At 46.7% G+C, this 122,156-nt stretch overlaps 2 protein-coding genes, 1 long non-coding RNA gene and 1 pseudogene across 8 annotated transcripts; 3 read left to right on the top strand and 1 right to left on the bottom strand.

Annotated features, from left to right (window-relative positions):
* Positions 1-6,281: 6,281 nt before the first annotated feature.
* LOC108392695 (UBX domain-containing protein 2B-like) lies at positions 6,282-16,662 on the bottom strand (annotated as a pseudogene).
* On the top strand, positions 16,368-30,747 carry STK11IP (serine/threonine kinase 11 interacting protein). Of its 3 annotated transcripts, none has more exons than XM_017660030.3 (25): positions 16,368-16,465; positions 16,636-16,721; positions 18,752-18,957; positions 19,160-19,234; positions 19,516-19,611; positions 19,983-20,090; positions 20,207-20,278; positions 21,237-21,363; positions 21,562-21,665; positions 21,794-21,889; positions 22,190-22,231; positions 22,422-22,568; positions 22,765-22,849; positions 23,401-23,718; positions 23,895-24,100; positions 24,289-24,405; positions 24,499-24,676; positions 26,484-26,708; positions 26,819-26,922; positions 27,964-28,061; positions 28,149-28,327; positions 28,555-28,636; positions 28,841-28,911; positions 29,389-29,636; positions 30,369-30,747. In XM_017660030.3, the coding sequence occupies exons 2-25, from the start codon at positions 16,661-16,663 to the stop codon at positions 30,516-30,518; spliced, it is 3,195 nt and encodes a 1,064-aa protein (XP_017515519.3). In that variant the 5' UTR covers positions 16,368-16,465; positions 16,636-16,660; the 3' UTR covers positions 30,519-30,747. The 3 variants fall into 3 exon arrangements, with proteins under 3 accessions (XP_017515519.3, XP_017515678.3, XP_017515599.3); XM_017660189.3 differs by having other exon boundaries at positions 16,382-16,465; positions 26,484-26,690; XM_017660110.3 differs by having other exon boundaries at positions 16,406-16,465; positions 16,556-16,721.
* A 10,849-nt stretch (positions 30,748-41,596) lies between these two features.
* On the top strand, positions 41,597-54,889 carry SLC4A3 (solute carrier family 4 member 3). 4 transcript variants are annotated; one of them, XM_037016518.2, is made up of 23 exons: positions 41,606-41,813; positions 41,977-42,120; positions 42,445-42,610; positions 43,201-43,493; positions 43,643-43,758; positions 44,080-44,279; positions 45,842-45,987; positions 46,137-46,317; positions 46,706-46,841; positions 47,106-47,215; positions 47,708-47,821; positions 48,270-48,454; positions 49,101-49,326; positions 49,505-49,723; positions 50,101-50,249; positions 50,435-50,629; positions 51,071-51,292; positions 51,635-51,724; positions 52,224-52,390; positions 52,843-53,096; positions 53,430-53,599; positions 53,770-53,943; positions 54,568-54,889. In XM_037016518.2, the coding sequence occupies exons 2-23, from the start codon at positions 42,070-42,072 to the stop codon at positions 54,643-54,645; spliced, it is 3,642 nt and encodes a 1,213-aa protein (XP_036872413.2). In that variant the 5' UTR covers positions 41,606-41,813; positions 41,977-42,069; the 3' UTR covers positions 54,646-54,889. The 4 variants fall into 4 exon arrangements, with proteins under 4 accessions (XP_036872414.2, XP_036872413.2, XP_036872412.2 ...); XM_037016517.2 differs by having other exon boundaries at positions 47,106-47,289; positions 47,722-47,821; XM_037016519.2 differs by lacking the exons at positions 53,770-53,943; positions 54,568-54,889 and having other exon boundaries at positions 41,597-41,813; positions 47,106-47,289; positions 47,722-47,821; positions 53,337-53,473.
* A 5,913-nt stretch (positions 54,890-60,802) lies between these two features.
* Positions 60,803-68,054, top strand: LOC118971969 (uncharacterized). The gene is made up of 3 exons (XR_005060720.2): positions 60,803-61,536; positions 66,280-66,425; positions 67,885-68,054. It is a non-coding gene; the product is annotated as an uncharacterized lncRNA (long non-coding RNA).
* Positions 68,055-122,156: the final 54,102 nt, after the last annotated feature.

The following is a 122,156-nucleotide window of genomic DNA, read 5'->3' as shown; positions in this document are numbered from 1 at the left end:
TTTTGTCAATTTTATTTCTTATATAACAAACATGTATACATCACTTACTTTGTGCCAAGCACGTTGTGACTCGAAGCCCATGCAATCCTCATGACAACCTATGACATAGATTTGATATTATACATTGTTCAGATGAGAAGACTACAGTACAGAGAGATTAAATAATTTATCTAGTTGCATTCCTAGTAAGTAGTGTAGCCAGGATTGGGACTCCAGAAGTCTGGTTCCAGAGTCTGTGCCCCCACTGCTATACTATATCACCATGTTACCTCTCCTCTGTTCTTCAAATATGTCTGCTGACACTATTTGTGTCTGTTGAGTAGGGCATCCCAGTCCCAGGACACTTTTGGAAACGACAATCACTTTTTTGTTTGTTTCCAACCACTTTAAATCTCTGAGATTTCTTGTCCTTTTTTTTCAGTGAAAACATTCTTCATTGGTAAGCAGATACTTAAAAGTTTACAGTGATGCAATTGTAGATTAATGATACCAAAAAACATATATATATATAGCTTACCAAGGGATATTATTAGGGTGATGGAAATGTTCTAAAACTGGATTGTTGTAGTGGTTGTACAACTGTAACGTGTACTAAAAATCACTGAATTGTGCATGCATTTAAATGGGTGAATTTATGGCATGTGAATCATACATCAATAAAGTTGAGTATGAAAATTATGAAGAGAAAAAAAAGTTTACAGTGACTACATCAATAGAAAAATTCAGGAAAATGACTCTAAGTGAAAAAGAACACTACATAGCTCCTGTGAAGGTTTTGTTCATCTCTTCTGGATATTGAATTTCTCTCCCCATGTAAACTTCTATATTTTGGAAGACTTACATAGAAAAATGGCAGTAACTTTTGTGTGTGTATCTATAGGCACTCCACCCAACTGATAAAAATAAAACTACAAGAATAAAATTTCAAATAATTTTACAGAGTTTTGTTCATTTTTTCCTGTTCTGTTTATCTAAACCAGAGCCTTTTATTTAATGTTAATTTATTTCAATAAATGATTTCCTTAGGAAGCAGCTTTTGCTCCTGTGAAATGTAATTTATTCCCGATACTCTTTTTGAATTAGGACTGACTGTTATTTTTGTATTATCCAAGTTATTTTCAGTAAGTCAAAAGAAGCAAGTCTTCCTATCCTGAAGAAGGATATCCTCAGGAATAATCTTACTTGATATTATGACACCGAGAAAAACTCTTCTCTGTAGTGGTGGGATCAAAAGCTCTGGGAGCACTCCCAGGATTAATCCCCTAGCACAGGTAAATTCCCTTCCTTGAAATAATCAGAGCCCCTGAAGAAGGTGGATTTTGAATCTCCTATTAGCATATTCGAGTCAATAAGCAGGGAGTAGGCATAATAGACTTTTCTCAGTACCTGGAAGTGGGGGGCTGCTGTGACAAATACCTAAAAATGTAGAAGTGGCTTGGGAATTGGACAATGGGTACAGGCTGGGAAGAATTTTGAGGAGTATAACAGGAAGAGCCAGGATTACTTTGAAAAGATTGTTAGTAGATGTACGGATGTTAATGCCAGTGAGAGCTCAAAGGAAGTTAAGGAGCATAGCGGACAATACCTAAATTTAAAGACTATCTAAGTCATTGTGAAATGACTGTTAGTAGAAATAAGGACATTAAAGTCACTTCCAGTGATAGCTCAGAAGGAAATGAGGGTCATGTACTGGAAACTAGAGGAAAAGGGATTCTTTTTATACAGTGGTAAGAAGCTTGGCTGAATTGTGTCCTGCAATTATGTGGAAAGCAAGAAGTTGTAAGAGACTAACTTAGATATTTAGCTGAGGAGATTTCCAAGCCCAGTGTGGAAGGTGTGGCATGCTTTCTTCTTGCTGATTATAGCAAGATGTGAGAGGAGGTAGATCAATTGAGGAAAAAACTGTTAAATAGAAAGAAATTAGAACTTGACATTTTGGGAAATTCTCAGCGTATCCATCACAAGATGCTAAAATAAGAGACTGACCATCAGGAAATCCTGCTCTAGAGAAAGAGATGAGGGTGCAGCGATACAACCTTCTGCTAATATCTCAGAAATACCAGAAGATTTGAGTATTCAGTCACACAAAAAGCTCTTTGAAGAATTTAAGGTTGTGGTTCACAGATCGCCTCATAAAAAGCCAGACATAGGGATGGGATTATCTAGGAAAGATTGGTGGAGAAGCTTCCTGTCTACCATGACATACACAGGAGACCCACAAGTTTCTTGAGAATGTTAAACCAGCAGAAACACTACCATCTTAGATTGAAAGGGATAGAGTATAAAATTAAAGAAGGTGATTTGGACCCCCCAAAATCCTACAGTCAAGAATCAAGCTGATAAAACTGCTCAGCTACAAACATGTGCCACCTTTCATGGAAAAGGAAATATGACCCTGAGAGGGTGTCACAAGCCCAAAGGATGGGGCTGTGAACTACTTAATCCCAGGCCTAAAAACCTAATGAATGTGGTGTGGCTGCCTGGATTTCTAAATTTCTTGGGAATGGTAGATCCTTTTTTCACTCTATTTTCTGCTTTTTGATGGGACTATCTGTAACTGTCTGTGCTTGTCTTACAATTATATTTGGAGTAGATAATTTGTTTTGTAGGTTCACAGGTGCATAGATGGAGAGGAATTGTACTACAGAAATCATACCAAAACCCTCACCCATACTTGACTTAGATAATTTAAATGATGAGATTTAGGACTTTTAAACTGGTGAAATACAGATAGAATTTCTGACTTTGAGTTGATGCTCTAATGGGTTGAAACTTTTAAACACCTTTGGATAGGGTGAATTTATTTGGAATGGATGTAGATCTGGGGCAAAGATGGACTGTGGCAAGCAGAATAATGGCCTTCCAAAAAATTTTATGTCCCAACTCTAGAATTTGTGAATATGTTATCCTATGTAGTAAAAGGAACTTTGTAGATATGATTAAATCAAGCAAATTGAGATGAGATTATCCTGGGTTATCTAGGCAGGCTACATGTAATCACAAGGGTCCTTATAAAAGGGGAGAAAGAAAATCAAAGTTTGGTAGTACACGATGTAGAGAGAGAAGTAGAGTTTGGAGAGATATGGCCATGATCCAAGGGGTGCCGGTATCCCATGCAAGTTGAACAGGCAAAGGACAGATTCTCCCCTGGAGCCTCCATAAGGAACCTGGGTTATGTTACTTTACATGGCAAAGGCAATTTTGCAGAGGTGGTTAAGGGTACTACCTATTTTAAGATGGGGGAGGTAATCTTGAATTATCTGCTGGGCCAATCTAATCACATGAGTCCTTTAACAGAGAATGAGAACGTTTTCTGGATGTTGTAAGTGACACAGGATGACAGACGAAGGGTCAGAGAAGTGCAACGTTGTTGGCTTTGAAGACTGAGAAAGGGACCACAAACCAAGGAAAGCAGGCAGCCTCGAGAAGCTGGAAAGGATTTTCTGTTAGAGCCTCCTGAAAGGAGTACAGTCCTGCTATCTCCTTGACTGCAGCCCAGCAAGACCCCTGTTGAACTTCCATGGATTTACAAAGTCATGAATCTGTGTTACTTTAAGCCACTAAACAGTGTAGTAATTTGTTATGGCAGTGTGAAAATTAATAAAGGAAACCACATTCAAGTGGAGTTTGGAGACTAGAAGGGGGAGCCAAACAACTGCAACTCAATTACAGGAAGAATTGTTAATTATAGACACAACAGAAGAATCATCAACAGGAAAGGATCATCAATTACAGGCCCCAACAGAGAAAGATGTACATTACGTCTCCTACAAGAAACTGACTACCCCCCAGCTCAGCCAATGAGAAACCTTCAACATCCTGAACTCTTTCTTTCAGTGGACTTTAGTTCAAAACAACCCTTCCCAACTTCCTCCTTGTTCAATGTTCCTCTTCTTTGTTTATGGCACTTACCTGTGGTTTTGCCTTATGTTGCTTAGTGTTTAGTATATATAGTGGGCCCCCTAGAAAAACGTATTGAATGAATAAATAAATGTGATCAAATCAGGCTCCGGAAGGGATTATAATTACTTGATTTTAAAGTCCTGCTTACCATATCTTCCCAAGGATTGCTGACCTTTATGTCTTTTTGTTTCTAGTTTACGATGGTCACGACTCATAAACTACAATGCCAAACTGTACTTTTGTATACTAGCAATTCTGTTATTCCTGATAAACCCATTTTTCTGGTAAAATAACTGGCAGTTTTACTTTTAAGGATAACAGCAGCAATAGGAAACTAATAACTACGAGTAGTGACCAAAGATGAAGTGGTATCTGGGAGGAAAAAGTGTTTTTGTCATTCCTGATGCAGCCGGAATCATTCAGGAAATAATTGGCTTTAGCCAAAATGCAAATGTTTAGGCTGGTCATTCTTCAGATCCAGTATGTATGACAAAATACATTGCTGAATCTCTCCACTAATTTTGTCCTGGTGTAGCATATACTCAGGGTTGAGCAGTTAGAACAGTGTTTAGTATATATAGTGGACCCCCTAGAAAAATGTATTGAATGAATAAATAAATGTGGTCAAGATAGGCTCTGGGAGGGATTGTAATTACTCGATTTTAAAGTCCTGCTTACCATATCTTCCCAAGGATTGCTGACCTTTATATCTTTTTGTTTCTAGTTTAAGATGGTCACGACTCGATAAACTACAATGCCAAACTGTACTTTTGTATACTAGCAATGTAGCTAAGTAAAAAGGATGCAAAAAATCTTAATTGTAGAAATAATTATTTCTACATGTATGATTAAACCATTCCAAAGTCAGAAGATAGATACTTTTTAATATACATTATGTAAAAATGTTCAATTTATAGCCAGAGACGGGTAAGATTCCTCAAGGGAGGAACAACCTAAGACAGGCACAGTCGCAGGGGGGCCATCAGGTGAGAAACTGGGGATCAACAGAGGTGAGGCTTAGAACCCCACCCCCCCTGTTTTGAGAGAAATCTTCTGCATCCATGGATGTTTTGTTGCCTTTGTCTAGCTTGGATTAATACTTAGTCTACAGGCACACACCTGATCATCTACATTTGCCCTCTTACAGCACTAAACTATGTTTTCTACCTTTATCTTGCATCTACCTACCACTTCAGCATTTTATTAAAAATAATAATAATAATAATAACAACAATAATAAGGGAGAAATGTGGGATTCACATATAAATCAAGTATAAAAATCAAACGAATATTCATATTTGACCTGATTGTTTATAGTTCACGATGCATAATCAAAACTGAAAGTTTCTGTGATGACTGCCCTTGCACTGTTCACCATGTAAGAACTTATTCACTATGTAAGAATTTGTTCGCCATGTAAAAACTTGTTCGTTATGCTTCAGAAGATTGGAGACTGTTGAGAACTAGGCTTGGGGTTGATTAATGATTGTGCATTGACTCCCCTATACAGAATTTTATTGTTGTTAACAACCATTTGATCAATAAATATGAGAGATGCCCTCTCAAAAAAAAAAAGTTCAACTTATTTGCTAAAAAGATTTCTTAATGGCTATTCATTAATGCAGCCTCAAGAAACCTTAGTGCAAATTCTACCAAGTGCATTTATCAGAAAGGGGTTTTGTTCATTTTCATGCAAACAAATGTTGTTACATTAAACTGAACAGGTAACAAATTGGTTTGCCTGGATATTTAAAAGCTGTCAACATAAGCCAGCCCTGCAACTAAAACCTCAAACATATTTATCTCAAAATCTATCCCTAGTCCAGATATATCTACACTAAGACTGAAAGACAGAATAAGAATAAAACCAAAATGCAACTGTGAAAGTAATAAAAATAATTTGATGGTTTTTACACTGGAAATATTTTCCTTATAAATAAGGCACATTATCTTTCCCACCTGCTATTACATGGATAGGAGCAATATCATTTTCTGGAATACCATAGTATTAAGAGTACCTGCTTCTTGTACCAGGCTTTCATCAGTTAGCTCTCTGTTTGGAAATTAAGTCACAAGATGAAGTCAAGAGTTGCAAATTCAGGACTGTATGATAGATAAAGTCCCCAGCATCCAGGATCCTGGGTATACTACTGAACCTTTGTATCAAATAACTCTCATTCGCTAACTTTATTTGAATTTTTGTCCTTGGCACTGAATTATCAATAAGAATAATTGCTTTAAGTATTGACGACTTATTCTCCTCTTCTGGGGAGGAAGTTTTACTGGGCTTTCAAGTTTTTGCCTTTCTTCACTAAAAGCCTTGAACCTTATTCTAGGTTTTATGTATTCTTGATCTTGATGATCTCTCATATCCAAATTCACTTGGCCACCATGAACCAGTTGCTGAAGCTCCAGGGGAGTCTCCTTTGAAATCTTCTGCCAGCAATAATGCCACTCCAAAGGATTTCTAACGTAAGTTGCTGTATTTCAGCCACACATGCATACTACTCTTAACAGACTCCAGAAACTGAGCATTTGTTGGGTCACTGTTAAAGTTTCAATTCTCCATCATCAAAACTGAAACTGTTGCTCCACAGTTGAAGCAAAATCTGAACATCTTGCAGCTGATTTTCGCCATAGATGAATCCAGACGGTTCACAAAAGGAACAACCCATTCTGTACCCTCCACATATAAATGACTTAATTTGTCATCACTACAACTCGTGGTTTCATTCAGAGGGACAGCTTCAGGTTCCCTTGCCTCTTTGAAATGTTCATTCATGATTTTTCCAGTTGAAGGTCAAATTATACATAATCCACTGTACACACGTTCACTTAAACAGAACCTGAAAATGGAGTATCGTGGCAGTCAGCTCTTAACCAAAGCAGAAAAACCTTTGAGGGCATGTTCATGCATTTTTAAAGATGGTCATTTTAGGCCTGTCAGATTTAGAAGATTCACATTTCACTTCATATCATTCTGCCAAGGCCAGTTTATTTCTTGATATGTCATCACTTTGGCTGTTTTCAGGTTTCTTTGCAAGGTCTTCACATTCTTACTAAATTCAGCAAATTCTGCATGCTCGGGGGCCTCTGCCCTGAAGACCTGTGCTCCTACCCTGCATGCTAGGTGCTGCTCTCACCATCTTCTTCCAGCTCCCAGGCCTCTTATCCTTTAATATTTCTTTCTTCCTCCTTCTCTCTGTTTCTTTCTGTGTGTGTGTGTATGGGTGCGTGTGTGCACCTCGTACTCTAGTTCAGATTTATTAAATCCCTTTGCTCACCATTGCTTTTTACCTCTCATTCCTTCATCTGGGATTCATTTTTCTTAGTGCTGACCTATCCTCTTTTATTACTTATTTCAGAGTAAGTCTGTAGGTGATACTCTTTTCGGAGTATCCCTCAACTGAAACTCTTTCTTATTTTCACAATTCAATGATGGTTGTGCTATACTGTACACAGTCTAGAGTTCAAAGATATTTTTCTCTGAACTTTAAAAGGTGTTTGCCCTTTTCTTCTTGTACCTTGTTTTTCAATGAGACTTTCTGTCAGAATGAGTCTCATACCTTTCCCCTCCCCACTCTGTTGGAGGTTCTCAGGATTTCCTCCTCACCTGGGATCTGCAGTTGCATCATAATAGGTCTGCATGTTAGTTTTAAAAAAGGATTCCAGTTAGCATTTGGCGGGCCCTTTCCATTGGAAGATTCGTGGTTTTCTTCAACTCTGGCATATTTTCTTCTTTTATTTATTTGAAGCTGCCTCTGTATGGATAAAATGGAAGTTCTTGTGGCCAGGATTCTCACCTGCCCCTGGCTGACTAACTAGCTCACTGCACACCTGTGAGCAATACATGGCTGTTGACTCTATATAAAGAGCTCCGCCCAGTGCTCTGGGCGCAACATGGTGGCAGGGCTGCAGGAGAGCAGAGGCTGGAGTGGTGGCAGCGCCAAGGACAGAGACCTAGAGGATGGCTGTGTGGGACGACTGTGCAGACAGAGGGGCCCAGAGGCAGAGACTGGCTTGCTGCATACAGACTCTCTGAGTGAACAGGATTCTAGTGACTGACCTGCCACCTGGAAATAAAGTTGGGTATAACCCTTTCACCCCAAGAACATTTTGCTGTCAATTTCTTTGGTCACATTGAATCCATAGTGAACTTGCCCCGGGCTGAGACCCATTGGCAAGACACTCTCATATTTTATTTTTTACTTCAGAACTTTTATTAGCTGATATTGAAAGTTTTTTACTGGTCCTCTGCCTATCTTAGCTTTTTCTTTTAATGACTACTTCCCATATTTTGTCTTGTAATATGTGATAGGAAAACATATTTGCCCAATCCTCCAGGCCACACATGTACCCTTTAGCTGTGTGTTCTATTGAGGGGTTTTTGTTGTTTCATAATCTGTTCAATTTTTCCACGGATTTTGTTTTTTAATGAATGTGATATCCTTTTGCATCCAAGAATGTTATAATTATTCTGAAGTCCTGTTCTTGTTCTTTGAGCTATTTCACTCTTCTAGAGTTTGGATTTGACAGCTCTTACAAGATGTTGTCTTTCTCCTAATGTTTGGTAATTATTGGCTGGAAGCTGATCTTTTATCTGAGATTCCTTGTTAGACTGCTTGTTCTCTCCATTTGTGTACTCCTTAGCAAAAAGGGGAAGAAATAATGCCGTGGTGTATATCATAACCTACTGCAGTAACTGTATAGTTGGGTGGGGGATATCAAGAAGAAAAGCTAAGAATATGGCTTCTGAGAAATGCCTGGCCTTAACACTTGGGTTATCTAAAATAAAGACCTGATTTATGGTCTGTAGAGCAAACATGGTACGTATGTCTGCTTTATGATGGAATAGTTTTACAAAGTTACCTTGTGCCTAGGTAATGACAAAGAAATACCCTGTACCATCAGTTTCCACATGTACTAATCTGTAGAATGTAACTATTGACATCCTGATTTATAGCCTTTGTTAGAAAGTGTATGTACCCTTATAAGAAATTTCCCTTCTCCAGAGCACTTGTTTCCTATGGAAGGGCTATGTTTCCTGGGCAGCTGACCAAAACCTGGGCTCAAATAAAACTCTAGTAACTTTTTTGGGAGTTTTAGTCTAGGATTTTCTTTTCATCAACAGTGGTGTTATCGGGCAGCTGCATCTGGGGTGGTCTGTCCCTGTGCACTGTTTTGAGATGTTAGCCCAGATGGGGAAGGGTTCTTAACACTGAGAAAGAATTCTCGACCAGGTGTAAGGAGTGTAGGTAAGGAGGGAAACCAATAAAGTGAGAGTAGCAGCAAAGGGCAGCAGCTGTGCAGGCGGTAGAGCACAAGGAAGAACAGAGGGAGGAAAGGAAGCTCACTGAACTCCTCAGCATAGAGCAGATCCCTTGCATCCACGGTCATCTGACATCCAGTGCCACTTGAATCTGTATGGCATAGGAACTAAGCCCCTACCACCCCAGGATTTGGGGGAGCTGCAGAGCACTGGATGGAGTGAGATTATGTTCTGAGAACTTCCCAAAAGCAAAGAAAGGAGATTTTTGAGAAGGCCAATAAAGAGCGTGATGGTACAGCTGCAGCCTTGCCCAGGTCACCCAGGTGACGGGAACTCGCAAGCTCAAATCAGAGATCTCAATAGCCCTTCCCTACTTGTCTGAAGTAGAATAGAGTGGAGACTAGTGCTTAAGTCTAGAAAATTGAATGAAATAGTGAAGTAACAAAGATGCTTACCAATGGAAGAGTGCAGAGATAAAACGCAGTAAGTTGAGCAGTGAGAAGTCTTTATTTAAGACATAATACACCCTCAAAGAAAGGGGGAGTGCAGACAGCCTCAGAAAGGAGGCATATTATATTGCCAATGGATTTCAGCCCCAGACAAGTTTACTATGGATTCAATGAGATCAAAGAAATGACAGTGGAATGTTCTTGGGGTGAATGGGTTTATACCCAACTTTATTTCCACGGTGGCAGATCAGCCACTAGAATCCCGTCCACTCAGAGTGAGTCTGTGTGCAGCAAGCAGGTCTCTTCCTCTGGGCCTCTCTGTCCCCGCAGCTGTCTGTCTCTATCCTTGGCGCTCCTGCCTCTGGTCTCCCGCAGACTTGCAGCTGTGCCACCATGTCACCCAGAGCACTGGGTAGGGCTTTTTATATACAGTCAATAACAATGTTTTACCCACACATGTGTAGTGAGCTAGCTGACCAGGGCCAGGTGAGAATCCTGGCCATAGGAACCTTTACTTTATCCACACATGCTTGAGAGCTTAGGATTCTTCTAAGGCTTTCAAGAATGGGGCAAAGGTGTGTGTGTGTGTGTGTATGTATGAGTGACATGTAGGCTTGACATGTGGTATCAGGATATATGTATCTCCAGTGAGAGACATGATGTCACCAACCATAGTCAATCCTCTAGATATTCTGTAAGATAAATTTAACACAAGGAATTTCTTGATCCTGTTCTTCTCCAAGACAGTGGTTGCTTTCAAGCAGTGGGACATACCATTTAGGACAACCTGCTCTGCCTTAAGATAGGGTAGGTCATTGGCTGATTACCATAAAATATGTCAGGGGAATCTTACCTCCTAACTTCCTGGTTTTTAAAACGGAATCTTAGCCTTAAGGTGGAGACCTATTCCTACTATACTATTTATATCTCAGCATTTTTCATCACAGGCAGGAAATATTAATCATGATGCTTGTCCCATGTCCCTGCCCTACCTCCGTGTAGTATTTTGGCAGCTTATCTTCTGCAAGTGGGTGCTTCCCTTCCTCCTAGGTGTCACCAGCCACTGGGAACACTGTCCTTTCTTTCCATCTAATGATCTCATATCCACCATTCCCTCCTGGAGGCAGATACTCCTGCAGGTATTCCTTGGCCTCAGGAGACAAGAAGAGGTTGTGTTTGGAGTGGTCGACATGCTTGGTGCGCCTGCTGTGGCACCCTGAACAATCAGTGCCCTGCTGGCAACTCCTGAGCCCAGGAGCTGTGCACATTTTGGGCTGTGGTTTTCTTCTCTGACCAGTTCCCACCTGTCATCTTCCTTTCAGGGATTCCTCATGGTTTCTGCTCTGCCAATGTTTCTCCTTTTTGTCCACAGTGATTACAAAGTTGTTTACTTATTTATATATATTTTCTCTGTTATTTCTAACAGAGGCTGCAGCATGCCTTCAGTGAGCAGCCTTGGATTGCAACTATCTCCCATAACACTGTCTCTCCCATAACATCCAACATGTTTGTGATACGTGAAATAATGATTCCCTTCACCAAAGATGTCTTCATCCTAATTCCCAGAACCTGTGTAAATGTTGTATTACATAGCAAGGGAGAATTAAGACTGAAGATGGAATTAAAGTTGTTAATCAACTGAGTTTAAAATATGGAGATTATTTTAGAATAGCTGGGTGGGTACAATATAAACACAAGGGTCTTTAAATGTGAAGGAGGGAGGCAGAAAAGTGAATGTCAGAGTGATTGATGTAAGGAAAACTCAACTGTCCTTTGCTATTGTGAGGATAGAAGGTGGGCAGCCTCTCAAAGCTAGAAAAGACAGGGGAACAGATTGTCCCATGGAGCCTCTGGAGAGGAATGCAATCCTGCTGACACCTTAAATTTAGCCTAGTGAGATCCATTTTGGACTTATGACCTTCCGATAATATAATAAATGTGTGTTGTTTAAAGCAACTAAGTTCAGTGTAACTTTTTACGGCATCAATAGGAAGCGAACACAATGCTGAAATGTGATTGTTGGGATCTGTCCTATCACACTGCCAGCTTCTTGAGAACAAGAGCCACACTGTTGTCTCCCTTATTTACTGGAATCCAGCACAGAATCTGGTATACAGTCAGGGTTCAGTAAATATTTGCTGAACGAATGAAAGAGTGAAAGGCTGCTCTAACTTTGAGGTTTTACAGAGGCTCTGACATTCCAAAGCAGCCTTTCCTCTTCCCCAGCCCTGGGGACCCTAAGCACTTCGGTCGCACTTCTCTTGCTTCCTTCCTCCCCACCCCCCAACCCCACCATGTTTCACATTGCAGGTCTATTTGCTATGCCATTTGCAACTTCCTCCCTTGCTGTGGACCATTCCCCCTCTTCCCAGTCCTGCGTGCAGGGAGAACTGAAATGGAAGCCCCGTGTCATGTACACAGCTGACTTTGCCAACTGCCCTTGTGGGTTATGCCTGAAACGGTGATTCGTTATTCCTCTCCTCTCTTCGCTATAGCCCCATATTCTACTCATTTCCTATCGGGGCTTCTGCTCTTTTCCAACCAGCCTGAAACGGGGTTTGTAGTCTTCATCTCATCTTTTCCTCTTTGTGTTCTGCACCAAGCACATCTTTCTTATAGCCCGTCTTAACCCCTTCTCAGATGATTCCCTGGGTTGCCGAGATAGGCAATGAAAAGAAAGGCGCCTTCCCATGACCTCAGGTTTACTATAAAGCCGCTCAGGGAATTCCTCAGTTAATATCGTGCAGAAAACTGCCAAGTGCTTTCAGGCTGGGAGACCACAGCTGCTGCTGGGTCACTGGAATATTGTTATTTTGTTGCTTCCTTTTCGGTCAGCCATTCTCCGGTCTTGGCTTCTCTTATTTCGCATTGAGCTTGGCTACTGCTTCTCTGGCTTTCCCTCCATGTGCCTCAAGTTCAGTCTGTCCTGGAACCAGGCTCTGGTGGGCTTGCTCGGTCATGGTCTAACACAGAGGCCTCATGTCAGGCCTTCTCCAGTGCTGCTGATTTGTCCCATATGTTTGATCCTGGTGACTGGGCCAGTTCCTGGGCTAGTCATTTGTGGCTAGGTCTGTAGCAGATACAATGTGTGGTAACTTATGTAGAAAGAACTGCCTCTGACCACTCAATCCCAGGTTGTGGGCACCAGGTACAGGGAGTCCTATCTAGTAGAAACTCTTTTACCAAAACTCTATTTTTACAGGTAGTAGTCACACCTCCTCATTCTCTTCCATTTGTCCTTTCCCACTCCATGAAAATAGTAATTGAAACAAGCAGATCATCCAGTTTCACCCTCTGCACCCACAACCCAATTTCAAGTGTGAAATTTTCATTTTGGAGGCATCCCTGGGTCTCGGCCACCCAATCTGCTGTAGGAGGCTGTAGCACCACAGCAGAGGGGTCCAGATCCAGGACAATGGCTCCTGTCCTAAGATGAACTATTATTTTTGTTCCTCTATGGGCAATAATCCAGGGGCTCGCATGCTCCAAGGTATCAGAAACAAGCAGGATACTGAGTCTGTATTCTCTGGTAGCTGATTTTCTCATTTTTAAATGAAGATACACTTTCTTCCCTTTTTTCCATTCCTGCTGCCAAAGCTAGTAACTAGTTCACCTTTCCTTACTCCTTTCATCACAAGCATTTTGGAGAGGCTACCCAGGGAGCATAGGGGTGTCAGGGAAGCTCCCAGTGGCAGCTGCTTTTAACTTACACTTCCGCTCACACAGTGATGTGGGGGTGGAGCCTGAGGGAGACGAAGCGTGCCTCTCCAGTACCAGATCCAGCACTGTGCCGGGAGGTCCTGGTCAAGTGCTTGGAAAGGCCAGCTGAGCATTTCTGATTTCAGGCAGAATGTTACTCTTGGAGAATAAAACTCAGAAAAGTGTTTATAAGTTAAGAGCATGATATCATAGCATTTCTTTAAGAAACACAATTTCATTCATGGTAATATGAGATGATGCAATAGCAGGCATATATGTTATATACTTTCTAAAGACAGATCTTTTTTGAAATGGCATTGCATGCCTTTTTAATAAAGATAATAATTCTTTAAGCAGTGAATTTGACCTTCAATCTTTATGGTGTCCTTAGACTTAAATTAAAAAATAAGTTTAGCTCTTTAATCTTTCTAGAACTTAATGAGTATGGTGTGAGGGAAGGAACTTAGCTTTTTCCAGATAGACAGCTCAAGGTCCCAAAAACTACTGAACAACTCATTATTTATATCATTAAATTTTATGTATAGCAAAAAGAAATTCCCATGTAGTCATGGTAATTTCTGTACTGTTTCATTAATCTATCAATACAGGCATACCTCAGAGACATTGTGGATTTGGCTCCTGACTACTGCAATAAAGCAAATACTGCAAAAAAAATTAAGTCAAATGAATTTTTTGGTCTCCAGTGAGTATAAAAGTCATGTTCACACTATGTTGTAGTCTATTAAGTATGCAATAGCATTGTCTAAAAAAATAATGCACGTAGATTAATTAAAAACTTTTATGGTTAAAAAGTGCTAACCATCATCTGTGCTTTCAGCAAGTCTCAATCCCTGATCACAGATCACCCTAACAAATGTAATAACAATGAAAAAGTCTGAAATATTGTGAGAATTACCAAAATGTGACACAAAGACACAAAATGTGCAAATTGCTGTTGGAAAAATGGTGCTGGAAGACTTGCTCAATGCATGGTTGCCCCAAACCTTCAAATTGTAAAAAAATTCCACAGTTATCTGTGAAATGCATAAAACAAAGCATGCCTGTGTTCGTCTATCTCTGTGTCAGTATCATGCTGGTTTGGTTACTGTGACTTGATAGAACATTTTGCTATCTTGTAGGGCAAGGCCCCTTTTAGTGCCTCGTGTTCTTTTCCTCCGACTGTCTTGTCTGTGTTCATGTGTTTAGTCTTCCAGAGGCATTTGAGAATCAACTTAAGTTCCAAAACCTTCCCATTGGGATTCTGATGGGAATTGCATTAAATTGACATAATATTGAATCTTCAGGAGCATGATGTCTTTTCATTTACTCAGGTAATTTTTAATGTCCTTAACAGTTCTCTGGTTTTCTTCATATAGATCTGGCATATTTCTCAAGATGTATTAGATATATTATCTTTTTTTTTTCTGTTATAGTGAATGGGATAATTTTTTTCCTTTTCACACTTTTATTTTTAAGAAGGTTTTTATCTTAGTCAAGGTTCTAATGGCAGCAATTTATGGAAACACTCTTAGGCGAAAAAAGGGGCGGAGGGATTCTTTGGAAGTTTGCCAAATCCTGCAGGCTAAGGGCAGAAAGGGGAGTGGGCCTCACAAGGGGGCTGGAAACAAGAACTGCTTAGTCTTCTGTTGCTTCTCTCAGTGCATGTTTTTTCTCTCTCTCTGTAGTCCAGCTTTCTTTGCTGCTCTCTTTGTCCCGCTTTCCATCTCTGGGAAGCTGGGGCATGTAGAACAAATCTGGCTACAGGTGCTTCCCATATGAATGGAGCAATTCTCAGAAACGCTCTGTGGGCTGGGGAGACACCCCTGAAACAGATTTCAAGGACTGCAAAATCTGGACCTTTAAATGAATCTCTTTTTGGGTTACACTTAACAGTAACAGTATGGAGAATCTCTCTCTTCAGTCCCGGATGACTGATAAACAGGGATGGATAATCATCACTGTTTTGCATTTAATAAAAATATATTGAGCCCCTACTCTTTATTTACATTGTATATTGCTTCACTGTTCACGTGCTTGCACTACTTCACTGCTTTTGACTTTTATAACATAGTATGCCATGAGCGCAAAATTGTATGGTTTAGGGGTACAGATTGCCATTACAAATATTTCGTCTTTAGAAAATAAAAGAGCCTTCAAATTTTGAAACTTGGGATAAAGATGACTGTGGCCCTACTCCTACTGTCAACTGGCTTAGGATTCACTTTTTCACGTGTAGAAAAGGTATTGCACTAAAGAAAAAAAAAAAAACCAGCCCTCCCTGAAAATCAAATTCTGTTAAAAAGACATTTTTTTCTTTACTTAGTTTAGTTCAGTAGTTGACATTTTTTGACCAGAAGCCAGGTGAAAGCCAGGTGAAATGAGAACCAAGAAACTTTGGCATTCTTGGTGCAATCGGTTATTAATTGAATGACCTTCACAAGTAACCTAGCCTCTGTAAACTCGTTTTCTCATTTTCAAATGCGGAATAATAACAACTTTTAGATTCAGGTGTTATGAGACGAAACAGTAAAAACAAAGGGCTGGGTATTAGTGGAGCGTTACCAATCGCAGTAAGAGTCTGAAATTAATTGCTCAGGGAAAAAGCAAAAATGAGTTTGGAGTAAGATTTTTAAAAATCGTCACAGGGACTCCAGGGATGACACCTCCGCCAGCCTCAGCTCTTTCAATAGATACCGAGAAACTCCTTTCTTAGGCTGGAAAACGGGTGTTTGCTATGGACGACGTCTTTCCCTCAGTTAAGAGAAAATCCCCTTTCTCCAATCTTTGCTTCCCTGCCAATTATGCAAACGAGTCAGGTTTTCCTCAAATGCCTTGGAGGGGCCGCGGCGAGCCGAGCGGGCGTTCTAAGAAGTGCCCGGCCCACAGAGGGGAGGGGTGCTGCGAGCCCAGCTCCGCAGCTGAGGTCTAGGCCCTGGCAGCCCGTACCGCGGAGGGACCGCCCCAACGCGAAACATGCCGGCACCGCCCCGATCCGACACGTAAGCACGACTTAGGGCGTGGTTACTGGCAGCGGAGGCGTGCTTTCCGGTGGTCACCCCTGTTCACCTTACTTCCGGGGTAGGACTTCCTGTCCTCCTTTGAAAGGCGCCGTGCTTCAGAGGTGGTGGGAAGACAGCACAATAGGGTTAGTTCGGCTGATCAGCCTTATGCTCCTCGAAAGGGCACCCGGAAGAACGCTTTTCCTCACTCTTTTTTTTTTTGTCTTTTCTTCCAGCGAGGGCTCGGTTTACGCGGACGTCCTGGGCTTTTTATACTACCACCCACCTGAGGGTCTTCCGCTTCCTCTTTCCCCAGGCTCCGTCCCCAGCGTCCTGTAGCCATGACGACCGCGCGGCGCGATTCTGTGGTTTGGAAGCTCGCAGGACTGCTGCGGGAGTCTGGTGAGTGGACTGGGGCTCGGGTGGAGATGCTCCCCACTTTACAGAGACACGCCCCCTTAGCAGTGACAGAGTTACAGCTGTTTCAGGTCGTAAGGGTGCTGTTCAAGGTCGGAAGGTTTCGGTGTCAAGGAATTCATTTCTTTTCGCCTCCTGGGTTTGATTTAGTGCCATTGCCTTCAGTGTCCTTCGTCTTTGACAGTCTCAACAACCCTTAGCTATTCTTCGAGGCCAGATTCCAGTGTCACTTCCTCTTTTGCGTTCTCTGGTACTCTAAGGGGGAAGTGATTTTTACTTGGTTCTGAGTCGCTGAGACCAGGTCCCGGTCATAATCACTATTGGGTGGCAAAGAACTTAGTGTAGTTAAAAGCATGAAAAGACTCACCTGGGTTGGAATTCCAACTCTGTCTCAAATTTGGCCAAGTTATTTAAACTTTCTGAGCCTCAGTTTTCCTCACTAGCAAAATGGAATAATGTTTGTATTTAAATTAAAATACAATTGTTGTGGGGATTAACTTTAATTCATGTAAAGCATTTAGTACAGTGTTTGCATATACAGTAAGTGCTCAAAATTGATAGCTGTCATTACTATAATTTCTTCCCTCAATGCCTGGTCTCAGTGGAGCCAACGGTAGTTGTTCACTATGTGGTTGGCATTGGTTGTGGTAGAACAAGCCTTGACCTTGAGATCAGGCAGAAGTAGCAACTTTCTACCACCTATATGCTCTCAGTTAAATATCCTCAACCTCTCTGAGCCCCAATTCCCTTATCTGTACAAAACAGCTAACAGTGCTTCTCTTTAGATTCTGATAAAGTTTAAAAGAGGTAACAAAGTTGTCTGCCACATATTACCCAATTAATATTAGCTGCCTTCCATCACTCTGCACTTCCACTGATGGTATCTGTAGAATCTCTCTTTATAGCAGTTTTTACTTTCTGGCTTGTTTTATTAACTGTGCACATATCTCCTCTTCTAGACTTGGAGGCTCTTACAGGGTGCTAAGAGTCCTTGAGCCATGTCTGTGTCTATTATCATTGTTTAGTACATAGAAAATCTTTCATGTAAGGTTGCAGAATTTGTTTTATTATTTATTCAGCAAAAATCTGACTTGGCTTCAGGGGTTGGCGTGATGGGACGTATGTGTTTATGACTATAAAGACAGAGAGGTCTTTATGGATGGCACTGTTTGGTGTCTTGATTGTAGTGCTGGTTACAGGAATCTGCATGTATGACAGAATAGCATAGAACTGGACATGCATATAACAATCACAATTTTCTGGTTTTGCTATTGTACCATATAGAATGTAACCATTGTGGGAAACTGGGTGTAGAATATAGGATACCTCTCTGTGCTATTTCTGAAACATCCTTTGACTTTGTCCTTGTTTAAAAAAACTTAATGAAATTTCTTTATGCCTATCTTGTAGCTGTACCTTTTTAGGTACAGTGATTAATACCAAGGTGACCACAAGATGCCCTCAAGGATGACAGTTTCATTGCAGAGAGCAGTTTTAATATAGAGAACAATAACAGTGCTGTAATAAGTGGTCATTCTTTCTACTACATGCATTTGAGTGTTGTTTGAAGGCTTCTGTAAGTGTGCATATTACATTTACAGTCAGAAAAAGATAGATATAACACCTAATCAATGTTAATGTAAAATGAATAATGAGATTGTAAAAGTTAAGCAGTTGCATATTGGGAAATATTCTTGGAGGAGGTAGGTGTTGCACTGGACAGAATGGAAGGGGATGTATTAGAAGAAGCAGATGGTGAAAAAAAAATTGGAAAAGTCAGCTGGAGTCATGTAGTGATGAACTCTCATCTATCAGCTTAAAGAGTTAGGACTCTTTTTCAAGATAGAGGGATGCCGTTGAAGATTTCTGAGCAGGGAGAAGATGGAAAGTTCCATCCTTCAGTGGAGAATGTACAGTGTGGATTGGAGTGCATGTGCCTGAGGTCACAAAGTCTTAGAATAAAGGGGAAGACCCTTTCATTACGTACTCCTTCCTGTCTGCCCCTCTCCCTGCAGGTGACGTTGTCCTGTCTGGCTGTAGCACACTGAGCCTGCTGACTGCCACGCTGCAGCAGCTGAACCATGTATTTGAGCTGCACCTGGGACCATGGGGCCCTGGCCAGACAGGCTTTGTGGCTTTGCCCTCTCACCCTGCTGACTCCCCTGTCATCCTCCAGCTTCAGTTCCTCTTCGATGTTCTGCAGAAAACACTTTCCCTCAAGGTTCTGGATTGGGAATGGAGCAGGATGTACAAAGAGCCCAAGAGAATAGTGGAAGCAAAGGCTGGGGTTGTGGGCATGGGTGCCAGAAGTCTGCAGGGCCTAGATCCAGAAGCTGTGAGAGCCTCGGGTAGCTGTGCTAAGGAAGAGATGCCAAGGAAGGGGAGATGTGCCGGCTCTCAATGACCTATGTTTTTTCTTTTAGCTGGTCCATGTCCCTTGTCCCGGCCTCCCAGGGCCCATCAAGATTTTTCCTTTCAAGTCCCTTCGGCAGCTGGAGGTATGGGGTGCGCACTGAAGGATGTTGGTTCACAAAACCTAGCTTGAGGCAGATATTTAAGGATGGGGACAGAGGGATGGCTTCTTTTCATTGGAGGGGCAGGCCGTTGGTCTACAGTGAATGTGGCATCTACTCTTGTCCATTGAGCTTGGTTCAGGGAAGTTAAATGAACCAAGGTTGGCTTTGTTACTGTTTTCCTTCTCCTCATGAGGGGAGGTGGGCTTAGGCCTCTGTCTTCTGTGAAGTTCTGTCTTCCTCCCTCCCTCTTCCACTGGCTATAGCTCCAGGGTGTTCCTGTCCACTGCCTCCATGGCCTGTGTGGCATCTACTCCCAGCTGGAGACCCTGATTTGCAGCAGGAGCATCCAGGCCTTAGAGGTAAGGAGGATGCAGCATAAGCCCAGATGCCTTGTCCTGAGGAACACAGAGAACCGAGCTCTGACATTCCCTCCTCTCTGTAACCTTCCCTGCCTCCCTCCAGACAGTGTCCTTATACTCCCTAATGTGCTCCCGCTCCCTCGTGGCTGGCCGTATAGTCATGGTCACACCTGCCATACTGTTTTAAATATTCCCATATCTGCTTCCACCCTCTGCCCAGAGTGAACTCCTTGAGGATAGGGCCCTGGGCTTTCTTTAAGTCTGCATCTCCAGACCCAGCTTTGTATATGAAAAAATGAACGAGGAGCTGGGTAATAGAGTGCGGCCTTGGTGTGGGGATTGGCTGAGAGACATGGAGCGCCTTCTCTCAGGAGCTGCTCTCAGCCTGTGGTGGCGATCAGTGCTCCGCCCTGCCTTGGCTGGCTCTGCTTTCTGCTGACTTCAGCTACAACTCACTGACCGCCTTAGACAGCTCCCTGGTGAGTTCCGCAGATGAGACGGGGTTTGGGAAGGACAGGGACTGGCCCTTCAGGAGGAGAGCCAGCTGGGTACCTGGGGGTGTCCAGTTCTCTGCTGCTTCTTCCCATCCCCCCAGCATCTTTTGTCAGCTCTGCGCTTCTTGAACCTGAGCCACAATCAAGTCCAGGATTGCAAGGGCTTCCTGATGGTGAGTACGAGCTGCCTGGCTGGGTCTGGGATCAGTAGGTCCTCTCTCTCATCAGTCTGCTCTGACCCTGTCTTCTGAATCTGGCTTTTGCTCCCCTTGTTCTTGCCCCCTGCCAGGTGGGGCCACATCCTGGGCGGTAGTACTGTTTGGGGGCTCAGGCTCTAGCATAAGACAAACCGGTGTTACTTTTATAGTATTAAAATGATTGTGAAGAGAATCTGATGTCACTTTAGCCCAGTGCCTAGCTCAGAAAAGGGAAGCTTTTGATGATGGTGATGAACCCTTCTCCCATGTCTGCCTGTCACAGATACACAGCCAGACATTCATTAGAGTGGTGAGCACAGATTTTGATTAGTAATAAACTATTGTAATATCTGATCAGTACTAAAACTATTTTTATCAGTAATGAACTTTTCAGCATGAAATGAACTCAACTTCAATTTGTGCAGAGGTAACTAGGCCTTTTAAAGGGGGAGTGAGGGAGTGGGAAGGCAGAATGGCTGGGGCTTGAGCAGATTCTCTCCTTGACCAAACTCTGGTTAGTTTCTCTGAAGTCAAGGAAGTGGAACTTTACAAAAAACAGGAAGAGGGCATTGATCTTCCTGAAACCCTCTGGGTTTGCTAATTGGCAAGGATAGGCTCCTGCCTCCTGTGGAGCCTGGGAAATGGGCCCTCTCTTCAGGTGTTGGATGAAATAAACCAAATTTTTCTGGCATCCTTGAGTATTTTTAGGCAGGAATGTAAGGTGGCTGGAATTGTCATCCTAGGGCTCTGGCCTTGATTAGAAACTGCTAGTGCTTGTCGTACAATCAGGTGGGTAGAGCTGTGGTAGGAATCATTTTTGCTGACGGTATGCAGTCTTTATATGCCAAGGTTGAGGCCTGGTCGAGAAGAGGGTTCAGAGGAGCCTGGCTAGAGTTTGGTCCAGGAGAGAATCTTTGTCACCACCCCCTCTCAGGATTTGTCTGAGCTCTGCCATCTGGACATGTCCTATAACCACCTGCATGTGGTGCCAAGAATGGGACCCTCGGGGGCTGTTCTGGGGACCCTGATACTTCGAAGCAATGAGCTCCGGAACCTGCATGGTGAGTGGGGGCGGTGGTGGGGCAAACGTGGAGGGGAATGGGGGCAGTGTGAGATTCAGGGTGGCCCTGACCCATGTGTCTCCAGAGCCTCCTGTGGGCTCTGAGATGCCCAGGCTGGTCCTTCCGCTGGTCCCTCCCCACCGCCCCTCCACCCGCCTGCTCACGCACTGCCCTTCCCTTTCTCTGGCCTTGCCCTAGGCCTGGGGCAGCTGCGGAACCTGCGGCACCTGGATGTGGCATACAACCTGCTGGAAGGACACAGGGAGCTGTCACCACTGCGGTTGCTGACTGAGCTCCGCAAGGTGCGACCTGGGCACTTCAAGGACCTGAGCCAGCTTCGTGCCCCCTCCTCCCAGGCTGATGTGGCCAGTGCCCTTCCTCACACAGGGGGGCCTGAGGCCGACCTCAGTCTCCTCTTCCTGCTCCTCAGCTCTACCTGGAGGGGAACCCCCTGTGGTTCCACCCTGCACACCGAGTGACCGTCGCCCAGTACTTGTCACCCCGGGCCAGGGATTCTTCTGCCGGTGTGAGTGCTTTTCCTGGGCCCACGCTGCTCCGCCTTTCCTGCCCTGCCCTGCCACCACCCTATAACCTATTGCCTGTCCCCACTCTGTCCTTAGGTGAGGGGTCAAGGCGCTGGTCTCCCTTGCGCCTTGCAGTACCACCCGTGAGCCTAGGGGTCCCAACAGGGCTGCTTATCATGCAGTACCACCCGTGAGCCTAGGGGTCCCAACAGGGCTGGAAGGGTCCCTACCCCCAGTTTGGACTCCCCCTCCCCTGGGCACGTGCTCCCCACCAACACTGCCCCCTCTTTATCTTTGCTCAGTTCCTTCTTGATGGGAAGATCCTGTCACTGACTGACTTTCAGGTTAGTGTGGAGGAAGTGAAGGATTGATAAGGGAGGACAGGAGGGGAGGGCCCTAGCTGAGGGACATGAGGGGTTTCCAGGGTAGGGGTCTTCCTGTCAGTTGGAGAGTAGGGCCCCCTTGGCTAGCTTGGGCAGGGAGGAGGTGCGCCTCTACCTCTGACCTCTTTCCCTTTGTGTTGTCACATGCCAGACCTCTACATCCTCAGGGCTTAGCTCCACGGCCTCACCTCTGCCCTGGCTGGTTGGAAGTACCGTAGAAACCTCAGGTGGCCCCGACTTGAGTGACAGCCCCTCTTCGGGGGGCATTGTGGCCCAGCCCCCACTTTGTAAGGTTAAGGTAAACAGTGTCCTAGGCTGCGTTGTGCCTGGGGTTGGGTCCTTTTATGGGGGCTGTGGGTTGTCAATGGGCTGGGAATAGTCAGGCCTATCCTTGCCTATGGGCGAGGTGTTTTGGGGAGGTGGGATGGGCAGCCACGGATGCTGGGTGGGAAGCCTTGACTTTCTTAGAATGCTGTCTGTCTCCCTGACCTCAGAGCCGAGTCCGTGTGAGGCGGGCAAGTATCTCGGAACCCAGTGATACGGACGCAGAGCCCCGGACTCCGGACCCCTCGCCGGCTGGTAAGTCAGCACAACCCTCCAGTCCCTTTGCCCCAGTCCAGTGCTCTCCAGCCTTCCAGTTAGGAGGAATTTTATTTTTGGTGGTGTGGAGCATTGTAGAGGACCTCTTAGTCTTTACCCTTTCCTTTTAGTCTGAGGAAAGGAGAAGAGACCTCTCATTGACAGCATTTTCCAAAGTGGTTTTCAAGGAAATTAATTCTGTGGGATGTCAAAAGGTCACAGAATGGAAGGATGCCACGGCCAAATTCATATGGGAAACACTAGGTTAAACAAAGTTAATCAGGTGTCCTTCCTTCAGGACCCACGAGGACCTCACATACACTGCTGTGTATTGGGACTCTCGCAAAGCAGCACGCGCCGTGCAGGGCTGAATCACACGGGACTGGTGTTCCACGGAACACACTTCAGACGTACTGCTGAGAGAGCCTTTGGCCTCTCTGACTGAACGCCCTTTCACTTCATCCTGAGGGGCACTCGCAGAGGGGGCTGGGGTCATCGGGCTGGGGGTGGGGCATGGGCTTGCTAAGCTGTGTGCCCCTCCACCTGCCCAGGACAGTTTGTACAGCAGCACCGGGAACTTGAACTCATGAACAGCTTCCGGGAACGGTTTGGTTGTGACTGGCTGCAGTACAGGAGTCACCTGGAGACCTCTGGGATCCCTGCTCTGGCTCCCTCCAAGGCCCCTGCTCTCAACACACTGCCCCCAGATGCCCTGAGTCCAGAGGCCACACCTGACCCTCTGCCTGCAGAGAAGGAGGCCCTGCCGGAAATGGCAGAGGAGGTCAGGGTGCCGCTGGAGCCACAGGAGGAAGAGGAGATGGAGGAGCAGGGAAAAGAGGAGGAAGAGCAGGAGCAGAATGAAGTGGAAGGTGTGTGCGCAGTGGCTGAGGGGCAGCTGGGCCGGTGGCGGTGGCATGTCTGGGAGCATTAGGAAAACCCAGCTTGGGGTGGCTGACCCCTTTTGGATGGAGGGCTGCCCCACGGTCAGGCAGTGTCTCGGGTACCTTTCCCTGCTGACAGGGTCCCTCCATTGGTCTCTCCTCAGTGGAGCTCTGCCGCCCCATATTGGTGTGTCCACTGGACGGGCCAGAGGGCATGCAGGGCAGGGAGCGCTTTCTTCGGGTCACTTCCAGCCGCCTCTTTGAGGTGGAACTCCAAGCAGCTCGAACCCTGGCACGGTTCGAGCTCCAGAGTCTGCAGGCAGCTGAGGTAGAGCCTGAGACCCAGACCCAAAGACAACCAGTGGCCGAGGTGAGTGGGGGGACTGGGGCTCTGGGCAAAGGCATGGGCTCAGGAGTAGGGCTTCTGGGCTAGAGCGTGGATGTCAGCAAAAGCATTTCAGTGGAGTCCAAAACTTTTGGTTTCCTCCACTCCGCGAAACCCTAATCTCTGTGACCCACCCCGACTCTCTTTTACCTGGTCCCCCTCTTCCTTGGCAGGGCTCAGATCAGCTCCCCAGAGCCCCGGTCCTTGTTCTGCGCTTTTCGTACATTTGCCCTGACCGGCAGCTGCGTCGCTATGCAGTGCTGGAGCCTGACGCCCATGCAGCTGTCCAGGTGATGGGGCCCAGAGCAGGGGCCCAGGGGGCAGGAGAGATGGGGAGGCTGGGGCCCTGTGGCTCATGGCTGCGGCCGCCATCCCTGTTTCAGGAGCTGCTTGCTGTTTTGACCCCAGCAGCCGCCACAGCCCAGCGTCAGCTTGGGGAAGCGAGGGACCTGCCGGGGGGCAGGCTCCAGTGTCTACGTTGTGGCTATGAGTTGAAGCCAGAGGAGCCCAGGTTGGGACTGGACAGTGAGGAAGGCTGGAAGCCTCTGTTCCGAAAGACAGGTGCAAGCCCTGCCCTTGACTTCCCTGCCCACACTGAGTGGAAGATGGCTTTGAGGGAGGGAGTATGGAGGCAGAGCCCCACGGAAGAAAGGAGTGGGGACCCACTTCTCTGCCTGGCAGAAAAATAAAATCATCTGCCTGTTAAATTTACAAAAAAAATAAAAGAAGAAACAGTTATATCCTTTTTATTTTTAAAGGTCAGGAAATAAAATCTCTGGAACTGTATTTAAACATACTCTTTTTAAAAACCTAGAAGGTTTTTACCCTTTTTTTGGCTAATGTGTCAGCCCAACGAGCCCTCACCGCAGTGTGGGGCTGTAGGCTGCCCTCTGAGTGTGTTTCACTGTTGAGTGAGATGCTCAGGGAACTGGCACGGGGCGTCCTTCCTTGACTGACCTTGTAAGCTACTTGATATCGGGTAGTGCCTCGTGGCATTTCTTCACACTCTTTTCTTTAACACTAGAGATTTTTCCATTGTGGACTAGTTAAAAAGCACTATTTTTGAAGACATGGCAAGAAGAAGAAATTTTTTCTTTGTTTGGCATTATGCTTTTATTATTTTTTAAATTGATATATAGTTTATATACAATATTATATTGGTTTCAGATGAACAACTTAGTGTTTCATCAGAGAAAGAAGTATTCTTGATAACATCTGTGTTGAAATGCATGACTTCTGTTAGCCATTTTTCCCTTCTTGGCTGTAGCTGGAGTAGGGGTTTATTTAGAAAATGGCCCTCTGTCTGTTCTCCACCCTGAACTTCATGGTGGCTGCAGGCCCCAGAGGCCCAGTGGCACAATGTGTGCAGTGGAAATAGCCCTGCTCTCTCCTAGACCCATCTGTGCTCCATGGGGTCCATGGCCCCTATGGTCCCTATGGTGGGGACATTGTTACTGAACATTCCCCTGTGCTATATTCTCCTTTATTTGAGCTTCAATCACCTCATCTCAAGAGGAGAATAGACTTGCTCTGTGGTTCTGTTAGATTTCAATGTAACCAGAAGGCACCAGGCACAGTGCCTGATACAAAAGTCCTCCGTAAATGGTAGTTGCCGCCGCTAGCCCCCCTTCCTCCCGCCCTGTTGTACAGTTTTGGGCTGAGAGTCTCAGTTATTAGATCTTTGCTTTCCTCATTTGCCAAAAGGGATAGGGAGAGTTTTGATACTACTGTCAGAGGATCGATCTAGCACATGCCCAGGACATTGCAGCTGCTCAAAGGATGTTTCTTCTCTCATTGCTGATTTACATTCTGAATTTCTTACTTGATTCTTCTCACTCACCCTGACAGCCCTGTGGGGTAGATGCTAGCATCATCCCTGTTTTAGAGACAAGAAAACAGGCATGGAGAGTTGAGGTGATCTGTCATAGTTGCTTAGATTACAGCCTTTAAGTGTCGGAGGCTGGGATTGGACCCAAACCTGGCACCCTGCCTTCCCAGTCTGTTGATGTGGGGCCTTCAGACATTGCTGGTAGAGATTGGTTTACATGAAGAGCCCAGAGCTATAGGAGGGGATCAGAGGGCCCAGTTGGGTTTAGCTTTCTGAGCAGGCGTGAAATCGGGGGAGGGGATGTATTTCAAGGAGGTGGTGGCCGTGGGTTTGGGTCTGCTCTTCCCTCAGTGGGCTGGGACAGATTGGTCAGCAGCCGGGCCTGCCAAGGGAGTTGGTGGGTTGAGAGCACTGGGTAGTGTGTGAAGTTGAGATGGGGGCGCAGGTGAGCCTGAGAGCAGCTGGTGAGCATTATGATCATGGTGGTGGGTTGTGGCACTGTGTGTGGAGTTCACTAGGAGTGGCCATCTGTCCCTCCAGAATATCCTGCTGTTTGTCCGAACTGTGGTAGTGATCACATGGTTCTTCTGGATGTGAGAGCCCCGACCAGCGAGCAGAGACAGGGAGAGCAGTTTCCAGCCCCCTTGCAGTCCCCCAGCACTGACCCTGACCCTCCCGGTGACAGCGACCACAGCAACGGGGCCAGTAATGCCCTGTCTCAGGCGCCCGTGTCCCGTGACTGCCAAGGTGGGAGCCTTAGTCCCCGTGAGTATCGGTGAAACAAGGCAGGGGTGGTGTTGGGTGCAGGAAGGGGCTCTGGTGGGTGGCGAGGTGGGGCTGTGGCAGCAGGGTGAACTGACACCCTCCACCCCCAGCCCCTGAGTGCCGTGGCCTCCGCTCTGTGGACCACCGACTCCGGCTCTTTCTGGACGTTGAGGTGTTCACTGATTCCCAGGAGGAGTTCCAGTTCTGCATCAAGGTCTGTGCCAGCCTGGCCCAGCCCCGTGTCCCTCCCTGACCAGGGTGCCGGTTGTTTCCTCCTCAGCCATCTGTGTCAGAGCAGTCGTTCCGGAACCTCCAAGTCTGGCTTCCAGGTTGAACTCCATCAGCTGCTTGCACTGTGGCTGTGGACACGTTCCTTGGTATTTGAGTCTCAGTCATTGCCCCAATACAATGGGGACAGCAATACCTACCTCACAGTACGGCAGCATCAGTGAGAGCTGAGGTTTAGAAGCACCTCAGTAATGGGACCTTCTGTAACTATTATAAAAACATGATGTTAGTGGGCCCTCTTTGTTAGGCACCTAGCGTTTGCAGACTGTAAGGATCTAGAGTAAATCAGTCTTGCCCTCCACCTTGTATTGTGGTGTGAGGAACAATGATCATGTGGTGTGAAGGTGCAAGAGTCAGGCCGAGGCCCTGGGGGGGCATCTGGTGCAGCCTCAGTGGGCCAGGGAAGCTTCCCTTTCCTGAGAAGGTAATGGCCAGGCAAAGTTACTGGGGAGTGAGGACAAGGATGTCCCAGGAAAGGAAGCGGCAAATGCACGGGGGCCTGGGGGAGGAGCTGGTGGGGAGGGCTGCCTGTGATTGGGGCGGCCAGAGTGTGGGGCTTGGTGGGGGCAGGTGCTCCCAGAGGAGTCTGAAGAGCTGGGAAAGGACCAGGTCAGGAGCAACAAGGGTGTGCCAAAGTGTTTGAACTTGACCCCAAGGGCTGCAGGAGCCACTGAGGGATTGGAAGCAGGGGAGTGGTGGCTGGTTTTATGTCTTGGCGCACCCAGTGTAGCAGAGTGTGGAGGGGCTTGGAGGGACAGGATGAGAGGCAGGGGAACCTGCTAAGAGCCTGCCATGTGTCTGAGAGCAGGTGGGGGGTGGTGGGAAGGAGAGCATGGTGGGTGGAGAGGCTGGGATGGGTGAGCAGTGGGGAGGGTCACCAAAGGTGCTGTCATAGGCCATCAGCTCTGAGGGAGCAACCTTCCTAGCTTTCTCTTCCTGTTTCTCACCAACTTCCTCTTCCCCTTAGGTGCCGCTGGTGGTGTCAGGCCTCCCTGGGGAATTTCTGTGTCTTGTGGTTGTGTCTGACCACAGGCTTTACATGTTCAAGGTGACAGGGGAGACCAGGTGAGTCAGCAGGGTGGTGGCCAGGGATGAGTCAGGGCCCCGTGTGGGTCTCACTTTTTCCCCCATTCGGCCCCTCACTCTCCACAGTGGGCCTCCAGCTAGCTGGCTGCAGCCAATGCTGGCCGTTCCCCTGCATGATCTGAGTGGCATCGAGCTGGGCCTAGCAGGGCAGAGCCTGCGGCTGGAGTGGGCAGCCAGGGCAGGCAGCTGTGTCCTGCTGCCCCGAAATGCCAGGCTTTGCCGGGCCTTCCTAGAGGAGCTCACTGGTGAGAGAGGGAAGGGCGAGGGAAGGGAGGGTGGGGTGGAGGCCAAGGGGTCATACTTCCCCATGTCTGGTGTCCACAGTGGAGACAGATAAGTAATGGGACTCATCCTTTGTAGAAGTTTCTGAAATCTAGAAACATGGAGCATGGAGAGTATTGAGGGGTGGAGAGGTTGGGGTAGAAGAGGTGGAGGCTCTGAGGGTTCCCTGTCCCTGGCTGGCTCTTTCCAGATGTCTTGCAGTCTCTGCCCCCAACCCGAAGGAGCAGTGTCAGCACCACGGAGGAGGAGGTGACCCCAAAGCACTGGCTCTGGTGAGTCAATAGGAGGCCAGGGCTGGGATCGGTGCCTGGATGGCCCCTCTCGGAGCACAGGCCCTCTCTCCACAAGCCCCAGGCATGGTTGGGCCCTGAGTGCCTGGGCCTGCCACCTGTCCCCATGCCCGTACTTCCCAACGCAAGTCTGCTCCTTCCTCCCTGCTCTCCCCACCTCCATGTACTGCCCGTTCCTCCCCCCAGGCCGTTGCTGGAAAGAGACTTTTCCTCAGAGCCTCCCTGGTTCTTCTACCTCCGAGTGTTCCTGGTGGAAGGTGAGGCCTCCTCCCCATCTTGTCTCGGCCCTCCAGGGCCTCTACGTGCCCTTGTAGCAGTTCTCGGTGCCTGGAATCTGGCTTCCTCCCAGTGTCTGGCACACCTGAACGGCAGCCTCGGTGTCCTGGCGTCTCTGCGTGGGGCCGGGAGGTGCCCTGGGTCCTCAGTCGCTCCGAGGACTTTGCTCTCAGATGCAGGCTGCCTGTGAAGTGGAGCGGACTGGGCTTGCTCCGCCTCATCCTGTCAGAGGCAGCCAGTGAATCCACTTTCTGTGTGGAGTGGTGGGGGTGGCAGGTTCCCTTTGTCTTGGGCCTCAGGGATTTTGGAGAATAGAGATGGCTGGAGTCTGGAAAAGGGAGGGCCTTGGCCTGGGCCCTTCAGCGTGGCCCCTCAGAGTGTGGTTGGCTCCTCTTGAGCCATGGGATGGGCTCCTCCGTGGCCTTCCACTCTGGGCCTCGCCGTCTCTTTCCTTCCAGGCCCCGCAGTGTGTCCTGTGTCCCTGCTGCTGACTCTGTCCACCCTGTACCTGTTAGAGGAAGACTCCGCAGGGCCCCAGGCAGAGCCCCTTCTTGCAGCAGCATCTGGTGCAGCCTCTGAGAAGGCTCTGCCCTCGGGGCCGGGTGCCTCCGTGAGCGTCAGGGGGCAGCAGCCCCTCAGCAGCCTGAGCTCAGTGCTGCTCTACCGCCAGGCCCCGGAGGACCTGAAGCTGATCTTCTACGACGAGGTGCGTGTGAGAGTGTGAGTGTGAGTGTGAGTGTGAGTGTGTGTGAGAGAGAGAGAGATGGGAGCCGAGGTGGGCAGTGTGGGAAGTGGAGCTAGGAGGGCTGCAGTTGGGGGGGTGTGAACTTGCAACGGGCAGTCATGGTGGAGGGAATACAGAGTAGGGTACAGGGAACTGGGGGGCTCACCGGGTTTGGACGAGCAGCAGGTGGGGAGGGAGATGGCTGCCAGCAGTGGGAGCCCCCGCAGGTTAGGAGCCCTGCCTTGTGTTAGTGGGAAGGCCTTTGGTGAGGCGCCCGGCAGCAAGGAGTGTTGTTTGATGGGCCCTGTGTGCCAACCATTTGCACTTCACAACCTGCATGTGAGGAGGTGCCGTTATCCTAGATGAGGACACTGAGGCTTGGGGAACATGAACTGGATTTGCCCAGGTCACACATGGTAGAGCCGGGAATTGGACTCCAGCTGATTCCTTGGGATTGACTCCAGAACTTATATTCTGCAAACCAGGAAGGATAAAGAACCAAAGTAGGAAACATGGAAGCCCTTAGGATCTTCAGTTAGTGCTGACTGGGTTCTGTTTAAAAAGCTCAAAGTCAGTATCTCTGGGGAGTGACAGAGACTTGGGAAAGGAGCGGCCATGCGCCAGGGAGGGGTGGCGGGTCCTCTCCAGCACCTTCCCTCCCTCCCTCTGTGTGGCCCTCTGTGAGTGTCCCCTCACTACTGCTTGCATTGCCAGGTGTCCCGGCTGGAGAGTTTTTGGGCACTCCGTGTCGTGTGTCAGGAGCAGCTGACGGCCCTGCTGGCCTCCATCCGGGAGCCCTGGGAGGAGTTGTTTTCCATTGGACTCCGGACTGTGACCCACGAGGCTCTAGACCTTGACCGGTGAGGCCTCCCATGAGCCACGGCTGCAGATGGTCTCTCAAACTCTGACCGAGGACTTCTCCAGCCTTCGGGCGCTGGCCTGGGAGGCCCCACAGGACTCATGGCTCAAGGGAAGGCTGAGAGAAGTGGTCTGGCCTCTGGATGATCTGGCCCGAGGGGCAGGCCAAGGGGTCAGTAGGAAGGTTTCTTCTGTACTTTTTCTCAGGTATCAATAAAGTGGTTGCCATTCCAGATGTAATGGGTATACTTAGAAGTGTCACTCACGAGGCCTGCCATTCCTCTGCCTCTTCTAACAGAAAGTGCCCTGCCCATAGCTCTTCCTCCACCGGCAGCCCAGGCAGCCTTACAGGTACTGAGATCCTGTCTCCATCCCTGCTCTGCCCAGCGATGGGACCAAGTAAGACTCCTGAACTGTGGATACCAGGCCTCAGCCAGCCGCGCTTGTCATGTGGCCTGGCATGGAAACTACTGCCTAACAAATAACTGGGCCAGTTCAGTTTTACTTGCTGGAATTACAGTCGGGAACTAATGGGTTCTCTGGCCTTTGGCAGTTGGGAGCTGAATGTGAGAGGGTGTCCGGGCAGTGGATGTGTGCAGGCAGCCTTTGGAGGGAGAGATTGGCAGCTGCTGGCCTCTGCTCTCGCCTTTTTCTCTCAGCACTGCCTCCCTTAGCCTGGTGGCCTGGTTGGGTTGATTGGGCTCCTGTACCTCCATGGCCATGGTGTTTGGTTCAGGAATGCCCGTGTGACTGGGTTTGACGTACCAAGGCCCAGTTCTGGCCTTTGGCTGGAGAACCAAGAAAGAGGTGGGTTTCCACCAGGAGTGTTGCTGAGAGGATAGGCCTGGGGCTGCTTGCCATGAAAGGAGAGCTTTCCTGAAAGTGGAGCCAAGAGAGAGGAAGACAAGGATGAGAAGGAGCGGGCAGGGCTGGTATGGGGGTGTCTCTGCAGTCCCTGGGTCCAGCTGTGCCGGGAGGCAGATACTCCTGCAGTGTTAGGTTATGTGAGCTGCAGGAGACCCCTCCTTTTTTCTTCTCTCTCCCTCTTTGTCTTGAATGTGTGGTGAGATGTTAGGCGAGGTATTAACTAATACCTGGGTGGTTTTTTTTCACCCCTCTCAGTTGAACTGGAGAGAGCAAAGATTCCACATCTTTAGGTTTGAAGTGAAAGGGCTAAGCGGTAAGAGATTTAAAAGGGACTATAAATAGATAAAGAACTCTATAGTGGGGAGAGGGGAGAATTTTTAGAGAAAAGCTAGAAGCAGTATAGGGACAATTCCTCTTGACATCGGGGAACTCTCAAGGTGGGGGTCCCTGTGCCGTGCTCCCTGGCTGGAACGAGAACAGTGACCTGTCTGATGCTCCTCATGCGACCAGGGCAGATGGAGATGACAGTTTGGAAGGACCTGACACCGGAGGGCTGGTGACGGTTGCCCATTCTCTTGACTGAAGAAAGGCAGGGGTCCAGAGGATCATGTGGCCCCCAGTGGGGTACGGAAATCTGCTGAGAGTGTGCTGGGATCATGGCAGGAGGGCCAGCGGGAGGATGGGCTAGGCCCGACTCCCAAATGGGGGTGTGACCAAATTAGATTTGAATTGATTGACTTTAAACCACTGATGGGGATGACTTCACTTGAATGTTACCAGATTAACTTTTCTGTTGCTTAGAAGTGGGGGCTTGTTACAAGGATAAAGCTGTGTTACAGAGAAAAAGTTAATACATTTTTGCATCCCCAAATTTGGAGGACTGCTGTGTTTCTGGAATTCCTGTCTGTTACTATTGGAAAGGGCAACATAGAAGGATTTGGAAGGTGTGGACCCAGTGAGGGGGGTGGTTTCTTTATGGTGGACTGGGGCTACTCCAGGTGAGGTCTTCAGGGAGGTTGGGAGGGGTAGTAGGCTGGAGAAGACCTAAACCACACTGGGGCCCAGTTCTTCCCTTGACCCAGCCAACCCTCTGCAAACCCTGGGGCCTAGGAAGATGGAATCAGGTGGGAAAGAATCAGTGCCACCGGAGGACAGTCACTCAGCCTCAGGGCCTGCTCATGACGGACCGAAAGTACTATAGGCCCCTGGATTCTGACAAGAAGAAACTGTGAGGCCCCAGGTGGGAGAAGGCTCCAAGGTCACTGGGGTCCACCCGTAAGCTCTTGCCTCTTCTAACCCCTGGATGGATCAGCATTGTTCCGGGCCTAAAACATGTTCACGTATTAATTCATAAGTACACTGAATGGATGTATTTATTTATTCCTTCACTTAACAGATGAATAGGACACAGGTCCTACCACAAAGCCCATCAGAGCATGTCAGGGTAGGAGGGGTTCCTAGTGACTCATAATATATGTTCTCTGGGCCAGGACTGCTAGGAAGGGGTGGTGAGGGGGCCAGTATTTAAAGCTCCCTTGAAGATTTACAGAGGAATACCTCTCAGTAAGGATGAAGGTAATAATCTTAGCAGCCATGGCTTAGTGAGCCCTTTCTATGGTACATGCGCTGTTTAAAAAACTGATCTTCCCGAGTCTTCCTGCACTCCTTTGATCACAAGATACAGAGCCAGTTAGTTTAAGAAAAGAGCCCTCAGTGTATAGATGTGATCTAGACCTGGAAGACTGGTGCTGAGGCCCTAGAGGTGGGTTTCTCCTGCTTCTTGGATCCAGATGGTTTTTCTCTCTCCACTCCCCAGCAGGGCCCCCATCTGATCTGGTGGGAGACAGGGGAGGAAATGGTATGCATCTCAGAACCAGTCAGCTGGGAAATGCTGGCCAGGGTGGAGGTCACCAAGGGACCTGCAGGAGGGGTGGAGGAGCCCAGAAAGGACTCTGCAGAGGTTCACAAAATAAGTTCACCCAGTTCTGTTTTGCTTGGAGCTGGCCTGAATTTTTAATTGAAGCAAATTAAAATTTTAGTCCAAAAATATTAGTCTGCTTTCTTGGCAGTGTGCACACCCCCTTCCCCATCGGCAATTCACCATCTGCAAACAAGAGCTGATGCTGGAAGGCCTTCCCCAGCCTCTGGCCCAGAGCTGCCTTTGATGGGGGCCAGGCCCATTTACAAGCGCCTCCTCAGAAGCCCCATCAGCTCAAGGTCCACCTAGGGAGAATAATGCCCAGTCACCTTAGGGTAATTTGGAAACAGTGTGAGGCTGGGCCAGTTGAAGAGGAGCTTCTTGCATTTCTTTGGGCCTTAGATCTCTATGAGCATCTTTGTTTTCTTTAACAATTCAACAAAGTCCTCTGCACTCCGTCCTGTGGGTGCTTTTTCTTCCATGACCCAGGAGAGAGGTGCTGATGTTGCCTGTGAAGGAAGTGTTCTAGGGTGAGGCCATCACCGCTCTTGGAAATGTCTGGCACTAGGAGAAAGGGCCAGGATGCACCTTCTCAAACCCTGCTGCATGCAGAGTGCATGGGACTGCTTGGCTGCTGACACTTGTGCAGGATGTCGGTCACCAAGAACCTGCCTTTCACAGCCTGGACTGTCTCCAGAGATAACTTGTCCAGTCAGTCTGGCCTTTCCCCTCCTACAAGTGCTTATTGATGGTCTCCTGGCTTTGAGCTTGCTGGCAGTGGAGGCCCCAGGCAGTGGACAGAGAGAAAGGATTCATTTCCCTGAAACTGTACATAACACTATGCTCCATTTTCTGTAGAAAGAGGGTAGGAGGGGATACAATATATGTATTCATGTTTGCTTCTAGCTGTATAAATTCTAGAAGGATAAAAAGTGGTGGGGGGAACCAAGATGAGAACAAGGCAAAAAGGCAGAGATAGTATTGTTTTTTTTAACTTTTTATTTAAAATATTAAAAAACCCTCTGAATGTGTAAGGATTCAAAAATAATACTTGAAAAATTTAGATGAAGCTCTGGGATGGGGGTGAGAGGGTTAGTGGCCAAACTGAGTGGTATAAACATTGATTCCTGAACAAGACTTCCTAAGTGGAAGGTGGGGGAGTGGGTTAGCTTGACAGACCATCTCTCTCAATGGGGGGGAGGGTCTGTCTTTGCCGATGAGCCATTTCATGGGGAGTGAGGGTGCCAACTTGCTCCTCCTCCTGCCCGGATTCTGCAGTGGCTTCTGAGAAGGCTCTGCCCAGAGGGGCTGGCTGTGTCTGGACTGGCAGCTGCAGTTTGGTGTGTTAGGCTTTGCCAGTCTCTAGATGAGAGCAGTATTTGCATCTCCCTGCTCAAGAGCTGGGGTGGTGGTCATATGCAAAAGGCACAGTGGATTTAGATCAAAACATCCAGGGTAACGCCTGAGTTTTGCAGCTCACTAGTTAATCATGGGCAAGTAGCTTGCCCTTGCTGATCCGTGGCACCTCCATGTACAGCGAGGGGCTGAGACCAGTCAGTAACTCAACAAAATTGTTGAGTGCGATAACGTACATGGAAGTGCTGTGTGAGCCATAAAGCATGAAATAAACGCTCGTTAAAAAACCCTGCATGTTGGTATTACAGCTTTGGTTGCCTAGAAATGCCCTTTGTAATCAGAAGAGGGAAAGCCTGTATCTGACTGCCCGTGTTTAGGAGCAGATATTTCTCCAGCGTGCTCCCCTGCTGGGGATGTGAGCAAGCCATGACATGCATGTCTTTTCTTGGCCCATCCTTTGTCATTTGATCATCTTGGACTCATGACTTCTCTGTCCTCTACAAAAACATTCTTCAGTTTATTAGTTACTATAATTACTTTTGCACTTGCCTTCAATTTGCAGACATTTATTGAGTTCTTAAAGTGTGCCAGGCTCTTGTATGACAAGGTGGGGGTAGGGTAGAAGGATGAATCAGATATGCTCCTGCTTTCCAGGAGCTTACAGTTCATTGAGGAGTTGAAAAAGGTATCCAGGAGCTGGGTCCTGAAGGATGGGGAAGATTACAGTAGGGAAGTATCACCATAACGGCCATTTGCTGGTCTTTGTACAAATCATTTAATTGACATTATCATACTCAAAACAACCCTGCAGGAAGGGTTGTACACCTTACAGGTGTACATCTTACAGGTAAGGAAGCTGAGGCTCAGGTTAAGGAAGGTGGTTTTCACCAAGGGGATGCTGGGTTTCAAACTCAGGATCTCTGTGTTTTCCCTAAGCCATATTGCCTCTTAGACCTTCTAGAATGCCCACCCTGGTTCATGTCTAATCACTGTAAATCTGTCCCCTCATGGCAGCAGGTTCCAGTGATGCCACATCCTACAGAAAAACTCCATCCAGATCCTTAGCACCCAAAGATCCATGCAGATCTCTGCCTCGAGGCCTTTCCTGCCCCCTTCCGCCTGGAATGCTCTTCCCTCCCCTGCTTTCCCAACACACCCCAGGTTGCATGGCTGAGTCTTTGTTTCCTTTAGGTCTTTGTTTCATTGTTCCCTCCTCATGGAGCACAACCTTAAGTTTGCCACCTGAATGTTCTCTGTGACTCTGCTTTCCCTCCATGGCACTTGCTATGTCTTGTAATTACAAATGTGTTTGCTTGTTTATTGTCTATAAGCTGCCCAAAGGCAGGGATAATGTCAGGTTTTTTCACAGATGTATACCTCACACCTGGTGGAGTACAGAGAGAATGTATGGGTCTCGGTTTTACACACTTGGGTATGCATGAAATACTACTTTACAAAACCTTTTATTCAGGCCTCCGTCCCCTGGGGTTGGCAGGACTCACTGAGCTCAAACTCCCCACCCCCTACCCCCACCCCATCTTGGAGGAACTACCTTCTGCTTAGCTGGTTGGGGAGGCAAAGGTGCTGTTCCTCCACCCTCTCCCCAACTTCTGGCCAAGAAACTATGTCTCTTGCCAACCCTTTTTTTCTTTCTTTGCAAACCCCCCTGTTTCTTGAGACTTTGGCTCTGGGTAAACAAAAGGCAGAAAGACTTGCAGGCTTCTTGTCTTACCCATTCCTACAAAAGAACAACATTCAAAGGAGGCTACCTGCTTGGGTGGGGTTGGAGGAGGAGAGTGAAAGGACATAGACTCGTGTCAAAATGTCATCCTAGCCACAAATGAATCAGAATATCTGGACCTGAAAGGTGGGGTCTACAGCAGTGAGCAAACCCTTCAGGGACAGGTGGTGCTCCCCTGAGATTGGATTTGTGTCTAAGTCAAGTCCAGGTTTACATATAGATTATTATGTGATAAACCACTGCAGAACAACAATAGTAAATAATAAGAATGACATTTATTGAGCACCTATTGCGGCCAAGCATTGAACTGTTATTTTATATATAGCATCACTAACTGCTCTTCCCTCCCCTGCTTTCCCCACAGTCTGGGCTCTTTCTCAATGTCATTTTATCTCTCTTGTAAAAATAAGGTCTCAGTCACCACGAGGTGAGTCAATAGCAAATGGCACTGAGCGCTCAGCTCTGGGGAGCAGGGAGGAGGTACTCTTGGCAAGAGGGAATTCCAGGCCAGTTTAAGAGCAAACGGGGGCTACCTGAACATCCTAGCACCTTCCAGAAACTCTTCAGCCTGCTAAATTAGGATTACAAATACAAAGATTAGGCCATTGGTCAAGGAATGTCAGAAACTACCCCGGTCAAAATAAAGGCTCTTTGGGATCTGTTGATGAATTTGCATGGCTGGTATCCTCAATTTGGCTGGAAGACTTATTGCCCTTGTAAGTGTAAACCAACATGAACTCATTTTATGTACATGTAATTCATTATTGTTCATACTGCAAGTTACCTGAAGGCTTTTGGCACTTGTGTCTCTTAGATTTGTGGAAGTATTGAAACTGGCTAACATTTATTGAGCATTTACAAGCCAGGCACTGTTCAAGTGCTTTGCACAGATTGACTCACTTTGTCCTCTCAGCAAACCTGTTATCATGATCATGTTAAAGATTGGAAATCTGGGACCCAGAGAGGGCAAATAACTTGTTCAGGGTCATGTGGCAGAGCTGGGCTATGAATACGCAGGCCGCTTGGCTCCAGATGTGTCATACTTGATCATCTCCCTATATGGCAGCAAAGATGCATCCTCCTTGAAACACTCATCTGGGAAGTTAGTGGTATATTTCGGCTTGTGCTCATGGCTTGGCAGGTTCAACAGTTGTGGGAGGGCCTCAAGACATGGTGGTGGGAGACAGGGGACACTGTGATGTATGTGGACAAACTTTACACATGAAGCCAGAAGTGTCTGGGTTCAGTTCTTGGCCATGCTGCCTATGGGCCTTGGACCATAGGCAAGTCACTTAAACTCCGTGAGTCTTATTTTTCTCACCTATCAAATACGATTAAGGCCCTTTACCTCAGAGGGTGGTTGTGAGCTTATGAGAATATGAATACCACATTGATTTGTAAGCTGGAAGACACTACCCAAATTTAAGGAAGTGAAGTTATCATTGTGTTATTAAGGTTAAGGGATGGGGATGGTGAGGAATGACAGTGATGAGAGAGGCAGGGGCTGCCCAGGCCTGCTAGTGAGATGGTCATTCTCTCGCATGCCCTCCGCCAGCTACCTGATGTTGCTACTGCTAGTGGCTGGGACTTGCTTAGCCTGTGCCCTGAACTCAGAGCCTACTTCCCTGACTCTATCAGGCAGGACACTGAGCTGCAAACAGCTACTCTAAGCTGGAAAGGAATTTATTAAAGAAAATGGACATGAGGCAGTATTTTGGGGAGGAACAGAGGGCCAGGAATAATGACCAGCCTTATCACCAGAGCTTCTCTAGCAGAAACACCACCATCATTGGACACCAAGCCTCCACCACAGCTGCCCTCAGAGGACCCAAACACCCCGACTCCACATGCAGGAGAGCAAGTCCCTCATGCACGTTGCTCATTTTTGATTTCAGAGCATGCATAAACAAGTCTGTTTGGTGGAACCCAAGTCCCGTGTCTGTACTCTAGCTGCGAGGGAGTCTGGGCACGTGGCTTCTACCTTGGAGAGACAGTACTCATGGGAAATGACCTAAAGGCAGAGAGGGTTTTCAAAGATCTGGGTAGCCACAGATGACAAATATCCTCTACATCAGTCTAGTTCCTAACATATTTGATCTCAAGTCAGAGATCCCAGGGAATGGCTGTGAGAGGAGCCCACCCCAGAGGGCTCCTGGCCCATTCATGTGGAACCCAAAGAATGGTGTGCTCATGTCTCCACCTCTGGGTGGTGTGGTGGGATGGCTCCTGCTGCCTGGGACATGGGGGACAGGCCTTGGGGGTGCTGCATGTGCCAGACAAGTGTTCTGGGGTCTCAGCACATAGGCAGGGACATTCAAATAAGACCTGGCTGAGAAGGAGGGTGCAAGGTGGGAACTCAGAGCTTCTACCTTTGCTGTCACCTTTCCTGTCCTCTGTCACACACAGAGTGGCCCTCCCTTGTGCATGCAAGAAGCAACTCTTTTGCCACAGGAATGAAGACCCCATCAGGAAAATTCTAGAGGGGACTGATATTACAGGTGCACTGGAGGCAGCAGGACACAATGGAAAAACCTCCAGGGAAATGCCAGGAGATCTGAATGGGAAGAGTGAAAGCACACACTGATGTCAAACAGGATGAGCTGCTATGAAAAAACTGGTGTCTGTCACATCTTCTCCACCTCCATCCTGAAAAGAGAGATGAACATGGGTGTTGTCCATGAGCAGGTGTAATGTCATCTTGTTAAATCCACCACACTGATGATGAATCACTCTTACATTCCCTTTCTTTGACATACAAGTACTCCTTAGATTTTATCCAGCTTGAAACAATTAAAAGTGTTACCTGGTACAGGACTCCTTGCTCTAGTCCAGGAATAATACTCAGAGATCAACCCTGTTCCCCTGAGCACACAAGTGACTGCCCAACATAAGAACCTTCTGCTTTGCCTCAATAAATTAGTTTCCCCAAACACAAAGGGGTGTGGAGGAGATCTACACATCCTGCCACTGCCCAGGACAAGCTTGGCAGATAAGATGCCCTCAGTAAACCTCTACTGAATTCAAGCTGGAACTGTCAGCCTCTTCCTTCCGTCTCACAGCAGCCCCTCTGGCTTTCAGGAGTTGGATTGCTTAGCCCCTCAAGTGGAACGGGTGTTTAAAGGTCGAGACAAGATTTCAGTCCATCATCCCAGTGACTAGGGGCTAGAAGGGCCTTGCAAAGTTAGAGACCACAGCTGTTGACTCTGGTTGGGGTAGGGGATCCCCACTGGGGAAGAGGATGGGGGTCTGAGGAAGACCCCCGGCGCCTGGGGAGGGGAGAGGCCTCAGAGGGATGAATTCTGGGGTGCCCTTAAGGCATCAGTGTTGGGGGTTCCAGGTTGGCAAGACCCTCCTGAGGCTGTCTTGGTATTAAAGTAGCTGCCTTTGATGTTGCAGGACAGAAGACAGGGCCTGTGGCCATGAGCAGGACACAGGTGTAGAATGTAGGCCTCCCTGGACAGTTCCCCACCAGGAGAGGCTGCAAGGCTTTTGTGTGTCTCTGAGAAAGGGAGGGCCGCATGGAAACAACACTCAAGGGAGAGACTTGGAATCGAGTCACCTGGTCACCGTGTATTACGTGCTAGGGCTGCCGTAACAAAGTACCACAGACTGAATGGCTCACACAGCTCCAGAGACTGGAAGTCTGAGATCTGATGTCACCAGGGCCATGTGCCCTCTGGAGGCACTAGGGGAAACCCCGTTGCCAGCCCTGCTCCCATATCTGGTGGCTCCTTGGCTTATGGCAGCTTGACTCCAGCCCTCACGTGGTGTCTTCCTGGTGTGTGTCTGTGTCTAAATCTCCCCTTTTTTAAGGACACCAGTCATGACCTCATCTTAACATCTGTAACTATCCTATTTCCAAATAAGGGCACCTTTGCAGGTCCTAGGGCTTAGGACTTGAACATATGAATTTTGGGGACACATTCAACCCATAACAGATGGGTTTCACAGCCTGAGTTTTGGGGCACAGTTCACATGCTGTACGTTCACGCAGCTGACTCTCACACTGGGGGCTTATTTCACCCCCTCCATGCCCTGCAAGACAGGGAGGCCAAGCACCTCTCTGAGTGAAGGAGGCCTGGAGTGGTAAAACAGCGGTGGCTGGGATGGTCACCTTGCCTGCACCCATGATGCCCTGTCAGCAGCCTGCTTCCAGCTGTGACCATGGCAGGTCAGCAAGCCTCCCTGAATCTCAGAGGTGGCAGGGCTGAGTCTGGAAAGGACCTAGCACCGGGCAAAGCAAAGTGGGTGTTTCACAGATGCTGGTTGCCCTCCCCCTCCCTGTCCTCTGGCTGTGAATGTAGGAAGTTTCCTTTGGGTTGAGCTGAGACCCGGATGAGGGCAGGGGTGGGAAAGCGTACATTATGTGCCCAAGGTCACAAGGTTAAACCTCTTTTCTAAACACAGCCCCATCCTGGCCAGCCCCCTGTCATCCTGTCCCTCCCCTCCCTGGTTCCCAGGGGCTTGTTTCCCTCTCCTGGCCAGTTCTCCTTTCCCCTGCCCCTCTGTGCTGCCTCCACCTCTGTCCCATCCTCTTACATTTTCCTAAGGATTCAGGAACATGGCCTCATCAAATATGATCGTGGGGCTGTATGGACCAAATGTTGTGCTAGGTGCCCAGTTTCAACCAGACCCCAGAGGATGAAACTGGGACCCTGTAGTTCCTCCTAAAGACCTTTGCCCTTGGAAAAGATGTGACCTCAGGAGGTGGGAGGTGGGGAGTGGAAGGGATGTGCAAAGAGCCACAGAATCTTAGAGCTGCCAGGCACTTTGGAGCACTCCTATTCCAGGCCCCTGTGACTAGAGATGGAGAAACCGAGGCCCAGGGAGGAAGGTAATGTGCCCAGGTCAAATGTTGGGTGGTGCCTGGTGGCAGAAGCCAGGCATCTGGGGCTGTACTGGGACCAAAGGGGAGGAGGTGGCTGCCTCCCGGGGTCTGTGGGCTCACTTCCCAAGGTTGGAGGGGCTTGTGAATGTGGAGGGGTCGCCTCCAGGGCTCTTAAGGGAAGGGGAGGTTAAAAGTAAGGTGGGGAGTGAATTTGTGGGAATGTAGGGCCCGGCACTAGCCCCTAGCAATGCGGGGAGCACCGGGAGAAGGGGCTGGGGAGCAGGTGGGCTCCTGTGGGGGCCCGCGCGTGGGGGCCGGGCCGGCCGGGGCGGGCTGAGTCACGGCCCGCCCGCTCCCATTGTGCGGCCCGGCGGCAGCGGCGGCGGCGGAGCTGCGGAGCCGAGCGCGAGGAGGTGGAGTCGCGGGCTGCGGGCTCCGGCGCCTGCGTCCGCCCGGCCGGCCCGGCTCGCCGAGGCCGCGGGCGCCCCCCCTCGCCGTCCGGCCTTGCGCGCCGACAGGCCCCAGAGCAAACGCGGGAGGGAGATGGGGCGCGGCAGCCCGCCCAGGCCCTGCACGCCCCGGAGCCCCGAGGTACACCGCAGGGCGGGGCGGGGCGCGGCGCGCCGGGGCCGGGGGCCTCGGGTGTCCCGGCGTGGCGGGGCGCGGACCTGCGCTCGGGCGGGCGGGGGATCGGGCTCCGGGCGCGGGGACGGGCCGGCCGCGCGAGAATCCTGACCCCGCCCTCCTCCGCCAGGGCGCCCCCCTAGGCCCGCGCAGCGCCCCCTTCTTCTCACTCTGGTCACCAGTCCCTCTGTGAGCTAGAGGCTCCCAAGCCGCCCCCCTGGCCATGGCCAACGGAGTGATCCCGCCGCCCGGGGGCGCCTCCCCGCTTCCCCAGGTGACTGGCGCGCGCGGGGGTGGGGAAGGGACCCCAAGGCGGAGAAGGGAACCTTCTGGCAGACCCTGGGAGCGGCAGTTCCAGGGCTGGGCTGGGCCGAGGGTATGGAGAAACGTGGGGTCTTCCGGTGGCTTCCGATCTGCTGCCCCTCTCCTCCCAAGTCCTGGGAGTGCAGGATGCTGAACCAAGCCTGGGCACAGGGAGAGGAGGCTGTTGGAGACGGAGGCTGCTGGCCTCCCCGCCGCCACCTAGGGCTTGGAGTTGGGGCGGGTGTGGGGCTTTCGTGGGTCCAGGGGCCTTAGGAGAGGCTGTCTGAGCCCACAGGTCCGGGTGCCCTTGGAGGAGCCCCCTCTGAGTCCGGACATGGAGGAGGAGGACGATGACTTGGGCAAGACCCTGGCTGTGAGCAGGTTTGGGGACCTCATCAGCAAGCCCCCAGCCCGGGACCCCGAGAAGCCCAGCCGCAGCTACAGCGAGCGGGACTTTGAGTGTGGGTAGCCTGGGGACCCCTAGTGTGGCCACCCTCACCACCATCACCTTCACTGCCACCATCACCGTGCTCACCACTGGCAGTGCCATCTTGTGCTGGACGCTGTGCTGGACGCTGTGCTGGGCCACCATGCCATGTTAAGTCATCCTGCCGCACTCACCCATTGCCTGCCCACCTGCCAGGGGAGCTGGGCCCCAGATGTAGGGGAGCTGCAGGGAGATGGGCCTGGGGCCTCCCTCAGTGACCTTCATCTTCGCCAAGGCTCTGCCTTACTTCTGGCCCTGCCCTCCTCTCTCTGCCCCCTCATTTCCCCTCCTTAGCTCTCGTCACTCTACCTCTGTCCCTGTCTCATGTCCTCCACCTCCCCACCCCCCTCTCGGGACCTCTCCTTCCATTACTGCCTTTCCCCCACTCTACCAGGCGTCACCAAGGACAGGACATGGACACAGGTGTTGGGGGGAGCCTGGCTCTGCAGCAAGGGCTAGGGTGCCCTTGTTTGAGGCCTTGTGCTAGAATAAGGTGTGTGCCCCCAGGGCGGTGGGGGCCCCCCTCTGCTGTGGGGACTCCAACCGGCTCTCCTGCACCCCCAGTTCACCGGCACACATCGCACCACACCCACCACCCGCTCTCGGCGCGTCTCCCTCCACCCCACAAGCTGCGGCGACTGCCCCCCACCTCTGCCCGGCAAACCAGGAGGAGTAGGAAGAAGGAGAAAACCTCTGCTCCCCCCTCAGAGGGGACCCCTCCCATCCAGGAAGAGGGGGCAGCTGGTGTGGAGGAGGAGGAAGATGAGGAAGAGGAGGAGGAGGGGGAGGAGGAAGAGGGGGAATCTGAGGCAGAACCTGTGGAGCCCCCTCCTTCAGCGTCCCCGCAGAAAGCCAAGGTGGGGGGCTGCCCCTGGAGGAGGGCTGGCTGCTGGGGGAGGGGTGTGGAGAGGTGGGGAGGACACAGCCAAAGGGCCTGGGCCAGGCTGGGTGGGGAATGGGGTCTGAGTCCAGGCAGGGACCCGGGACACGTCCTGCTTGCCCACAGTTCTCCGTTGGAAGCGATGAGGATGACAGTCCCGGCCTGTCCGGGAGGGCTGCCGTCACCAGGGCCCTGCCCTCGGTGGGCCCTCATGCCGAGAGGAGCCCCCAGCAGCCGGCCAGGTACAGGCGCCCAGCCCAGCCCAGAGCAGGTCCTTTGCTCCTTCCTGATCCTGCGGAGTGACCTCACCTGTGACCCCAGAGAAGAGAGGACGAGCGGAGAGGGGCAGAGAAAGGGGATGGGTGCTCCCCTTCTCTGTTCACGTGATTGACAGGGAAAGAACAGGGCCCACCCGGGGAGAGTCCAGGAGGGAGGGGCCCGCAGAGCAAAGAGGAGGGTGGGGATACTGAGGAAGGGGAGACCAGTGTGTGGGGGCAGGAGGGTGGGAGGTGCTCAGGGGGCTGCTCCAGGCCCCTCCCTAAGCTGCCGTGTTGCCTTCCCAGCTCCCCCAGTCCGCGGGCCCGGGCCTCCCGACTTGCTGGGGAGAAGAGCCGGCCCTGGAGCCCATCGGCCAGCTATGACCTGCGGGAGCGGCTATGCCCAGGCAGTGCCCTGGGCAGCCTGGGTGGCCCAGAGCAGCAGGCGCCCACCGACGAGGCGGAGGCCCAGATGCTGGGCTCCGCAGACCTGGATGACATGAAGAGTGAGTGCCAACCAGTGGCAGCCCCCGTGGCCACCCCCACGGCACCCAGCCTGTGAGGACCTTGGCGAAGGCTCTGCGCTTCCCCCAGGGCTGAGTCCCCTCCACTGTGTCCCTGCCTCCTGGAATGTGGCCAGTGACGGGGAGCTCACTATCTCACCAAGCCACCTCTCTGGCTGCTGGAGCTGAGCTTTTTCCCCTTCATGACACCACTGCCCTTCAGTCCTGACTCTGTCCTCTGAGTCACCCCTGAAAAGGCAGCCCCCTTCCCAGTGACACTTGGAGGCAGCATTATACCCCCTGCTCTTCTCAGGGCTCACTCCTTTTATCCCCTTCAGACCCACCCACCAAGTCTGAGCCACCCCTCCAGGCCCTGCCTCTCCCCCTGTCAGGGGTCCCCTGGCTCCTGCTGTATCACTCTTAGCCATGCCAGCTGTGATCTCGGCACATTCCTTCCATCTTATCAGTGCCCTGGTTTCTGTGCCACCTGTCATCACCCTTGGGGCTGTGTGCCCAGGCCAGGGGCATCACAGACCCCACCCTCCTTCCCCTTGAAACCGGGTGGGGGTGTGGGGGGAGGGCTTTGAGCTCAATACGTCATGGAAAGTTGCCAGGGCCTGAGGACAGGGACAGGAACAATCCGATGGCAGTAGCAGGGGAAGGCGGACTTGGGGGGCGTGTTTACAGACCCAGGGTTGGGGCTGGAAGCAGCAGGGAGCCGGCCTGGGGACTTGGGGAGCTGGGGTCAGGAGGCTCAGCCACCTCCAGCCGTGGTCGGAGGATCCCACTTCTTAGAAGAGCCAGGGCTCAGGGAGGGAACAGGGCCAAGGCCTCAGCTGTGGGGAATGATGAGCCCGCTGGACGAGGTCACAGAGCCCAACGGGGCACTGAGCCCTGGGCTACCGGATACTGAGGCCCAGGGCTCTCGGAGGGCTCCAGCCCCCAGCCCTCGAGACTTGCTGGCCTCAGAGGACTTAGAGATGTTTGTGCTGGACCTTGAGGACTGTGACCTGTTGAAGTCCAGCAGGGGCCAACTGACCCCCATGGCAGGGGGACTAGTTTGTGAGTAGCTGGGCTGCTGGCCTTTCCCCAGCTGCTGGGCTGGAGGGGCAGGCGGGGAGTGAGGGAGAGAAGCTCCACTTGGGTCTGCCTGGATGTGCAACTGTCGGGGGAGGCATGGGTGCCGAGAGGGCTCTGGGAAAGTATGGGGGCTCGGCGCCTGGAGACAGTGTGGGTCACAGCCCTCCAGAGTGAGAGGCAGTGGCCATGGTGGGGAGAGGGCCGAGCTGGGGCTATGGACCAAGTTGGGGGGTCTGCCTTCTTTTAACTGTGGCTTGGCCAGTGGTCCACTGTTGACTTTGGGCTAGTACAGCCCCTCTCTGGGACCCAGTTTTCTTATCTATGAAATGCCCACGCTGGACAACATGGTTCCATCGGCAATGGCTCCTGGGTGACAGTGGTGTCCATCACACAGACTGAGCAGAGTGGGGGTCCTGGAGGGTGTGGCTATGACCCCAAGGCTTCGAGCTGGACCCCTGGGACTTCCAAGGCCTCCTTCTCTGCAGGTCACCGGTTGGAGGACAACCCTGGCATGCGGCGACACCTGGTGAAGAAGCCATCTCGGGCTGGTGGCAGGGGCAGCCCTGGAGGCCTGGCCCCCATCCTGCGCAGGAAGAAAAAGAAGCAGCAGCTGGACCGGAGGCCTCACGAGGTACAGGACCCCGAGGGGTGGGCCTGCAGCTTCCTCTCCTGCCAAGAGCCTCTCGTTGTCTGCTCCCTGCCTCACCTGGTCACCATATCCCCAAGACAGCCAGTCCCGCCTGGTGGCCCCCAGGCACTCACCCTTGGCGCCTGCCCCAGGTGTTTGTGGAGCTGAACGAGCTGACACTGGACCGCAGCCAGGAGCCCCACTGGCGGGAGACAGCCCGCTGGATCAAGTTTGAGGAGGACGTGGAGGAAGAGACAGAACGCTGGGGGAAGCCCCACGTGGCCTCACTGTCCTTCCGCAGCCTTCTGGAGCTCAGGAGGACCATTGCCCACGGTAGGGGCCCTGCAGGCCTGGTCCTGGGGCAGCTGGCCCTCTTCATGGATCACAGAGTTGGCCTGCCCAGGCTGCCCAGCTCCCAGGGACTGCTCTGTGGAGTCCTGGGTCCAGGCAAGGTCTGGCTGCCTCTTTGGGAACGTGGAGTCCCGCTGCCTGGGTAGCCGAAAGCTCTGAGAGCCAGGGCTGACCCGACTTAGCACTATATGTGCTTGCCCTTCCCGCCCTCTCTGGGTGGGCTCGGGCCCTCTGGAGCTGTGGGTCTGCCTGGGTGCATTGTGTGCTTCTCTCACCCGGCACATTCGCCTGCTCTTGGGGAGCAAGGCAGCTTGGGGGTGGTCATTTGAATCTGATGAGACTGTGCCCCCTCTCCCGACTGTGCCCCTAGGAGCTGCCCTCCTGGACCTGGAGCAGACCACTTTGCCAGGCATTGCACATCTCGTGGTGGAGACCATGATTGTGTCTGACCAGATCCGACCAGAGGACAGGGCCAGCGTCCTACGCACCCTGCTGCTGAAACACAGGTGCCCGGGTGGGGGCACCAGAGGGGGCCGTCTGGTTCAGCTGCCCCTTCAGGAGTGGCTCTCCAGCCTTTGCTTGAATACCCCAAGTGCTGGCGGGGAGGTCATTCCTCATTCAGCTTTGGACAGTATCCACCATTAGAAAGTTCTTTCTTACACTGAGGAAGGAGGCACAGAGGGTCTGGCTCTTCATTTCTCACTTCCCCATGACCTCAGTGCACCAAGGGCCTCTCCTAACCTGCTCTGCCCCCTCTGTCCTCTCCCCAGCCATCCCAATGATGACAAGGACAGTGGATTCTTTCCTCGAAACCCATCAAGCTCCAGTGTGAACTCAGTCCTGGGGAATCATCACCCAACGCCCAGCCACGGCCCTGATGGTGCGGTTCCTACCATGGCCGATGACCTGGGGGAGCCAGCCCCACTCTGGCCTCACGACCCTGATGCCAAGGAGGTCAGTCGCCTTGCTCTGACCTTGGCTCAGGGAGTGAGAGGGACTCCAGTTTTAGTGGAGCCCAGAGCTGGCCTCACTGAGTGAGTCAGGAAGGGAGGGTGCCCGGCACCATACTCAGTACAAGGTAACTAGGTAAACACCCCTAAAGATGCAGGGTGTTTAAATGATGTGGCAGACCCACGGGAGCTGTTTGTTTGAGCAAGATAAGACTGAGGTGGTAGTGGGGGACTCAGGGGAAGAGTCCAGATCTTAGGCTGGTTCCCTCCTAAGGTGGGGCACGTCACCAACAGTGCCTCCCTTGGCTGGGGAGCCAGAGAGCAGGGCCTAGCTCGAGGGGTTGGAGGGCAGAGTCCAGGGCTACAGCAAGGGGTGGGAGGGCCTGCCATGGCCTCCGGTCTGGGTCCCAGCCCTATTCCAGTTCTGCGCCCTCAGAAGCCTCTCCACGTGCCTGGGGGAGACAGTCACCGGGGGAAAAGCCTGAAGCTGCTGGAGAAGATCCCAGAAGATGCTGAGGCTACTGTTGTGCTCGTGGGTAAGGAGGCCGGGGTGCTGGCGGCGGGGGCTGGAGGCTGTGTGTGCCTCCACTGCGGTCTGCCTGTCTTGAGCTCTGGCCTGCAGGCTGCCTCTCCCATCTCCAGCCAGGCCCCCACCTTGCCCCTCCTCTTCCTCACAATTTGTCTTACCCCCAGCCCTTTCTCCCCCAATCTGTCTACATCCCTTCCAGTTTTTTGCTATCTTGCACTGCTGCTAATCCATAGAGTTTTGTAAGAATCGGGAAAAAGTGTACTAGTTCCTTAGGGCCCTTTCCGTTTGTTGGTAGATTGTAATAAATATACAAGCATATAAATGGACAGGGGTCCTTCAGTTCAGTGTTCCATTATGCAGTGCACAACCTGCATGTGATGGTCCCAGATACCCGCCCAGGGCCTGTGTGGACCCCTCCCCTTTGCCAGGTGCTCTGTGCCTTGCTCTTCCCGCAGGCTGTGTGCCTTTCCTGGAGCAGCCAGCAGCAGCCTTTGTCCGGCTGAATGAGGCTGTGCTTTTGGAGTCTGTGCTTGAGGTTCCTGTGCCGGTTCGCTTCCTCTTTGTGATGCTGGGGCCCAGCCGCACCAGCACTGACTACCATGAGCTTGGACGCTCCATTGCCACCCTCATGTCTGACAAGGTGGGTCCTGCAGCCCCTGCACTGGGCGCTCTAGGCCTGTCACCCTGGACCCTGTTTGTTCCCTGGCCTTCCTCCTGCCCATAGTGCCCCTGTGCATGGGTGGTAGAGGCCCTGCTGGGTGGAGGCAGTGCCCTGGAGTGGTGGTGGACAGAGCAAGGGGAGCCCTGGGCTGGGGCTGTGGGAGAGGCAGGTGGTTTCAGGGGCGGGAAGGAGCCCGACTCCCAAGTTTCAGACATGACATGAGATTTGAATGGGAGGCTGGATATGTTGGGCTTTGCTGTGCCTTCTCTGGGGTTTGGCCAGGAAGGTCCTTTAGGCAGGTGCCAGGGCAGATGGAAATACCAACCTGTAGGGCATGGGCATGCTCCAGTCAGAACGGTTCTGGAGGCCCCTGCTATGCCAGGTGTTACCCCTTCAGTTGTGGAGTCATGGAAATGTCTGGAGGCTCCTAGAAGAACGGAGGGCATTCGGGGGCTTCAGGGCTGTGGCTGATTGCAGCCAGCAGGAACGCGAGTCAGGATTGTGACAGCTGGACTGGACCCATGTATGTGGCTGCCTTTGCTCTGTGACGGCCCCACACCTCCTCCTGAATCCCCATCCCTGGGCCTCCTGGGGCTGTCTCAGCCCCTGCCTCTCCTGTTCCCAGCTGTTTCACGAGGCTGCCTACCAGGCAGATGACCGGCAGGACCTCCTGAGTGCCATCAGCGAGTTCCTGGATGGCAGCATCGTGATCCCTCCTTCGGAGGTGGAGGGCCGCGACTTGCTGCGCTCCGTGGCTGCCTTCCAGCGTGAGCTGCTGAGGAAGCGGCGGGAGCGCGAGCAGACCAAAGTGGAGATGACCACCCAGGGAAGCTTCGTGGCCCCTGGGAAAGGTCAGCCCTCTGGGGCCCAGAGAACGCTCCCCTCCCACTCAGCTTCTAAGGCCACAACCCCAGCCCTGTCCTGACTCCCTGAGCCTCTGTGCTGTGTCCCAGGCTGGGAAGGATTGAGCCCAGGACCCTCAAGCAAGAGGGGGGTGGTCTGTGTTCCAGAGGCCCCTTGTTCCCCCAGAACTGTCTGTGGAGTTGGGGGGCTCCGAGGTGACCCCTGAAGATGACCCCCTGCTGCGGACTGGCTCAGTGTTTGGGGGGCTTGTGCGGGATGTGAAGCGCCGGTACCCACACTACCCCAGTGACCTGCGGGACGCTCTGCACTCCCAGTGCGTGGCAGCTGTGCTCTTCATCTATTTCGCTGCACTCAGCCCTGCCATCACCTTTGGGGGGCTGCTAGGTAGGAAGGGAGGAGAGGTGGGGGGCCCAGTGTCACCTGCAGGGTTTCTGGGTCAGGGTGTCCCTCCCATTGGTCCCCTTAGGGGGCTAATGGGTTCGGGGATAGTCTCCAGTGTGACCGTCTTAAGGAGCTGCTGGGGCAGAGGATCCCAGGGACCACTTTTGGGGGTCTGTAAAATAAGAGAGGGAAGGGGGTACAGGAGAGGGGTGGGGGATCCTGAATCACCTCAGGGGGCTGTTGGTGAGGGGCCTTATCTATATTTCTGGGGCACTGCTCCAATCTCGCTGGGTCCCCAGGTTAGGGTCAGGTAGATGAGGAAGAGGGACCAGCAGGAGGAGCCAGGCCAGGGCCATCCCATTGACCCTTGCCCGCCCCAGGGGAGAAGACCGAGGGTCTGATGGGCGTGTCCGAGCTGATCGTGTCCACGGCTGTGCTTGGTGTCCTCTTCTCTCTGCTGGGGGCCCAGCCACTGCTTGTGGTTGGCTTCTCGGGGCCACTGCTGGTCTTTGAAGAAGCCTTCTTCAAGGTGACAGCCCTGCCCCGCCCCTCCCCAGGGATCACCTGCCCCATCCTCTGTCCCTTGGCCCAGGTGATGGTCCTGCAGTCTCTCCCTTCTCCTGCTTGGAGTTCACCCCCTGCCCATGCCATGGGGCCCCAACATTCAGGACAGAGCACTGTGCGTAACCACACGCCCCCTCCTCTGGCCTCTAGTTCTGCCGAGCCCAGGACTTGGAGTACCTTACTGGCCGGGTGTGGGTCGGCCTCTGGCTGGTGGTCTTCGTCCTTGCCCTGGTGGCGGCTGAAGGCAGCTTCCTCGTCCGCTACATCTCACCTTTCACGCAGGAGATCTTTGCCTTCCTCATCTCGCTCATTTTCATCTACGAGACCTTCCACAAGCTCTACAAGGTGGAAGTCCAGAGAGGTCCTGGGAGTGTGTGTAGATGGGGGAGCTGAGCAGTACCCTGGGGAGGAGAGAGTGGAGGGGGCAGCGTGTGCCCTTGGGAACAGAGGGCACAAGGAGGGGAGCTCTGCTGGGTTCAGGCAAAGGCAGCCAGGGGCACGCCGGGCTAGGACACAGCTGAAGGGCAGGGAGTCAGACCCTGAGGGTGGGGGTCAGAGCTCCAGGATTCATCTATGCAGGTATGTGATAGATCAAGGCACTGTCACTGCTACAGGACCGGGTGTCCTCGGGTTACCTTTGTGTGTGTGTGAGATGTAGCTGGGTATTTTGTGTTACTGTTGTCCCATCAGGTATGATAGGGGCCAGCCCTTCCCCTCACAGGTGTGCTGTTGGTGATCAGGATCACCTGCCCAGGTGAGCATTAGGCCACCTTGTAACCCACACAGGTGTTCACGGAGCACCCACTGTTGCCGTTCTACCCCCCTAAGGAAGGGGCACTGGAGGCAGGGCTGGACCTGAATGGGAGTGCCCTGCCCCCTACCGACGGGCCACTCGGCCCCAGGAACCAACCCAACACGGCTCTGTTGTCCCTCATCCTCATGCTTGGGACCTTCCTCATTGCCTTCTTCTTGCGCAAGTTCAGGAACAGTCGCTTCCTGGGTGGCAAGGTGCGTGGCTGCAGGGGTGGGGCCTGTGGAGCCCCCACGGATGTCCCCCAGCTCCTGCTGTCTCTGCTTGGCTCTGCTCCAGAGAGGGGCTGCCCCCTTCTTCCAGTCCACCCATGGACCTGAACCAAGTCCCTACCCTGTTAGGAGCTTCAGAGAAGTTTAATCAGGAGAGGAATGGCCTCCTTGGCTGGGCTGGCACCCCTGGGGCTTAAGGGGACAGGTCAGGGGACTTCTGGCTCCAGCTTGGCTCCCAGAGAGGTTGGAGTAATACATCCCCATGTTAGTCTCTGGACCCTCACTCCCACCTGTTGCTTCCTTCTGCCCACTGGCTCCTCTTTCAAGGCTCGACGCATCATCGGGGATTTTGGCATTCCAATCTCCATTCTGGTGATGGTCCTGGTGGATTACTCCATTACAGACACCTACACACAGGTGAGGGAGCCCCTACCCCCTCCAGCTGCTGGTTTTCACCTCAGGGTCTCGAGAGGGAGGCCACCATGCATTCCCATTGTCCCAGTGGCAAGGTCAGAGCTGGAACCCTGCTCTCCAGTGTGAGAGTGACCTGCAGGGGCTGCACTGGGGTGGGTGGGATGGGGGTTCAGAAGTAGCTGTGTTGGTGCAGCTGAGGAAGCCAGCCGGGAGTCTGAGGCCACTTGTGACCCTTAGTCTGGATGCTTGGAGGGGCAGGCATAGGGCTGGGAGCAGAAAGACAGCTGTCCTTGGGGCTCAGAGGTATGTCATTTCCCTGCCCTTTACCAGACCCTTGGGCACTTAGGAGGGTGCAAAACGAATCTCCCCCAAACCTGTTCACTCCCCTATATCCCAGGGCCCTGCTAGGGGGATGCAGAGCTTGCTGGGAGCAGCTGCTGTGTGGGGCTCTTGGCTTGGGGAGGCTGTGTCCCTAAACCCTGGCTTCCTTCTTGCCGTGCAGAAGCTGACGGTGCCCACAGGGCTCTCAGTGACGTCCCCCCATAAGCGCACGTGGTTCATACCGCCCCTGGGCAGTGCCCGTCCTTTCCCACCCTGGATGATGGTGGCCGCTGCTGTCCCCGCCCTCCTGGTCCTCATCCTGATCTTCATGGAGACACAAATCACTGCGTGAGAGGGATGGGGGCCTCTGAGCCGAGGAGGTGGGGGAGGAGCGGGGAACAAGGTCAGCGCAGGGAGCACGTGGCCTGGGGCATGATTTCCCTTCGGTGCTTTGACATGCTACCCACCTGTTACCACCATCAGCAGGGTGGTGCTTCACAGTCCCCAGAACACTCGGACACTGTGTTCTGTCACCAGTGATGCTCCAATGTGTCTCATTTTGGTTAAACCACAATGTGGTGAGATCTGGCATCTGGCTTCTGTGGTGTTTTAAATATCCACAGAATGAGGGTTTGGCTCAAAATTGCTTAAATGTGAGAATTTCAGTTTGGGAACTTGAAAGAAGGAGCTGGCAGGGCCTGTGGAGAGCTCTGCACGTCCTTCCCCTGCTACACGGTCCCTGCCGCCGGCCTGCCTAGCCAGCCAACTGCTCGGTCCCACTTCTCTTTCTCGCCTCGCAGGCTCATCGTCAGCCAGAAGGCGCGGAGGCTGCTCAAAGGCTCCGGCTTCCACCTGGACCTGCTTCTGATCGGCTCCCTGGGAGGGCTCTGTGGGCTCTTCGGGTTGCCCTGGCTCACGGCCGCCACGGTGCGCTCGGTCACCCACGTGAATGCACTCACTGTCATGCGCACCGCCATCGCCCCTGGTGACAAGCCCCAGATCCAGGAGGTGCGGGAGCAGCGGGTCACAGGAGTGCTCATCGCCAGCCTCGTGGGTGAGAGAGTCTGCCTTGCAAGGCTCAGCCCTTGCTCCCCAAACTTGCTTTCTTGGACCCCATGGCCAGAAGTCCACACTTAGCCCAGGCTGGACTGGGTCCCTTTTGAACTTCCAAATGTCTAAGCCCTGCCTTGCCACCCCCCCACCCCCGGCCAAACCTGCTTCTTGACACTCCTGGAGCCCTTTCGCCTGAGCCCTTCCTGGTTCTCTATTGTGCTCCGTCTTCTCTTGTTCATAGTGATGAGGCCCAGCTGATCCCCTCCCCGCCAGACCCATCCATCCTCACGGGGGCTGTCTGAGGGGTCAGGTAGGTCTGTGTCACCTCCTCCAGGCCTGTCCATTGTCATGGGGGCTGTGCTGCGCCGGATCCCGTTGGCCGTGCTCTTTGGGATTTTCCTGTACATGGGGGTCACATCACTGTCCGGTATCCAGCTGTCCCAGCGTCTGTTGCTCATTCTCATGCCAGCAAAGCACCATCCTGAGCAGCCCTACGTGACCAAGGTAGTGCCAGGAAGCGTGGAGGTGGGGTGATGGGGAGAGGGTCTCCGGGATCCCTGGGCAGCAGATGAACAAATGGCCTTGAAAGACTGGGAGCCAGGTTGCCGAGTCCCCTAAGATGTAGGTGGGAGCAGCCTGGCGCTGTGTGGTGAGGCTTGATGCTCGTTCCCCAGGTGAAGACGTGGCGGATGCACCTGTTCACCTGTATCCAGCTGGGCTGCATCGCCCTGCTGTGGGTGGTCAAGTCCACGGCGGCCTCACTGGCCTTTCCCTTCCTGCTGCTGCTCACAGTGCCTCTGCGGCGTTGCCTTCTGCCCCGGCTCTTCCAGGACAGGGAGCTGCAGGCGGTAAGTGGTGTGCTTTGGACTGTGTCAGGGTGGACGGGCGGGACCTGTGTTCCAGGCTCTGTTGTGTTCTGTGCTAGTTGTATGACAGAAGGCAAGTTACCTCACCTTCTGAAGTCTGATTTTCATCTGTGTAATTGGGCCAGTCAGAGACTCCACCTGACAGCAGTGGTGTGAGGATTAAATGCTAATCCAGGTGAAGCTAGAGTACAGTGGTTTGGTGTGAAGTAAGCACAGGGCTGCTGCTGACAGCTGCGCAGGCTGCGTCCTACACAAAAGCACGCAGCCAAGGGACAGGTAGGGGTGGAGTGGCATTGTAAGCCATCCTGAGTCCTGTTTTTGTCAGATGGAGGAAGGCACATCTTTTTGAAAATCACCCACCCAAGCATGATATACAAAGGCACCACGGGAGCTGGGAGTGGCCCCGGGGAAGTACCTGGTGTGTGGGCGCTGCTCTCAGCCCTGTTATCATTAGGAGGTATCCCTGGCGCCGGGACCTCGTGGTTCTGGCCTGAGGGAAGTGTTTCAGTCTGGTTTCAGGGTCCCTGCAGACAGTGAGGCCTGAGAAGGTCTGGGAGCAGGAGGGCTGCTTCCCTGCCTCTCCCAACCTTCTGCTTCCTTCTGCAGCTGGACTCAGAAGACGCTGAGCCCAACTTCGATGAGGACGGCCAGGATGAGTACAACGAGCTGCACATGCCCGTGTGACCCTCCAACCTGGCGCCCCTCAGTGACCCGGCACCTTAACGATTGACCCCTGGGCCCCGGTCAGAGCCCAGCCCCAGGGCCAGTGGGCTCCTCACGACCCAGAGACATGCCTGGAGCCACTGCTAATGCCACGGCAGAGCGGTCCCCTGACCCTGTCTGGGCGCCGACCCCATGACACCCAGGCCCGTTCACTGCCCAGACCGGCGCCGGCTTTGAGCTCATTATAACCACACTCCTTGTCTTGTGTCTGCCTCCCTTTCTTGGTTCCATCTCTGGTTTCGCAGGTCATACTTAGCCGTCTGGAGTTGGAAGAATTTTACTTCCATTGTTATCAAAGCTGGAGACAGGCTTGAGGCAAGGACAGAATTCTTGGGGGAAAGGGAGAGAATCAAGACCCCAGAAGGTCAGAGCTGGGTGTTATCATCACCCCTCAAGTACAGCTGAGGCCCAGGAGGCCCGAGGTCAGCCCAAGGTCGCATGCTGTTAATCCGGCCCCTGATTAGAAGGGGGAGGGTGGGCGGAAGGAGAGGGGGGAGCTGCCCTGCTTTAGCAACTAGGGAATCAGAGCGTCCCCAATAGCTGTGTGCCCACTGAGGCAAATGGAAAACGTTTCTCTCTTTTTCTTGGTCGCTGGCATTCTGAGGAGCAGGGACGGTAGCCCCATTCCCTAGACGCCAGGGTGGAGCTGAATTTGGGGTCCCTGGACCATTTTAGATTCTCTTGGCTTAAAAAAGAGGTAGCTTTGGGATTCCTGAGGCCACTGCTTGTGCAACAGTCTGTTAACGCCAGAAATAACCTGGGAGGCCTTGAGGAGGGAGCAAACTGGGAGCCTGTTGCGTCACAGTTGCTCGGCAACCAGCGGCGAGGTGGAGCCGGACCCCTCTGTGTTGCCCTCTGGTGGCCGCTGGCTCGGACTGCAGTCTCCGTCCCAACCCAGCAGGAGCAGCACTGCCACCTGGTGGTTCCGCTGTGGTCAAAGATCCCATTCAAGCACATTCAATTATTGGGAGACAGGTGGGGCCTGAGGCTCTGTGGAGTTCACAGTTCTGAGCATCCACGGCCAGGATTCCTCCGTGACCCACATTAGCCGTTTCCTCTGCGGCTGGCCCCACTTCTAATCCTTTTCCTAGTTCCCTCCCAGGTGTTCAGGCCAGTAGCAGGAGCCCAGAAGCTGGTCAGGAGAGAAGGGACAGACCTCTGTGAGACTCTTGGCTGTGCTCATAGGGAAGAGATGCACCTTCCAGCTGCCCTGGAGTGTCGGTCAGGTTTAAGCATTTCATTCCAGCCCGCCCCTTTGGTCTCTGGTGCAAGGATGCCTCTAAGTGTATCTGGCCGCTGACTGACATCCCTGTGTCATCTCTGTGAAGACCAAGTCCCTTTTCCCTTCGGTAGGCCAAGTCCAGGTGGAATTTCAGAGGAACTTTGCCAGGGGGCAAAGTGAAGGTAAAGCACAACACCTGGAACATAGAAGTGTGCAGGGCAAAGCAGATTCTGAACTGAAATGGCAGGGGTGCCTCACGCAGGTGGCCGTAGCCGAGGCTTTCCTGTAGGACTCCCTTCCTTCCCTGAGCCCTAGAGCAGGTTACCTGGTACCCGCCCTGTCTCTCAGTGGAGGTGGGCTTCCCTGTTGGGTCTGGGAGATGCTGAGACCCCACAGGAAGGGACTTGCTGCCAAGGCCCTGAGAGGGAGTAGTGCCCGGTGAGCCCAGCAGGCTCGGCTCTTCCCCGGACACCATCTGTGTCAGGCATCTCTGTTTGGAAATAGCTGAGAACTCTGGGCGCTCCTCAACTGAGAATGAGGAACCATAGGTGGGGGCTTTTGAAACAGGGAATGCGCCCTGGTCCCGGCTGGTAGGTCAGAGCAGCTGCCAATAAAACTAGATGCCGAGGCCTCAGAATAACGGGTGAAAAAATTTCAGTGAAGAGTAGAACCAGATATAACCTCTGGCTAGTGAACATGTCACATGATGTGGAAGGACATGAATAAGGCCTAAGAGCCTGGAGCCTTGAAGAGCACCACCATTCCCACCAGCCTTTCTCCTTCTGCCCCCAAGGGAAGGCAGCTGCAGGTGAGTACCAGAATCCAGAGTTGGCCCACACATGCTCAGCTGGGCCTGGTTAGGACTGTAGCAACCCCAGAGTGCCAGGGATTGGTACCTTGAAGGATGGCAGAGGAATGAGTGACAGTGAGGGCCAGGTTAGGCATGGAGGAAAGATGAGGGATGATGGGACAGTGGCAAACCTATAGGTAACCAGCCTGGCCTGGGGCCTGGACAATCAGGGACTATTTGGGGGTATTTGGAGTTTGTCCTGATACCTTTGTAGCCTCTCTGTTTCTTCTGACTTTCTCTAAACCTTTCCAAGCTTATACTGCTGGGGCACTGGGCAGCTTGACTGAGGCTGCCTTCTTCCAGGTGTAGAGGGGAACTGACAGAGGGGAGCCCCATCTGGCCCTGGTGGCACCGCTCTGGGGCACTAAGCGGGGTTTGGAGGCCATTGTATTTTGAGTGACAGGCCTCACTGCCGAATGCTTTAGACTAGAAGCAGCTTGCTGAGTGGGCACAACAAGAAGATGGCCACATTAGCATCACCATCTTATTTCCCCTTGTGGCTTTCTGAGTGGGATTGTGGTCACATCCTGGGCAGCTACCCAAAGCTTTTATTATCCTTAGACAAGTCCAAGCCCACTTAGGCTTGGAGAAGCGCTAACTCATTCGTCTACTTTGAGCCAATGGTGGCTGGCATTTCCTTGCTCTCTGCTGAAGATTCAGCTCACTCAAGACACGTGATGCCCTTGTGAAAGCTTCTGGCCACCAGAGCTCAGAGACCATCTGGTTGGATTGCCCTGGGCCCCTCCTTTAGGGTACAGAACCTGGCCATAACCTGCAGGTTTGGCAGCCTGTGTGACATCGCTTCTTGTATCATATCAGGTGACTCAAATAATGATCATGCCTGTTGACACTTAGAGCTCTCCCAGGGAATTCTGAGCAGCTACGGAAAGACAAACAGCTCAAGGGTACTTGTGCCAGACGCTGCCTATGCAGCTGGTGACTATGTCATTGCTGGAACAATAAAGCAGGTTTCTAGGCAAGCACAGGATTGTGGATTGAATGCAGTGTGGCAAATGGGAAACCTAAAGTGAGGAGTTTGGTTTCCAGATAAATTATATAATTGTCTGAGGGTGAACTTGATGGGTTGTGTGACTCACCACTTGTGCAAAAAGCAAACTCTGATATTGGTAGGGTTTATGTTCTGGAGGAAAGATTTAATATTTGAGACCTCAACTGGGATTATTTTTAATGTTGTTGGAAATGTTTCTTTTTACTGAACAATGCTTTATCAACTGCTGACTAGGCAGGTGGCTGTGGGCACGGTCTCTGGGTGGTGGGTGAGTCCCGCTTGGATTGGGGGATGGGGGTGCTGGGAGGAGCAGGGAGCTCCTAGGACAGGTCTGCCAGACCTGTGGGAGGTGAGGTGCAGAGGAGGTGGGGCACAGGTGGAGGTGGAGCAGGGGCTGGAAGCTGCCAGAATGATTGGGTGGGAGCAGGAGGCACTGAGGAGCATTTGGGACAAGGCTGTCATTTGAGGCTCCCTTAGCATGCCTGCCTGCCATGGCACCTTTGACTGCACCCCGACGACTGGCACTTTTCTTCTGAGGCCATAGATGGGCAGAGACGCGGCCTGAGCCTTTTTTGTATCCCTAACCACAAAACACAGTGCCTGGCCACAGGGTTGCCTGGAAGGGATAGGGGTGAGCAGGTGGCAGAGAAGGGAGGGCCAAGAGGTGAAGGCCATTGCTCCCTTTAGGATCCTGTCAAAGCCAAGGGCGACACTAGTAGAAATTTTAGAGACTTCTGAAAATGGTTTGGTTTTCATATTTGTTAGTTCAATTACAGTTGTCAGCTTCCCATTGTTCGTCATCATGCCCTCAGAACTCAAAGTGGCATCGTGGGTTTCTTCCTGAACCAGCTGGAGGGAGAGATGTTGGTGATCCTACATTCTAGGCTGATGAGTGGACAGTGGCAGGTGGGAAAGAGAAAGTGCCGTCTGAGGCCTCAGGAGCCATGGGAGATAAGGGGGGAGCCTGAGAGGTGGCCCCAGGCTGTTCCCTCTTAGCTGCCCTGTTCCTGCTTCCTCACAGTGCTAACGATGGAGGGCCCAGAGCGTCTTCTCCATGCGGGTGTTTGCAGGGCCCGTCATGTACAGGGCTTTCCTGCAAGAGCTCTCCCCAAGCCTTGGGCCCCCAGAGACCACCCTTATGCCCCATTTTCTCCCCAACAGCCTCTGCTCTCTGGGGCCCAGGCCTACTCCCCATTCCCACTATAGCTGAAAGTCATTTCTTATTATTGCTTCCCCTTAGTAGGGAAATACAAATACATGGTATGCATGTCTATTTTAGGAAGGGCAGGCACCATGCCTGTTTCTATTCTGTGTACCAAGCAACCAGCAGGGCTGTACGAGGCACACTTGATTGTTTGGGCTGCTTGGTTGAGGCTGTGATCCATGAGCACCTTCCTGGCTCTGCTGACTTTGCTGTTGTTGAGACCGTTGTGAGGGGCCAGAGCATGGGGCTGGGAGTTGGGTTTGAGCCTTGGCTCAGGCACTAGCTGGTGACCTTGGTTATGTCCCCTCAGCCTTCTGAGAGACGAGGGCTTTGGTTGCAGTGCTTCTTATGTGGACCTTGTCCTTCCAAGAGACCTTGACCATTGCAGTACCTCTTGTGGGACAGTGGGAAGCAGGGGGCTGTAGTGCCACGGTAACCTTCACGCCACCTCTGGGCAAAGTTACTCGGCTTAAGGACTTTTCCCTTAGCCTCTCCAAGTAAAAGGGAGCAGCATAGGTTTGGGGGAGCCTACTTTTCCATTCCCCAGGGGAATTATGAACTCAGGGACCATAGGAGGTCAGATAGGGTGAGTTGGGTGGGGCCGACCTTGGAGAATGATTTTGGGGGTCATGACTAAATAATCAGACAGAGTTCTGTGAGATAACCAGAATTCAAGTAGATAAAAGTTTAGTATCCATAAGAATTGTACAGACCCAAGGATAAGAGCAATATGAAAAGAAAACAGGATTATTTAGACTTAGATGGAAAACATGTAGTTACATGCCTTCAAGTTCAAATAAATGCAGAATCAGGCATGGACCCTGGATGGAGGTTATGGGCTGGACTCTGGTTTGAAACTAGGAAATTAATCACTTGTTTCTAAGGCAGTGGTCTCCTCAGCCACCTCCATCTTTAAGTTAGAAAGTTAAAGACTGGAAATAGGGCTTGACTGGTCCATAGAGTCACAGTGAGGGTTTAGTCAGCATCCCACCCAAAGTCTCTCATAGATTAGCAACCTCAGAGAGAAGGAAATTATCTCCCTTATGGGTAGACATTTTAGGAACCCACAAAAAATTAAAAATTCAGCACACAAATGTTCAAGGGAATCAAAACTGTAGGCTTTATTATTTTCAAATTCAAAGAGTTTGTTCATATATTATCATTTTGGTCTAGTCAGGCTGCTATAACAAAATACCAAAGACTGGGTGGCTTATAAACAGTGGAAATTTATTTCTCACAGTTCTAGAAGTCCACAATCAAGATGCTGACAGATTGGTGTCTCGTATCTAGGTCATAGATGCTATCTTCTTTCTGTGTCCTCACATGGCTAAAGGGACTACAGAGCTCTATTTTATAAGGGCACTAATCTCCTTGATGGGGGCTCCACCCTCATGACCTTGTCCCCTCCCAGGGGCTCCACCTTCTAAATACCATCACATTGGGGGTTAGGATTTCAACATAGGAATTTGGTGAGGGGGCACACAAACATTCATTCCATAACAGTGATCCTTTATGTTAGTGCAGTTTGAAAGAGGATTTGGCTATTAGCAGACCACTAAAGACCACTAACATTCCACTTTTATATTTGTACTTGCATATTGATTAAGATTTGTAATTTTAAGTGGAAATCTCTCTAAGCTTACAGATAGATTGGAAATTTAAGAGAATTTAAGCTTGACTGATTTTTATATGCTTAATTTATTAAATCTATGAGAGTCACTTTAGTACTTGGGAAGGTTTGTCAGTTAGATGAAGTACTTAAAAAGGAATTGAATATATTAAATTTATAAATGCTGTTTAAAATGTTAAAGAGGTATAATTAACTAAGTGTATAAATGGGACTTAACATTAATCAAAAGCCCTCTCAACGTGGTTGTTAATATTTGCTAGACTTATAAATAGGATAATGAGATTCCTAAGCTGATTTTAAAAGCTTAAGGAAGAGCCATAAATTTCTCAACATATACATTTAATAAGTCAAATACTCACTTGAACACCCAAGCAAAGCTATGAGCCGTCTTTTCTGTGCACATAAGCCACCCCCAAGGTTAGAAGATGAAAACTATCCTCTAACCAGTGGGTGCATGTTCAGTGGTGCAGGGGAGAGGAGCATGAGTGGGCAATGAGAAGGGAAAATAAGATTTTAGTGTCACTGGATTGCTTCGTTCTTAAGGTCAGGTTAGTTAGTGTACTCTGCCGATGCCAGATCACTGGGAGGGACTATAAATACATGCACAGTCAGTGCACGGGGGAGCAGAATATCTGGCAACTAAGAAAGCAACGTGAGTTGTGATGGCTTTGGGCTCCTAGCAGCCCTCCTCAGCAAGCCCTTCTGGGTGGGGGTCCACGGTTCTGTTAGCTGTAAGTTATTCCTCAAATCATTTTCCTGAGCAAGAATAAGGATATTCATGGTAGAAGCTGAGGTTTTTTGTTTTCCAGAGGGATTCGCAGCTGAGAGCCAGCAAAATGTGCATCAGAATGTTTATTTGCCCTGGACAGAAGCCAGCTCTAGCCAATTTAAGCAGAAACAGAGCAGCTGAAAAGCTACTCACAGAACCTCTGGGAAGGTAGGAGAATCCAACTCAGAACTGATAATGGCTAGAGCAGGGTCAAATATGTGGTGTACAAAAAGTTTGGAGGCAATGCTGCTGCCCCTGAATGTGGGATGCCACAGTTTGAGCCCTGGGGGGTGGAGGGATTCTCCACTATCCTGCTTCTCTGCCTGGTGGATGCCTGATTGGCCGAAGTCACCTCATGCCCAAGCTGCAGGGAAGGCTGGGAAAGAGAATATGTGTTATCTTTAGCTTCTGTGGTAGGAGGAGGGCTCTGACTCCCTCTGAGACTTCTAGCTGTGGTGTGTTGGAGCCGGCTTACAAGAGCCCATTGTTAAAATTTCAGGGATTTTTGAGCTGGTTATGGAATACAGCCATTATTAAAAAGTAAATTACAGTAGGTGTACTTTTCCCTATTCTTCCTGCTAAGTACAACTAAAGCCCCTACACATTATATATAAAAGAAACACAAGAAGACTGAAAAGAGAAGGCAGACCAGCTAGGGACCCTGGGACGTGAGGAACAACACATTGATGGGATTTCTTTCTAACTCGTATTACCAAGTATGGAGGTGAAGAAGCTGGCAACCCAGAAATGCCAACAGATACAGACAAAAAGTTCCAACGAAAATCTGTTCTCTCTAGTCAAAGGACCAGGAAAAGAGCAACATAGCAAAACGGAAAACTTTCAGACAGTAACTGCCAAATACCCCAGACAACTGTGGTCCCCTCCTTGCCCACACCAAGAAAAGCTAAGGGGGAAGCCTGCATTTCCAACCTTGAGAGACTGTGCAAGGTACCTCAGCACTCTGATGGTGTCATAGAAAGTCAAGCAGTGGGCCTGGACTTCCACCTCCACCCGGCAGTAATGAGGCCCCTTCCCCTTCCTAGCTAGGCGATCTCAGAGGAGGCCCAGGGGAGAGTCAGAACTTTCACCATTGCCCAGTAGGAGACAGAGGCATGTCATGATAACAGAGTCAATCCACTACAAAGACTTAACAATCATAAACGTGTGTGCCCCAAGCAACAGAGATGAAATAAATGTGTGAAAGCAAAAACCGATTGACCTGAAAGGAATTGAACTATAGTTGGAGACCTCAACTCTCCTCTTTCAGCAATTGATAGAAAATCAGCAAGGAGATAGAATAATTCAACAACACCATCTACCAACAGGATCAGTTGCCACTTAAAGAATGACATCATGATACACATTCTTTTCAAGTGCTTATGGAATATATACTAAGACAGAGCATAACCTTAGCCATAAAACAAACTGCAACATATTTAAAAGAATTGAAATCATACAAAATTTGTTCTCTGACCACAGTGGAATCAAGCTAGAAAATCAGTAACAGAGAATAATAGGAGAATTGCCAAATACTTGGAAACAAAACAAGGGACTTATAAATAATCCATGAGGCCAAAAGGAAATCTCAAGGGAAATAAATATTATTGAACTGGATGAAATATAAATGCAATATGTCAAAATTTGTGAAAACACAGTTAAAGCAGTGCTAAGAGGGTAATTTATAGCACTGAAAGCATACAATAGAAAAGAGGAAGAATCTCAGATAATCTAAGCTCCTACTTCAAGAATCTAGAATTAGGATGAGCAAACTAAATCCAAAGCAAGCGAAGGAAGGAAATAATAAAGATAAGATTTGAAATCAATAAAATGAAAACAAAAACAATAGAGAAAAATAAGTGAAACTAAGAGATAGTTCTTTGAAAAAGTCAATAAAATTGACAAACCTCTAGCAAGGCTGACAAAAAAAAGATGGCACAAATTACTGCTATCAGGAATGTAACAGGGGATATCATTACTGACCCTACAGACATCAAAAGGCTAATAAGGGAAAACTATGAACAAATCTGTATAAACTTGACAACTAGATGAAATGAACCATTTCTTAAAAAACACAAACTACCATAACTCTTTCAATGTAAAAAAGGTAATTTTAATAGACCTCTAGCCAGTTAAGGAAACTGAATTCTTAATTTAAAAATTTCCCAAAAGGAATCTCTAGATCGAGATAGTTTCACTGGAAAATTCTATTAAACATTTAAAGGAGAATAACACCAATTCTATGGAATCTCTTTCAGAAAACAGAAGAGTAGGGAACTCTTCCTAATTCATTTTATGATACTATTAGTATTAGTAGGTATTGATAGATCAGTATTATCCTGATACCAAGACCAGCCAAAATAATACACACATAAAAAGAAGAACAGTATCCTTCAGGAATGTTGATGCAAGAAATCTTTTAAAAAAAATAGCAAATATAATTCAGCAATATGTAAAAAGAATTAAATATCATGACCAAGTCAGGTTTATTCCAGATATGCAAAGCTGGTTCAATATTCCAAAATCAATTTAATCCACCCTATTAACACATGATCATATCAATTAATACAGAAAAAGCATTTGAAAAAATTCAACATCCATTCATGATAAAAATTCTTAGAAAAAATAGAAATAGAAGGGAATTTCCTTAATGTAATAAAGGAAATCTATACAAAATCTACAGCTAACACTATACTTAATGGTAAGAGATTGAACACATCCTCCTAAGACCAGGAATAAGATAAGGATGCCCTCTCTTACCTCTGTTACTCAACACAGTGCTAGAAATTCTAGCAATAGGCAAGAAAAAGAAATAGGAGTCATACAGATCGGAAAGGAAGAAATAAAATAGTCTCCATTTGCAATTAACATGATTGTCTACATAGAAAATGCTAAGGAATCTGCAGAAACAAAGCAAAACAAACCTCTAAGAATGAATGAGTTTGATAAGGTCACAGAATACGAGATACACATATAGAAATCAATTGCACTTCTTAATACTAGCAAAAAAAATTTACATCCATTCAAGAAAGTGAAATATTTAGGTATAAATCTGACAGAACTGTATAGGACTTATATGTAGAAAACTACACAAAATTGATGAAAGAAATCACAGAAGACCCAACTAAATGGAGAGACTGTTCATGGATTGGAAGACTCAACATCATAAAGGTGTCAATTGATTATAATTTTAATACAATTTTTATTGAACCTAGGCAAGATTTTTTTGTAGATATACAAGATTATTCTAACATATATATGGAAAGGTGTAGAAACTAATAGTTAAAACAATCTTGAAAAAGAAGAATAAAGCGAGATGCAGAAGACTACCTGATTTCAAGACTTACTACATTGCTACATAATCAAAATGGGGTGTTATTGGTTGGGGGATAGACACAATTTAATGAAACAGAATGGAAACCTCAGGGATAGACCTACACAAATATGCCCAAATAATTTTTAACAAAAATGCAAAAGCAATTAAATGGAGGAAAGATAGCTTTTTCAACAAATGGTGATGGAGCAATTAGACATCCACAGGGAAAAAAATTAACTCTGACCTAAGTCTCACACCTTCTGTAAAAATTAACTCAAAATAGATCACACAGACTCAAGTGTAAAACCTGTACCTATAAAAATTTTAGAATAAAAAGGAGAAATTCTTTGTGATATAAGGCTAAGCAGAGTTCTTATACTTGACAACAAAAAGATAATCCTTAATAGGAAAAATTGATAAACTGGACTTCTTCAAAAGTTTTAAATTTTGTTCTGTGGAAGACCCCAAGATAAGTTACAGAATCGGAGAAGATATTTGTAAGCCACATATCTGACAAAGGATTAGTATCTAGAAATATATGAAGTATTCCTAAAACTCAACAACAAAAAGCAAACAATATAATTTGAAAAATAGGCGAAATGTGTGAGGAAACATTTCACTGAAAAGGATATACAGTAGCAAATAAACACATAAAAAATTGTTCAACCGCATTAGTCATTAGGGAAATGCAAATTAAAACTGCAACAAGGTATCACTATACACCTATCAGAATGGCTAAAATAAAAAATAGTGACAACACTAAAAGGCTGATTATGTGGAAAATCTGGATCACTCATATATTGCTGGTGAGAAGGCAAAACAGGACAGCCTCTCTGGAAAACATTTTAGTAGTTTCTTAAAACCTAAACATGCAAATAGTAACTATACTAGTTGGGATGAGTATTTAATAATGTAGATAACTGTTGAATCACTATGTTGTATACTTGAAACCAATATAATATTGTATATCAACTATACTTTAATAAAATAAGTGCATATATAAAAAACCCTAAACATGCAACTTGCACTGCTGGGCATTTATCCCAGAGAAATGAACATTCAACGTTTACAAAAACGTGGACACAAATGTTTATAGTATATAAAAAATAATATTTATTCACAACAGCCCCAAACTGGAAACAATACAGATGTCTTTCCATGGGTGAGTGGGTAAATAAACTGGAATACTAGTCAGAAATGAAAAGGAATGAACTTTTGATATATGCAACAACCTGTGTGTATTTTCAGAGAATAAAGTAGGGTGAAAAAATCAACCCCAAAAGGTGAAGCAGTGTATGATTCTACTTATGTAGCCTTCTTGTAATGACAAAATTATAGAAATAGAGAACAGGTTGGTGGTTTCCAGGAGTTAGGAAGGGGATGTGGCTAAGAGGGAAGTGGACAGCTATGCAGGGGAAGCATGAGGTGTGATTACTGCAGTAGCAGTCCTCTGTGTCTTAGCTCTGTCAGTGTCAACATCCTAGTTGTGAGGCTGATTTCAGAATTAAAAGTTTAATCAGAAAAGTCAATTACATAAACTCAAATACATTTAAAACGAAGCATTAAATATTCTATGTGTACTGTGCCTCTCTTCCCAGTTCTGTGTTTAGTGTCATCACCCTGGTAGCTTGAAATCAGCCGTCGGGAGAGTATAGACACAGAAACGAGCACACACTGCACCCTAGGCCTGCCCTTCCTTCACAGCAGGCTGTTAAACTTTTACCAGGACACCACTACTCATAAGGTAAGGAATTTCCTAAACACAGAAGTGGGTTTAGATCCTGGGTGACCGCCCTACCCCTCAATAACAAATGTCTGTCTGAAAATGGATAATGATTCAGAACAGTTTTGAGAGGAAGAAGAATCTGGGCTTTTCTTAAGGTTATTTCCTCTTTACTTCATTGCTACCTTCATTTTATACAACGCAATTGTGGATTATGGGTACTTGGGGAAATGGAATCCTGGTTGTTGATAATCTTGTTTTTTGAATATTCAGTAGAAAAATGGCAGGATGGTGGAACTGCAAAAAAAAAATGGAGCCTTATGAGTGCTTAGATATCTTTGTATTTTTCCAATATCCTCTCTACTCTCTTTCTTCAACAAATTCTGACCCTTTGTTAGGCATCCTGGTCTAGGAGGATCCATGTAGCTATTGGTTTTGCTCTCTAGCAAACTTCTCCTTCCCACGCTTCCCCATCTGGCCACAGGTGAGGGGGGAGTGGGCCCTGATCTTGTGCACAGGGGTCTGATCAACCATCCTATCCCAAATTGCATCTATGGGGACTGGTCTGAAGGATGGGCATGCACAGACCAGGGGATACCTGGACACTGGTTATAAGCCGTTCTTGTCACCCCCTGGGGTTGCTCTATTGGCATGGGCAGCATCTGTGCTCCCTGCCACACAGAGAGGGCCTCTCTGCAGTCAGAGTGTGACCAGCATAGAGTGAGGCAGAGATGAGAGGCAGACAGAGTCGTCTTTGGGTTGAGTTCCTGGGAGCCCCTGAGGCTCTCTCTGCTCTTCCTAAATTCCATTTTTGTCTGAAGCAAGTTCAAGTTGAGTTTTTTGGCACATGAGGCCAAAAAAATTCCAGATAAACAGACATTCCTTATAGAGCCTACCCCAATCTTTATGGCTTCTCTTCCCTCCTCTGGTTTCCCCTCTATTTGAAATTTATATACTTGGCCTAAAACTGCCAATCACAACCTAAAATCGTGGGAAACCCTTTCCATCTAGAGATAATTTCCAGAGGTCCCCTGAGTAGATGCTTCTGCCCCCCGAGTGTTCTTGGATGCTGCGGCCATCCGTGGGTTGAGTCAGACAGGGTAACAGCATGGTTCTGCTGTTTTATAGCCTGAAAGAAACATTTAGGCAGGAGTACACATTTTTTTCAATATAGAGGAAACCTCCAAAAATCAAGCCAAATGTTCTTGAGAAACATTTTGTGGTGTTAAACTGATTGGGTGCTAAGACACCTCTGTCTTTGGCTCCCATATTCCCTGATTTATTTTGGCACCAGAAGGTTTGTAGTGCCACCATCCAGCCACATGCTAATTGTTTTGTCTATGCAAGGGTGTAAACTGCATATGGTTTATTTCAATTAGCTTAATTGTCTTTGGTATTTAATAGTAATTGTCTTAATTAGCTTCCAAAACACAACAATGCCAACAACAGTAATGACTACCTCTTATCCATATGGTTACAGAAGATGGATGACTCCATTTCCTATCCTCAGGCTGTGTGAGTCCCAGGAGGACGACCTGGCAGATGCGGAGGAGAGGGTGGAAGTCCTCCAGAGAGCTGACCTGGCCTTGAATGCAAGATCTGAATATGAAGAGTAAATGAGGAGGTGATGGACAGGGGAATAAAACAGGAGAATGAAGGATTTATGTAGGACTAGAGTCATCTGTTTTCGTAATGTACATACCATGGAGTGATGCTGGGTGAATAATAATAACAAATAATTTCCCCATGCCGGCAGGCTATATTGGCTCTGATCTGAAGAGGCAATGTTTGAAGATCAAATTGTGAGACACTGAAAGTGAGAAATGCCCCATAGTGCAATCTGTCTTAGGAAAGCTGGTACCAGTCAACACCCTGGGTGACATTTCTTTGGCAAATCTGCCTTCGAACAAGTTCATAGCTAGTGCCTGGCATATATTAGGAGCTTAATATATGTTTCAATCAGCACCTGTCAGGGAGTCCTTTGGGCTCAATCTTCAAAATATATTTAGAACCTGACACTTAGCACCTCCTTAACTTCCATTGTCCTGCTCTGATCCACCATCAGCTTTGACCTGCCTGCCTCCCCCAGCCTCCCCACTTGTCTCCCTGTGTCTACCCTCAGCCCCTACAGTTTATTCTCAACACAGAGGAATATTTTACGCTGTAAGTCATATCATATCACTGCTCTTCTCAGAACCCCCTAATGCTTCCCATCTCACTCAGAATAAAAGCTGGAGTCCTGGCAATGACCGGTGAGGCCCCACCTGATCTGTATCACCTTTCTGGCCCATCTGCTCCTGCTTTCCCTCATGCCCTCACGGCGCCCGCACTCAACGTGCCTCCCATGTTGACGCTTCAGGGCTGCACTGGCCAGCTCCGTTCCTTCCAGGAGCAGGTGGCTAATGAATATTGCACTGGACAGTGTGCATATACAACATTTCCATCATCATCAAAAGTTCTACTGGACACTGCTGCTTGAGGGACTTCACAATGGCTGGAGAGCTCTTCCCAAAGATGTCTACATGGTGAACCCCCCTCAACCCTGAGTCCACTCAAGTGTCACCCTCTCCAAGAGTTCCCCCAACCCCTGCTAGCCGCCCAATTTAAAATTGCCGTCCACAACCCAGTTCCCCACCAATCGCTCCTGCTTCCCTCTGCTCTGTTTTCTCTATAGTGCTTAACATCTATGGCATAGTATACATTTTAATTATTTATTATACTCTTTGGTTATCATCACTCCCCCCATGAAAATGTGAGCTCCCAGAATAGGTTTTTTTTTTTGCTGTTTTTGTCCACTGCTGTATCCCTAGCATCTAGAACAGTGAATAGCACAGAACAGACACTCAATTGGTATTTGTTGAAGGATTTAATTAATGGCTCAACATATTTACTGGGTACCTTGCTGTCTTCCAGGCTCTGTGCTAGGCACTGGGAATATATAGAAGAAGAAAATATGGTTCCTGCTGTCCTGGAGTTTCTATTCTAGTGGGAGGGAGGGACAAGTTAACACACAAATATCTATCAAATACAAATTCTGAAGAGTTCTATGAAAGAGACAAACAGGGAGCAGAAATAGAATATCCTGTGTGTGTGTGTGTGTGTGTGTGTGTGTGTGTGTGTGAGTGAGGATGGGGAGACTTTGATGAGGAACCAACTCTGCAAGGAAGGGTGGAGATGGAGGTTAATGGGGGGGGGTGTTGTATTACAGAGGAAAGAGCATGTGCAGAGGTCCTGGGGTCAGCAGGAATGCATGCAAGGGTGAGGGAAGAGTACATGGGAGATGACCATGATAGGCATCATATGCCAGTCACCGAGGGAGGGCTGCCTTGCATGGCAGTACTACTCAAAGTGTGCTCTTGAACCAGCAGCATCTGAATCATCTGGGATCTTGTTAGAAATGCAGATGCACGGGCCAACTTCAGACTCTGGAATCTGTATTTTAACAAGCCCTTCAGGTGATCCTAATGCTCATTGTTCAAAAACACTGCACTCCCTACAGAAACTAAGCACTGGTGGGCACCTGATGGCCTTTGTTTGATGAATGAATGAATGAATGAAGGGATATGACAACCACCACAGTCAGTGCCTATTCCTTTTTATGTTCTCTTTGCTTGGCAGAAGCTCAGGTAATAATTAGCAGGGAATACAAAGTGATGCTTTGTTTATTGAGCCAGAGGGCAATCACTAAGACAAAAAATGAAAGAGAAGGAAATCCCTAAATGACATAGGAATTCAAAGATTTGGATTTAGAGAGGTGGGTGAAAGGCATCCCTGACTGGGAAAGCAAAGGTTTAATGCTGAGAGGAGTGTGGCTTGATTATGGGATAGAGGGAGGCCACCGGCCAGAAACGGTGCTTTGTGTGAGATGAAGTGGGGATGACTGTAAGGTGGAGAGGGCTTTCCTGCTGTTGTCAGAAAGTGCACAGTAGGCAAGGGGAGCTGGTCTTGGATGTTTTTAGGAAGATAGTGTTGCCATTTGCAAGGCTGTTTGAGTGACAAAGGGTAGAGTGGACTTGGCATTACAGAATATCTCAGTGATGCATTTAGTGTTAAAAGAGCAGGAAGTTACCCTTACCATCTAGCATTTTCTACATGCCACATACTGTTCTAGGCACATAACTTGCATATGCTCATTTAATCTCCACAATCCAATGAGGAACCTACTTTCTTATTTGACCAATGAGGGGACTGTAGCCCAGAGAGGTCAAGATTACCCAGCCAGTAAATGGTCAAACCTATATTGAACCTGGGGAGTCTGGTTCCAGGGCACTGCGCTGCCTGTCCTGCACTGTGAGCCCAAGGGACCTTGGGAAATAGCGCTCTGCCTCGCTGCTCATCAGTTCCCTTGGAGGCCCTCCCGGGAGGGCTGGGTGAGAGCTGCAGAAGGTCCCTCTTTCCTGGCTCCTTCTGCCTCCCCTTTGGCTCTCTCCTCTATCAGCATCCCACTCCTCCCTGTTCTATCCTCTGGTTCCTGTGGTTAGTGTGTCAGCCAGTTGGCGTGGGTGGGTGGGATGTGTAGACTGCTTGGCCAAAAAGGAGACGGCATTCTCCAGGCAGGGCTGCAAGAGACAGGCTGCCATCCGCTTCAGCAAATGACTCCCGGTCCTTCTCCTTTGCTGGCTTTGTATTTATTTTAGACTGTTTCTGTGCACATTTTGTGAACATGTCCAGTCAGGGTGTGGCCTGGGTGTAGCCTCTGCAAGGACCTGGCTTTCTATATAAGTAATTTCACAGGTAGCAAAGCAAGATATGTAGCTTCTATAAACAAGTCTTTTCCTGGGCCCCATTTGGGTTAGCAGGGCTATGCCAGAAACTGGTTCTGGCCTGTCCTTAAAATAGGGACATGATCAGGTTGGCTTTAAGAGTATTCGCTGAGAGGCTGGGACAGGATTCAAGCAGGAGAGGCTGAGAGATAAGCCTGGGGTGGGGTAGGGAGACCTGAGGGTGAGGGATGAGCAGTGAAGTAGAGAGTCACGTGGGGACAGGGGTCAAGCTCATACATTTTCTATCATCATGACCCACTGGATTCTAACGAACAATGTGCCACTCCAAATTGGGAGAGTGTAGTGTCAGCATGTGAGCTGTCGACCTCGCTGTGATCCTCCTGGGACTAACATAGGCCATTGAAAGTGCTCACTTGATATTCAAATATCCCCTTTTCATTTTCTTCTCTCTGAGGAAATTGACTGTAAGTGGCAACTTCACAGACTGTCCTGAGCTGCAAGTTCACTCGCTCTAAGAGCAGTCCCTCTTGGAAATTGAACTGTTAACTAATCCAAACACAAGTATACGAAGTCGCCAACCCTGGCTTCAGCAATTACCAAGGGCACCTTGTCAGACGGTACTTCTTAAATGGCTGGAATTGCCGCTGCCACTTTAATCAGTTCTCAAGCTTGGGGAGGCTGAGAGTCTCCTTTTTTCTGCCTCCCTCCTGTTTTCCATGAAAGAATTGCAGGGTCGGTCCTGGATGGGATGTCTTTTTTCTTTTTTTCCCTCCATTTTTCTGGGAATCCTGTGGTAAGGCTCAAAGCCTGAAGATGGTAAAGCTGAAAATTAAGCACTGAATGTTCAAGTGCCTGGAAATGTGCCCATTCCTTGAACAACAAACAGAACAGCGGGCAGAGCTCACCTAGAAACTGAAATGATGAGCGAGCTGCGGAAGAAATACATGTTCATAAGGCAGATGAACCTTGAAAGCAGGAGCTATTTTGATCAAGGTCACTGTGTGGTGCACACTTGTTCTGACTCTGAATGTGTGAACTTGGGCTGGCCTGTCTCCCTCCTGATTCGGGCTGCTCTTGGCCAGGGGTTGCTAAGGGGTGGGGATGTTAGGTGTGGGAGATGTCTAGCATTCAGTAATATGAGAAAGGGATTCTGTTGAGAGTCACTGTGGCCAGGCTTGAATCCTGGCTTCACTGTCTACTAGATAAATGAACTTGGTCAATTTACTTGATCTCTCTGTGCCTCAATTTCTCTGTCTATAACAGAGAATTTCTCTATAACAGCCTCTCTGCACTTGCTAACCTCCCTTTAACAGACAGCAGGGCTTTATTTCAGAGTTAGCTAGAATGTAATCATAGTATTTTTCAGTATATTAATTTCAATGGTTATCTCATATTTATATAGTGAGTGAAACTGGTTTTCTCTTTATAACAGTGACACAAGGCTTTTTTAAAAAGTAACTTTATTTAAATAAGAGGTGAGTTGGCTTAAACAAAAATATTGAGAAAATGATAGATGTAAGTGGAAAATGAAGAAGGCAAGGTTATAAAGGTGGGACATGATTGACAGAAGGGGTAGATGAGATAATCTTGTCTAAAAGAACTTGAAGCACAAAAATCTCCAGAATGATGACACATGTGGGCATTTTTACATGCTGGTGAAGGTGCTTCAGCACGAAGCTTCCTCTGGCTTCTTCCTGGCTTCTTTTCCCTTTTCTGTCTGTGAATGGCCAGTTAGATGAGCCACTGGCTCAGCTGAGTGACTGCCCCATTCTATGCCCACAGCCTCTCCATGCTCCTGCCCCCTCTGCTACCTGGGATGGAGGCTCCCAGGGGAAAAATGCAGACTCTGATCATCAGGGCTGGGTACTGGGGACTGTAAAGGGGGGAGGACATGTCACACTACACTGGAAGTGGAATTGTGAAAAACTGATCATTTTGGTTAATTGTGAATAACTGATAGGGTAAGCCTGAATGAATCCATGGCTTCCCATTCCAGACACCAGATTTCCTCATTCCTCTTAATTGAGAAAATGTAGATCTGTGAAGTCTCAGGAAAGCCCAGCGAATGAACCTCAACTATTTCCATTGTGGGAGAAGACCGGGCAACACCGGACGGAGGCAGAAAGACCTGAAAAATGTATGTTTTTAGATATCACAAACAAATAGATTAAAAAAGATGGAAATATAAAATTCTGGAAATGACATGATCTAACTGAACTATTACAAAGAGGCAGATTTGGAGGCCATCTAAGAGAAATCTGGGTAATGTGAGCCTTAAATGAATGGATCAAACTGGTGGCTGAAATAAAGGCCTTTGGTAAAACCCCCAGCCATGAGAATTTCTTTTCCTATAACCCTATACCTTGGACCTCCAGAATTATCCCCTTGGAGCTGCCTTGGGGATTCATCCTAAAGCAATTTGTGCCAGCTCTGGGCTAGTTCTGTGTGAGGAGAGGTAGGCTACCTGTCCGCTAGACTGTCCTCCGGTTACTGAAAACTAAATTATCCTTGACTTCTTTTCTCTAAATCTCCTATTTGCTACCATGGTATTCCTGTTATCTAGGTCCCAAGGTTGGAAACTTTTGGGGCCATAGTTCAGTTTCCATTCTTTTTCATTTCTCCACCTAGCCAGTCATTAGCTCCTCAAATGTTTTCTGTGCGATTTCTACGAGCTCCGTGTCTTTCTGTTCATTCTTCCTGTTCACACTGTTATCTTTTGCAGCTGATTCTTTCTTTACTCACTAAATACCAAGTGCTTAATGTGTGCTGGAACATGACCTGTGTCATCTTATGCCTGAATCCTTGATAGTGCTCGGCACATAAATAATGCTCGGGAGGTATTTATCAAATTAATGTAAGGGTGTTCCAGTCTTCTCTCTCTCGCTGGGGAAATTTTTGTGACTTGGTGGGGAGAGAAAAGCTCTCGTGAGGCCCTGGTCCAGTCTGAATCCCTAGGGCTTTCCTGAAACTGACATCCCCCTGGGGGTCAGGTCTTGGGATCCATCCCAGCTCTTCTCTGTTCTCCTGAAAAGTGCTAACTTGGGAGTATGAGAGGACAAGTGGACAGCCATGGGGTTTAATTCACTGGGTGCCTGGAAGGCCAAAGAATGAAGGTGTGAGTGTATCTGCAGGCAGCCCATGGATGGGGCAGCAGGGGGACGGCCTGAGTGACGCTCTGCCTTAGGCCCTTGACCTTTACATCACCCACCCCCTGCTCTCAGTCTTTAATCAGTTTTCAGATTAAAGACTTCAGAATCCTTTTTTCACTGGGGGAATCTAAGTTAATATTTTTATTACTCAAGGTAGTTGACAGACCATATGGAGATATTTATATACTCAAACTCAATCCCTGTGTGGAGAAACACCTTGTTGATGTAAGTGGGGTGCTTTGTTATAGTAGTTAGATTTGGCCCTTGCTCATTTTATAATAATGAGCCTTTAATGTGAAGTGTGCATGTCAGAGTTAAGAGGAAGATGCCCCTTAACTTTCCATGACACATTTTTTCAATAGAATCCCCTTTGGTGAATATTTTTTACTCCAGAATAATATGCTATAGTGTTTACAGAAAGATTTCTTATTCAACAGTAAAAATTCAACCTGCAAACCAATCAGTTCAGAGTCCTTGGTAATTCTTAGTCCTTGGTAATTACATTTTTAGTCCTTGGTAATTATCTCATTTTCTTTTGCAAAAGGAATTCAGACACCTAACACAGTTGTACCTTGACACCAATTCATATCATCATAAAGAATTTTACTGATAGAATTCAGTGAGTTGTGAAAAGCTTCTTTGCCCACATTTGGTTTCCTCAAGTCATCTGTGACTCATAGGTGGCACAGATGTTCCCCGCAGCTGGAAAATGAAGCTTGAAGTTCAACCGATAAGCAGAAATACCTAATTCAAATTCTAAGAATTACTTGACCTACATCAATTTCAACTTGAGAAAATAGGGTCAACTTTCTGTACCCCAGAAGAACCACCCTGGTGAATTAAAAAGTAAATCTTGAAGAATTAAATTATGTTGCCGTTCAGTTTTCATATGCACACTTAGGGAAAAAAAAAAACCCAGAGCATCAAAGGCTGTCAGGATAACTCAATTCAGTGACAGTGGCAAAGCCTTGCTGAAAAAGGGCTTTGTAGGCATAGAGATTTGCTCGGGGGAGCTGTTACACACTTCAATTGAAGAAGACTTTCAAATGAATAATTTTATGACTTTCCACCACACACATCCTGCTTGAAATCAAATTATTTTAAATGAGAACTTCAAAAAGATCTACCTGTTAAGTGAGCAAAAAGCCCTAAAAAGTTGCTTCACAGAACAAAGAGATTTGGATTAAAATGCCAGTCAGAGCTGGGGCCAGGCAGGAGTCTATTGCTCCAGGATTTCCAAGATGTGTACAAGGTAGAGTTTGCTCTATGATGGAAGAGGGGCACTGACCTCAGGATTTTATAGATAATCAAACGCAGCCTTCCTTGTTTTACAGCTAAAAACACCGAGCCCAGGACACAGGTGTCCTGCAGACACCATCTCCACCTTATTCAGTGTCTAGTACAAACAAGTCCCAAGTCAGCATTCTCTGAGTAGCATGGAGAAAAGTTAGTGATTGATAAATACTGCTTTGGGCTGTAGGATTAAGGAAAGACAGTGGTTTATGTGTTTACATTTTAAAGGAGAACGAGCTTCAATACCTTTAACCCTTAGCTCCTTGCTAAGGCAGGGATTTTCAGGCAACTGGACCAGGAGGGGAGATTCCTCACATGCTCCCCCCAAACCCCCATCTTTTACATCAAACAAGTAGGTACACATTTATGAAGTTGTCTATTGAGTGTTGTGGGAGAAAAACGAACTGTCCTGGTCTGGTAGTTGGAAAATCCAAATTGTTGTCTTTTATCTGCCCCCAAAGAGCCACATGTGACTCTGGGTAGTTTACGTATCCAAGTTGAGCTTTAGAAAATGGAGCACAAGGATTTTTGTTTCCCAGAGTTTTCTTCTCTGTCTGGGACACGTTTCTCCCACCAGGTTTTCTTCCTTCTCTTCTCAGAGGAAAGTCGTGAAGAAGACACAGGCTCCTGAAAGTGAAAATGCTTTGGGAACTGGGAAGGTGTGACGGGAGGGTGTATTAACTGTGGCCTTTTCTGTATTTTTGATGTTTTGATATCCTGGCACCTAGCTGACCCTGGAGACCCTGTCTTGCCAGGATTGGCTAATTCCTAGAGATAGCAGACAACTCACCTGCAAACCAATCAGTTCAGAGCCCATAACCCCAAACCGATCCTTTTTCACAGTCTTATACTCTGGGCCACTTATCTTCTGCCCTAATCACCCCAGGGCAGGGACCACAAGTATGGACAGCCCCTATGCCTCAGGGCCTGCTGAAATTATTCAAACCAGGTATCTTAACCTGCCTCACCTGTCTCTTCAGGCAGACACCACAATAAAGGCTCTTGCCCAGTTTTCCCCTTGGACGGTCAACCTCCTGACTGACTCCTGGGCTTCCCTGTGTGGCCCTTCCTCTTCTCTTAGAGATCTGTGAGTATAAAAATACTCTTTTAAAATTAATTATCATTTTTTTAAATGAAGATTTTATTTATTTTAGAGCAGCTTAAAGGCCATAGCAAAACTGAGAAGGTACAGAGGTTTCCCATGCACCCCCTGTCCCCCACTCATGTTCAGTCTCTCCCAGTGGCAACATCCCCCACCAGAGCCGTGCATTTGTTACTATGGACTCTGACACATGATAATCCCCAAAGTCCATAGTTTATATTAGGGTTCACTTTTAGTGTTGTACATTCTATGGGTTTGCACAAGTGTGTAATGATGGTGTGTGTGCACTATTATGGCTTCATACAGAGTAGTTTCCTTGCTCTCAAGATCCTTTGTGCTCAGTCTATTCATCTACCTTCAGCCCCTGGTAACCAAGGATCTTTTAATTGTCTCTGTAGTTTTGTCTTTTCCAGAATGTCATATAGTTGAAATCATGTGGTATGTAGCATTCTCAGATTGGCTTCTTTCATGTAGTCATATGCATTTAAGGTTCCTCTGTGTGTTCTCATGGCTTGATAGCCCATTTGTTTCTTCATGTGGAGTACTATTCCGTTGTTAGATGCACCACAGTTTATTTATCCATTCACCTTCTGAGGGACATCTTGGTTGCTTCCAAGTTCTGGCAATTATGAATAAAGCTGCTATAAAAACCTATGTGCAGGTTTTTGTGAAAACATAAGTTTTCATCTCCTTTGGGAGTACCAAGGAGCATGACTGCTGGTTCTTATGTAAGAGTATGTTTGCTTTTGTAAGAAATCACCAAACTCTGAAGTGGCTTCACCAGTTTTGTATTCCTACCAGCAATGAATGAGAGTTCTTGTTGCTCCGTATTCTACCCGCATTTGGAGGTGTCAGTGTTCTGGATTTTGGCCATTCTAATAGGTGTGGAGTATTATCTCATTGTTGTTTTAATTTGCATTTCTCTGATGCCATAGGATGTGGAGCATATTTTTATACCCTTATTTGCCATCTGTATATTTTCTTTAGTAAGATGTCTGTTAAGGTCTTTGGCCCATTTTTAAATTGTGTTGTTTTACTTTCTTTCTTAGTGTTGAGTTGTGGCTCCAGGGAGGAAGGGCATTCCCTACCTGGGTTGAATCCCTCTATGAATCTGGTGAAACTGAAATAAGTTAAGGGAATTGCAGGTTGAGAGAAACCATTTTTTATTGCTCACAGATTGCTCAGATTCACTAGATAGGCCCAGCCCCGACTGTCTCCTTCAGCCACTATTCATGGGCTGCTACCTGCCCCTTCTGGGAGGAACTCCACTGGCAGGTCCTTGGTGATTGACAGACACCAGGCCAATTATGTACCAGGAATGGAGAGCAGGAGAGAATAGCCCTTATCTCTCCACCCCTTGCCCCAAAGGCTGCTGGGAGGCTGTAGCAGTGAACACCTATTGATATGTAAATAGACTAAGGTTAGGTGGGACATTTTGGAGATTCTGCAATTTACTCTACCCCACATGAGTTTTAAGAGTTCTTCGTAAATTTTGGATAATAGTCCTTTATCAGATGTCTCATTTGCAAATATTTTCTTCTAGTCTGTGGTTTGTCTTCTCATTCTCTTGACATTGTCTTTCCCAGAGCAGAAGTTTTAAATTTTAATGAAGTCCAGCTTATCAATTATTTCTAGCATGGATTGTGCTTCTGGTGTTGTATTTAAAAAGTTAAGCCATATTCAAGGTCATGTAGGTTTTCTCCTGTGTTATCTTCTCAGAGTTATATAGTTTTGTGTTTTACATTTAGGTCTGTGATACACTTTGAGTTAATTTTTGTAAAGTGTGTAAGGTCTGTGTCCAGATTTGTTTTTTTGTATGTGGATGTCCAATTATTCCAGCACCACTGTTGAAAAGGCACAGACTGTTTTCAGTGGCTGTTGTCTCCTGATCCACTGGCCTCACTGTATCTGAATAATAATAAAACCTGCATTTTGAAACAGAAGGCCTGATCTTTCCTTTGGCTGGGGATAGGATGCTTCTGCTGCCCAGTGTCCCCCTCCACTGCTACCAAGTCCCCAGGTCTATCCCTACATCTTAGATCCTAGAGTGCAATATGTGCTCAGGGATAGAGTGGTGCCTCAGAGATGAGTGGTGGGCATGTGGTCAGCTCCTCCCCAGCTATGCCCAGAGCCATGGGCCCCCCAGGAAGCATGGTTGGTCCAAGAAGAATTCCAGTCTCTGCCCTTTCCACCTCTGCTCCCATTTTCTCTTTTATCTGGTTTCTCTGATCTCTCTCTGGCACCATATGTGTATTTTTCCACTCTGCCTTATCATCTGCCCACCTTTTAAAATGTATGTAAACCCTCATTAGAATTTCAAAGTTTTTCTTCATATAGGCTCTGCTTGTTCCTTATTGGGTTAATCCTGGCCTTTTTTTTGCTCTGCTTTTGACTTTTTGAGTTGCTGTTTTTGAAATGTGATTTTTTTCTTTCATTATGTTTTCAAACTAGTGTGTATATAGCAAACTATTGATTTTCATATATAAATTTTTATAGGTAGTCACCTTATTGAATTCTCCTATTGATTTTAATAGTTCTCTCTCTTATTTTTTTACTTGATTCTCTTTGGTTTCCAGGTGCAGAGTCAAAACCAGCTGCAAGCAATGATAATTTTTCTTACTTATTTTTGTGACTATTTTCCCATAGCAACGTGAATTACAGTGGTGAGAGTAGGCATTCTTCTCCTGGCTTGGCTTTTCAATTTGTTTTTTCATGAGGATTCTACCTCTCTGATTCCACTTATGATCTGGGATACTGAAACTGAGTTCTGACCTAGCACCCTGGGCTCTCATTGGTTTGGATAGTGGGAGTCAGAGGTGCTAGGGGGTCAGGGAGTTCTCAGGATTTAGAATGCACAAAGCTGTTGGGCCACTTCTACACATGTATCTCCACACCTGCACATATATCTCCACACCTGCAGCATGTATCCTTGTCCTTATCCCAACTTCCTGGAACCTCCTCTGGCTTGTGTTCTTTTGAGCTTAGCAAGTAATTTTAGGGGAAAACAACAACAAAAAGGTCACAAAACTGACACCATTTCAATGGACTGATCGTGTAATCAGGGAAACAAATTTGGATGTATTTCTATCCTTTGTTTCATTTTTTAAGAACCACTAGAGCACTTTTCAGGTGCTTGTGATGGAAGTAAAAATAAAACACGCTTAAATTAAAAAAGAATTTCTTGACTCCTACTAGCAAGGGGAAGGCAGGCTGGGCTGCTTGTTCTTGTCTCCTCTGAGGACTGATCCACCTGTAGAGCTGGAGCCCTGGTGTAGGCAGCTCTGGAGATTTTGTCTTTAAATAACAACCATCTATTGGTTGTTAGTGTGTTAGGCACTATTCTAAGCACATGATTTACATTCTCATTTAACCTTACCAGATGGTTATTTCCAGTTTACTGATGAGGAAATGGAACCTTGTTGAAGAACCTGCCCAAGCTCACAAGCCATTTTAAAGAGGTGGGCTGGCACGTGGAGCCATTCTCGCTGAGGAACTTGGACTTTAAATCCTCTTACGAGCAGAGAGAAAATCAAGCTCTTCCTGCCAACTCTAGCTGGAAACACTCCTGAGCAGGGTCTCTGATTGGCCTGGCCTGGGTCACCTGCCTATTCCTGGCCCAATCACTGATGTCAAAGGACTGGTTCCTAAGGTTAGCCCCGTCAGGGTCACGGAGCCATCCCAAGGCTAGAACTAAATGGCTAAGGAGCTGTTTCCCAAAGAAGGTGGGGGTGTGGTTTTGAGCAGACGAAGTAATAATGTCATTTACAAGTCTCACACCCAAACCTTCCACTCCAGGTAGGCTAGCCATCTTGAGGCTTTGGAAGCAAGCATGACGCATTCCTGCCTCCCCGTCTTCATGCATGCCTCTCTCTGAAATGCCCTTTCCTCCTAAGTCTAGGGTAGCATGCCCCTTCTTTCTATGTGCTTTCTATGCTATCTTTTTTTAAGATAGCATCACACTTTCTCCTTTCCTGCTGATTTGGGGAGTTGCTCTATAGATTTCTCTCATCTATTTGAGAAGGTGGCTCTCTTTTCTTGGGGAAAAGGAAACGCTTCTTCCACTCACTCTTCCATGATCATGCTCACCCCTTCAAACTTTCCAGCTGATGGTACTTTGCTGGGAAACAAAGTAATTCAAGGTGTCTGTGCCGAGATAGCAGCTTATACTGCCCTAGGCAAAGACACCACTGGAGCGCTCCATCTGTTTTGCCGAGTTCTGTTATGTAAGTGACAGCTGAAGGTATCTTTTAAGAAATGCAGTGTTTGTGAATGATGTGTCTTAATAAAAGAACAATGAGACATGCCAGTATGCAGAGCTCGCTTTGTGGGAGCAGGTGTTTTGCTGGAGGTGATTTGGAGCCTAGGGATGTGTAGGAGGAATGGCAATCAAGGTGGGGGGGCAGGTTACAGTGATGAGAGGGTTCTTTTCTTTTGTGAAGCGCTGTTGGCAGCTGAGACTCCTCTGGGGTGCCCGTCTTGGGGCCAGGTGGACTTACTCTTGAGAGACAACCTGGGTGGTTTTTTTGAAGCCACCCACTACTCCTTTGTCTCCACTTAGATGAGAGGCCACCCCATGTCTGGCCACTTGTGGCTCTGGGTATTATCTCTAAGCTTGGGAGCAGTAGTGTTGGTTTGGATAGTGTGGTGATTGTCAAACTGGCTCCAAAATTCTTTGGCACTCTTTCTGGCAAGGATAGCGTCTAGGTCCTTTTCTGTTAACTCCTGGCAGGTTGTGACTACCTTGACCAATAAAGTATGGTGGAAGGGCTAGAAATGGCCATGTGGCTTCCACTTGGTCCTCTTGCAAAGCTCACTTTCCAGAGAATCCCTCTTGGGAATCCCCTGCTCTCCATGTTGTAAGAAACCCAATGCAGATAGAGGCCATGTGTAGGTCTTTGGCCCATTCATCAGCCACCTCAGCCCCAGCTGCACACCAGACATGTACACGCAGAAGCCAACTTGAAAGTCCCAGACAAAGTGAAGCAGAGAAGACTCATCCCCACTGTGCCCAAATTCTTGACCCACAGAATTTGTGAGCAAAAGAAAACTGTGGTTGTTTTATGCCATACAGTCTTGGGTGTTTATTACAAAACAAAGATAATTGGAACAGTCAGAGTCTGTTCATATCAACTATAACTGAGGGCACCAGAACCCTCTTCAGCTCTTTAGTGCCAGAGAGTTAGTAGTTGTATGATGTTCTGTGCAGAGTGGGGTTACCTGCAAAAACTAGGAGCCTAGGCTGTCCAGTGTTATTTTATAAGCACGATCAGGTGTGGTGCCAGAATGTGTGATTCCAGAAGTCTGATTGTAAGAGAGGTGCCTTTCTCACTTCATCTGTGGTGCAGCTAAAACCTCTGGTGTACTGGCCCCATGCCCAGAGATTCAGATCTAATTGATCTTGGCCGGGGTCCCTAAGGTTCCCACTGCCCCAGATGAGAACCACTGTCCAACACTAATACGGAGGGAGCTTTCGTGGGTCTGAGTGCAGGATCTCCCATCCTGAGATAACGGGTAAGTGTCTTAACCTTTTTGAGCCTCAATTCCCTTGTCTGTAAAATGGGGTAATGATAATACCAGCCTCTGGGGAGGTAAAGAGAATTTAACAGGACCACATGTGCAATGTTCTTAGCATGTTGTAAGTGCTCAAAAAATAGTAATTAGTACCATTGTTATTATTATTATTATTTTACCGACTCATTGGAGGAGAGGGTTTGGGCCATAGACTTGTTCTGTCTTGACTTGATCCTGTGCTGTATTTTTGTGTAGATCTGGACCCAAAACCCAGTACATATAGACACCTTTGTGCTGTGCTGTGCACAGAGAAAGGCAGCGGCTGCCCAGCCCCTTTAACGCAGTGGGCCACAAAAGTTGGGAACTGCAACACACCATTTATTATCCAGGCGCGAGGAATGTAAAGGCAGAGACCTCTGTACTCAAAGCACTTTTACTTTATTAAGAGCCTTTCTAACGTGAAAAATGCTCACAGTCACTTTCCATGGCAGCTGCATTACCATTATTTTCAACACTCCGAGGACAAAATGAGATTACGTGTGGGGAAGGGGTGAGCTAGGGTGAGCATTCGAGGGCTGGATTTAAGTCCGGTTCTGCAGGTTCAGCTGACGTTAATGCAGTATTATAGGATTTGGAGGCAAGGGCCTCTGGGGCTTAATCCAGGGTTTCTTCAACATTGGGTCATTAAGTAATGTCACTGCTGCTTTTATTCTAACCATTTCAAGGGGATAGTAGAGGGAGAGTTAATTCTTAATTCTCACAATTGCTTGCCTTTTAAGACATAAAATAGACACTCCTTCCAGGGAACCTTTCTTGATCACAGGAGACCTGGAATAGTAATGGCTTAACCCTGTCTGATGATTACACAAGGCAGGGGAGCACCCATACCTGGTATCTTTCCACTCTGAATTTCAAACAGGATGCTCAGAGATCAAAGAAGGAGACACACTTAATTACGCCACTGCAGCCGCTCATCTGCTCAGCCTGCCAGGAGGCCCCAAGAGTCAGACAAGCAGCAGTACATGCATCCACCAAGCATATATTTATCAAAGTGTTATGTGCTGGGGTCTGCAAATGGTAAAGTGAGTGAGAACTGAGTCCCTTCCCAGAGGCACTTTGGGGTTTAGCATGTGAAAAACTGTAATAAAAGACACTCAGGGACCAGGGCCTTAGGAGAGCAGGGCCGATCTCTTCCCAGGTGGCTTAATAGCCATTATTAATTTCTTTCTCTTTTCCCCTTCTCTACTCTGGAGACCAGGGGAGTTATATTCTCATTTCCTATCCCCCACTGCAACCAGAAGTGGTTCGTGATGCATACTGGAGACATGCATTGTTGCAGAGAAGTCTGCTAATGGGTTTCAGAAAAACTTTAGTTCACCTGATAAAAATGAAGCAGCTGGATACTACGCTGGTGGACAGTGACTGTGGAGGGGTATGTGGGGGGGACTTGGTGAAGGGGGGAGCCTAGTAAACATAATGTTCTTCATGTAATTGTAGATTAATGATACCAAAAAAAAAAAAAAAATGAAGCAGCTGGAAAGCAAGTATGATGCCTGAATGTTCAGCAGCCATCTTCCACCGTGAGGCAACAAGCCTAAGACAAAGGCCTTTGTAGAAATGCTGTCCCTGATTTTGTGAGGCTTTCAAATCTAAGCTGACAGCTGCTTTCCTTGAAACTCCTAATATGTAAATATCAGGCCATGGTAAGACCACCACTGGCCTTGTTTGGGCCATTTCTGATTGTTCCCTGAACTCCCATGATCAGAGACAAGTTCCCTGAATCTGAAGGAAGTCTCTCTCTCTGAAAGGCCAGCCTGAGAAGGAGCACCCCTAGTGATGTCCAGCCATGTGTGACAGCCCCAAGGGGACTGTGAAGGATGAGTTCCCCAAGGAATCAGAAGCCAGTGGATAGACAAAAAACACCATAACTGTAGTCGTGGATAAGTGGTTCATTTGAGTACCACCAGATTGGGGAGTGTCAAGGCATAGCTCTGTCTTTGAGCACGTGCCTCGAGGTCACCTGATCTGAGGCTACTGCATCCCTCCTCCTGACTGAAGCTGTGAAGAATGTGAGCTCAGGGAGGGCTTGCCGCGCTGTGCAGTCAGCAGCCCCTCCAAGGGACACATCAAGGTTTCTCATGAGGCCAGCCTCTGCCAGAAATTTCTCTCACACTCATCTTATTTTTATTCCTTCACCTTGCTTTCCAATTGCATGTGGGACCATTTTCTTTTTGTTAAAGACGCCTGTTTCTGTCTCTTTCTCCTTCTCTCACACTGAAGCGAAGTCGCCGGAGGGATGGGAAAAGCAGCACATTCCAGGCTAGTGTCATTCTCTCTGGGCTGAAATGGAATCAAATCTGGCTTGGGAAGCGTGACATCCAGCATTCCACATGGTCCCGTGAGCTGGATGGCTGCCCCTGTCATTACTCATTTCCCTGGGAGGCCGTGAGGAATCCTGTCCTGGAGGCCTGGCCTCTAGAATTGCCTGTAGCCCCTCCCTGAACTCAGGCTCAGTAGCAGAGACAAAACTGCATGCTCTTGGACCAGCTGGGAACCTTGCAGGGCAGAACCTCTCTGGTTTTGGTCATTAGGCAAAGAATGGAGCTTTGTACAGCAACAAAGAGGACTGAATTTGCACGCTGTACCTTTGTTTCTGTTCAGAGCCCCCCTACTTCCACTGCAGCACTTTGCCACTAACCCATTTTGGGAAAACTTCCTCCTGCACGGGATGTGGCAGCTGGAGCCCCTGCTCAGGCCATCCTTTCAGGGAGATCCCTCTTTTCAGATTTCCTGTTTGTGCAGCATCAGTCTGGAATGACCCAAATAAGGCCAACAGTGGTCTCGTTGAGAGCTGCTTTATGCATATTGAAAGCCCCAACTGCTCTTCCCTGGGAGGTTTTGAAGTTGGGAGAATGTGAGCCTGACCCTGCAACTGGTCATCTTGTCTGCTTCTCAAAGACAGCTCTGCAAGAACAAAGGCAGAAAAAAAAGGAGCTGAAAAGACAACGGAGACCAACTTCTGACCATGTAATTTATGTTCCCAGATCCAGACAGACCTGAAGTGAGTCAATTCTTTGAGTTCCCAATCATTGGAGTAAATGATCATCCTTTGTTGTTCAAACTAGTTTGGGTTTGGTTTCTGCAACTTGCAGAAAGAGCACTAATTCACCACTCTTCCAGCCATCCCTGCTCCCTCTTCTGCCTCTGCTCATGCTGTAGCTTTTTCCTCCCGTTTCTTCATATTGAGCTCTACAGACTCGTAGGTCCCAACTCGAATGCCACCACCTCCTCCGTGAAGCCTTTCCGGACTCCCTCCTGTGCCAACTCACCTTTCCCACTTTGACAGCCCCTGACACTTCATCTGTACTTTTCTGTGCCCATCAGGATGACATTCAGCTGCGGGGAATAGAGAACTTGCCATACAGCTTCTTAGATAAATTGGGATTTATTTTTCTCACATAACAAATGCATTCTTTCCACAACTATTTATTGAGATCTCATTATACCCCAGACACTTTTCTTGGTTCCATTCCTGGGCCAAGCAAAGACTGTGCTAAAACTTCTGCAGAACCTAAAGCAGCAGGCACCCCTCACCCCTGCTTTGACACTTTGAGTTTAGCGCTCACCCTCTTCTGAACCCAATTCCTGTTCTTTTTTTCTCCATTACCTTTGGCTCCTCATTAGCCCTTGGGAAAAAAAATCCATGTTTATGTTTCTTTCTTTTTTTCTTTAATATATATAGATCTTTCATTCTTGTAGCCTGCCTTCTCACCTCTTGGCTTTTGCAGAAATGCCTCTTTTCATTGGCAGCCAGTGTTGTGGAAAGAACAGGTAATTCTGAAGTGGGAAGAGTTTTCATTTCTAAGTCTTGGCACCCAAACTCACTATTGCAAGGGACTTAAGCTCTCTTCATCTGTGCAATAGGTATGATATTAACACCTACCCATAGGTCTTTTATAGGAATGAAATGAAATGATTTATGGGAAAAGCACGCTGTGATGTTTCATGTTCTTGGACTGTGCAGAAGGTAACATTAGTCCTGACTGCAGCAAAGGGATACTCACATGCACTCCGGGATCTGTCCTCACTCTGAGATTGCAAGATTTGGGGAAGCTCTTCATTTCCAGGGCTTCCTACCCTTACCCCAGAGGCAGATGTTAGAAGCTGACTGAGATGTTTTCTGGATTTATTGCCCCCAAACATTCAGGGTTTTATGTTTCAGAGAGTTTGAATAGGCTGGAATTTTAATCTCCCTTCTGCCACTCCTAGTCTTATTTTGGAAATGGACTTGAAGTCACATTTTTGAGATTCTGAATGTGTGACCCCCTGAGCTATTTGGAGTGTCCATTTGCTGCTCCTGGGACCTTGACCTGGCTTCCCTAGCAGTTCAGAACTCATCCAAAGACCCCAGGGCTCTCTCATGTCACCTTGGCTCTTCGGCCCCTGGTTTCTGATCTGACCTGGCAATTTTCAGATCCCTTGGCTGCTGACTGTACATCCCATGACTATTGTTTTGCCTTCCCTTCCACAGCCTGTCAAGTGGCCTTTTAGGTGGAAATTTCTGGTGGGAAGGCTCTCATATACCTATTCGTTCCTTGATGTTAAGCAGCTCTGCTCTCTTTTAAATTTAAACCTGTGAATTGCAACTGAATTCTTTGTGCTCCGGTAGGATTTTCTCTATCTGTGCATAGGACACATTCTCTACTTTCTCCCAAATTGTATATTGTAATATATCACTTGATAGCATTTTATATATGTATACTATGTTATATATTATATACAATGCATACAATATAAAATATTCTTTATACAAGTTTTCCTGGGAGTTAGTTTAGCACCTTGGTTTTAGGGACACTTGGAAAACTGAAAAAAAGAGATGAAATAATGGGTCATGCTACCCCCTAGTGGCAGAGTTTGGCAACACACATCTCCGCAAAGGGGAACCGTTTTATGTCCTCTCCTTATCAAACCCAAAAAACCAGAGATCCCACAGATGAACAGAGAATTTGGATAATTCCCCTTATGTTACAGATTTAGGTGTATTTCCACTGATATCTGTATGTACAGATATCAAGGTATTTCTTTTGAGCTCTGTGATTTTAATTGGCTTTTTAGGAATAGCAGAGTACCCTGTATATGAAGAATGTATTATTTTTTACGGAGTCACCGTACTGCATAAATAAAATATTTTCCCCTATAGTTTGTGAAATTTTTTTTCAAAGAAAATTTTCTGTAAAATTAAGTTGTGTCTTACACACCCCTGGGCATTTCGCTTGCTGACAAATGAGGCATTATACCACCAAATGCTGCTGTGAAGTCACCAGGGCCCAGATTGTGAGAGGACCCTGCCGGAGGCTCGCAGGAGGCTGGGCAGTCCTGATTGGGGGCTGCGTGGTATGTGGGCCTCTTTGCTGCTGCTCCACTTTCCTCTGGTGCCTTTACTGTCATTCCTCTGTTGAGCATCTCCACCTGGTACGTCCCCAGGGGCCCAGGCCAGGGACTCCGGCAATACACATAAATGATCCTCCAGCTGCAGACCAGACTTTTCAGGGCCCTGACAGCTGTTCTGGGCCTTGGCCACACTGAAAGTATTTAGCACTCACAACACATTAGAGCCGGGTTGGGCAGATTTTTTTTCTGGAAAGGGCCAGAAAGTGAATAGTTTAAATTTGTGGACCATATAGTGTCTGTCACAACTGCTCACTTCTGCTGTTATGGTGCAAAAAACAGCCGGAGGCAAGGCAGAAAGGAGTGGGTGTGGCTGTATTCCAACAAAACTTCCTGAACACAAAGACGTGAATTTCATGTAATTTCCATATGTCATGAACTGTTGTTCCTCTTTTGACTTCTTTTCACACTTCAGAATGTGAAAACCATTCTCACCTGGCTGATGGTATGAAAACAGGCAACAGGCTGGAACTGGCCTGTGGGCCGAGGTTTGCTGACCCTTGCAATAGAGGGAATATCCTGTCACCTCTTCTAGCTGATGACAATTTTTCTGACAGCCATGAATGACTGGATTCGGGATTCAGTTTTCTAGATAAAACACAGTTCATAAAAGGTTAATATTTTTTCTCAGTTCCAGACAGGCACATATTTACGTAGGTGTTTGAACTGCTTGGCCGACTTGGCCTTTGACCTCCTCCGAAGAATTTGTTGATCCACTGAAAATTCTCTTTGAAAAACAACCTAACAGATGTTTTATAAAAGTCTAATTAAAAACCTCTGGGGCCTCACTCAGTCACATCCAAATCTTTTTCCTTTCATGTCCACACCTCTGTCCATTTTCTCCTCTCCTCTTCCTAATGAGCTGACTGTATAATTAAATGTTTCCTCATTTAGAGGTTTGGAGCCCTCACTGATGCTCTAATCACCCCACGGCCCTCCTGTGGCCTCTTCCATTTCCTTTTGAGATGAAGTGCCCAGAACTGAATGGCAGTCAAGGTCAAGCCGCCCGCATTTGTATTACACAGTAGCACACCATTACCATAGTGCCCGCTTCTCCTTAATACAGACTAATAGCTCATTCTCCTCTGTGACCTCCAGTGAACAGTGAACAGCCATCTTCTGTCTTTGTGATCATTTCAAGATCTTTTCCTTAGGAAGTTATAACTAATTCAGGCCCCGTCAGTGATCATAAATAGTTTAAATTGCTCTTTCGAGTGTGAACTGCCTCCCATGGGCTATATAATTTACCAGGTGTCCCCTGGCTGTGCTTGTCCTGAGACCAATGGCTGTTCCTGCCCTTTTTTAAAAATTAAGGTATCATTGATATACACTCTTACGAAGTTTTCCCAAGAAAAACAATGTGGTTATTACATTCACCCTTATTATTGAGTCCCCCCATGCCCCATTGCAGTCACTGTCCATCAGAGTAGTAAGATGCCACAGAGTCCCTATTTGTCTTCACTGAGCTACACTGTCTTCCCTGTGACCCCACACACACCATGTGCACCAATCATGATACTCCACAATCCCCTGTTCCTGCCCTTTTTAATGTGGTTTCTAAGTGTTCCTTTGGTCCAGATGAGAGAGATGGAACTTGCATTTGGAAACGAGTGGGTGCTTTGCTTTTGACTCACCTAGCAATGCATTAATGGTGGGTTTGATAGGATTTAAAGTGTTTAAGCCCAAGGGGGTTGTCTCTGGAGGATTTTTGAAAGGCCAAACAGATCCTGGAATTGTGCTCAGAGTTGGTTTGCTTTTGTTGAGAGAAAACCTGGGATTTTACTTTCCCTGGGGTGTTACTGGGGTTTCATAATTTGCCACTCTGGACGACTTCTGACACAAGGTTCTGCCCAGTTGACTAGACCGTTTTTAGCTCTCAGTTGGTGATTGTTTAAGATGTTTAAAAATGCAAATGAAGTTGGTAAAATTTGAATTGGATTGTAATTAGATAATAAGATTGTTTCAATGATAAGTTTCCTGAATGTGGTAACTGCCACTATGATTATGGAAGAGGATGTCCTTGTACTTGGGAGATGCCTGCTGAGGCATTTAGGGGTGAAGGGTCATGATGCCAGCATCTTATTTCAAATGGTTCAGGAAATATACATACACACACACCTATATAATATGTATAATAGTACATATGAATCTAGGTAAAGTGCGGGAATTCATTTGTAATATTTTTGCCACTTTTAGTCGGTCTGAAGTTCTTTGCAAATGAACAGTTTAATTAATTTAACTAGGATGGTGGATTAATGATAATCATAGCACCTGCGACACACAGATTACTGGCCCAGCTCCACCTTCACCACGGTGATCCTCGGTGCATTTTTGGATTTAATTACCCACCATGCTCCAGGGCATGCTCCTGCCCCTCTGCTCCCTGTCCCTGCTGGTATGCCACATCTCAGCCAAGAATAGCCAGACATGTGCCAGGTGCTGGCAGGGACAGGGGAGTGGAGAGTAAGCAGATGTCCCCATCCTCAAGGAACTACAGTCTAACAGGGATAACAGAAAACAGAGCATCACAAAGGGCTATAAAGGGGAAGGGCAGGTTGCTGAGGGAAGCCTGGCATAGGGTCTAACCCATTTAGGGGCACGGAGAAGCCTTCTGGGGAAGTGGCATTTGAGCTACAAGATGGTGAAGATTAACTTGGCAAAGAGAGGGTGACAGAGGGACCAGCGCGTGTGTGGGACTTGAAGACCTGGAGGTATTGAGAGGAGCCCAGCTCGGCTGGAGCAGGGGCAGGGGCAGAGGAGTGGGAGAGACAGGAAGGGTCTTACAGACTGCTTTGATAACTTATTTATCTTTATTCAGAGAGCCAAGGAAAGGGCGTAGGCAGTAATGTCATGATTAGCTTTACATTTTTGGATTAAAAAAATCCATCTAGCTGCAGTTTATAAAGTGAGTTGACAAAAGCAGAGCGGTGGAGAGAAGCTGCGAGGCTGCTGCGGTCCTGTCTCCTGCGCAGTGTGGAGTCTGTGTGGACAGAGAGAACTGAGTGGATGTCAGAGAGATGTACGAGGTGGACTTGAAAGGACTTGATGATCGACTGGACTACCCATTCTGATCCCTGTATTGAAATATTCCTGTTTTCCCTTTTAGTTTATAATTTTGTTGGAAAATACATATTTTCCCCCCAAATTTGCAAATATTCCCATTTATGTGATGTTGACTAATTGTCTTGTCTGTGCATGCCTGAGATGAATATTCCTTGCATAAAGACAATGGTTTATCTCATTCAATAAACTCATGCTAACTAGGAATTGGGACCTACCCATTTCGACACATTCTGGAAACCTAGGAATGGGGGAGATACGAAATTAATGTAGCTTTAAAACACCTATTGCATTTAAGAAACTGCACATTAGACAATAGGGTTTATGTTGAAAGATATTAATTTTGACAGGGAAGAGGCCTTGCATGATACCATCTCAATTCTGACAAATAAATGCTGTTGTACATTTCCATGCCAAGTATGATTTACAATTATAGTAATACAAGGTTCTCTTTGATTTATGGTATCCTGTTAGCCACAGAATTACTTAGCAAAATCAGTTTAGTTTGATGTAAGATTTTTTCTTGCCTAGAAAAAATTTTGGCCTGAAGAAAAGATGACATTAATTTAGGAATAGTGGAGTTATCATTGAGTTATCAAAATAAATCTGAGGACATAAATCAATTCTACTGCATAGAGAATGCTAAATCGATAAGTCCAGAAAGACTTTATTGATTCCACAGCCATCCCTCAAGCCTCTTCATTAGATTCCTCAGCCATATGTTTAATTGAAATGATAATGTAGATAACTTGGGGTAAATCCACAAATCCTGACTTTGATAGGGGGTCGTTCAAGGTAATGGCTCTCTCCTTCAGATTCACGAGGGTGCACACGGGAAGATTTTATGTCTCCTTGTCTCCTGGAACTTCTACTCTGGACAGAGAATGGCTCAACTGTTTTCAGTCACTGCTTTTAAACTTAATTTTAAAAAGTATATGAACACTCAAGACAAATGCTGGGCATAGAAGCCACAGGGCATAAATCTGCAAAGAAGTAAAAAGCTAACCTTTTCAAACAATATGGCTTCTCTCTCACTTACCAACTTTACATCTCCCTGTATGGCCCCGGAAGATGACTGGTTAGCCAGAGACGGGTAAGTTTCCTCAAGGGAGGAACAACCTAAGACAGGCACAGTCGCAGGGGGGCCATCAGGTGAGAAATCGGGGATCAACAGTGGTGAAGCTTAGAACCTCACCCCCCCTGTTTTGAGAGAAATCTTCTGCATCCTTGGATGTTTTAATGCCCTTGTCTAGCTTGGATTAACACTTAGTCTACAGGCACACACCTGATCATCTACAATTGCTCTCTTACAACACTAAACTATGTTTTCTACCTTTATCTTGCATCTACCTACCACTTCAGCATTTTATTAAAAATAAAAAAAATAATAATAATAAAGGGAGAAATGTGTGATCCACATATAAATCAAGTATAAAAATCAAACGAATATTCATACTTGACCTGATTGTTTATAGTTCATAATGCATGATCAAAACCGAAAGTTTCTGTGATGACTGCCCTTGTACTGTTCACCATGTAAGAACTTATTCACTATGTAGGAATTTGTTCACCATGTAAGAACTTGTTCGTTATGCTTCGGAAGATTGGAGACTGACGAGAATTGGGCTTGAGATGGATTGATGTTTGTGCATTGAGCATTGATTCCCCTATACAGAGTTTTATTGTTGTTAACAACCATTTGATCAATAAATATGAGAGATGCCCTCAAAAAAAAAAATATGAACAAACTGATCACAATAAAAGAGGACATTAAAAAAAATGACCTAACACCACCCTGACATTTTGGCAACTATTATACTGAGCTGTAATATCTATTTCTGTGACTCACTTAAATGATTATGAGCATTATGAGCAACTGAGGGCAGGGGTCTTTATCTCAGTATCCCCTAGATCTTGTTAAAATGAGTGAATATTTTTACATAGCTGTAATCAAACTTTATCAGTTAGCTTTTGTTACATAACAAACAATTCTTACAAAGCTACAAAATTCAGTAGCTTAAAAGAGTGAACATTTTATTTGCTCATGGTTCTGTGGCCAGATAGATGTTTCTTCTGTTCTTAGCTGGGACTGGATAATCTAGGCTGGCTTCAGTCCCATGTCTGGCAGTGGATATGATGGCACTGATATGATGGCCACCTGCCCCTCATTATCCAGTAGGCAGTTCACATGGTGGGCTCCCATCAACAAGAGGGGAAGCAATTATCAAGTCCTTGTGCAAATACTTATCAAGACTGCTTCTGTCACATTGCTAATAGTCCTTTGACCAAAGGCAGTTACACGTCAAGCTGTATTTGAGAGATGGAGAAATAGACTCTCTCTCTTAGTGAGTGGAGCTACAAAATATTGTAGCCATTTTTTCTAATATACTGCAGAAATATAATTAAAATTGTATTTTATACTTTTCTTCCTTAACTATAGAGGGTTCTTATTTCATTAAAAAAAACTAATATATATTGTGTATTTACTATATGCTAATTGCTTTATTATATACATAAAACATTTAATCCTTGGACAACCCTAAGAGGTGGTAAACACATTATCCTCTCTTGAGGCTCAGAGGAAATGGAGGCTCATAGACATGATGCAACTCCATCAAAGTCACACAGCTAGTAAGTGGGAGAGCAGGGATTTTAACCCCGATCTCTCTGGTTCTAAAGCTACTCTTCGCAGACTTTTCATGATGATTACTACTTCCCTATATTTGGGTGTTTAGATGTTCATAATATTTTGAGGTTGCAGGAAATATCAGTAGGAGGGTTTCCTCAGCTGCATGTGAGACTGGTCTTCCATGCCCTTACCTTGCTTACCCAAGGGTGCCTTGGGCTGTATGGAAGAGCCATGCCATCTTTCTAGTCTACCAATTAAGACCCCTATGACTTACGGTAATTCTGATATTTGCATTGCTCCTAAACCATGGAGGCAAAGGGGTAGGAACTAGATTCTGTCAAATCTTAAGTTAAAGATCTGGGCACCACTCTGTACCAAAGGACTCTGCAAGAATTCTTGCAAAAATCAACAAAACATTGTGTGAGTCTATTGACTATATGGAATTTATAGTAATGAGTGCTGTATACTTTCTTATTATTGATAACTCTGTGCTATAACCCTTTGTATCAGTAAAATTTATATTAAATCTATATATATGTAGTATAGCCATATTTACACACATTTTTTTTTGTTCTTCCCAGAGAGAAATTGTTGAACATTTACCAGCACACCATTGGCATGTTCCCATTCTCTTACTGGTCACATATAAGAAGTTGGGGGATTTTCCTCTTCAATCTGTATGCTTGAGAATACCCTTTCCTCCTACTGGTTTGCTCAGTCTCAGAGAGCCCTGCAAATCATCAGATTCAGCCAGCTGTGGAAGTCCAAAGGACAAAAAATGACTTCCCTATGATCTCAGGCCTTTCCTAGGAAGGACTATAACATAAGCCGGTAGAGGACAGAATGAGCAATTCTTGGGTCTCCTGTAAGTAAATGTCTTGTCCCTCACAAAGGAGCCTCTTAGAACTTCTGCATTTATATTTATCAAAGTAACAATGACAATAAGCATTTGTATGCCTTATCGTTTACAGAGCATGTTCACATTTATTGGCTTATTTATACTTCCAAAGATTTCTCTTTGTCTAGCACCTCATGCGCAGCTGGAGAAGGAGAGCATTCATCACAGCTTTAGATGCTAGTAGCTCATCCTCTCCGGGATGTCGCTGCCTCTCTGACATGGTATTAAAGACATTTACTTGCTATTTCCTACACTCTTTATTATACCCAATCTGCAGTGAATTCAGGGCAGGAAACAAGCTCCCTGAAGGCGTTATTAAGGGTTCAAGTGGAAAGAGCAATCTCACTTGCCAAAAGTAGGTATGATGTAGCTGTCTTTGAATCTATTTCTCTCTCTGGGTTACCAGGTAGAGATGGGTATCAGGAGTACTGGGGAGAACAGAGGGGGGAGCAAGCAGCTGCCTCAAGGATTACAGAGACAGTTCTGGACCATTTTCTAAATACTGTACCTATTTTAGCTTTCATTAGGCTCAAGGAAAAGACCATCCAAGCCAATTATTTTCTTTTGTTGTGATCACTGTGTAAGGTTTGCTCTGGAAAATTCTGCATAGAGTAAGGTATGAATCAATTCAAAAGCACATGGTAACTCATTTGTAATAGTTCATTTCTGTTAACAACAATTAGGCAAGGTCTCTTCCCTTGTACAGGGTATTGGTTGATTTTCAGAGCTACATGGGGTCTTGCAGACCTGAAAATGGGCATTTGGGACTAAAAGAACTGATTTAATGTTCTCTAATGATCAAACTAAATCAGACTGTTAATCAAATCTTTATGCTGTGTGAACTTTGGCCGTCTACCATGGCATCCTTGGCATGCCTGGGAATGAAAAAATTCAATGTCAAAAGCAAACACAGAACAAAAACAGTTTAGAGGTCAGCTTATAGATACATAGAACAAAGCCCCACTAATTAGGGCCAAAAAATGCAATTGAAGGTTGCAGAACTGAAGCCGTATTTTATATAGCCAAGATGGCCAAATCATATTTTTTCACCAAGATCTGCTTTTTTCTTGTTAGTTATTGATTACCTTCATAAAGGAGAGAATATTGACATGTGCAGAAGGCCATAACGAGTTGAAATAGTTTTAGATGGAGTATCTATGGCAGGTCTGTGGTTCTGAAATAGCTTCTACGACCAGTTTCATCACAGACCTAACCATCCAAAACATCATCCCCTGTAATTTGACTGAAAAGCAGGGAGACAGCAAAAGCTTCAAATCTTGAAAAAGATTTAGCCACCAGCCAGCTTATGCTTATTAGAGATGCTATTACACCATCTCCGCCCCTCTCTCTTGCCTCCAACTATGACTAAATAAATCCAGAGGCCTGAATCAAATGTGGGGGGGCCAGAGGGGGACAAGAGAGGACTAGAACAGGCTCTGGGGAAAATAGTCTGGTTAAAAAAATATTAAACAAGGCTTTACTGTCCCAGAAAACTTTTAGAGTCAAAATATTGAGAACTTGAAAAGTGAGTCTTTTTTTTTTTTTTGGAGGCCAGGCCAGGTTATAGTGGAAAGAATCCAGCACTTGATGGGTGGAGACCTGGACGCTGGCTGCCCTTGTCTGCAATGTGACCTTCCAGCCTTTGTCCCTTGTTTGAGGAGCTATTTGCTTTCAGCCCTTTCCACTTAAAAAAAAAAAATGTAAACCATTCTACTTTTAAGATTAAGACCCTTTGAAAAGTTTGCTGTGACACCAGGTTGTCTTAATTTTTCTACTTTGGGTTTGTAGCAAATATTATGGTATTTAGAGACTATACTGGGGATGTCCGGGAAGACCAGATGTGTTTGGAATGTATCAACCAAAGTGCAGGGAAGTATCATCTTTTAGGTGTAAGCCTGTGTCATCACAAACCAGCCCTCGTTTTGATTATGTAATATAAAATTAAAAATTAATTTTAAATTAAAAAAAAAACAGATACAAATCTAGGTGTATACATGTTCCCAGGCATCTGCCTTCTCCTTGGCCCATATCACATACATATGAGATACATGTTAGTGGTCGCTATCCTCAGCACCTACTTTGACCCATGGCACCCCTTTGTCTTCACTGTCCTTGCCTCGCCATCATGATATCTCCTGGGCCTGCGTGCCTCTCTTTCATACTGGCTTCGCCCATTCCTGGAGACCACCCTTCTTCCTTTATTCCTCCAATGCACCAGAGATGAAGGCCAGCCACAGCGCAGCTGCACTAAGTGTTTGGAGATATTGGAGGGTGATAATGGTGCAGGACAGGGGACAAGGTCAATTCAGATGCCCCTGTTTTTAGAAATTTAGTTAGTGAGCACCCACTTTGGTGGTGTGTGGTAATGGAGAGGAGGAGGATCACCTGGAACATTTAACAGCTGCCCTTTCTTCCCCTGCTCCGTTAGGTCCTGGACGGGACCTTTAGAACAGGGGAGGGGAGGGGGTCTCAGGACGTGAAAGGGAAGGGAGAGAGCTGCAGAGAGCAGGTGCTGCTCCAGCCATGGTTTGCTTGCAGCTGGCTCTGTCGGCGGTAATCCCCCAACTGGAAGGACATTAAAAAACTCCTTTGACTTCTGACATCTGGTTGAGTTAACTGTGCTCCGACCCCATGTCGGCCTGAGGAGGCTGGCCTAAGCCCCACGTTTCTCTTTCAGTTCTCTTCCTGTTTCCCTAGAAGCTCTCTGGGGGGTTTAACCACCCAGTGACAGATGTGGAGATTTAACAACTTTTAGGCCCCTTGATTTCCTTGATGGGATAAAGAGACTCTCCTGCTGTCACTCATCTATTCCAACTTGTCTTCAGATCGTTTTGCAATTCCTTTTTGTCACATCCCCCAGACCGTAATGAAAGGGCAGATCAGCCTGATTATTAAGGCCCAGCAGCTCGCTGCTCTTAGTTAAATGATACCCACCATGTATCGCAGAGCAGAGCTTTGCAGGGTTAGCTGGGTGCATTATTACAATGATTTCGTTTAATAAACTTGCTGTCAGCATCTTAATCTTCAGTCAAGTGCAGGCACGGGAATCCCTGTTTGCTGCCTTTAGGTGACATTGGCGGTTAACAATGTTTTCTCATCCCACAGGATTCATTTTCATTTAAAGTCTAAATTGATTTTTTTTTTGTAAAGATTTCAACAAGAGCACCTGATTGACAGTGACTTTATGGGTTTTTATGATGAAGTCTGTGGTAAGTAAACTGTTGCAATCCTTCAGCTTGATTTCACACTTGGGTTTATGCTGGGGTCTACTTCCTATATGGTTTCTAATCGTTCAGTCTCCTCTTCTGCCTTACCTGTACTTGGGTCCTGTCCATCAAATTTGACTACGTTTTCCTCATGTATGTGCCATTCTACTAAAGGTGCAGAATGTTCTGCAGTGGGAGTGGTATTCTGTCTTCTCTCCTGTTAGGGTCCGAGGTGGAGCCATGCTAGGTTCTGGGCAGTGTCCAGGGTTCTGCTTAGACTGGTGGATTCTGACCTGACTTAAGGTCCCTTTCCCCACCTGTCCCCTGCTGGGAGCACTGCCACCGTGTCCTTCACACCCAACACTGCCAGGTGCGCAGTGAACTCTCCATGGATGTTCCAGGGATGAAAGAGTGAAGGATTCAGGGTCCTAGGTTCCACCATTGCTGTTGTCTCCTTCTTGAGACCTGTGTCATCTGAGTCTGGGGGAAACAGACACTGAGATGGGATTAAATATATGAACATTTTATTGAGGGAAACATCTGTGAGAGGGAAAATGGGGAGAGAACTGGGCAGGGTGGGAGGGTGTCTGCCTGTGATGCAAGTCTGACTGCGTGTGCGAGGTAGCGGGGGAGGTGGGGTGGTGCTCCCCTCCATGGCCATGCAGCAGAAAAGGTTCAAGGTTCAGCAAGGATGCTGAGGAGTCTTAGAGCCCAGCCAGCCACTGCTCTAGGAAGGGACTGGCCTCGGCATCCCAGCCATGCTTAGTCACTGGCCGGGAGCAGCCCTTGGAAAGTGTGGCCTTGGTGCAAAGGTGGTGTTACATATCTGAGGGCAGCAGCTGGGGCCCTTGGGGAATTATGAACTTGGAGATCTGTGAGGTGTCTTCCCATGGCTGCTACAGGCCACAGCCATGGCCAGAGCTAAGCCACATGTCGAATGCCTGCTATTGATGCTTCCTGTCCTGGGGATGCTCTCCTGTGGGCACCTGGGGTTCACTGCTAGGCCTTGTTGCCCACAAGGCCGCTCACTGCACAGGGCCTACGCTGCTGTTGGCGCAGTACCCCTGCACCTTCCTGCCATTGAAGGGGCCTCAGACTGTCTTCTGAGAAAGACAGTCACTCTGCCAGTGACAGACAAGGACGGGAAAAGGACTGTGGTGTTGAGCGGGATTGTGGAGGCCTTGAGTGCTGTGCTCAGGAGTGATCAGACACCATTTTGAAGGCAGTGGGGAGCCACTGAAGAGATTTTCGCTTGGAGAGCAGTATGGTCAGATTTATGCATAAGGAAAACAACTCTAGGAGCAGGATGAGTTGCTTAGGGAAGGAGGTTGCAGAGCAGAAAAGGAAACAGACCGTTAGGAAGATTCAGCTAATGTGGTTCAAATGATGGGTGTATGGAGTACCTGTATGGCCGTCTCCACCTGTAACTGCCCGCTACTCACTGGGGCTTGTCCTTTTCCCTTCCACCCACAGGAGATCCTTTCTGGACAGCCCTTCCTAGGACTGGTTAGAACTCCAATAATTACTTCCTCTCTTCTCTTCTCTGGCACTTGCTAAAGTAATTGGTGTAACACTTTTGTTTAAGATCAACTTGGTTCAGCCATGGCTGTTTGCACCCTCAGTGCTTGGGGAAGAAAATCACCCCTTAGCTCATGCTGGGGGAGCAGAAATGCCTGAATGAGGCTCCCTGGTCCGGCCAACATAGACGCTCATTCGTGCTTCCTCACTGGTGGGGAGCTGGGGTTTCACGTGTTCCTGAGCTTCATTTGCACTGTAGTTATATTCCATGGGCTCTGCTAACCCTTGCCCAACCTTTCTCCTTCCTTTTCTTCTGGAAGTTCATTGCGGAAGGTGAGATCTCCCCTCTCAGGGGTTTCGATGATCTCTTCTTGAGGGATGGCCACATGCATCTCTACTTCGTGGTCCTACCTCCCGTCCAGTTTTTTATAGCTTTTCCCTTTTTTCTCTGAGTACATCTGCACCCCGAGTTTATCTGAAGAGGGTGCTCTGTATGGAGGGAGGAAGTCCTGGACCTCCCAGTTCCGACTCTTGTCCCTGCAAGTTTGTCTTCCTCCTGGGGAACATTTCTGGTTGTTATCACCTGTTAGCCCCTGGGCCCTGTTCCCTGTCGACCAAGGGGAGACACAGCTCTTTCCCTGGACCACAGCTGAGACCAGATGAGTATGTGATTCAGATGTTACTGCAGGTTTGTTGGGGACAACAAAGAGGGTACACACCATACTTACTGTGGGTGGCCAGCTGTGACTGTAGCAGGAGAAGCCCGGTCTCTGGTGCCTCACTTCACAGGCTCCAGCTTGTATCAAAGGCAGTTTCCCTCATCTCACACCTAGGAGCACCCCCTGAAATCTTTACATTACTTAGAGTCGAACTTAAGGGGCCTCTGTTCACAAGGAGGAAGGAAACCCTTGCCTCTTCTCTTAAGCCTACTTACTGAGTTTTGATGTCCGGTTCTGGAACCATTGGCTTTGTGAAGGCCTTGTCCTTTCAAGTAGATCCTCACATTGTGGTCAGACGGGAAGCAAATCAGAAAGCAATGCCCTTCACAACTTTCAGCCAGAGCACCATGGCCTCCCGTCCTGTCCCTCCTGTGCTCACACAGCCTCCTGGGTTGCCTGTGGAAGGCAGATTGCTAGGGTTTTGCTCCTAGAAATTCTGATTTAGTAGGTCTGAGATGCTCCACTGTTGAGAAAAAGCCACAATCTAGTCTTTCTAAGTTTAAGTGTCTGGCTCTGTGCTTGTGTGTAGCAGGAGGGCTCATCCTATGCATGGGATGCAGCTTCCAAAGAGAACTGTAGAGGCCAGAGTCAGGGGTGAAGGACAATTGCAAACCGGAAAATGAGACAGTGGTGTTCCAAATGGAGGAAAGTGGGGGCAGATCCTGTTAGGTATATGGCTTGGATATCATATTTCCCATTTGGAATTTCAATCTTAAAGTCCACAGCCTGTCAAATAAATTTTAGTAGGGGAAGAGGAAGATGGAGTGATTTGGAGGATCAAAAGTGATATCTAGATTTTTGGGTTTTGCACCAAACTTGACACTCTCTGCACTGAAAAGAGCCACTCTTCTTGGAGGGTAAATGTATTTGGCACAAACACACATCCTGTAAGCACCAGTGTATTTTTACGTTCACATCCCCTGCATGAAAGACTAACATTATAAGGAACAGCATCAGACAATGTTTTAATGTAATTCATTAATTAGTAACTTTCTACCAATTTAAAATGAGACATGCATCCATAGTTGGTGTGCATATAAAGTCCCTGAAATAAATATTTACCGTTTTGAAATTGGCATTTTATAATGAAAAACAAATTGCTTTACGTAAGACATTTACTTGGTTGTATTCATTCTAGTGGGAGTTCATCAGAATTATCTGGCAGGTAAGGAAAGGAACTAGGGCTCTAATTTGAGAAAAAAGATTAACGGGGAGGTTTTCTACAATAATTTTCACAGATTACATGGAAAGGACTCATTAATTTTACTTTACATTCACTACACAGAGAATTAAAAACATGTACACTCTGTATGCAGTGGTAAGCTCTACTGCAGAGTAAATCTGTATTTTCTCTCCGTTTTAGCAAGAAAAGGGCCCGAAGGATACCTTGGTTGTCTTAAGGAGAATAAATCTTAGAATCACTGAAAGTACCCCCTACTCCATCCCCATCAAGGGATCTACAGCTCTTGTAGACACTAAGAAAGGTAATGGTAGTTCCATTTTCCAGAGAATGGGGTGTGACTAGATGTTCTGGGACAATTAAGGGTCTGGAAGGAGAAAAGAATCCTGCCCTAGGAAGAGGCTGGGGGAGGAGAAGGTGCCTGGGGCTCTGGGTCTATGAGGTGGGGAGAGCTGAGCCTGCCTGGGTCCTGACTTCTAAGGCTGCTTTCCTTCTGGGAGGTGGGAGCAGAGGCGGGATGTTGGGATGGTGGGCATCCTGCCACCTGGCACCATGTTGTTGGCTTGTCCCTCTCTCCTGCTCTGGCTCTGCTCCCAGGGCACTGCCAGGGGTCCCTGCAAGCAGTGATACCCATTCACTTGGTGGGGAAGGGGCCCACCAGAGCATACTGTGCAGAGAGGATGAAGTGTGGAAGTGCCCCAAAGGGAATTGTGGTGAGTCAGAAACGCTGGCCATCTCTGGTATGTAAGGCATGGCTGTGAGGCAAGGGTTTTCTGACAATGAGGGATGTTAGTCATCGAGATAGACCAATGGACTTTCTTAGGGACCTTTCCTAGGGAAGAGCAGCCAAGCAGACCAAAACAAGTTCACTTCCCACACTGCATTGCTGCTTACTAATATGCTGAAGTCTGGGTGGGTCCCATCGCTGTTCCTGGTTCTCCTGGTTTGCCAGAACTCCCTGCAGGGCACAGTAAAAAATGTGGAAATCACATGCGTTATCTTTTATGATTGGTTTCATAAAAATTAATTATGGGTAAAATATATGCTGTGACGTACTCCTCTTATACCACAGAGAGAGAGGAATCTTTGTAGCACTTAACTCTTGTGAACAGAGCTCCAGAATTCTCCTTTGTGTAGTAAAATGGTATTATAGTCATGCTAGATCATGGTATTGCATGTAATTACAAGCCTGTTGAGTTTTGCATTTAAACCCAGTTTCGGGGGATGTGGAGCTCAGCTTTTTCAATCACATAGGATTAAACTTGGCATTCAAGTTTTGTATAAAGCTGGTGCTTGTTGGTTAATGCACGTGCTGAACAGCAGTGTGAAGAAAAATTAATTCCAGTCAGGATACACAGCCACACGCACTGGTACCTTTGAACTCATGTTTGTGGAAAAGGAAGGTGTCCTTTTGGATGCAGGGCTCATGCCTGAATGGTTCGTATTTGTGTCATACTGGCTGTGAAAACATTTTGAATGTCTGGCTTACAAGCTTTACCTCTTTTTACATGTAGGTTGAATTAACAACGTGAAAGCCAAGAAGTGTTGTCCAGTGTTGACAATAAGTGCCAACTGACATGTCTGAAATTTATGGGCAACTGATGATGTACAATGATTGACAAGGAACTACTTCCAGGTTTCATCAGATGAGGCAACTGAGTACTGTTGAAATACTTGTTTTATTTACAGTCCATTAAACTTCTAACGGGCACATTTTCAAACCAGAGTTGGTCATACCTGGGCCCATACCTGGGTTCTCCCTGGGGTCCAGTGCAGTGTGCACTCTCACCTGGTCCAACCATCTCCCTCCCCTATGACTCTCTGATGGGTCAGCTTACTAGGTCAGCTCTTGTAGAGCTGGGCATGTGCTTCCATTTAAGTTGATCTCCTCGTCCCCCTAGAGTTCTTAGTTCTAAATGCTCTATCCTACCCTGAATTTCTTCCCCTATGCTGAATTTCTGAGATATACTACTCTGCCTCGAAGGGCTGAGAATTGGGAAGAAGATGGGAAAAGTTAAAAAGCTGTAGGATTTATGAAACAGTGGTGAAGTTGGAGATTGAACTTCTCTTGTCCAATGTTCTTGGGCTGTTGTAAATTCTTCTTGCCTAAGCAAAGTCAGTCATATTTTATAGACCTGTCCTGACTTATATTCCAAACATATAATTATGGTTTACCATAATAATCATAACTAGGATAATAGTTTTCATGTAGTGGAGTAATGGCCATTGTCAAACCCAGAGCTAGTGGTTTCACATATGTTATTCCATTTTATTTTTAGACCAACAACCTTGTAAGCAGGAATTATTTCCTACCCCTTGCAGATAAATAACCTGTGTCTGTGAGAAATTTAGTAACTTGCCACAGTTTACGTAGCCTAGCTCTGTCTAGCACCAAAGCCCACAGTCCAGCATTGCTATTGCGTGGCCTTCCAAGGAAACCAAATGGTCCCACCTGGCCAATGCATTTTCTAAAATGAGGTTTGTGTAAGGGATTCATCTGTTCCAACTTTGTATGCAAAGTTCATATTCCCTTTAAAATTTCCCTGCTGCCTTCTGCAGTCAAGGTTATCTTGGACACAGAAAGTTCTTCAAATATTCAGACCACCTGTCACCCATGGAATGTTCTGAACCTTGACAGTCTCTGAAGTGTTCCTCCCCTTGCATGAAAACAGCTTTGTATGGCTTATAATTAGAAGTGAAATAATTTTAAATGGTTTCCACACAGCTCAGCTTTCAAAGAGGTTCCAGTTACATATAACTTCACATAAACAGATAGTCAGAGGCCAGAGCCAGAGAGCATAGTTCCTGCCTCCTAATCGGCATGAAGCAGGGACATCTGCTCTGCATGAAGCCTGGGTCAGGCCATCCCTCTCATCTGTGACCTCCTGCGTTTGGGAGGGACTTGCCCTGGATCACACAAAGACCTCACAGAGGCATTGAAAAATGGGATGGCATCAACTTGAACAGAAAAATCTAATTGGTTTGAATCCTTCCTTAACCATCAGTAATTATTTTGGGATTGATATCTCATTTTACAAAATAAATGTTTCCCTTCCAGGGGTAGAGTTTCTTGCCTTCGTGGCCAAGTCCAAACCATTTCACTTAAAAGGCTCCAATAGAGATGAACCTGATACAGTTCTATTCTTATTGAAGATGAATTCTGCAGATTGGAGAACATGGAGTACCACATTTATTCCATAAGTTTTGTCTCAACTTTCCCGTCCATCTCCTTAACATGCATACACAGTCTTTATTATTCTTATTTTTATATTTCAAAATTGGATGGAGGTTGTGGGTATGGGAAAATTGTGCAAGCCACAGGGCCTGGGTCTGAGGATTCCCTTGAAACTGTCATTAGTTTTCCAGAAGGCCAGTTATTCTAAATGTAACTAGAATGTAAGGGTCTTGAGATACCTTACATCAGAAATTTTTGAGTTCCTGAGAAGGTTGCCAAGAGCTGAAAGCTTCTCTAAAGGAGGCCTGGGGGTACACTGTGTGCTTGTGAGAGAGGTAGAAGGAGAATTATTCTAGAACTTTGATTAGGGTTCTAGCAACCCCTACCCACGGCATTTGCTCACCAAGTTTGTATTCTACCCATTCTTTGTATTATGGTTTGGGGCCATATTGTTTCCATAGATTCTTCTGCCAAGTCTGGTCTTCATTGATTATATTAATCAATTAATATCCATTTAAATTTAATATTACAATGAGTAGACACTCATGCAAGGTATTGGTCTAGATTGTTCTGTGGGGCTGCATAGATGAGCCAGATTTAGGTCCTTCTCTGAAGGGTTTCCAGTCTATCAGGAAAGAGGTATAGCTGGGGAGAGGAAGGGATACAAATACCCAGGTAGTTACCATATGGTGTGTTAGGGCAGAAAGCAGTACGTGCAGTGAAAGAGGATGAGAGGAAATGCCCCGAAGGACTGCCTCTGTGAGGGGAAGAGAACCCCTGAAAGGGTTCTCTCTGGTTTGAAGGTTCTTTGAGATACATAATGTACACTTGAGCCAGGAGAAATCTGCTTTGGATTTTTATTTCTATTTATTTCCTAGTTCCTGGGAAGAGGGCTTTCAAGGAAGATGTTAACAGTAGGTTTAAAATGAGGTGGGGAGTTTGGTGTACCCCACCTATAGGAATGAAAGTAAAAAGCAGAAGTCCACTAGTGCTTATGGCTTCCAGGTCAAGAATATGTAAGAACCAGTGAGCAGGGGCCACAGTCAGAAGAGGCCTGTGGACTTCCTTAAGCTTGGGACTCGTCTCACATTTATTATGTTTGTTACCTCTTCCCCTCAAGGTTTCCTCCTGGGGACTTTGTATTTAACTTCAGTAGGGCTCAACGGTAGATGGCAGGGAACACTTGTTGAATCAATGGCATCTCCCTGGGGATGCATGTGAGCTTGGAGGAGCACTGGAAGGGCTGACAACCTGTCCTTTTTTTCGGTCATTGGCATTTCCTGCCTTGGCCTGGGGTGGACACTGAATACTGGCAATGCCTTGTGGGGTTTGGGGGCTGCATCCCAGGAGATTTTCCAGTCCATAAGGAAGAATTCTACCCAGAGCTTATCTTACCAGGTCTGAATGGGGCAAGAGAGAAAACAGAAGTCAAGAAGGAAGCTGGTGGGGCCCAGAGTCTTGGGTAGCTCATGTCTGGGAAAGCCTGAATGGGGAGTTAGGAAGGTGGGCTCCAGACAGATTCAAAACAGGGAGCTCTTAGTGTGGTTTCCAGGGGGTAGTAGTAGGCCGTTATGTGCTCCAAGAGTTTGGGGATATAGCTCTAGAAAGGACAGAAGATCTGTGTTTTGTGGACAGTGTGACTATGAAACAGTATTATGTCTGCCATTGCTGTTTTGCAGTGAGCACAACCGAGGTTAAGCCTGTGCCAGGACTAAAGACTAAGAATGGTGTAATGTCTGCAGAGAGAAGGGCAATTAGCAAACTCTTTTAATGAGAGTTGGGTTCCTATTTCTCCGGTCAATTCTAGTTGCCTGTTAGGTTTTAACCCAGCTCCTTTGGCCTGCACTGTACAGTCACAGAGTTCAGAAAATCAGGGCCCAGTAATCTTGGATAAAGTAAACAAGATCTGTTTTCCCCTTCTGTAAAAACATTATCATAAAAAACTAATTTCCTGAAACTGTGAGCATCCAAAGAATTAATATGTAAAAGTGTGGGCAAGCTCTCAAGTTTAGTTATTTATTACATTAGTGATAATAAGCCTTATTAGTCATTAATGCCTGCTAGTAAGTGATTCTGTGCTTAAATTTCATGCTTCATTGAATCCCACTGACTTCCATTTCTCACTGAGGTGCTGTTCTGCATTGACACCTGTAATCAAAGCTTGGAGATTTACTTAGGCACCAAAAGATTAATCTTGACAAAATTCATGAAGTTTCTAATTCTTTTCCTGTTCACTGGGCATTAGTCACCATCCCTGGGATGTGACACCCTCTTCTTATTCTGATGGGAATTTGTTTTTAAATATATGTTTAGAAAACACCTGTGGAAAAGCAGCAATGGGAAAAGTGCTTTCCTTGGACGGAAATTTCACACTGGAATAACCTCAGTGCTTTGAAATATAACCTCTGTTCTAGGTTGTTACTGAATGACATTACTTTCATCTTCCATTCCATGTCTTTTTCCTTTCTTTCAACCAGCACTTAATTGCAAGAGACTGAACTCATCTGTAATTATTTTGTTCCAAAGATACAGATAGGAAGAAGATGTATTTCTGTCCTCAATAATCTCACCATCTGTGAAATAAGAAAAACTTGAAAATAAATAATTGCAATACAGGAGACAAATGCCATTAAAGAAATACAGGGTACAGAGATGGCATGTCAACAGGAAGGAGCAAATGTATCTTGGCATTTTAATAGGAAGAAGGTATATTTTGGCATTATCCCTGTCTGAATTTGCAACCCCAGAACTCATTCATCACTCCATAAAACTGTCTCTTCTGGCTTGCCTATAATGTTAATTTAATAATCCTTTAAATTTCAGAGATTAAGAAGTAATTGGGTTTTTATTAGTGCAATCTCTTCCTTCTTTCATCTCGTACTTCCTAATCCCTAGCTCATGTATTTACAGCTCAAGGTGCATTAGGTCACCCTTCTTGCCCCCATTCTCTCCAGTGCTCTTTCTGTATTGTTTCTATTTTTCCATTATAAATCTTTAATGTGCATAATTGTGTTCATTTCCATAAAGTCCAACTTGCCCCATCAGATCTGCAAAAGTGTGAAAGCTTGACAGTACACTTGTTGACAAAGCTATGGGGAAATAAGTATTCTCATACAGTTAATGAGAATAAAAAATGGTACAATTCCTATGGAGGGAAATTTGGAAATATCTAACAAAACTATATGGGCATTTATTCTTTGATCCAGCAATCTGACTTTCAGGAATTTATCCTGATATACTTCCAACAATATGAAAATACAAATGCACAAAGTCATTCATTTGTGAATACAAATATTTGTATTTATTATACTTATGTATTACAAATATTATGCAACATACAAATATCACAAGTTAACTTCATTGGAATCACAAAGGACTGGAAACTACCTTGATATCCAACCATAGGAAATTGAAAAAACTGTAGCACTCACACACAGTGGAGTGCTATGCAGCTGTAAACAAGAATGAGGAATATCTCTATGAATTGATATACAGTGATTTCTAGGAGATATTAAGTGCGAAAAGCAAAGCACAAAAGATTTTATGTATAATATGCTACCTGTACTATGTATGTAAGAAAGTATATAAGAAAGAAAGAAAATCAGGAAATATATATTTGATTATCTTTATAAAAGAAACACAGGAAGGATAAATCAGGAAACATAAAATTGGTTACCTGCAAGAGATGGGGGAATAGGGTAGAAGAAATATGGAGGGAGTAATACTTCCTGAGTGCATCTTTCTGCACAGTTTTGACCTTTGGAAGCATGTTAATGCTCTACATATTCAAAAGCAAAATTAATAAGGATGGGAAAGGGAAAATCCTTAAAACTGAAAGCAAACTGAAACAAATCACTCAGTTATATTTCAGTGAATACCACAACCATTATGAAGAGAAAAAAAAGGAATGATTAATCCAACTTACCTATGCATGTAGTATTTGACTATGTAACCTTAGTCTTAAGTGGGCGCATGGTTAGAGCAGGGGAAATCGCATACAAATCCTGAACTCTTTTTAGTAGGCTTATTTTTTGTAGTGGTAGGGAAAAGCAACACAAACGATTTTGAATGTATTGCAAGATTAAGCAAATGAGTCAAATATGTGGTTGTTGTGAGCTAGGGTTCTTACTAGGGAAGAAGGGAAATCACATGAAATTGGGGAAGGCAAAAGGAACCCTGCTGGGATTGTTTGAAACCAGAGGTATCAGTGTGTACCATATTTCGAAAACATATTTATGTGTTTATTTATGCAGGTATATGAATGTGTGTGTGTATATTTGTATGTATAAATGTATATATATGCATATGTTACCTAGCTTTGTCTGTTGAAAGGGTCAAGAAGCAATAACACCTCAGTGAGTATGCCCAGATACACTGAGCACACCTAGTACCCATATCTTGGTCTCTAATACCATTCCCCACTGAAAGGAACCAGGGTTCCTGGGAGAAACAGTTGATTCCAGGGCTGAGGCAGGGTACATAAAAGATGAGCCTGGAAAATTTTATTATGCTATAAATTAAGAAAATGCTCAAAAAGAGGTGAGAGCATGTCACAAGGACACAGGGGCCAACTTGAAAAGATTCCTACTGGTTAAATCTGGGACAATTTGAATACCAAAATAAGTATAATTATGAATCATAAACCATTAAAAATAGGAATTCACGAGTTCATGCCAATAACAAGTGGATATTTTAATAATAACAATATGGGAGAGAGGGGAGGGCTTTTGTTTACAATGAAATGCTGAATGCCAACTGGTAAATTGGGAGAAGGTGCTACAATTGGAAAGTTAGCATTTTGTAACCATTAGGTAAAGGTTAGACCAAGCAAGAGTCATCAGTGAATGCTAAATTTAGGGGGAAATTTACATAAGGAGAAGGATATTTGTATGGTTTTAAAGTATCTCCCAAAGACTGATTACTTGTTCCAAGAAAGTAGCAATTACACAGTGGAGGAATTTTGAAATTTTGACTGATGAAAATCTGCATCAGCCATGAGAGCGGATGGACATTATGTGCCTCTAAAAGTGTAATACCTGAGAGAAGGATACAACAGCACCTATGTAGTATTCTAGCCAAGAATGTATAGCCTGAATCATAAGTAGGCATTAGATAAACTCCAAGAAGAACGTTCTATTACTAATGGGGGATAGGGGAACTCCATACTTAAAAAATGTAGTTGTCATGGATGAGACTCTGGAAGTGTTCCAGATAAAAGAAGGAACAAGAGACATGACAGTTAAATGCAATTCCTGGCCCTAGACTGGATTCTATGCTGGAGGGATAATGCTGTGTGGACATTGCCAGATCAGTTGCAAAAATGAGATATGGACATAGATTCTATAAAATATAATTAGATTAAAGGTACTGAAAATGATGACCATACTACAGTTACGTAAGAGAATGTCTCCATTCAAAGAAAATACAATTAGTGTATTTAGGGCTAAGTAGCCATGATATACATAACTCTCTAAAATGATTCAAGGGAAAAAAATACACATATACAGAAAGAAAGAGACAGATACACTGGAAAGCAAATTATAAAGCACATGGGTAAACTGTTAGCAACAGGTGGATCCAGGTGAAAGAAAATCAAGAATTCTTTTATTATTTTTGTTCTTGTAACTTTTCTCTAAGTTTAAAGTTTTTTTCCAAATAAAAAGGTTTTAAAAATTCAGTCTTGCCTATCCTGCTTTGGCACAGGAATGTTCATCTCCCTACCATTCTGTTCATTGGTTTGGATTCTAGGGACCGTGTCTGACCACTTGCTAGAATAGCTAATATCAGTAACTTAGAAAAAAAAACACTTTTTGGTGGGGAGTAGTGAAGCACTTCCTTTGCAAATGAAATCTATGTAGAGAGTCAAACTGTAGAAGAGATGGAGGAAGGGCTGCTCTGACTGAAGCACGTTGTATGTGTTGGGGGGAGTGTCAGAGTTGTTTGCTTCACCTCCCAGTCTCAGGTGGGCAGCCCCAGGGCACCTCTGGGGAATGGAGTCTGACAACCACCACTCTTAGGTAACCTGGGCACGATGCAGCTGGCCTGAGTAACCACTGAGTGAAAATGACTGTTGGATGATTGGGTGAAAACCTTAGGGTAACTTCAGAGCAGTCGAGTTGTGCTTTTTGGATGTGTAATGTACATTTGCAGTGATGAATGACCAGTTCCTTTCCTGCCTCTCCATGAGGCTTTTCCACCCTTGACAGATATTCAACAACAAGGCCCAATATGTCAAGCCCAGTGGGAGACTTGTTTCGAAGCATCAAGTTATTTCTGAAGAAGTGTGTGTAGATAAGAATTGTGTAAATTGAATCACATTTTCTCATAGCTGCTTCTTGGTTGCGATTCATTTTTGAATGGCAGCGATGCCTGGCAGATGGGATTGGTGTGTATCCAACCACCCTTTTTTCCTTTCTTTTTCTTTCAGGTAGTTGAGAATTGCTAATACATTTGGTGGAGAGGATCTTGGCATTTAAAGAGATCTTTGGCAAACTCTGTTGTAAAGTAACTTAACAACACCCCCACCCACCCCCAAGCTGACTGCTCGGAAAGTTGAAATCTTCATGTATTTATATCTATTTTTAAAACTCAAACCTGAGTCAACCAAAATTTAAGTGTATTATTTATTCATCAAGCCTTGGAAGCAGTCATTTTGTTTAAGAAGAGATGGCCTCTTAGCGATTTGCCTCAAGTCTCCTTAAGGCTTTTTGCAGGGCCTAGACCCTAGTTGCCACCTGTCCTATTGTTTTTTTCATCAGAAGGCAAGTCCCCCTTACACTGAACTGCGGCAAAGCCCAGGACAGAGATGGCTCTTGCATTTGTGACGATTCCTTTTGATTGGTAGTGACTCCCTGGGGTCCTTTGTTGGTGAGAACGAGTGGCATGACTGACTGGGGATGTCTGCCTGAGGTGTGGGATGGGGAAGGCACCCAGATGTTTGCAACTTAGGTGGTGCTCTGGGGCCTAAAAGTAAAGCTCAGGGGATCTGGTAGGAAAGAACACACTTCCCATGAGTACTGGTCTGTGTTATGTGCTTTCTTTCTAAACAAGGAACCTTGGCTATGGAGCCCCAGATTAGATATGGGAGGGACTGAGAACCCTCACCGAGACTTTGAGATGTTTTTCCTGCACCCGATGCCTCAGAGGAATACTTAGCGGAGGGTGGGGCAAAAGACAGTGTTAAAAATCCCCACACCTGTTGAGGTTTAACTAACTGGCATGTTCATCTTGAAATTTTAGAATCCCAATCTTTCAGATTTCAGAACCCTGAAATTTCTTGTCCTGTGCAAACCCATTGATGTTTCCTTGTAATTTCAATGGCAAGAAAATTAGACCATAGTAAAGCCCAGCCTCTCAGAAACTTTCCTCAATACTGTGGCATGAGCAGCAGAACGGAATTCAGAGACAATTCTTCCCGGAAGCCACGTGCCTGACCTTCAGATGGGTGGAGAATTCGCCTCCTTTAAGCCCTCAGCATTTTGTACCGGTTTTAGGCTAGCTACACAGTGTCTGTTGCCCAACTGCCTCCCCACTGAGAATTCTCTCATCCATCCCCCAACCCATTAGCTGCTAAGAACCTTTCACTTAGCTTTTCATCAGTCAGTACATTTGAAGGCCAATTATTCTGTCTGGCTTTTGTTTTCTCACAGTCCCTGTCAATGTTGCAAACTAAGACCCTGGTATGGGTTTGCAAAGCGAATTGTTTCCAAAAGACCTGTTTTTCCCAGTAAGAAAGTAAAGCTGGCTGAGCCATGTTAATCCAGGCAATTCCTGGTAGAACTGTGGCTTTTCCACCCTGCTGCACTTTACGTCTTCTGCAGGTGATCAGATTCGGGTCACTTTTGGAAATCAGCAAAGACAGACTTCCTGAAGCAGACCAGTAGAGGTGTAACTAGGAGGCAGGGCGCTAAAAGGCAGCACCCAGGATTTCAATGCGTGTTTTATTCCCACACATTGGGATATAATAAGGAAGACTTTGTGTGAATGCTGTCATATTTCCCAATAACACATGCTTGGATTAACCATTGTGACCCTCCCTTCCGTAGGGCAGAAAACTGCTCCCCTTTCTGTCAGACCCCGGTCACCCTGACACTTGCCTGGATTTGTTCTAACTTGGGGCAGAATGAACATGAACACAGGCAAAAATACCTCTGTCGAAAGAAGTTGTGGATGCATGCGGGTCCCCAGCTAGAAGCAGAAATTGGTGGGGATTTGAGAGCAGGAGGTTTAAGCAACACTGCTTTTGGGGTGAAGGACCCTCATTCCTTTTCAGAGAATTATATAAAATATCTCTTTCCTGCCTCATTTTCCCCTGCATCTTCCCTGCCCTCGCTAAGGAATCTGTGACGATCTTTTGCTTGAAAAGTTGAAACTAGAAAGAAAAAATACTGACATGACATGGATAGATATGCTTTATTTCTTTAATTAGAAAAAATTGAAAGCATATTAAAGTTTCAGAGAATTTTCATGCAATTCCTTCAACATATTGTCTCAATCTTATTCTGTCCGCTTGGGTTGTCTTGACATGACCATGGTTTGAGGTACCTTGAAGAGTTAGAGTCAAAGAGAATAATTTTATTGTTCATAGGAGATGTAAGAAAACCTGAGGTATTTAATAATTTTGCATCTATATAACTTAACTATGATAACTAACTGGCCCTATCAGAGGCTTGGAACTCATGCACCTAAGTATACATACCACACTCATGCTTCGTCCCCACAAAGTCACTTCTGGTCTCTTTTTACCTCATTCACCAGGCCCCAGGCCTTAAAGAAGGGCCATGCCCTTTGCTGTTTCCCACCTCAGGGTGCCTCAGGGTGCTGTTCCCTCTCCAGGGAGTATGTTCCCCTCCTGTGTCCCCGGCAGGCAGGGGCTGGCTCCTCCAGCTTAAATGTCACCTCCTCCAACAGGCCTTCCCTGGTCACCCAAACCGAGGGTGATTAACAGTATGAACCTCCAGTTCTTCATTTTAGCCTCCTTTTTATTTCCTTCAAAATATTCATCAAAACTTATAATTTGCTTTATCTGTTAGTTTACCGGTTTTGATTTCTCTGAAATGTAACCTCTTTGAAGACTGGGACTCTGTCCTGTGTTCCACCAGTGTTGCCAGGCACAAACACTTGTTGAATAAATGACCTTGTGAATCCTGGAAAGTCCCTGAGTGGGGCTGGCAGGAATAAAACACACGGGGCCATTTGCTTCCAGGATCCAGGCTGGCTGGAGAGGGGTTTCTGCCAACAGTCTTCCTGCCCTGCAGCTGGACAGGCCAGTCCAGGTCTGGGGGGAGAAACAGCAGGAGAAAAAGCGGAGCTCCTTTTGATTCCAGGCTTTCTGACATTTTAGCGACAAGGTCATTCGAGTCCGCCCAGGCGTGGACTTGAGGCTGTGTCTTTTCTGGCAAAGTTGTAGGTCATAGTTACTATTTTAATATTAGGAATACAGATTGAAGTTTTTCCTGGAAAAATGTGGCCTTTAAATAGCAGACATTCAGTAAACAATGACGTGTCTTCTTAGCCAGATAAGGTGATGGGTTTCAGGAGGCACCGGGATGAAGGGGACAGTGTCTGGAGGGAAGAATAATGTGTCAACAGCTGTAACACAGTGACAAGTGTGCTGTGCGGGAAGCACAGATGCCCTTTGGGGAGGGCGGAGGGGCCGTGAGGCTGTGTGGGGGAGGCTTTCCAGAAGGGTCCACCTCAGCTTGCTGCCTCCTTGCTAGTTCATTAAAAGAGGATTTGGCGACCTCTGCTGGGTGACGAGACCTCCAGTCTGAACTGAGCCAGTTGGTGCAAGGAGAGGGGAGATTTGCACAGAATCACGAAGGCTTTCTTTCTTTTATTATTTAAGCATCATTGACATAGAATTTCACACTGGTTTCAAATATATAACACAGTGGTTCAACAGTTACCCATATTATTAAATCCTCACCCCCACTAGTGTGGTTACTATCTGTCAACCCTGAAAGATACTACAGAATCATTGGCTGTATTTTCCACGCTGTACTACCATGTACGTGACCCACTTATATTATGATGGAGAATTTTTGTGCCCCTTTAGCCCCCTCACTCTTCCCACCCTAACCCCTTCCCCATGGTAACCACTAGTCACTTCTCAGTGTCTGTGAGTCTGCTGCTGTTTTGTTCCTTCTGTTTTGCTTTGTATTTATATTTCACAAACAAGTGAAATCATCCATTCATGATAAAAACTCTCAAAAAAATGTGTAATAGAGGGTACGTACTTCAACATAATAAAGGCCATACACTACAAACCCACAGTTAACATCATAATTCTATTTTCAGAGTACAGGTCTTTCACTTCCTTGGTTAGGTTTATTCCTAGGTATTTTGTTTATTTTTTGATGCAATTATAAGTGGAATTGTTTTCCTGCTTTCTCTTTCTGATATTTTGTTGTTAGTGTATAGGAGCACAACAGATTTCTGTGTGTTAATTTTGTATCCTGCAATTTTGCTGGTCCAGTTTAGTTCTAATAGTTTTTTTGTGTGGAGTCTTTAGGGTTTTCTATGCATGATATCATGTCATCTGCAAATAGTGACAGTTTAACTTCTTCCTTACCAGTTTGGATGCCTTTCATCTTTTTGCGTTGTCTGATTGCCATGCTAGGACCTCCAGTACTATGTTGAATAGAAGTGGTGAGAGTGGACATCCTTGTTTTATTCCTGATCTTAGAGGAAGAGTTTTCAGCTTTTCACCATTAATTATGATGTTAGCTGTGGGTTTGCTATGACCTTTATAATGTTGAGGTATGTACCCTCTATACCCATTTTGTTGAGAGCTTTTATCATGAATGGATGTTGAATTTTGTCAAATGCATTTTCAGCATCTATTGAGATGATCATGTGGCTTTTATCCTTTTTGTTAATGTGGTGTATGATATTGATTTGTTTACAAATATTGTACCATCCTTGCATCCTTGGAATAAATCCCACTTGGTCATGATGGATGATCTTTTGATGTATTTTTGAATTCAGTTTCCTAATATTTTGTTGAGGATTTTTGCGTCTATGTTCATTAGAGATATTGGTCTATAATTTTCTTTTTTTGTTGTGTCTTTGTCTTAGTATTAGAGTATGTGTCCTCAGAATGAGTTTGGAAGTATTCCCTCCTCTTCTACTTTTTGGAATCCTTTAAGAAGGATGGGTATTAGCTCTTCTTTAAATGTTTGGTAGAATTCAGCTGTGAAGCCATCTGGTTATGGAATTTTGTTTGTTGGTAGTGTTTTGATTACAAATTCAATTTCATTGCTGATTATTTGTTCAGATTTTCTGTTTCTTCCTGGGTCAGTCTCAGATGGTTGCATTTTTCTGGGAGTTTTTCCATTTCTTCTAGATTGTCCAATTTTTTGGTGTGTTATTTTTCATAGTATTCTTTAATAATTCTCTATTTTTGTGGTATCCATTGTTACTACTCCTCATTTCTGATTTAGTTTATTTTTGTACTCTCTTATTTTTTTCTTGATAAGTTTGGCTAGTGGTTTCTCTATTTTGTTTATTTTCTCAAAGAATCAGCTCTTGGTTTCATTGATTTTTTTCTATTGTTTTATTCTTCTTTATTTTATTTATTTCTGCTCTGATCTTTATTATGTCCCCCCACTAATTTTGGGCTTCATTTGTTCTTCTTCTAGTCTTTAATTGTGAGTTTAGACTGTTTATTTGGGATTGTTCTTGTTTCCTGAGGTCAGCCTGTATTGCTATGTACTTCCCTCTTAGAACTGCTTTTGCGGTGTCCCACAAATAACGGACTGTTCAATTTTTGTCTCCATGTATTGCTTGATTTGTTTTAATTTGTTCATTGATTCATTGATTATTTAGAAACATGTTGTTTAGCATCCATGTGTTTACAGGATTTTTTGTTTTCTTTGTCTAATTTATTTCTAATTTTATACCACTGTGGTCTGAGAAATTCCTTGTTACTATTTCAATCTTTTTGAATTTATTGAGGCTCTTCTTGTGGCCTAGTTTGTGATCTATTCTGGAGAACATTCCATGTACTCTTGAGAAAAATGTGTACCCTGCTGCTTTTGGGTGGAATGTTCTGCAGATATCTGTTAAGTCCATCTGATCTAATGTATTGTTCAGTGCCCCTGTTTACTTATTTATTTTCCATCTGGTTGATTTATTGATGTGAGTGGTGTGTTAAAGTCTCCTAAAATGAATGTGTTGCAATTTATTTTCTCCCTTTAATTCTGTTAGTATTTGTTTTACATATTTAGATGCTCCTATGTTGGATGCATATATGTAATGGTTATATCCTTTTGTTGGATTGACCCCTTTATCATTATGTAATGTCCTTCATTCTTTCTTCTTACTTTCTTTGTTTTGAAATATATTTTGTCTGATAGAAGTACCTCTACTCTTGCTTTTTTCTCCCTGTTATTTGCACAAAATATCTTTTTCCACTCCTTCACTTTTAGTCTGTGTATGTCTTTGGGTCTGAAATGAGTCATTTGCAAGCAGCATATAGATGGGTCTTGTTTCTTTATCCATTCTGCCACTCCATGTCTTCTGATTGGTGCATTCAGTCTATTTTACATTTAAGGTAATTTTTGATAGGTATGTACTTACTGCCATTTTATTGTTTCTATAACACCTCTCTGTTCCTTTCTTCCATTCTTATACTCTTCTCTTGTATTCTTTAGTATTGTGGTTCGACTTCTCTTTTTAAATTTTTTGTGTATTTATTATAGGCTTTAGGTCTGTGGTTACCATAAGGTTCAAGGATAGCTTCTTGACTGTATAACAGTCTATATTGTTGATAATTGCTCTATTTCAAACACAATCTAAAAGTATTTCTTTTTTCTTCTTCCTTCACACTTTATATATTAGATGTTATTATCTGCACTTTTTGTGTATCCTTTGGCTGATTTTGTGTATAGTTGGCTTTACTACTTTCCTTTTGTTTTAATATTGTACTTGCTTGGTAAGTAATTTGTCTACTACCTTTACTGTAAGTTAATTTTCACTGGAGAAATTATTTAGCCTTAGGAACATTTCCATTGACAGCAGCAGTACCTTTAACATATCCTGTAATGCTGATTTGGTTTAGTGCTTATAAATTCCTTGAGCCTTGGTTTATCTGGGAACTGTTTAATCTCTGCTTCAAATTTGAGTGATAATCTTGCTGGGTAGAGGATTCTTGGTTGAAAATCCTTTTGTTTCAGTACATTAAATACTTCATGCCACTCCCTTCTGGCCTGTCAAGTTTCTGCTGAGAAGTCTGCTGATAGCCTGATGGGATTTCTCTCATAAGTAATCTTTTTCCTCTATCTGGCTGCTTTCAATATTCTCTCCTTACCTTAATATTTATCATTTTAGTTATTATATGTCTTGGTCTTGCCTTCCTGGGATTCCATTTGTTAGGGGCTCTGTGTACTCCCATGACCTGCCTATTTCTTTCCCCAGATTGGGGAAGTTTTCAAAATTAGTTCCTCAAAGAGACCTTCTATTCCTTTGTCTCTCTCTTGTCCTTCTGGTACTCCTATTTTGTGAATATTGTTTCGTTTGGATTGGTCACACAGCTTTGTTATCATTCTTTTATTCCTAGAGATCCTTTTTCCTCTGTGCTCCTCAGCTTCATTGTGTCCCCATTCTCTAATTCCCATCGCATTCATTGTCTCCTCTACTTGCAGCATTCTATTTTTCATTCCCTCCATTGTATATTTCATTTCAGTCATTGTATTCTTCAGCTCTGAGTGGCTCTTTTTCAGTTCTTGTATCTCTGTTTTGAAATTCTCCCTGAGATCTTCAATACTTTTCTGCAGCTCAGTAAGCATATTTATGACTTCTACTTTGAAATCTTTATCTAGAAGACTGTTGATCTCCATTTCATTTAGACCTCTTTCTAGTGTCTTCTCCTGTAGTTTTGTTTGGAACATATTCCTCTGCCTCCTCATTTTGTCAGAGTTTCTGTGTTTCTTCCTTTATATTAGATTGATTTGCTATGCTTCCTGGTCGAGAGTAATGGCTTTATGAAGAAAGCATCCTGTGGTGCCCAGAAGCTCAGGACTCTTCTTTCTTCAGTGTCTGATTTTCCTTCATGCCAGAGCTCCAGTTGATGTTGGTGGGCAATGGGTGGGGCCCCCTCTTTGTCTGCCAGTAGTGGTTTATCTCATTCTGCTCAGGCCAGCAGTTTGCCTCAGCCAGCCATTTGTGACCAGAGAAATGGCTTCTGCTGGGATTGTTGTGAGTGAGACTGCCCTCTGCCTACCCTGTGGCAATAGCAGGACTGCTGGGCTAACGGGATGGGCATGGCAGTCACGCATTCAGTTGCACAGTGTCAGAGCACATTGGTGCACAGTGGCGGTGAGTCGCATGGTAGGAGGGCATGCGGGGCACTGGGTGCATTGACTTGTGCTGTGATGGTTGGGTGTGTAGCTGCTACAGCAAGTTGAGAGGGTGGCTCCTGGCGGTGGTGAGGTGCGCAGCACTGGGCTTGACTGCCTGCAGGGAGGAAGAAGAGCTTGGCAGTGCTCCTGTGGGCATCTCTCTAATTGGACTGGACAGGGCTGAGAAAGCTGGGAAAGCCTCCTTCTGCCTGACAAGCACCGACACTGCTGGGCTGAGTGGGCTGGCATGCTGTGTTACACAGGAAGCTCCTTGGGGCTGAGCCATCAGGAAGGGGGATGGAGTGTCTGGGAATCCTGATAGTACACGAATTGTGCTGAGGGAGGTCTGAGGAGTTACTGTCCACCTGCCCTTTCTCCTGTGGAGAGAGCTCCATCCATCCCTCACCCCTCTGGCACCCCTCCTGCTGCTGGCAAATCTTTCAAGCTGCTGGTCTGTTTTGGGTCTCAGTCCTCTGCAAATGGCTGGAGTCTCATCCTTCTAGAATGCTCCAGCTGTCCAGTCCCGCTAATCACCAGAACTCAATGCAATGTGGACTCATGCTCTCAGAGCAGATCCCCAGGGCCAGGTGTGCAGAGTTCCTGAGCTCCTATCAGCTTCCTGGTCTGTTTTTCTTCCTCCTGCCTGGGGGTTGGGGTGGGAGAAGGGCTTGGGTTCTGCTTGATTGCAGCTCTGCCGTTTACCCTTGTCTGTATGGGCTCCTCTTCTTCACCAGGTGTTGGTGGTCTGTTCTTAAGTCTTCAGGTCATTTTCTGGTTTAGTTGTATTTGCTGTAGTTGCTTCCCTTGTGTGTGTGTGTGTGTGTGTGTGTGTGTGTGCATGTGAAAGAGAGTGAGAGAGCGAGAGGTTTCCTCCTTGCCTTACTACTCTGACATCTTTTTTTCCCCCCATCTCCAGGAAGGCTTTCTAGAGTAAAATATTGACTTTAAGAAATAAAGCTTGAAGGAGACTTAATAAAAGGTGGAGGTACTTGGGCTAATGGCAAGTAGAAAATACTTTTTAAACAGGGTCAGAGGGTGGAGAAGGCTGGAAGAGGTAGGGTTGGGAAATGAGAGGGGAGATTAGCTCCCTTGGATGGGTAAATGGACATGGTGGCCTAGCTAAGTGGGTTCAGTTGGCTGCAGATTTGGATGAGCAATTCCACTTGTAAGAATTTATTCTCAGGAAGCAATCAGATACATGTGCAACAATATCTTTCCCTTCACTGGACACATGAGTAGCTGAACATGGGGATCATTTAAATAATTTCTGCTTTATACAGAATATGATAGGACCATTAAAATGATAGTATAGTTTTATTTATATTGGGATGTAAGTACATTCAAGAGATATTTTGATAGGTAAAATGCCAGATACAAAACAATATTAAAAACATACAAAGGTCTAAAAGTGAACACAAATGCTCATAGTGAAGGGGGTGGGGTGGGGATTAAGAACAATTGTTTATTTTCTGCTTTACACTTTTATTTGTTTTTTTCTCCCCCCAACAATGAGCAGGCATTAAATTTACAACTAGAAAATCAGTGAAGTTATTTCCATTTTGAAAGGCAAAATCCACAGGGTTTTTAAAGAGATGATTAGGCTGGAATCCCAATTGAGTAAGCAACTGTTAGGAAATGCAGCATTACTCATTCATTATTTTCCAAGGAGATTCTCCCAGTAGGCAGGGTCTCTTGATCTTGTGGTTTTGACTCTGGGGGGACAGGTGAACCCTTCTTTGGCTTTGCTTCCCACACTGCCCTGGGGGTGACCATTCACACCCCCTTAATGCCCTACAGTAGGCATGGGAAGAGGAGACATCTTCCCCGAGTCCCTGAGTGAGTGGTTCTACACACTGGCTGTGCTAAGACCACTAGGGAAGCTGAAAATAAGGTGTGTCCAGGCCCCACCCCTCAGACCAATTAAAGCCAAATCTCTAAGGATGAGGCCCAGGTAATGGTCCCCAGTGATGCGTTCTGCAGCCAGGGTTGAGTATCTCCTGATTAGAGGATAATGGATGAAAAATAAACAGACAGCATCATAAATTCATAAATTTGTACCAGTGTTTTTAGAGTATGACAGCCCTGAGTGTTGATCTTTGAAAAAGGGTTTCCTTGGTTAAATACTTTGGTACCCACTTCTAGGGAAGTCTCCAAGCACATGAGCGAAAAAAGTCCCGTGGTACAGAAATCTGATTTGTTTCACCGGTGTTTCCCATCATACCTGACCAGGGAATCCCCTTATTTTGGGTTACATGGGCTGGCAGCAGCAGCCTGGAGGCTTTTTGCATGCCACATAGTTTGGCACCCCTGTGGGTACACATCTCTGTAATGTCCCTAGAACAAAGCAGATCTCTGGACATATGACTGTTTGGTGAATGGGGAGTTCCCATTCTGGAACTTTGGTGCAAGCCTATTGCCCACCAGAGCACTTGGTCTGGGGCAGTGGGAAGGGGACACCCTGGCTACAGAGTCAGGTGAACACGGAAGATAATGAAGCCCCAAGAGGTTATTTAGTGCCATGTTCCAAATCATGAAGCTGGGAGAGAGCCCAAAAGGGACTAAAACCCAGACTCTGCTTCTTGGTCAGAACCCCCCACCCCGCTGCCACCACCCCACCATCCCTGACACACACCAAGTTAAAGACGTGACCTCAGGCATTTTACGATCTTTTGAGTAAAGGAGTGCTGCCACAATTAATGGGAAGTTCTGCTCTTCTTAGCCCATTTTGTGTTCCTATCTCCATCTGCCAAGACACCCAAAGCTCTAAATATCATTTGGTTGTAAGGAATGTTTAGAATTGAAGAGCTGGTTTGACACAATTAAAAGCTTCCAGAAGGCTGTTATGGCGCCGATTATTTACTTAGTGATAGCAAGCTATTTAAATTTCATTATGGAGTAGAAAATACGGAGATAAGAACAAAATATGGTCAGGCTGACTGTGACCTCAAAACCACGGCTCCTTTGGTTCATAAAAGATAGCAGAAGCGGAACATTCTGATTCAAGGATCGTTTTGTTAAACTGTGCACTCTCTTAAATGGAATTGTTTCTTAATCTCTTTGTGGGCTGTTAATGGGCCATTTATGGGGCATTCCAAGGCAAAGTGAATCTGGACCAAATAGAGTTGCTGATCTGGGGAGGGGTACCCCCCTGTACTGCAGGTGGTCGGGCAATGACTCAGTACCTCCTGGACTTGAGCAAAACGAAGTTTACAGTTGTAAAGTCATAAACATCCTCCATCAACAAAACAAAGAAAGCAATATTCACTCCTTTATTCCTTTTTATACACAGCACTTTGTTGAAACATCCCCCCCTCCCCTTTCAAGGCCATTCTCTACAGTAATTTTAACTGTAACATTTCCAACGACACAATTTCTCCTTTTGTTTTCTTATAGGAGGTAGTAAGCGCTGGAGGGCCTGGTTCAGGGGATTACCAGGCACATCATATACTTGAGGAATAATTTACATACAGTAATATTCACCCTTTTCAATGTATAATTTTATGAGTTTTGACAAATGAGTGCAGTTGTATAGCTACCGCCCAAATCAGAATATATATCAGGTCTGTCATTCCAAAAAGTGCCCTTGTACCTCTTGGTTATCAGTTCCTCCTTTTCCATCTCTAGTCTCTGGCAACGGCTGATTAGTTTCTTATCTCCAGAGTTCTGCCTCTTCCAGAAAGTCCTGAATGTGGAATCACACTGGCTTCCCTCCCTCAGTGACGCATCTGAGATGCGCCTGTGTTGCTGCACGTGTCAGCGGAGTGGTACTCTGCTGCACGGGTGGACTGCAATCTGTTT

This window comes from Manis javanica, chromosome 12 (assembly GCF_040802235.1).
Source record: "Manis javanica isolate MJ-LG chromosome 12, MJ_LKY, whole genome shotgun sequence".
Classification (NCBI taxonomy): Eukaryota; Metazoa; Chordata; class Mammalia; order Pholidota; family Manidae; genus Manis; species Manis javanica.
Note: the sequence above shows the minus strand (reverse complement) of the source record. Positions and strands in the feature narration are given on the sequence as shown.

Bases quoted from the DNA above. Each gene is read 5' to 3' on its own strand.
- STK11IP (XM_017660030.3), top strand. From the start codon at position 16,661: ATGACGACCGCGCGGCGCGATTCTGTGGTTTGGAAGCTCGCAGGACTG. The intron at 19,235-19,515 runs GTATGGGGTGCG...CACTGGCTATAG, and splicing joins AGTCCCTTCGGCAGCTGGAG to CTCCAGGGTGTTCCTGTCCA. The intron at 19,612-19,982 runs GTAAGGAGGATG...GCCTTCTCTCAG, and splicing joins GGAGCATCCAGGCCTTAGAG to GAGCTGCTCTCAGCCTGTGG.
- SLC4A3 (XM_037016517.2), top strand. From the start codon at position 42,070: ATGGCCAACGGAGTGATCCCGCCGCCCGGGGGCGCCTCCCCGCTTCCC. The intron at 46,318-46,705 runs GTAGGGGCCCTG...CTGTGCCCCTAG, and splicing joins CAGGAGGACCATTGCCCACG to GAGCTGCCCTCCTGGACCTG. The intron at 51,293-51,634 runs GTGCGTGGCTGC...TCCTCTTTCAAG, and splicing joins GTCGCTTCCTGGGTGGCAAG to GCTCGACGCATCATCGGGGA.